Source organism: Rhinopithecus roxellana, chromosome 11 (genome assembly GCF_007565055.1).
Source record: "Rhinopithecus roxellana isolate Shanxi Qingling chromosome 11, ASM756505v1, whole genome shotgun sequence".
NCBI classification, from domain to species: domain Eukaryota; kingdom Metazoa; phylum Chordata; class Mammalia; order Primates; family Cercopithecidae; genus Rhinopithecus; species Rhinopithecus roxellana.
In genome coordinates, this window is record NC_044559.1 from 11,699,278 (window position 1) to 11,843,123 (window position 143,846).

At 47.8% G+C, this 143,846-nt stretch overlaps 2 protein-coding genes across 7 annotated transcripts; both read right to left on the minus strand.

Annotated features, from left to right (window-relative positions):
* Nucleotides 1-2,081: 2,081 nt before the first annotated feature.
* TSPAN14 (tetraspanin 14) lies at nucleotides 2,082-69,077 on the minus strand. 4 transcript variants are annotated; one of them, XM_030940294.1, is made up of 9 exons: nucleotides 68,968-69,077; nucleotides 34,943-35,040; nucleotides 19,445-19,495; nucleotides 16,881-17,027; nucleotides 15,092-15,262; nucleotides 11,954-12,079; nucleotides 10,637-10,681; nucleotides 8,385-8,504; nucleotides 2,082-6,744 (listed from the first exon to the last, which is right to left on the minus strand). In XM_030940294.1, the coding sequence occupies exons 2-9, from the start codon at nucleotides 35,021-35,023 to the stop codon at nucleotides 6,673-6,675; spliced, it is 813 nt and encodes a 270-aa protein (XP_030796154.1). In that variant the 5' UTR covers nucleotides 35,024-35,040; nucleotides 68,968-69,077; the 3' UTR covers nucleotides 2,082-6,672. The 4 variants fall into 4 exon arrangements, with proteins under 4 accessions (XP_030796154.1, XP_010385611.1, XP_030796153.1 ...); XM_010387309.2 differs by lacking the exon at nucleotides 68,968-69,077 and adding an exon at nucleotides 65,239-65,277; XM_030940293.1 differs by lacking the exon at nucleotides 68,968-69,077 and adding an exon at nucleotides 50,272-50,291.
* Nucleotides 69,078-92,050: 22,973 nt separating this feature from the next.
* Nucleotides 92,051-115,785, minus strand: PRXL2A (peroxiredoxin like 2A). Of its 3 annotated transcripts, none has more exons than XM_010387305.2 (6): nucleotides 115,620-115,785; nucleotides 104,285-104,464; nucleotides 102,418-102,509; nucleotides 98,910-99,050; nucleotides 97,420-97,584; nucleotides 92,051-93,061 (listed from the first exon to the last, which is right to left on the minus strand). In XM_010387305.2, exons 2-6 carry the CDS (start codon nucleotides 104,460-104,462, stop codon nucleotides 92,948-92,950), a joined length of 690 nt encoding a protein of 229 aa, XP_010385607.1. In that variant the 5' UTR covers nucleotides 104,463-104,464; nucleotides 115,620-115,785; the 3' UTR covers nucleotides 92,051-92,947. The 3 variants fall into 3 exon arrangements, with proteins under 3 accessions (XP_010385607.1, XP_010385606.1, XP_030796876.1); XM_010387304.2 differs by having other exon boundaries at nucleotides 104,285-104,447; nucleotides 115,620-115,780; XM_030941016.1 differs by lacking the exon at nucleotides 115,620-115,785 and adding an exon at nucleotides 110,122-110,344.
* Between the last annotated feature and the right edge of the window lie 28,061 nt (nucleotides 115,786-143,846).

The window sequence follows — 143,846 nt, forward strand, 5'->3', positions numbered from 1 at the left end:
CTACTACCTCTCAGAGATGGAAAGGCTTGCCGTGATCCACGCAGCACAAAGCCCACCCCCAGCCATATCATCCCAGACAGGAAGGGTGTAGCCTGGGCTTGCATACCTCCAAGGACAGGGTGCTCAGTCCCTCCTACAGGCCACTTCACGTCTTCCCATATTGGATCACAGCTCTGACTTTAAAAGACAGAACAAGTACAAATCTAAAACTAGAAGAAAACACTATGGTCCTTCCTGCTGACAGCTGAGTACTTGGGCCTAAATCAGCATCTACACACGCGGCCTGCAACCCTGGGTTCCGTGCAAAGGCAGTGTGACTGACATGGCTGCAGGGGGAGCGAGGAGAGAGGACAACACAGGCTCGCAGTAACACTTCCACTGCCTCAACAAAACCCTGGATTTCCTGACCTTCCAGCAGTCCGTGTGTATTTTCAAATACCTGGTTTTTCTCAGGGCACCAGGGCAAGCCAAGCAAGGCCCACACACGCTAGTCTCACACATGTCCCCCAGCACCACCCCCAGGTTGCCAGCCCTGCCGAGCTATCCTCACGAAGACGGACACCCTCCCTTGTAGGAGGTGTGGAGGAGCACCCAGTCCCACTCTGAGGCCTCAGGTAGTCCCAGCACATCCCAGGGCCTCTGTTCTCTTTATGAGTGGGACCAGATAGGGTCCACCAACCGTCCAAACATGATGTCCTGCTGTCTTCAGAGCGCATTATCCCCAGCGTTGATGTTCACAATAATGCCCTTTCTCCCTGTGGACCATCCCTCTCAGGCCCCAGGCCTCTGTGGCCTACTTGCCCCGTGGCTGGTGATGGCCACTCTGCTGCTTCTGGGGGCTCCTGGGCAACTTCGGCTGTGCTGGTTTCTGGTAGGATCTGCGCTCCAGGCAAGAAGCAACCCCCTAGCTTGCCTCCCCACCTCTATGGCAAAGAAAGCGAACAGACCTTGAACTCTAAACGCCTGCTGAGGCTTGCCGCAGACCTCGAAGCCTTGTTCCTAAAGGCACAGGGAAGTGGACTGTTTCATTTCAGCATGGTTCAGTCTAAGCTGTCTGACATGCGACCCAGGCAGCTTTTTCATAGGGACTGGCAGCCACAGATAAAATCCCCCAATCATTAAAATTATGTGAGCAATAATTCAGGGGATGCATACTAAATAATGTGGATCTTTGTTAGATGCTTTACCCATCTCAACTCATTTAATCCTTGAAACCACCTCACAGGGTAGGAGGTTTTGCCACCCTACGCCCACACACACCAGCAATGGTCAGGCAGCAACGGGCACATCCCAGCCCTGAGCACCTACTCATTAAAATGCGATCCCACCTCCCAGAACTCCTCTAAAAACATGTTTTTTTCTTATACACCATAAGAAGTAATTCCAATAACAAAACACTGTACTTTTTTCTTCTAAGTCCTTGTAAGTGCAAAACCCTGCAAACAACTATAATGGCCATCTACAGAAGCGCAATGGCAATAGTTGACAGCATCCCCAGCCTTCGTCCCCCTCCTGGCGGATGCTGCATTTCACAGCCACATGGTTTCAGTGGGATGATGAAGCATGAGGAAGCGGGGGTCCCTTCCCTTGCTGGCTTCACCACCACACCACCTCCATCACGGGGAGGCTCGGGGTTATCTGTAGTAGACTCCTTCCCTCCACCATAGATGAAGGGGACGCTGTGGAAGGCAGAGCAGAGAGAAAAGGAAACAAGATCCTGCTGACGTCACTGAGCCACTTGGATCAACCCAACCCTGAAACTCACCCCACCTTTGGACTTTCCAGTTTCGGGAGCCAAAACCTCCCCTCATTGTTTAGGCCAGTTTGAATTGGGTTTTCTATTACCTGCGACTGTAAATGGACTCCTCTGGTACAAAGGCAAGGCCCATCTGCTCTTGGCACACTCCTACAACTGATGGCGTGACCGTGAAAACGCACTGTGGATCAGTATATTAAGTAACATTTATAAAATACTATGTAAAATGATTCCATGGGTGTGATGACCCAAGTATATGGATGGATATTTTCAGGAAGGATTCCTAATACTAGTTACCTCTGGGGAACAGAAGACATACTTTCACTTTACATTCTCCTATGTTTAGATTTTTATTTAAGTGTACTTTTTAAAAAGACTAGTTTAAAAGTTGTTTGAGGTGTCAAAATTATAGTCCAAGGTGATAATTTATTCTGGTAGTTTTGTTTTTTTTTTTTAATTTTTTGAGATGAAATCTCCTCTGTCACCCAGGCTGGAATGCAGTGGCTCGATCTTGGCTCCCTGCAACCTCCGCCTCCCAGGTTCAGGCGATTCTCCTGCCTCAGCCTCCCAAGCAGCTGGGACTACAGGTGCACACCACCACACCCAACTAATTTTTGTATTTTTAGCAGAAACTGGATGTCACCATGTTGTTCAGGCTGGTCTCGAACTCCTGGCCTCAAGTGATCTGCGTGCCTCAGCCTCCCAAAGTGCTGGGATTACAGGCATCAGTCACTGCACCCGGCCAGTTCTGGTAGTTATTAAACCATGCATTGGAAGCCCCTGCTGGAATATAAGATGCAGAGCACAGAAAGAAAGCCGAGTGAAGAAAGAATTGTTTTGGACCCTTGTAAGGAATCCTTGTCCTCCTTCTCCAAAGCTGGGCTCCCTGAAGTTGGCAATTTCATCAAAACAGTATCTACTTAAAAGTACCCTTAACTTTTTCTTCCAAAGTAACACAGTAGCCCCAAGTTCTACAATGTCCACTTCGTGTTGTCCTGAGGCACCCTGGAGACGTCAAAAGCATTTGAGAATGGACACGCCTTTTTTTTTTAAGACGGAGTCTCACTCTGTCACCCAGGCTGGAGTGCAGTGGCACGATCTCGGCTCACTGCAAGCTCTACCTCCCGGGTTCACACCATTCTCCTGTCTCAGTCTCCCAAGTAGCTGGGACTATAGGTCTATAGGTGCCCGCCACTAAGCCCAGCTAATTTTTTGTCTTTTTAGTAGAAACGGGGTTTCACTGTGTTAGCCAGGATGGTGATCGTGCCTTTAATGCAGCCTTGAACAGGAATGGCCAAGCCTCGCCAACTTGATAAGGACCTTTAGAGGTGTATGGATCCCCAGATTTCTGGAGGGCATCCAGATGAATGAGAACAGGGTTGCAGGTGGTCACCTGCAGCATTCTCCTGGGCATGATGACAGACACAGGGAAGTGTCTCTACCAAGATCCGTCATGGGGGACAGGTTCCCATAGTCCCAGACATACAACCTAAAAACTGTGGACAAACACGCATATAACCCTAGAGCTGGAAAGGCCCGCCCATGAAGGTCATTCAGCACTCCACCCCACACCCCCCAACCAGCACAGCTGAAAGCTCTGGATCAGTGGGTGACAGGCTGATGCATCTGACATTTGGGCAGAGACCTTCCCATGACAGCAGGATGCCTCAGGTGCCGGGGCCACTACTGCCTCCCTCCATTCTCTGCAGTCTATGTTCCTCTGAAACTGCTGGCTGAGAAGCCATCAGGTGGGTTCCCTGATGAGACTGAGACCCTCTCTGCTCTGCTGGGAGCCTTCCAACACTGCAGCCACCTACACTCACATGCGTGCCCGTCACCTCCCCAGTGGCCTCTGCATGGAATCTCCCAGAGAAATTCCATGTTCCAGGAAGGTTCTGCATCCATTTTCATTGTTATTCATGAGGAAACCCAGTGCCAGGCTTCTTGTGGACCATGCAGATGGTTTTTCAGCCCAGCCCACAGCCCTGCCCTGTGGGAAGTGGGATTCCCTGGAGGCCGGTGAGGACAGCTGCAGCAGAGTCCTAAGCAGACGGATGGGAGAGGCCAGAGAACTCGCGAGCCCGGGCCTCTGAAGCAGAGAAGCAGAGGACGTTCAGGAGGTGCAGTGTCTGGTGCTAGAGGCCGAAGGCCAGGGTTGACAACTGGGATAAGCAGCTTTCAGCTACGTGGGGCATGGTGGGTGGTGGAAAGGAAGGGGTACAGACAGCCCAGATAAGAAGCTGCCTGGGAGAGAAAGGAGGGAGCCATAGGGCCTAGGCAAGTTTTTAGGATGACGAAAGGAAGGCCAGCAACAGGAAGAAGGGACAGGAAAAATAACGTGACAAGATCCTGAGGGGGTGGGCCAGGGTTGGGGAGGGGGTACAGGAAGGACCCCAAAGCTTTCAAGTGAGCATGTGCATGGTGGGGTGAGGAGAGGGTGCCAATGCCACAGCTGGCCTCCAACCAGGGAAGACGGGGATTCAGGACAGGCCAGTGCTGAGTGGGGAGTGCACAGGAGGCCTACCCTGTGCCTCTGTGCAGAGAGCCGATGCTGGGTGGAGACTGCCAGTGCCCGGCTCTCATCCTTGCTTTCTTTCCATTCCTCATCCAACTATTCAGAGTCCCATGATACAGCTGAGAACGGCCAGAAGGGTCTATAGTTGAAAGACAAACCCAACTCTGCAAGTCACACCGAGACTTCATCCTGAACCAGGTCTACAGGAATAGATGGGTCAGGCCTGCAGGAGCCTTCCAGGAGCTCTGGCAGGGAGGGTCTGCGGCCACCCACTCCCCCAGGGAAGGCTGGATCAGAGGCATCTAGTGAGGCAGCCACCACCACCAACCCCCTTCAGAGAGGCCGGCACACCCAGGACACAGCTCGTGCAGCGGCAGTGCCCAGGCTTCAATCCCGTGTCCCCACTTCGACTCAGTGTCCCCAAGCTCTTTTCCCTGGATCAATAAATAGTATCGCCCAGGGGTGGACAGAAATAACCTAAAACAATGTTTCCTCTAGACTGAAAGTGCTGCCATACAGAATCTTAAAAAAAAAAAAAAAAAAAAATGCACTCAATGAAATGTAAGTCAGATTGTGCTGATGATGGGCTGCCTCTACCATCCACCCTTCTGTAAGGTCTACATACCCCAGCCCTTGGTTCCTCTGGCAGCCACGTTTACCACTGAGATGCTTAGCAACATCTTGATAGTGACCCCAAACAAAAATGACCAAAACAACAGCATTAATATAAAGATATATTCCATAAAAGAGTTTGGCAGTCAAAGAGAAGCCTCATACTTCCGAAAAACACAAGCATTCTTCTTCTCCTAGTCTACAGAGAATTGTAAAAAAACAAACAAACAAAAAAACCAGGAAAAAAAAGATAATATCATCATCAACAAACAGCCACCAGTATACACCACACTAGAATGTACACTCCAGCAAGTAACTGAAGGTTGCACTCGATCCCTGAACGACGAGAAGTGGTCCGAGCTATGGCAAAGCGTTAGAAAGTAGCCCAGCTAGACAAATGCCCCAGCTATCCCCAGGGGAATTATTCAGTACTTAAGAAGACTTCATTTCCAAGAGCAGGCCCCAGAAAAGCCCTGACAGGAAGGGTGGACCAGTGACCACCGATATCCGGTCACCAGAAACAAAACGCCCAGACCTTCTGAGCAGCTGCAGCCCGGGGTTGTGGCTCGGCATGGGGCGTGGTTGCAGAACAGCTATCTCCAGAGAGAAGCAAATGGCAGGTCAGCCAGCCCTGGGTACGCGGCCACAAGAGGAGCCCTGGCCAACTGTTTCAGGCAACCGTCTTGAGCTGGGGCTCCCTGGGCTTGCAGTGGGGAGGGTCAGGATTCAAGTTCTGGGTGACAATTTCAGTAGCACCAAGACCAGAAGACAGTGAGGCCACGCTGAGGAGTGGGGGAGTGCTTGTATGTGGGATACATGGAGGGAGGCTGCAGTATGTGGAGGGGAAGGAGAGGCTGTTGTGGGCTGGTTCTTAAGACACTCGAGGGGACTCAAAAGGGTTGGCTCCAGCCGTGGACACTATGTAAGGCTGCTCAGAGGAGAATGCTGGAGGAGAGGAAGAGGAAGTGAAATGGTATGAGAACATTCTTACCCCTATAAATAAACTATTTACACACTTTAAGAAAAGGAGAGCCGGCTCTCAGTGAAGAACCATGCCCACCACCCCACCGGCGCCATCAGGGCTTAATGCTGTCAAGACCAGAGGCAGTTCTGGCACCGGGAGAACAGCTGGTGGACACAGGGGGGCAGTGGACAAGGCACTCCCGTGGCACCAGTCCACGCACTGGCTCAGGCTTACTTCACTTGAACATGGCTGAGGATCCTGCAAACCACCCCCGATGTGTGCATGCCCCCGCAGACTGCGCTGGCACTCAGAGGCCCAGCGGGGCCACATCTGCCTACCCAGTTACGGGCAGGACCCCGTGCTGCTTGGCTTGATGGAGAGAGATGCCTTGTCCATGCCTGTGGGTCCCTCTACCCACGGCCCACCCACAGATGTGGCTGACCGAAAGCAGATGTCTGGATGCCAGTGGACAGGGGACCAAGGTGTCCTGCAGACGTGCTTGAGCTGCAGGGGGACTGAGTCAATCCCTCCTGGCAGCCACAGGAGCCCTCTCTGTCTTTCAGTCACCACTCCCACATAAAGACACATTCTCTGTCTCTGGATAGACTCCAGAGGGATACAGTCACAAGTCTGGGCAGGTAACAAGGGGGCCCCTTGGTCGTCAGCACCAGCAAGCAGAAACAGAGAGGTCACGTCACGCTGAGGCTGAAGATGGGGAGCTGGCTCTGGGGGTGTCGGCTCCTCTCCCTCTGGACTTAGGGCTGACGGCAGAGAAAGGCTCTAGCTTCCCGGTGTGGCTCAGCTCGGCTCCCTCAACTCTGCTCCTTAGAAGTGATGGCCGGCCTTCACTGCCTCGATGTCCGAGATCAGGGTCCTTGCCAGGAAGATGCCAAATATCTGAAACCAACACCAGCAGAGTCAGTGACCATTGCTGGGGCCCAAAGGCAGAGGGCAGGGAGCGGAAGGTGAGGTTGGGAGCTCCCACTGCACGCCTCTCCTCACGCCCCTGCTGCAACTGAGGACGGAAGGTGAGGTTGGGAGCTTCCACTGCACGCCTCTCCTCACCCTCTCCCGCTGCAACTGAGGATGCAGAGGGAGCACCGTGGAGCCAGTGGCACAGCACAGCTACTCCTCCCACAAAAAGGGGTTCTGGGGTCTAGTCTGTTACATCCCCAGAACCTAGAAGAGGCAAACCACAGGCAGCACAAGCAAAAGAGACACTCTGCCCTGCCTCCAATGTGATTAAGTGCGTCACAAGCCATGGGGCAGGACACGCCTGTCCCTGGGTTAAACTAAAAATAACAGGGTCACCCTGACTGTTTCTGATTCCCAAAATAATAAATCTTGAGTGTTTCCCGTAAATGTCGATTCCACAAAAAGACCAAGGCCACCCCCAATTTCGGCTGTGCTAATGTCTGAAGGTTCATCCCAATCTTGGTGAGTGGGAAATCGTGAGAGAAGACTGATGTTCTTCTAACGTGAACAGACGAACCTGAACTTCGTGACCTCTGAAAATGGCTTTTTTTCCCCTTTAAATTCTTGTGTGGTTCTAATTTGACTAGTCAGTCCTTCTGAAGTATGATTCTTCCCTTGCCCATTTTGCAAATAACTTTTTTCTTTCCTTTTCCAGTTGCTTCCTCCTATTTCTTAGTCTTCCTTGAAGGAGGAAGGCATGTGTGGGTGGCTGGTGGCCCTGGGTCCACCTCAGTCACCCTCTTCAAGGCAAGAACAGAGTCAAACACTTTATAACTGGTGTTATTTTCCACACAAGAACTGCATCAGTGGACCCAGAAGCTGCAGCTTCTTGGAAGCCCTGAACAGCACTGGAAAGACTCCTGGTTTCTCTGATCACTGAATTCTTGACTTTCTCTGCCACTTCTTCTCCTGGCAGTCACCGACCAGCCCAGTCACTCCAAGCCTCACTGCCTGCTCAGCCACCAACATCCTCCCACATGTGAAACCTGGTTCAAATGAACAAGCACAGCCTGGGAGGGGAAAGGATGCCACAAATGGCAGCTGGCCTCAGAGGATGTCTCATGGACAGGGAAGATACCTGACAATCCCAGCCTAGGGACCAGAGACAGGAGGAGAGGTCCCGGGGCGAGTGCACATCCTGACCCTCAGGCCACCCTCAGGCCCCAGGTGACCAAGAGTTTAGCCTCCCCATCTGCAGCACTTGATGGCTCACCCCGAGCACACTCCTGACCCACCTCCAGACAGGCAGTGACCCTTCTGCAGCCCACCGGGCCCTCTGGAGAGGGCTGCCATTAGGACCTGTGCAGGGCCACAAGCCCCTCCCAGCCTGCCCCCGCCCAGAGGGCGCCCCTATAGGTAGCATTTATGGAAGCCACCATTCTCCTCCCCAATACGTTTACACACATACACTCTCTCAGCGTTGGACATCCAGTTGAATCCCTTTTTTTATTCTGCAAATCCCTTAATACCATACCCAAGCTGGACCCATGCACTCTATGTTAAGGGCCCAACCTCACATGAAAAAAGGCCACCTGCCAATCCTACAGGCTCCCGGGACACACCTGCAGCAGCGAGATGGCGATGAAGATGCCAGCCACAATGTAAATGTTCCGCGGGAGCCAGCTTTCCAGCGCCTGGATGCAGCCTTTCGTGAAGATGGACTCGTCCCACTTGCTCTTCAGCTGCAGGAAAACACCACAGGGGCCTGAGCCTTTGGCACGCACAATGTCCCCACCCTGATCCCCTAGCGAACTCCAGCAAGGAGCGGTGCAAAGCAGGGTGGGAACGAGGGATCCAGGAGGCAGGCAAGGACTCTCCAGGAGATGCTCGTCGGCTCCTCCCAGCCTCTGCCCCTCGCTGGGCACCGTGCCATCGCACCACCTGTCTGACCAAAGGCTCCCTGGCTGTTTCCCTTCAGGTCTCCAGAGATTTCAAGACCAACTTTCTCAAGATTCCCTTCCCCAGTGTCCACATCTGGAGAAAGAGAAGGGACTTGAAGGCTTGGAGAAGGATGTGCCTTTAAAGGGAGAGAAACCTGGAAAAGGGGGTCTAGAGTCTCCTAAAAAGAGAAGAAGGGTGCTTCTCAGAGCGGGCATCCCACTGGTAAGCTCGGCTCCAGGAGACAGAGCCAGCAGGCAACAGTCACCAGCCAACCGGCTCCCTCCAGTGCTGACCCCGGTGGGGTATCAGTAACCATCTCAGCACACACCCCAGCCCTGCCCACCCCACACAGGGCAATCGGCCCCAGCTCCCTCACACCTATCAGCCTCCTCCATGGCAACACAATGGAGCATTAGTCCCTAACTTTAGAGGTGTTAGGGGCTAAACTGTGTCCTCAAAATCTATACACTGAAGTCCTAACCCCCAGGACCTCAGAACGTGATTGTATTTGGAGACGGGCTCTTTACAGAGGTAATTATGCTACAATGAGGCCATCAGGGTGCCCCCTAATCCAATATGAAGAGCATCATGCTAAGAAGAGGAGATCAGGACACAGACATGCACAGAGGGGAGCCCACATGAGGACACAGGGAGAGGACAGCCACCTGCAGCCAGGAGAGAAGCCTGGAACAGACCCTTCCATCACAGCTCTCTAAAGGCACCCATCTTGCCAGCACCTTGATTTTGGACGTCTAGCCTCCAAACTGTAAGAAAATAAATGTCTGCTGTAGCTTAAATTTCTGTTTGTGGTATGTTGTGACAGCAGCCTTTGCAAATTAATGTAAGTGGCAAAACAACTCATAATTAGGGAAGCTGATGTTGATACAGGTTCTTATCTTAGTCCATTCAGGTAACTATAATAAAATACTATAGATTATGTGGCTTATAAACCACAGAAATTTATTTCTCACAGTCCTGGGGGCTGGAAAGTTCAAGATCAGGGCACTGGCAAATTTGGTGTTGGATGAGGGCCCACTTTCTGGTTCACGGATGGCACCCTTTCACTGTGTCTTCACACAGTGGAGTGACAAATAAGCTCTCTGGGCCTCTTTCATAAGGGCACTCATCCCACTCATAAGGACTCTGCCCTCATGACCCAATCCCCTCCTTAAGACCCCACCTCTTAATACCATCACATTGGGGCTTAAGTTCCAATATGTGAATTTTGGGGAAACACAAACATTCCGTTTACAGAAGTTTCTCCCTGTAAAATGCAGATCCCTAAAGAAGGACAGTTGCCCAGGCTGTAGGGACACATCCCTCGTATGCACGGTTAACAGGAGGAGTCTCTGCAGATTCCTCGAGACTCCTCCCTTTTAGAACAGCAGTCATTCATATCACCAAAAACCACTAGAACAAGGACTGGAGTGGGGTAGGGTCTTGCTTCTCTTTGCATCCAAGAGCACACTCCCTAAAGCCTAAAGGAAGTCCTGGAGGACAGAGCCTCACCCCTGCCCCATGCCTGCCTCCCTCTTTGTCACCACTGCCTCCACACAGAGGCCAGACCAAGGCACATACACTCCTGCAGCTGTCCTCTTAACGAGAGACATCTTCTGGGATGCCAAGGAATCTCCTAAAAATGCAGTCTTTGTCCCTCAAAACTTCCATCCCACCTCTTTAAATGCAGCAACTCCTAGTTGTTGGGACTGCGGCTCACAAGGCTTGGAATCACCATTACTGCTCCCAGGGGTCCTGCCGCCAGCTCAGGAAGCGGTATGTGTGACCCTGTGCCCATGCTCAGCTTAGGTGGCATCAGGAGCTTCACTGCCCCGAGTTTCCCCACTTCAATTTGCACTTGTGCTAAATCAGGATGTTGAACCATAGGGAATGAAACCTAAAGAACTCTTCAAGTTGTATACACTAGAGCTCTCACCTGAATCCTGACATCATATCCACACTGTGTGTTCACAACTTTTTGCTGCAAGAAAAGTAGAAAAATTAGCTGCTTTTGGTGTCTCAAGAACCTAATGGTAAGAGGCTCCAGAAAAGACATGACCAAACACTAGCAAACATTTGTGCAAATTCCATTACAGCTCATATCCTTCAATCACGCCACCAACTAATCCTTCAGGCCAGGACAGAGTGGCAGACTTTCTCTGTGAAGGGCTAGACAGTGAATATTTCAGACACATACTCAATTCTGCTTTTGTTGCATGAGAGCCGGCACTGACAATCTGTAAACAAACAGGAATGGCTGTATTTCAAGAAAACTTCATGGACACTGAAATTCGAATTTCATATAATTTTCATGTGCCCCAAAATATTATTCTTCTTTTGATTTATTTCCAAGCATTTAGAAACATCTGAAAGCATTCTTAGCTCATAGGTCATGGAAAAATAACAGGCCAGATTTGGCCTGGGGGCCACAGTTTGCTAGGAGGTAACACCTATACTTGGAGGTAAGAATTATACATGCTAAAACCAACACTTACGAGACTTGGTACATTTCACAGTCGCAGTGGAGGCCTCAGAAGAGCTGTGCAGTTTCAGCAAATCTGAGCCTCTCCTGGGCTGCAGAACTTGCCCATATTAATAGTGGTGATGCTCTGCCTTCTCAAAAAGCCAGGACCAGGCTTTACATAACTGCACCGAGAGCTGGCAACATGCCTAGTTCTACTCAGGCTCAGCTCAGGCAAAATTCACAGCTCCTTCACGGTCACCCCAACAACACAGCTTCTGGAACCCAAGGACGTTGGCCTTGGATTGGGAATGCAAATAGGTATAGAAAGGACATGACAGGTGCAGTGGCCCACACCTGTAATCCCAGCACTTTGGGAGGCTAAGATGGGCAGATCGCCTTGAGCCCAGGAGTTGAAGACCAGTCTGGGCAACATGGTGAAACCCCATCTCTACAAAAAATACAAAAATTACCCAGGAGTGGTGCTCAAGCCTGTGGTCCTATCTACTTGGGAAATTGAGGCCAGAGAATTGCTTGAGCCCGGGGAAATAATACTGTTTTCTCCTGCCTCACCCAGAACACCAAGGCCAGGGTGGGTCATGCAAGCAGTGTTCCTAGAATGTACACACATCGGATTTCGGAGCTGGGCAGCCTTGAGGAGGGCGTGGAGAAAGCACACCCGCTCCTCAGACGTCCATGAGAGAAAAGTACCCCAGAGCACTGGAGGAGTCAGGAAAGCTGCTGGGCTTCAGGAAGGGCGGGCTCCCTGTGTCCCAGCACAAGCCAACTCACCGCAGGATCTGGCACGCAGCAGGAGAAGGGGACCCCGCACTTCTCTCGGCTGTAGCTGGCACCGCTGCAATTGAAGTAGACGTTGAGATCCCAGTCTTCAGGGCCATATGCGCCACAGCACTGGTTCTGCAACCACAAAAGCCAGACCTGTTAGGGGCTCCAAGACAGGGCCATGGCTGCCCAGCATAGGGCAACATTCATGGTGATGCCAGGCTAAGTCTGCCGGCATCTACCATGCAGAGAAACCAGGGCCCGCCCCGCTACCCTCCATGTGCAGAGATGCTAAGCTGGCAACACAGGCAGCCCTTTGAGAAGAAAATAGCTGGGCTGTAGCCCAGGCCCGTAACCTCAGCGACTCAGGAGGTTGAGATGGGAGGATGGTTTGAGCCCAGGAGCTGGAAATAAATCTGGGCAACACAGCAAGACTGCACCCCCGCCAGGAAGGAAGGAAGGAGGGAGGGAGGGAGGGAAAGAAAAGAGACAAAGAGAGGAAAGGAGAGAGAAAAAAGGGGAGAGAAAGAGAAAGAAATGAAAGAAAGAAAAGAAAAAAGAAAGGAGGGAGGGAGGATAAAAAAGGAAAGAGAAAGAGAGAGAACCTGCTCTTTTGATGTGTTAAAGAAAATAATAAAAACAAATAAAAGGGAAATGGCAGTGAAGGTATCTCCTGGCCACAGTGCCTCCTCTGTCTAACCCACATCGCTGGCTCAGTGGAGCCCTCTGGCCCCACTGCCGGGCACAACATACCCAGCCCAGGCCCTCCTTAGCAGGGAGCTTGCCCTTCTTCCCAGCCTCCTCAAAGAAGACTCCTCCTCCCAGTCTCCTCAGAGGATGGGAGAGTGGCCTCTCTCCTTTAAGGACCCCTCGGCACCTTGGTGTGGTCCTTTACTTGCCACAAGAGAACACTTCCTAGTGTGCAGTGTTCTCCTCCCTGAAAAACTTGCAAGCAAATTCCCCTTTTCACCCCTTTACAAAAAACAGCTGCTGGCCGGGCGCGGTGGCTCAAGCCTGTAATCCCAGCACTTTGGGAGGCCGAGACGGGCAGATCACGAGGTCAGGAGATCGAGACCATCCTGGCTAACACGATGAAACCCCGTCTGTACTAAAAAATGCAAAAAACTAGCCGGGCGAGGTGGCGGGCGCCTGTAGTCCCAGCTACTCGGGAGGCTGAGGCAGGAGAATGGCGGGAACCCAGGAGGCAGAGCTTGCAGTGAGCTGAGATCCGACCACCGCACTCCAGCCTGGGCGACAGAGCGAGACTCCACCTCAAAAAAAAAAAAAAAAAAAAAAGCTGCTAAGTGTCTGCTCCTCAGGAAAAAGGTCCAATGAGGGTGAAAGGTAACACAATCAAAGCTCTGCCCCACACCTGGGGCCTCTGCCCTCCCCTTCCTATCATCTAGTGTGGCTACAAAGAAAATCCTTATTTGACTAAAAAATTTGTCAAAACCAAACACTGAAAGCATCATTGTGAAGTTGACAGTGTCTCTTCCCCTAAAAAACTTTTTCGCATTTGCCCTTACAGCTGACATGGTTATGGCAATAATCACAACAAATGATAACAGCGATTTCTGGTTGTTTTGTTTTGCTTAGTTCTCAGGTAAAATCATCTCCCCCACACCTCCACTGTTCCACTTGCTTTAGTGATTACCCGAAATTTCACCCCAAGGAAGCTGTGTAATTTACTGAATCCCTCTCCTGGGAAGTTTTTTTTTTATTATTATTATTTATTTTATTTATTTATTTTTTTGAGACAGAGTCTCGCTCTGTCGCCCAGGCTAGAGTGCAGTGGTGTGATTTCAGCTCACTACCAGCTCCGCCTCCCGCGTTCACGCCATTCTCCTGCCTCAGCCTCCCAAGTAGCTGGGACTACAGGTGCCCTGCCACCTCGCCCGGCTAGTTTTTTGTATTTTTTAGTAGAGATGGGGTTTCACCGTGTTAGCCAGGATGGTCTCGATCTCCTAACCTCGTGATCCACCCGCCTCAGCCTCCCAAAGTGCTGGGATTACAGGCATGAGCCACCACGCCCGGGCAGAAGTTTTACTTTTAAAAGAAAAAGAAGTCAATGGAGAAAACTATGTTTTTAAGGCAATGCAGGGACGAACCACAACCTAGCATGCTGACACCAGCAAGCCAAGAGTACGTGAAAATGAAAAAAGGATGGTGGCACTAAACAGAAAAGAAAGGAGAGGTATCAAAACACGGCTGGGATTTGGTGACTTTCACAGACTAATACACATTAGTAATAACAATACAGACAGGGTCTTTGGTACCATAAATGGGTTTTGCTGGATCCCATAATACATGAAATAAAGGTGAACAAGTTTTGGTTAATAATGAGAGTGAATCACAGATTTTTAATGGTTTCTGATTTATTTTCTTCTCAAAAGCAAAGTGTTCCATATGAAAAGTTCTTAAGGAAGGTGGGCTTTCCGTCAGCACACAGATCAAACAAGAGCCTTGCATTGCACAGGCTGACATGGCCAAGGAGTGGGTTCCTCCCCAGGTGGCTGGGACAGCTGTGTTCCAAGCCTCCAGGTGCAGCCACACATGAGAGGGATAAGATGGATGGAGACCAGATGGAGTAAAGGCCACAGCCTGGGACTGCTTAGACAAACCCCTGGGCACATATTCCAGGGAGGTGACATTCTGCTAGATCTGACAAAGCTTCCTCCAGGCAGCCCTGGCTTCTTAAAAAGGAAGGGGAAAAGGTCCTGGGGAGGAAGGGGATAGGAACAGCCTCAGACGGTGAGTCATGAGCTGTGGGGAAGAAGCTATGCCTTACAGTATGCAGCGCCTGAGGAGGATTGCAGCTGGTGTGGCTATTGGGCAGGATTGGAAAGATCTGGGGCCGAAAGAGGAGGGCCAGGCACATGGGGGTGGGTGGTCTCGGGTGCAGCTGGATTTGCCTGTCCAATCCCAACAGGAAAGCGCTGGCCCACTGGGCAACCACAAGTCGGCAAAGTGGAACAGACCAGAGGCAGGGGGGCCTGTTCCACGGCCTCCCTGCTGTCTGCCAAGCTGCAGGCAGAAAACCCACAGAGGAGAGAAGGCCTGGTGCCCCTGCTAGCCTCAGCTCCGGGCAGCACAGCAGGCCATAGGGGGGCGCATGCTCTATCGGGGGCCCGATAGGGAGGTGCTTACAGCTTTCTGAAGGGAGTCGATGAGGTTCTGCAGGTCGATATCGTCCCGGTAGGACTTGATGTTGCTCTCGAAGAACTCCCGGAATCGGTCCCTCACCCAGTCCTGGAACAGGAAGGCCAGCACCGCCACAGCCAGCTCCAGGAAGAAGATGAGCACGATGGTGCCACAGAACTGCAGGGGAAGGGGACGGGAGCAGGAGTCACCACCCCACCAGCCTGCACCCCCACACACATAAACCCACCTGACCCGGAACCACCATCCTTGGCAGAATGTGGACTGTGCACCTGAGAGTCCCACACCGGGCCCCGAGAATCCCACACTTGGTTAGCTGGGTGACTCAGGGCAACTTCGCTTCATCTGTAAAAAGGGGTTATTTATCCCTACCCATGTCACTGCATTGCTGTTAACAGTCACATGAGTAAAAAAGTGTGAGAAAACTCCAAGCCAATGTGTCAATCATTTGCTATGAAGCAGCCCTCCTCCCTGGACAAGGAGGAAACCCTATCACACGAACGAATGGCTGCCCTACCCCAGCAGTTCCACCTGGACCCTCCAGGGCAGCATCCTGGGGTATCAGCTCCTTTAGGAAAGACACTGTGCCCAAGACACTATCTGACGACTCTCCCTACACACACAAACCCATTGAGTGCCTACATATCTGTCACCTCACTTTATGGATGAGAAAACTATGGCTATGTCACTAGGTACATAGCTTGCCTGAGGTCACATAGTTCATGCAGGACATGTGAGTTCCCTGCAGGGCTCTTTACAATTCTGGAAGTGCCAATGTTATCTGTACCAACTCTGCATGAAAGTATATGATCATCAGCTGCAATAAAGACCCCTCCAGAAGCTCTCGGCTGCCCCGGGCCACAAGGAGTGGTGGTATTCTGCAAGGGGCCAGTGCAGCCACAAGTCCATATCCCATCAGGGCAGACTCCCAGCCTGCAGTCTGTGCTCTCACAGACATTATCACTGGCCATACAAGACACTAAGCAGCTTGCCACAACCAGCAAATTTGGAGTAATCTTTCAAAGTAAGAAAAAGGAAACACACACGCACATGAGGCCTGCCAAAACGTAATCTCTGTTCACATAAAAGCAAGATGCTTAACACAGTTGTTGTTTGTTGTTGTTTTCCAGAGAAAAAATTAGGGCGGAAAAAAAAAAAAAGCCCATAGCTTTGCTTTTAAAATTATGTCCAGGAAAGAGAAAGCTTTATTTAATCAAGTCAACAAATAATACAGTGCAAAATATGATAATGTGTTTTCCCCACCAGGTATTATTTAACTGAATATATCTAAAAATGAATTGGTATCTAAATATAAAACTAAACTCTTAGTAATCTGCAGTTCTGCCAGGAAATTTGGGATTCTGACTTGTATATCCAATAGACTCACACATCCTTGGAGAAGGGAAATGATTTAAGGTTACTTGCAACATCTTTTGATCTTAGCCAGGAAGGGCAAAGGACAGTAGCAGACAAACAATTATTTTAAAACTTCTGAAAGAAGATAAAAGGCAAAGAGGAGCAGGGAGTAGAGCTGGCCTACAGGCAGCTGGCTCCTCCCACCAAGGGCTAAAAACCAGAGGGTACCTAATTCTCCTGTCGAGAGGAACCAGCTTCTCTAGACAGTAGGGTGCAAAGGGCTGCCTCCTGCCCCCAGGCAGGGGCCTGGGGGAAGCTCCTAAGAGCTGCCACCTGCTCTGACCAGGTAACATATAATCCTGCCCAGCAGAGCCTGCACCCCATTCCATCCTATCCCACTCTTGTCTCTGTGGCCACTCACAAAGTTGAGCAGGCAGATATTCTCCCGCAGAGCCCCCACACAGCCGGCGAACCCCAGGGTGAACATCACCACGCCCACCATCAGGACCAGCACCACGGGGTCGATTCCATGCATCCGGGTCACTTTGGTGAGGTCGGACAGCACACCCTGAAAGAGACAGAGAAAGCAGGGCAGCATCGGCCCGGAAGGGGAGTCAAGGATGCCGCCCTGGGGGGTGCAGGTGGTACTGAAAACAGGGACTTGTCTCCCCAGGCTCAGTCCTCTTGTTAACAGCCAGGCCAGAGTCCGCCCCCATCCATGCCCTTAGGGGCCCCTCTGACCACCTCAGGTCCCAGAAAGTGTTCCTGGCCTCCACCTATGCTGTGAGTTCCTCCTAGGCGGCCACCAGGCTTCTTTTGCAGCCTGTGGGGTGCCTATTCCAGGCCTGGAGGGAAATGGGGCTCTGTGGCCTGTGGTCAAACTGGTCACCCTGGTGGCTAACCTTGTTAGTCCCCTAATTTGGCACCTAATTAATGAGGAACACTACTCTTCTGAGATGAAAACAGCCTCAATATGAACACTCTTGTAGAAAACACGCCCAAGGGCAGGCCAAAGCAGTGCTGTCCATAGAAGTTTCCACACCAATGGAGGTGTTTTAGACTATACCCCCACTCTCCTGGCCACAGGTGTTACGGAGCACTTGAAATGTGGCTAATGAGACAGAAGGACTGAATTTTAATTTATATTCAATTTCAATTTAAATATAAACACAGTCACATAATGGGTAGAGCAGTTCGGTAGGGTTTGTAAAATGCCAAGGGGGAAAGCTGAGCCCTGGAGATTGAGTCATGTAGCATGTTTGCAATTCTGTTTCTTAGATGATGGTTGAACTAAGGGACTGGAGAGACCACAGCCCCCCTTCCAGTCACTGATCTCTGTTACAGTTTAACTGCCTCTTTCATTGTTCTTTACTAACTCAGATCAGATATCATCTAAGACCCAGGGACAATTACATCTTCAGTGTGGAATGTTAAACATACCTTTCCTGAAAGAAAAAGACCGCCTCAACTAATCAGAACATTGTGACTAAGCATCAAGACATACATAGGTGTCTGGGCATGGCGGCTCACGTCTGTAATCTCAGCACTCTGGGAGGCCAACGAGGGCAGATCACTTGAGGCCAGGAGTTCAAGACCTGCCTGGCCAACATGGCAAAACCCGATCTCTACTAAAAGATACAAAAATTAGCCAGGCATGGTGGCACATGCCTGTAATCTCAGCTATTCGGGAGGGTGAGGCACAAGAATCTCTTGAACCCGGGAGGCGGAGGTTGCGGTGAGCCAAGATTCGGTCACTGTGCTGAATCGGTCTGGGCAACAGAGCCTCTGTCTGGCTTTGTCTACATAAATGATCCCAAGCTCCTACACTTCAAACAGGAAGGCTGACTTCCATTCTTTGGAATTTGTGCTTCCTGGGTAGCCCTGTCCTCAACATGTGTGCTTGAATAAAGTCTCTCTAAACTAGGTTCTGGCCTTTTTAATTATTTTAAATCGACAGATTTGCTCCACACTCAGGGCCACACCCGGTTAGGCGGCTGCAGTCCCAGGGGCAGCCACACGGTGGTGCTGTGAGGCACAGATTGAACCTCCTTCTGGGTCACAGGGGCACAAGGACGTCGCACCCCAGCTCTTGCCCTTTCGGGGTTCACAGGCCACTTGGAAGTTGCCCAAACCGGAAGGTGGGCCTTATCCTGTTCGTAAGACCATGGCAGGAAAGCCTGCAGACCTACGTTCTTCTGCCTCCTCCTGCTGGAAGCAAAGCGATGTTCCACTGAAGGAAAAAGGCCTGGGCCCAAGATGCTAGAGGAAACTTTAGTCCTGGCTATTTCCGGCCAGGCCTGCTCCACCTTACTGCTTCCCTCCCTTTCCCCCTTCCCTCCCTGGCCCTTTTCAGCCCTCACCGCCTCCATAGCACCCCTGCCACGGGGCAATAAGCAGCAGCACAGCCCCACCCTGCCCATATCGTCTCATCCCCTTCCTGGAGCTGCAACTGCCCCATGTCCTTCCAGACAGTAGATGCCAGGTCTCCACTCCTCCCCTCTCCTCCTGAGGTTGGGCAAGGAGGCCCAGAGGTGCTTAAAGGCCCACCCCTGTCCCACAGGGCACCCTGGGGGCACGTCACCCAGCCCCGCTCCCTGCTCTTTCTCATCCTGGAGGACAAGGGCTTCAACAATAAGCATGCCTGTGTTCAGGGACCTGCTCACTTGCTCCCAGAGGCACAGACAGGGTCAGGAAGTTGGGTTGCCCCAAGCCTGCTCTGGCCACAGCTGCAGACAAGAGCTGAGCTCTCCACATCCACAGGGCTCAAAACCCAACCAGCCCAGCCCAGCCCATGCCTCCAGCGGCCAACACTATCATGTGGGCAGAGTAGCAAGAGTTTGTGCATGTAAAGATTAACAACTACACATCTTGACACTACACAAGAAATGCTTGTTGTCAGGGAACAGATTGGAGGAGGGAAAATGAAGTCCAACGAATCTGGTTTTGGCTGCCTGAAGCTCAGTGTCCTGTGATAGTTACACCTACCTTTTCGCTCCATGCCCACAGCCCGACTCCAAGGAAGACAACTCCAGCCAACTAAGTGGGGCAGAGGAAAGAGAGAGAGGGAAGGAAGTTAGGATGGAAACCAACACTGCGAACATGCTTCACAGAGCAAAGTCCACACTGCCAGGCAGGGCATGCTCCTAGCTCACATCCCACATAGCCCCTCAGGCCCTGCAGATGACAGATAACCTGAACCTACCTTCCTGAATGTCTGGACAAACTCCTTCAACCTCAGATGACCCTATGCCCCAGGGAGGGAAGAGGAAAAGATCTCACAGCAGACTCCACCCTGGAGAGACTATGGGTCACAGATATCAGGCTGTGCCGTTTCTTCCTCTTTTTGCAACCCTGAACTCATTTCAGTGCACTATCTGGCATATACGAAGACATCACCCCTTGGGAGGGCTAGCCCAGGTCCCCTCAGAGGTTCCCAATGCACGATGAGGCTGCATAGGACCAAGCACCACTACACGGTAAGGATGGGGGGAAACAGAGCCCAGGATCTCTGCCACAAGACTCCAGGCACAGATAAGCAGCTATCCAGGTGCCCAGGCCAGGGCTGATCCTCCTCCCCACTGTATCTACACCAAGCAGGGGGTGCACCTGTGCTCAGGAAAGGCTGGGTTTTTAGCTAGAGAAAATAGGCCTGCTCTAAGCAATAAGCTCACCCCAGAGGAGAAGCACCCCCAAGCCCAACTTCCCACCTGCAGGACCCTATATGTGCACCACAACAAAAAGGGGCCCTCCCAATGACACAGGTTCCTAAACCAGGGAGGGCTTTTCCACATAGAACAAAACACAACATGGGCCCTGCTAATAAAGCTGCCTCCTATTTTTCTGTGACTACTTTACACCACACTGCCATTTATCACCATCTCACGATAAATAACAGGACCACGCTTCTCTATGACTACCAGTGATCTCAAGCCTTGAGCCACTTCTGCCTATTTTACTCAATAACTAGCTCCAGGGGCTAGAATGGAAAGAAAGGGCTCAAGGAAAACCCCAGGAAGTCTTACCCAACCCTGAAAGTAATCTGTGATCCAACCTCTTCTGGATCACATATCACTTTCAGAAAATGCACAAATGCCCAGCATTTTGTATGAAATTTTAGAGGGTTCACAGCTTCCCACTGCTGGCTCCCACAGTGGTGTGTGAACGCTAAGTGAAGAAGCCCCACCAAGAACTAATCCCTCCATTTTACAAAAGCAGAGGCATTGAGGCCCAGGGAGGGCCAAAACCAAAGTGCCAGGCAGTGGGGAGAAGGGCTGAATCACAAGTCTCAGTTCATTCATTCACTCCTCACTCATTCATTCAACAAATATTCACGGAGTACATCCCGAGTGGCAGATACTATCTCAAGTACTAGATACAGCACCAAGCCAAGGGGGCAGAGCTCCCTGGGCTCATCCCTAGCCCTCGGTCCTCCCCATGAACTGACTAGCTGGGAAGGGTTTTCCTGATGGAATGCATGACCGCTTCGTTTCCCTCCCCAGGTGTCTTACACTGGCATGCCGAGCGAGCCTGCAGGCGACTGGTCACCACCTGCCGAATCCTGCAAGCTCCATCCCCACCCATCTTATTCAAGGCCCCCAGTCACCTGCCTCCCTCTTGCCAAAGCTGGAGGCCAAGACTTTTCCTTGTGGTATCTGACCTCAGTGGTCACAGCTGGTCATTCTCTCCTCCTCCAAGCACTCCACTGACACACTCTGCTTCGGGGACCCCAAGCATATGCCGACTGCCTTCCTCCCTGCTACTCCTCCTTCTCCTTCAGACCCCTCTAGACACTGGTGGGCGTCACTCACAGTCCTAGCTCCTTCACCCTGCCCTGAGCCCTCTCGATGATCTCATAATTCACAAGGCTTAAATACCATCTAAACACTGCTGACCGACATACCCAGATGTCCAGTCCTGGCCATGCCCCCGGTCAAATACCCTAATGTCTAGTTTACTTGTCCTCCAAAGACAGCTAATGATATTTCACTCTTATTCTGCCCCACTACGCAGCCTTGGTCCCCCGACCCCAACCCAACTCATGCAACTCTTCTCTGTCTCATTCAGTGGCACCACCTTCCCAACCAGCAAGTGTAAGAGAGAAAACCCAGACCCTAGGCTTGGTGCCTTCTTCCTCTTTTGCTCCACACTCAACCCAGAGGACCCTCTGCTGGTTCTGCCTCCAAATACACGGTGCATTCAACCAGCTTTTCTCCAGAGTCTCTGCTCCCACCTGCCCCGGCTCAACCCATTCGGGTCTGGATCCCACAGGGGGCTCCTCACTGGTCCAAGCAACGAGACTGGTCCTTCAAAAATACAGAGCTGGGAACTCCCCTCCTCGAAACTCTGCAGTGACTTCCCACGCAGACCTAGAAGAAAATGCACGCTCTCTCCCATGGCCCCCAAGGGCCTCTGCAGCCAGGCTTTGCGTATACCTCCCAAGGCATCTCCTTCCCACCTCCAACCCACTCCCCGGGCCACCCTGACATTCCTTCTGTTTCTTGAAGTCATCAAAATCACCCCTGCCTCAGAGCCTGGACACTCTTCCCTCAGCCTGGAATGCTCTTCCTCCATATCCATTCCTGACTCCTCCCTCACTGCGTTCAAGGCCTCCTTTTACCACCCTTCGTGGAACTGCTCCCCATCTCCCACGTGTGACCTCCTCTGTTGATTTTCTTTGTGGCACTGATCCCAGACCACAGGGCCTGTCTCTCTATTGTGTCTCCCCAGCTAAGCCCTTCTAAGGCCAGAGATATTATCTGTTTTGTTCAGAGTTGCAGCCCAACAACGAGGAGGGCTTGGCCCACAGTAGGCACAGAGCAGGCATCAGTGACTCCCCAGGACCCAAGACCAGGACAGTGCTTGCCTGGGTCCTTCTAGTTACCCCTAGGCGCACTTCTGGGTGTGATTCGATCCAAAAGCATTTTGAGCAAATGTGGGCCAAGAAAAACTCAGCCTGGCCCAGTTCCATGGGCCAAGCTCTATATAGGGGCATTCGCCTACGGTCAGAGTAGAACAAGCCCAGAGGCCGATGCCCCATCCAGCATTCCCAACAGACATTCCAGCCCCTGCCTAACCACTTTCCAAGACAGTCCACTCATCCCCTGGTGCCACATGGGACAGGCGAGAAAAGTCTGCCTCAAAGACACTCAACAAAACCACTCCTGGAGCTCCCCTCTCTCCTCCCCACTGCACTTCACAGCTCACCCCTTCTCTCACCTTGACTACTAAGTCTGACTTCTAAGTGTATCGTTTCCCACATTAATACCAGCCTCAGGCTGAGAACAGTGGCTCATAGCAATTTGGGAGGCTGAGGCAGGAGGATTGCTTGAGCTCAGGAGTTCAAGACCAGCCTGGGCAACACGGCAAGACCCCCATCTCTTAAAACAAACAAACAAAAAGTGTTTTAAAAACTAGTTGGGTGTGGTGTCACATGCCTGTATTCCCAGTTACCAGGGAGACCAAGATGGGAGGACTGCTTGAACTTGGGAGGTCAAGGCTGCAGTAAGCTGAGATTGCACCACTGCACCCCAGCCTGGGTGGTGACAGAGTAAGACCAGGTCTCCCAAAAAAAAAAGAAAAAAAAAGGGCCTCAGTTCCATCTATATTAATAGGTTTCTGTGAATTCATGCTGAAGTGCTACATTAATTGCTCTCCCAGGTGACTAAATAGATACAATAGGAAAAGGTGACTGGTTTCACAAAAGGAATTTTGTTCTGCACAAGTTCTCAAAAAAGACCCATGACCTCAAGAGCTGTTCATATCCCCACCCTCAGGGGCACAGTGCCCATGCAAAGGTAGGCCCACTCCTGCTCACCTCTGCTCCAATTGCCCCTTCCCCAAACACAGGGCCACTTACCGCTCTGCATATGGCCCACAGACCATACCCTCCTTCACTTGCTGATCTTCTCAAGGCCCCCAGGGAAAGCCCTGGCTGACTCTGTTTGCTGGGGAAGCCAGCTCCCTACCACTGCGTGCAGTTCTCTTTCTCTCAGCTCTAAGAATAAGGGCTTGGCCGGGCATGGTGGCTCACACCCGTAATCCCAGCACTTTGGGAGGCTGAGGTGGGCGGATCACCTAAGGTCAGGAGTTTGAGACCGGCCTCACCAACATGGAGAAACCCTATCTCTACTAAAAATACAAAATTAGTTGAGCGTAGTGATGCATGCCTGTAATCCCAGCTACTCGGGAGGCTGAGGCATGAGAATCACTTGAACCCAGGAGGTGGAGGTTGCGGTGAGCCAAGATGGCGCCATTGCACTCCAGCCTGGGCAACAAGAGCAAAACTCCATCTCAAAAAAAAAACAAAAAAAAAGAATAAGGCCTCGTGTTGTTTTCCATTCTGTCTTAAAGGAAGAACTAAAGTTAACTCACACCGGAAAGACAGGAACTTGGGGATCACATGTCAGATCATGGGTTCAACAAACAGTGACCCAGGGCAGGAACTCTGAGTACCAACAAATCTGGTTTCAGAGACCAGGAGATTGAGGGAGGACCAGACAGGGGAAGTGACCTGCCTGAGAGCTCACATAACAGTCCCATGAATGAACCGGGTCACTGGCCCGCTTCACCCCATGGTACCCTTCCCTGGAACTCTGCAGCAGATGGTCTGTGGGGCCAGGCTGGGTGAGCCCTGACTGCTATGAGCCCTGGCTGCCAATCTTCTGGGAGTGAGGGTTCAGCTGAGTACCCTCCAGCCTCAAGTGACCTTCTTTGTCTCCCTCCTATGACCTAATTGAATTACCTACTGAAGAACGGAGCCCAGCTCTGGCCCAGCTTGAGGGGAGGCCAGCCTTCTGTTTGCTGGACCAGCGAGCTCCTAGACTGCTATGGTCACTGTGAATAGCTGCCCTTTCCTGGGAGCTGTGCACTGCATTAAACACTTAATGGACCTAAGGCTATCCCTCCACATCCCATAACACTGGCTCAATTACCCTCATTTTTCAGATGGGAAAGCTCAAATGTAGAGCAATTTGGTCCTTTGCCCAAGGTCACATGGCTAGCTGGTGGCAGACTTAAGAACCAAACCTGGATGCCTCTGACCCTAGCAACACATTATCTTACCACCCACAGAGCAGCTGCCTTCCACACAGGGGCACTCACACAAGGGCCCGGGGATGTAGGAATTCCATAGGGGGGCTTTGGGGTTGTGCAGCTCTAAAGCCAAATGATCCACACTGTCAGGTGGTAAGACCACTTGTGTCCCAACCAGGGCAGGTGGACAAGGCAGCAGGGCCTCTTTGTGGGTCACTGCAAAGATTAAATATTGACCTTTCACCTTAGGAAAATGCCCCTGCGAAAGGCAGGAGGTCCTCCTGGGGCACTCTGGGCTGGTCCAGCCAGAGTCCAGACACAAGAAATCCACTTACCACATGAGCAAGCACATGGTACTTTACCCAAGCACAATCAGGTCACAAAGGAAGTGACACCCAGCCAGGCCCTGCTGAACTGGAGGAGAAAGATGCAGCTCCAAGCAGGTCAAAGGCAGCCTCTCACCCATGATTTAATGGCCTTGGCTCCTTGCAAGATTTAAGCATGTATAAAAGTACTTGGCAACTCCTGCAGGCCCCAGAGGCCTTTCTTCAGCAAGATCAAGGCGAACCACCAGCAGCAGGCGATGCTCTCAGGCTCTGCCCTGCTGGCCTCTGGGTCTTGCACAATCCATGCGCTGACTCAGGCTGACATTCACAGAGCCTCTTCCCCTGAACAAAGCCGGCCCTAGGTCCAGTCTCTGTTTACAGCTGCCTAGTGACAGGGCCTCATGCGAGTCCGATACCTTTTCTGAGCCTATGCTCTCTACAAAACAGGAATGATCTTTCCTAGGTCACAGGAAGGTTGTAAAGAGTAAAAGAAGATCCTACGTGATATGCTTACTCCAGGCACAGAGCCAGTCTCAAGGTGGCCATGCCCTCCTGCAGGGCAGGCAGAGCAGAGACGTGGGGGACGTTCGAGGATATGCCACAAGCATCTGCTGTCCTGAAGATACTGCGTCTCCTTCTTGTGATGCTGGTGTTCTGTACCCCACTCCCCAATTACTTCCAGCACCAGCCTCCGTCCTAAGACAAAGTCCTCCTTTCCAAGCGCACCTGTATAACTGGGCTTCTGGAGACAAAAGTGAAGCACAGCTTAGGGAAACAGGGCCTTCTGCAGGCTTTTCGAGTGAGGTAGGAAAAGATGATGGAAAGAAAACACCAGGGAGTGGAGGAAGCCAGGACTGAGTCTCAGCTTTGTTCCTAACTTACAGAGTCAGGGCCTCGAGGAAGCCATCCCTCTCCTGGGTCTCAGTCTGCCAATCAGCAAAATAAGCAGCAGCAGGAGACCGATGACCTCCAAGGACCCATGCACATGCACCTCCCACTGGCTAAGCTTTGCCATTATAAATTACACCAGATGGAAACCCCAGGGTCCTGGCACTCTCCAGAATAGGAAATCCCAAATCCAGGCCTGAGGCATTCAGGAAACAACAGCGATACTTGTGGCCACTTGAAATGCTGATGATTCAATTGAACTTGAAGCCAAAAAGGACCAGAGGGTGCAGACCCCAGACCCAACCTGGCCCTGAGAGCCCAGTGGGCCAAGGGAGGAGTTGCAGTTAACCGTCCTGTGTTGAAAGTCTGAACCAAGCCACTTGTCAGTGGGAGTTCAGAAGGTCTGGGAGCCAGAAGGGATGCTAGGACTTGGCTTCCTTACGACACAGGGAAACAAAGCCCAGAGCAGGAGGTACCTTGCACGGGGTCACACAGCTATCACACCCCAGCTTTTCCTCCTGCCAGAAGGGTGGTTCTGAGAAAAGGCAACAACATGTGACCTCCCAGCAGAGCCAGAGAACCCATGCGAGGGCCCCATTGTGGGGAAGGACTGCGCAGAGGGCTCCAGGGGCAGCTTCCACAGCTGTCTCTGTGTTGCCAGATAACAGAGAGTTGACCCCCACTGAGCCCCGCCCAGGAACCTGTGTCAAGGCCCTTGAAAGGAAGGAAGGCGGAGGGAACACAGTCATTCAAGGGAGGTGACAGGCAGTACCCCCAGGAGAGAAGAAACCCCCACCCTAACTTTGGTACAGTTCACAGTGATTAACAGTAGGTAGAAAACCAAGATACTAAAACAGTGGTCAGCATTTTTGTAAAGGGCCAAATAGTAAATATTTTCAGCTTTGTGTGCTGGATGATCCCCATAGCAATTACTCAACTCTGCTGTTATAATGGGAAAGCAGCCATAGATAATACGTAAATGAATGGGTGTGGCTGTGTTCCAATAAAATTGTACGTGTAAAAACAGGCGGAAGGCCAGGTTTGGCCTGCAAGCCATAGTCTGCAAAGCTCAGCTCTAAACTATCACACTAAAGCCATCTGGACCTGGAGAGGAAAGACGAGATTTCCTCCTGCTCAGCCACACAAAGCCTGGGATACCCTATACTCAGGTCTCCAACACTGGTATGTTTTTATATCACTGTAACAGGTCTTAATAGCCTAAAACTGTAAATAACACAAATGATATATCCCCACAACAGAATATTACACAACAAGAATAAATGATCTACAACTATGTACAACTGCATAAATGAATCTCACATATGGTATTAAATGAAAGATGTCAGACACAAAAAACTTCATACTGTTAGGGAAGAATACTTAGTGGAAAAACTATAACTAACATCCAATCAAAAGTTACTAGATAGGCAAGAAAAGGAAACAAGTGGGCCACAAGAGAAAAAATTCAGTAAATAGAAGACACAAGTATAACAGAGAAGATGAAATTGTAACAACTTCAAAACAAGTATTGCAAATATGTTCAGGGATTTAAAGGAAAATATAAATATGATAAGGAAAGAAACTGGAGACATAAAAAAGACCTAAATGTAACTACTAAAAATAGAAACTATAATACTAGAAATGAAGACTTCACTAGATGGGTTTAACAGCCAGTGAGACACTACAGAAGAAAAGATCAATAAAGCTGAAGACAAAGCCACAGAAACTAAAGGAGAGGGGTAAAATGTTCAACAAAATAAAAAACTAAACCGAGCCTCTGTGACCTAAACAATGTCCTAGGGAAATGGGACAGCGAAGGGGAGAAAAAGGGTGTACATTTGAAAACATAATGGCTAAAATATTCCAAATCTGATGAAAACTATAAACCCACAAATCTCAAAGGCCAATGAACCCCAAACAGAATAAACACAAAGACAACTATACCAGCACCTATAAAATTGCTACAATCCAGAATAAAAGGAGAAACTCCAGAAGTCAGCCTGGAGGTGGGAGGAGACACAAAGTATTTTTACCAAATCAAGTGAAAACATATCAAAATGTGTGGGATGCAGAAAATGTACAGCTTCAAGTATTTATATTAGGAAAAAAAGATCTAAAAATCAGTGATCTACTCTTCCAGTTTAAGCAGCTAAGGAAAAGCAAAATGATCCCAAAGTAGAAAGGAAGAAATAATCAAAATAAGAACAGCAATTAAGGTGAATGTGAATGTACGTAATGCTAACGAACTATACACTTAAAATAGTTTCAATGACAAATTTTCTGTTATGTATGCTGTACAATTAAAAAATAAAAAATAATTTCAAAAGATTTTTAAAAAGTAATTAAAAAGAGAAAACCAATAGAGACACTACCACCTAACTAAAAAAAGTCAGATACCGAAGAGTTTAATTTATAGTAACAGGAGGCAGAACAACCATCACCCAGGAAAGGGGTGCGGTGGGGTGGACATGACTGTAGGGGCACAAGCAAAGTTTCTGGGGTGATGGGAATGTTTTATATCTTCATTGTGATGATGGTGATTATGTGGCATGTACAGATGAGATTGAACTGTACAGTTAAAATGAATAAATGTTATTCTATCTAAATCAGACATCAATAGAAGTGATCATTATAAAAAGGATTTCCATTAAAGAAAAAAAGTACAAACAAGAAAAATCACTCCTGTAGACTATGCCACGCTGATTATTTACCAGCCAAGGAGGCAGAGTTATACAAGTACACCAAGGTACTTAAGACTTGAAAGTATGTGTAAGCATTTAACAGTCCTGTGTGCCAGACAATAATCTCAGAGCACCTTGAACATCCCTTCCTCAGTAATCCCAACTGGTGGTCCCAGCCTCACACTTGCCTAAGTTGGGAAAATTGGGGGCTGAGGCCATCCATGCAGGCATCAGCACCACTAGCCATTCTTTAAGTTCTAGTGGAGTTTCTGATTAAGCAATCCCCGTCCTCTGCCTTGGCAAGCCTAAATGCAGAAACACACACACACACACACACACACACACACACACACACACACACACACCCCGTGCCAAAAGGCGGTCAATTTCCTATGAATTGGGGCAGTCGTTCTGGGGATGTGATTCTGACTGTATGTCAGGCAGGTTAAAACAATGTACACACTTTGTGACCCATTTAATCTCACTCCTGGGGATCTATCTCAGCGAATAATTTCCCTCCCTTCCCTAAAGGGAAGAATGTGTATTACATAAACTAATCATTGCATCCTTATCTGGGATAGCAAAAAAATTGGAAACAACCTAAATGTCCAATATGGGAATTTCTAAAAATACGGTTGGAAAGATAATGTTGCAACCTGGAATGTTTTATATTAGTAGATGGTGCTGTGAAAATGCATATCTCAAGATTGCAAGGATACTACTCTACTCACAGGATATGAAACTGTGTGCCTGCAGACAGGACACTGGGGCATGGAAGAAGAAATGCAGTAAAGCTGGGATGCCTTGTTTAGCATTTATGAATTTCCATGCAATTACAAAAGTTGATTAAATACTACTTGAAGAGAAAAAAGGACATCTTCCCAGCAGTGAAAACAAAAATACACTATATACATTATGAAAACACTAGACTTTTCCCTTTTGACTGCATCACTGAAATGGAAATGAAGAAATCATCTGCCTGAAGATCTAGGGAACAGGTCTTGGTGTGTGATATCAAAGGCACAGAGTTCAGCTCAAATAAGGGCAATTCTCCATCAGTCAGAAGAGCCCAGAACAGCAGACTATCCTGTGAATTGGCAAGTCCTCTATAAAGAGGAGCATAATAAAGGTCGGATGAAGAGAATAAGACCCTGCCTGCAAAGATGCCCTACACAAGGGTAAGGAAAGAGAGCTGATCTTTCCACCTTGGGCTTGTCTTCTCTTTCTTGTGCAGGGTGGCCACATGCCCAGATTTGCACAGGACAGGCCTGGCGTACACCTGTTGTTCCAGGAACATTCTCAACAAACTCTCTCTTACTCTCAAAAGTTGAACCATAGATTACATGTTCACCCTACTCACAGGAGGCATCTGTGACTCTGAAGGAAGAGGCCTCAAGCCATGCTGGTCACAGAGCACAGGCGTCCATGGATCTCACCTCACTCAGAAACAGGCTGCACAGAGGCGAATTCACACATTTTTAAAAGGGTAAGCTCAAATAGACCCAAGTCACTGAGAAAGCCAATGGCAGAATGTCATTTAAAAAAATTTTTTTTAAACTACAGATAAGCAAAGGACCTTCCTGTGTAACAAAGGCCTACACTCTGCTTAGAAGGGGTTTCAGTTCTTCACTTTTAATCCATCTCTGAAGCAGATCCAGGCAAGGACTTCATCCAACCTCAGCATGCAGATTAAAGCAATGCTTGTGTTGGAAACCAGCCCTGGAGTTGCAGACATCATCCGAATCATCCCTCTAGAGGATTCACTCGGCAAACTTAGAAAACCCCAAATGCTTTGTGGAACCAGTGGGGGGTACAAATGAGCAAAGACAAAGGGCCAGATGCCACTCCTCCAGTGTATGCCTCTCCCAGCTTCCCTTCCTCTGCACGTCAAAGTGAGATCTTCTGTACCCATTAACCAACAACTCCCCAATCTTCCCTTCCCAGGCTCCTAGCAAACAACATTCTACTTCCTGTCTCTATGATTCTGACTACTGTGGGCACCTCATATAAGTGGAATCATACAGTATTTGTCTTTTTACGTCTAGCTTATCTCACTCAGCACAATGTCCTCAAGGTTTACCCATGCTGTAGCATGTGACAGAACGGCCTTCCTTTTTAAGCTCTTTCACATCTGTATAATATCCCATTTTGTTTATTCACTCAATCATCGATGGATACTTTGGTTGTTTCGACCTTCTGGCAACTGTAAATAATGCTGCTATGAATGTGCACATGGGTGTACAAATATCTCTTCGAGATCCTGCTTTCAGCTCTATTTGTTATACCCAGAAGTGGAATTGTTGGATCATACGGTAACTCTATTTTTAACTTTTGTGGAACTACCATACTGTTTACCATAGCAATTGCACCATTTTACATTTTCACTAACAATGCACAAAGCTTTCAATTTCTCCACATCCTCAACATCTGTCATTTTTCATTTTTTAAAATAATAGCCATCCCAATGGGTGTGAAGTGGTATCTCATTGTGGTTTTGATTTGCATTTCCTAAGTCAAAGTGAGATTTTGCACTAAAAACAGGTCTAGCACAACCAAAGAATGATTTTTTTAATAAGTAAAAAACACTAGCGCTCTCAAAAAGCTATGTTGCATGGAAGCATATTTTCCCTAACATCCTTGTGATAAGAACCTCATGAAGCCCGTTCCATTCTCATCCTGTAAACCAAGAGGTTCAGAACAGACACGCAAACTTCAGTGGCAACCACATTTCTTATCCCAAGCAGGTTTTAACAATCCCTGGGAAATCTTGGCCCCGAAGTCAGAGAGCTTAAAAAAAAAAATCTGGCCGGGCGCGGTGGCTCAAGCCTGTAATCCCAGCACTTTGGGAGGCCGAGACGGGCGGATCACGAGGTCAGGAGATCGAGACCATCCTGGCTAACGCAGTGAAACCCCGTCTCTACTAAAAATACAAAAAAAACTAGCCGGGCGAGGGGGGGCGCCTGTAGTCCCAGCTACTCGGGAGGCTGAGGCGCTATAATAGCGACCAAAGGGTATTTATCTATAAAGAATGCTATTGTGAAAAAAAAATTTTTTTTTTTTTGAGACAGAGTCTCACTCTGTTGCCCAGGCTGGAGTGCAGTGGCGTGATCTTGGCTCACTGCAAGCTCTGCCTCCTGGGTTCACGCGATTCTCCTGTCTCAGCCTCCTGAGTAGCTGGGACTACAGGCGCTCGCCACCACGCCCCGCTAATTTTTTGTATTTTTAGTAGAGACGGGATTTCACCGTAGCCAGGATGGTCTCGATCTCCTGACCTCATGGTCCGCCCGCCTCAGCCTCCCAAAGCGCTGGGATTACAGGCGTGAGCCATCGCGCCCAGCCTATGAAAATAATTCTAAGTGAGGGCAAACTACTAAATAAAACATCATATTTGTTCCAACACCTAGAATGGGTCACAGAAGCAACAAGCTGCCTTCTGCACGTTGAAACTTGCCTGCTGAGCCCAGTGTCCACCATCAGCATGTGCAATCCTTCCGCACCACTGCTCACTGTTAATTCATTAAACAAAATACAAATAAAAACACTGTGCAAAATCATCTACCTGGGCTTTGCTTCAAAATAATCCAAAGGGTTGGGCAGGGAGATACAAACCAAATAAGCTAGATGGTGGGAACATAGAGCTCATTTTATTATCCTACTTTTATATTTTCTCCATTTTAAAAAAAGAAAATTTATCTGAAGAGGTAAAGGCTTGGGCATTCCACTTTATACATTTTCAGCAACCTGAGGCAGACACTAGGCAGCTGAGAGTGCTACGTCACAAGGAAAACACTGAAGCTTAGCCAGGTCACTCAGCTCAGGGAGACCCTGGGTGCCCAGAGCCAGCCCGGCACACTCCTGCTACACCATGAGCTTCCCAGAGGGCCGTGCTGCCCCAGTGTCAGGCCTCACCCCACATTGCCAGCTCCAGTGCAAATGAAGACTGCACATCACTACCAGGAACCCAGTGGGGAGGGTCCAGCAGCTTCCCCCTAAGCAAGGCACTTGGCCTCCCATTCTTATTTCCCAACCAAGCTCTCTCATGCTTGGTCTTCCTGGCTGTTCCTGTTTGTTCCTTCCTGTTCTGCCCCAACACACACTAACTGAAAAATGATTAACTTTCAACACACACATTGCCAAATCTGCAAAAGGCGGAAAACACTGCAGCACCCTTCAACCACCAAGCAGATTTACTACCATGCTGGATTCATGCGCTCCACTACTGGAATATAGTGCAGCAAATGTGTTACCAGGCAAGTTAGTAGAGCTCTCTGGTGTCAAAAACTCTCTCCTGAAACCCTCTGAAGAAACGAAGATACTAGGGCCCTCAGCTACAGCAGTAGTGGGAGAGTGTTGCTCTAGCTGCAGAAATTAAGATGAGAGTCGGAGGTTGAGGCACAAAGCCAAGCAGCACACCCACAGAGGGGAACAACTGGGCATCCAAGTGTCCAAGTGTCAGACTGCCTGCCTAGCCCAGTGACCCTCCACCATATACTTGGCTGGGGGTGCAGGATGGTGGAGGGGGAACATCAGTTAAGGGCAGGGGCTCTCCAGACAGGGAACAATGCTGCTCTGAGAAGCCACACATCATAAGGATGGAGCATGGACTCCCGCATTAAGAGGGACCCAGAAGCACCACATCAAATATCCAGCAATGCCCTATTTCAGGAACAGTGATGCAGTTGCTGGTGCAAAGTTATCAGAGCACAGGAAAAGATGTGGGCTAAAAGACCAAGCCATTGAATCTCACCTTATTTCTCTAGGACAGAAAATCCCCAAACACACTAAATCACCAGGAGATGAGGCTGTAAAATCAAGCTTGCAAAGCTGAGAAGACTTAGTAAGTCTGCCTTGTTTTCAAGAGTTCCAGTCCCAATAGAAGATGCCAAATCTGCAGTAGAAGCAAAATATGACATCATGGCCACTCATTCTGTCCTCCTTTCTCCACCTACACCCACACAGATATTCATAAACTATGTTTAATGGTTTTAAAAGCCTCTGTGCATGATCATGTCCCCAGGCCCTCCTGCACAGAATCAATGTCTGCCTCTCCCTGGACCAATCTCACTGGCAATAAACACATGCTGTAACTCCCTTAACCCCCTGACCATCTCCAGCCAGTGTCCAACTTTTCTTCTCCTCTTTAAGGCAAGCATCCTTGGAAGAACTGTCAAGAGTCATTCCCTTCACTTCTTTACTTCCCATTGGCTCCTCAGCCAACTCCAGCTGGGTTTCTATCCACCCACCCCGATCCGCTACCCAGAGCACACAGTGGTCTCATCAAGTTCATCAACAACCTTCACTTTGTCTAAGCCATTACCAATGTTCTGTCCTCATCCTTCTTCGCCTCCCTGCACCATGGTTGACTGTGCCTTTCTACTTTAAAGGCTTCTACAACACACAATCTCCTGGTCTTCCCTTTACCTCGGACCACTCGCTCTCAGCTAACTTGGGAGTGAGTTAGCTTCCTCGACCCAACCTCTAGCATCGTAGGGCTCAATATTCAGACCTCTCCTCTTCTCAGTCAACACACTCATTTTCCACGCTCTCATCTGGTCCAGCCCTTCCTCTGATGGTGGCTGGCCAAGACTTCCATCTCCAGGACAGTCAACAACAAAGGAAATGGTATCTCCCTGAGGCTGGCTATGAGATAATTTAAATGTACCCCCCTTCTATCCCAAATCCCATCTCAGAACCTGGTCATTCTGCAGAGTGACTCTCCAGTCACTCCAAAATCAGATCACACCACCCAACTTACAAGCCTTCCAATAATTATTTAAAGCAGTAAAAAATAATTCCAACTATTTATTGAGACCCGTGTGATCCTTTGTGACCCGGCTCCTGCATGCCTCTGTCCCTACCTGTGTCCCTTCTCCCACTTACTCAGCTCCAGCCACATGGCCTTCTGTTTGTCCTTTGCACACACAAAGCTCATTCCTGCCTCAGGCCCTTTGCAGCTGCCATTCTGTCTGTCTGGGGCATTCTTCCCCAGATCCCTGCTTGGCCACCTCTTCATTAGTACTCAGTTTTCAGCCCACAAGTCACCTCCACAGAATGCCTTTCCCTGACCACCCTAGCTAAGGAGCATCTCCCTCACTGTCCTGTTGTTCAGGAGGCTAACATGGCTCTTGGTTACACATAAGCACTATAAGAATAGCACTTTATTGCCCTTGTCTGCTATCACCTCCCAGAACCTAAAACAGGGTCTGGCTCATAGTCAGATGCACACAAAGTACGTTGCTGCTGATGTCTCATTGGGGCACTCCCAGGATCGGAACGGGGGCAGGTGAGGGAGACAGACAGGCATCTGGGTCAGAGTCTCAAGGCTTCCTGAACCCCCAAGGCTGGGTTGGCCTTACTCTGGCTTTCAATCACCTCGGCCTTCGGCCTTCCCCCATCCCCACAGTTGCAACTGGTTCTGTGAGGGTAGGGGTCATTGACCCTGCCCACCACCTTATCCCAGAGCTTTACGTAGTGTCTCGCATATTAAGAGTGTGGAAAACCATAATTTACTGAATAAAGGACTAAACAAGGGAATGTGGTCACTCTCATCCACTTACCCAGAAGATGATGTTGTAGCTGAAAAGGAGGTACTTGTACCAGCAGCTGACCTTGGCGTTAGAGTATCTATAATAGTGCATCTTCTGAGAAGCAGAATCTGCGGAGAGATGTGTGACTAGTGAGATGACAGGCTCAGCGTTTAAAACCTCTCCCCAAAACCTGCTCATAGGCAGATTCCAGAAAGCTCCCGATCATTTCCCCTCACGACCCTTTACCGGTCCAAGCAGAGGCCTACTACCAAGGCCAGGTATAGGTAATGCAAAACTCAGGTTGAATCAGCTCTCCAAAACACAAACGAAAGGATAAGGGACATTTTTGAAAGAAGGAAGAAAGATGCTTTTTAAGTGTCTTTTAAGTACCAAGAATTCTGCTTGGAGCCTTCCCAAATATTGATCTCATCACCTCTTGACTGGGAATTGATTTTTTTTCACTTCCTGGTTTAGGAAACCATTCAGAAAGATCACATGACTTGCCCAAGGACAAGAGAGCAGTGATAGCCCAGGATTGGAACCAAGGACAGGGGACTTCACAGTCCACGTTCTTTCCACCCACCAGAGCCAACAGAAGAAACAGGGGCTTGACCACAAAGAGCCACATTTGGGAGATGAACGTGCAGGCAGGTCTGGACATGATCCAACTGTGCCCAGTGAAGAAAAGCCAAGATGAGGGCTCCATATTCATTCATGCAGCATCTTCTGAGAACCTCTGAAGCTCAGCCCTCAGAGGTGAGGAAGGCCACTGGAGCCAGCAGCCATCCCCCTGCTCCCTCCCTCCCCTGTCACCCGTACCCTGCCCCCCCACCTCAACCCAGACCATAGCCATAGTTTTGTCCTCCAGGGCTGTCATGAAACTTGGACTACAAAGCCTACGTGGGAAGACCCTGTGAACTAGAGTGAAGGGTGGGGCCACTGATTTTTATCTGTGTCTAACCCCCAAAGCAACCTCAGAGATCCTACCGCAGTAGGGTGCTATTTCTGAGGGACTTTTCTGAGGGCCTGGGCTACTTTTACTGCTTTCCTTTTTGAACCCCAGTGGCAATCCAGGTGGACCCCTAAGTCCTCCACGGTCCCCTGCCCCCAGTGCAATGGCTGAACAGTGGGAAAGGAGGGAGTGCCTCAAGTGGACAGGTAGGAACAGGATCAGAGGCCCACAGGGCAGTGGTCCCATGCCAGCCCCCTGCTCACCCCCCAGCTTCCCAGGTGAGGAGAGTAACACAGCACAAGGCGAAAGCAGACAAGGCCACCCTAGAGGTGAGGAGGCGACCGACCCACATCCGCCAGTGAGAAACCAGCTTCCACGTGGTGGCTACTTGCAAAACCCCTTCCTGTGAGGCTGCCACGGCCGGCTGGCTGCTGCTCTGCAATGTTCTCAGAAAGAAGTGCCAAGAAGGGACATGAAACCACACTCCTCTGGAAATGGAACCCGTGACCGCTCCACCTCTCCCATGGTGTGGAATCGACAGGCACAGCCTAGACACCACCACTCATCCACCGGCCCCTCCTTCTGTATGACCTCAGGAACCAGCAGGGGAGAACAACAGGCAGACCACTACCCAGCTGCCCCATCCCCACCTCCCGCCCTACCACCGCCCCACCAGCAGAAGAGCACGTCCATAAAACTTGCCTCCAAGAATGAGTGTGTGAACACAACCACCTGCTGCCCAAGGACTCTACAGGACACAAGGCCACACACGAGGCCTAAACAACTGTCTGGGCCACACAGTGGCTGCAGGGAGAAAAGGAGCTCTCAGGTAGAGACACAGGCGCCTTCCTTCAGCAACATGACCTCAGCCCATCCAAGTCCCTGCTCTCTCGGGACCTCAGTATCCTCAACTAAAGTGGGGCTCTTAGTGACCTACCCCTAATGTCACTGGCATGAGGGGCCTGGCTGGCAGCATCGGAATCACTTATTCTAAATACAGATCCCAGCCCCCAACACAAGGTTCTGGTAAGGAAGTCTGCGTTGGAGCCCTGAATCTGCATTTCTGACAAGTCCCCCACCCCCGCCCCCACCACGATACTGACATGCCAGCAGACCCATGCCCAGCAGATCAGGTATCAGCTTAGGCACCGAGGGCTGCAGCAGTCCCCTTGGGGATCTTACAAAGGTAGATGGGCCTGTGAGCTATGATGCAGCACACGGATTCACAGAGAGGGGCTCCTTGTAGGCAACTAACTTAATGGTAGCTATAGCTAACATTCACCAGTTTGTTTCAGATTACAGGGCCCCACAGCACTGGGTTGGTTTGCTAATGTTTTGTGTAGGTGGAGATAGCAGTCTCACTATGCTATGTTGCCCAGGCTAGTCTAAAACTCCTGGCCTCAAGCAATCCTCCCTCCAGGGCCTCCCAAATTGCTGAGATTACCTACACGAGCCACCACACCCAGTCAATGGTTTGGCTTTTTTAATCGTTCTTTTTTTCCCCTTCAGGGGAGGGTTGGGCTACCCAACTATAAATCCATGACTGGGTTAATGCATATAGAATGAAAAAAAACTTTTAACCTAAAACTCAAGTACATTTTTCACAGAGAACTGTCAATTCAGCTGGAAACACCCTATGAGGCAGAAAAATGTTCTAAGCAGTAGAAACTCTGTTCCTTTTTATGGACAAGACAATCCTGCCCCCCCTCTTTCTCGTGGTTCCCAGAGGAGCCTGGAAAGTAGAAGGCTGTGCCCTCCAGGGAGCTGGGCCTCAGGAACTGAGGAGGGCTGGTCAGGCATGGAATCGAATGCCTTGGGATCCTAGAGAGTGCTCCTTTGACCTCATTTAACCCAACCCTGTAAAGAACTCTCCGGAAGCAGTAAGAAAAGCCAAACTTCCCCCTTCCTTCTTGATGAAAGCTCCACAAAGAACCAGTTCATTAGCAAACGTGTCTGTGTTGGTGGCTCACCTCTGCTCCCCTGCCCGGGGCCTTCGCAAAATGACTGTTTTGCGAATCTCAACCTGATGGTCCCTGGTCTCCTGTAGCTCGCAACCATTAAGTGCATAGAATATGGAAAGGCTACAGGGAACATTTCAGGGGGATGCCGCTGGCAGGGAGGCCAGTACTTTGGAGCAAGGATTCTCCATGGGGTGCCTGGCTTCCCTGACCATCTGCTGCTTCACCTTCTACCCAAAACTCATGACCAACCAGGAAACAATTCTGCTTTCAGATGCTGGGGTCCACACCTACACCTGTCAGAGACTCTCATAGCCACACCCTAAACTCCAAGCCCTCACTCCCTCCCAGGTAACATCAACACTCGGAACTACACTAGCCAGGGCCACACTGCGGAATAACTAGGAAGAAACCCCCTCTCATCCAGGAAGAGGTGTGCCACACTCAGACAACGTATCCTGATACACGTGCCACTTACAACCCAGAGCACACGCACCACCAGCATTATATCACTTTTGGCCATTTTTGTACAACCCAGGATAACCCCATGAGGTCTAGAGGTGGGGCTGTCCCAGTGACACTTTTTCCCCCATCCTCAGCCCACAGAAGAGGAAACTATGGCAAGAACTGTTGCAAGGAAACATTTCAGTTTTCCTTCACCCCCCTCCCCCACCCCTGCCACCCACCTAACCTCGGGAGAGGGAGGGAAGGCACCTCTCACTCTGTCCCTCTCTGCTCTGTTGGTTAGCAGGTTGAAAAGCAGGTCCTGACCCTCCATGGGGCTGGCAGATCCTGGTCTCCACACAGTTTAAGCTGAGGGAGGTAAATGGGAGACTCATTTGGACTCCAGCCTAAGCCACATCCTCCTACACAGTATATGGTGGCCTTCTATCTGTGGAAGGGTAATGATGGAGCTGCACAACAGGTGTGGCTCGGAGGCTTCAGAACCCCAAGGGAGGAAAAAAGGACTGAGCATTCCTGAGCCACCAAAGGAGCTACTAGTGCATTTACGCAAAAATGCAGGAAGGCTGATAAGGCAGTAGTGCTGAAACTAGAACCCAGATCTGACCCGAAATGATTCCCGAAATGACCATGGTCCCTAGCATCTCACCTCATTTGCTAAACCACATCATACTGAAGGAAGGCAGAAGTTAGCCCTCTATGAGCAGACGCATCCACAATGAACACTAACACCATTTATCTTACACACACACACACACACACACAGACACACATGCACGACTAAGAATCTTCCTAAAAGTAGAGATGGGTAAACTTTTCACAAATGTGAAGTACCATTCCAGCAGAGGAAGAATCTCCAAAAGCTATTTTGTGTGCACAGAAAAAAAAAATTAAGATCTCAAACTGTCTCAACTCTAAGAACGTGATAGAAAATAAAGCATCAGTGTGGCAGGAAGGAGGCACATGTTTATCAAAATACCAACTTTTCAAAATGCGGCAGAGGGAGAATTGTTTAACAGTGGTGAGATAACTGGTTAGCAACTTGAGGGGAGTTAAATAACAAGCAAATAACAATTTACAGATTTAAAGGGCATACGCACATGCACGCAAACACCACACCCAGACAACAGGGTTTTCAATTCTATTTTACCCTCCTTCAACTTTTGAGGCAACAGGAAAAAACAATTTAAAGCACAGCACTACCAAGCCTGAACAGATAACAAGTCTAAAAAATCCCCATGATTAAAAGTAACAATAAAAACGGAAACACAAATGGTATCTGCAGCTGAAAAAATTACGACAGAGTAAATATCCGCAACCTATAGAGAGACTCATACTTCAAAAAGACTCCCGTTGTATACAAATGAACAAAGGATATGAACATCATACACAAAGGAAAGAATAACATAACAAAGGGAAGAATAATATAACCAATGGAAAAATAAGCCTGCGCAACATGGCCAAACACCATCTCTACAAAAAGTACAAAAATTAGCTGGGTGTGGTGTCTGAAGTCCCAGCTACTTGGGAGGCTGAGGTAGGAGGATCGCTTGAGCCCAGGAGGTCAAGGCTGTGATGAACAGTGATCACACCACTGCACTCCAGTCTGGATGACGGAGCAAGACCCAGTCTTTTAAAAAAAAAAAAAAAGGAAAAATATTCAATGTCACGAGAAATAAAACTTAAAGACAATCCAGACATACTGTTTCACGCTTTTTTTTTTTTTTTTGAAACGAGTCCTGCTCTGTTGCCCAAGCTGAAGTGCAATGGCGCAATCACAGCTCACTGCAACCTCCACCTCCCTGGTTCAAGTGGTTCTCCAGCCTCAGCCTCTGGAGTAGCTGGGACCACAGGCGCATGCCAACCAGGCCCAGCTAATTTTTTTATTTTTCGTAGGGGTTTCGTCATATTGCCCGGGCTGTTCCTGAACTCCTGAGCCCAAAGCGATCCACCCACCTCGGCCTTCCAAAGTGCTGAGATTACAGGCATGAGTCACCATGCCTGGCCTATTTTATACTTTTTTTTTTTTTGAGATGGAGTTTCGCTCTTGTTTCCCAGGCTGGAGTGCAATGGCGGGATCTCGGCTCACTGCAACCTCCGCCTCCCGGGTTCAAGTGATTCTCCTGCCTCAGCCCACTGAGTAGCTGAGATTATAGGTGACCGCCACCGTGTCCAACTAACTTTTGTATTTTTAGTAGACAGGGGTTTCGCCATGTTGGCCAGGCTGATCTCGAACTCCTGACCTTGGGTGATCCGCCCATCTCAGCCTCCCAAAGTGCTGGGATTATAGGCGTGAGCCACCACACCCGGCCTACTTTACACTTTTTAATTTAACAAAATTGCCACTACTATTGTGGCAAAACATTTATTCCTTGCTAGTAGCAGACGAAACGGTGTTACTACCATTTGGTAGCAACATGGTAACATTTACCACCAAAAAAAAAAAAAGTCATACCCTTTTTTTTTTTTTTTTTGAGACGGAGTCTCGCTGTGTCGCCCAGGCTGGAGTGCAGTGGCCGGATCTCAGCTCACTGCAAGCTCTGCCTCCCGGGTTTACGCCATTCTCCTGCCTCAGCTTCCCGAGTAGCTGGGACTACAGGCGCCCGCCGCCACGCCTGGCTAGTTTTTTTGTATTTTTCAGTAGAGACGGGGTTTCACTGTGTTAGCCAGGATGGTCTCGATCTCCTGACCTCGTGATCCGCCCGTCTCGGCCTCCCAAAGTGCTGGGATTACAGGCTTGAGCCACCGCGCCCGGCGGTCACACCCTTAATCAGTAAACTCATGACTAAAAATTTGCCTCCAGAAAAAGAATATGCATTAAGTGAAACATGAACCTAATGGTTTGCAATTATGGGACAATTTGTAAGCATGTGCTTAAAGGCCAAAGTGGAACGTTAAGAGCATGAAAATGGCTGCATGGAGTGGTGGTGGACTTACAAGTGATTTTCCAAAAAGGTTTCCAGCGTCACACTTACCATTACTACTTTTGTATTATAAATGAAAATGGGGTCACTGTTGATTGGGGGGTGCCCCTGCTAGGGAGGAGAATGCTGGCTACAATATGATAAGGCTGGCAGTCATTATAAACAGGGCTCGGCTTCAGTGTTGTACTCACCTGTAACATTCCTACCTCCTGCCCTTCTTTAAATTAAAAAAGTAGCACATTCTCAACTGTAAAATATCTCAACAATTCAGAATTATGAAAAGTGAACCGGCTGGCTGGGAGCAGTGGCTCACGCCTATTAATCCCAGCATTTTGGGACGCTGAGGCAGATGGATCACCTGGGGTCAGGAGTTCAAGACCAGCCTGACCAACATGGTGAAACCCCATCTCTACTAAAAATACAAAATTAGCCAGGCGTGGTGGCTCACGCCTGTAATACCAGCTACTCAGGAAGCTGAGCAGGAGAATCACTTGAACCAGAGAGGCGGGGATTGCAGTAAGCCAAGATCGCGCCATTGCACTCCAGCCTGGGCAACAAGAGCGAAAACTCCATCTCAAAAAAAAAAGGAAAAGAAAAGTGAACTGACAATGAGAAACCACTAAACAAGAGTTTTCAAATCTTATCATGACCCACACAAAGAAATACATTTAACAAAAGTCAATCCAGTGCACACACACACTCACATGCACAACTAAAATGAGTTCTGTGGAGGCCGGGCGCAGTGGCTCATGCCTATAATCCCAGCACTCTGGGAGGCTGAGGCAGGCGGATCACTTGAGGTCAGGAGTTTGAGACCAGCCTGGCCAACATAACTAAACCCTGTTTCTACTAAGAATACAGAAAATTAGCTGGGTGTGGGGATGGGCGCCTGTAATCCCAGCTACTCGGGAGGCTGAGGCAGGAGAATTGCTTGAACTTAGGAAGCGGAGGTTGCAGTGAGCCAAGATTGCGCCAGTGCACTCTAGCCTAAGCCACAGAGCGAGACTCCATCTCAAAAAAATTAAAATGAGTTTTGTGAAATATGTCCTCCATCACATGCCGTGCATTGTAGATTTTTTTCTTTTCATTTTTCAAAATCATAACTGCACATAATCTAAGAATCAACTACTGTAAAAACCGTGTTGAGAAAATAGCAGATCCCAGCCCTTAGGTCAGGTTTTCCCTTTCTAGGTGACACTTGCAACTTCTAGCTGACTCTTGATGTTTACACCCAAATATCTCTTAGAAATGTCTGCATATAGGCTGGGCGCGGTGGCTCATGCCTGTAATCCCAGCATTGGGAGGCTGAGGCGGGCGGATCACCTAAGGTCGGGAGTTCAAGATCATCCTGACCAACATGGAGAAACCCTGTCTCTACTAAAAATACAAAATTAGCCGGCTGGGCACAGTGGCTCATGCCTGTAATCCCAGCACTTTGGGAGGCCGAGGCGGGCAGATCACGAGGTCAGGAGATTGAGGCCATCCTGGCTAACATGGTGAAACCTCATCTCTACTAAAAATACAGAAAATTAGCCAGGCATGGTGGCGGGTGCCTGTAGTCCCAGTTACTCGGGAGACTGGGGCAGGAGAATGACGTGAACCCAAGACAGGAGAATGACGTGAACCCAAGAGGCGGAGTTTGCAGTGAGTCACTATTGTGCCACTGCACTCCAGTTTGGGCGACACAGAGAGACTCCGTGTCAAAAAAAAAAATTAGCCAGGCGTGGTGGCCCATACCTGTAATCCCAGCTAATTGGGAGGCTGAGGCAGGAGAATCGCTTGAACCCGGGAGACAGAGGTTGCAGTGAGCCGAGATCGCACCATTTTGTATTATTCACCAACTTTTCAGTTTTAGCATTCCACCTTCTACCTTGGAAGAGGAGGACTTAACCCTTTACTCCCCACAAATCCCTCTCCCTGCAAGCTACCCTTCACGCTTGTCCTTTCCAATCTCCACTGATTTAACTGCAGTGCTGGCTGGAGTAATTTTCATAGCTGATCTTATTATGACCATGTGAGCTATCAGAGTGAGCAAGATAACACATGATTTCATTTCTTTTCCCGTACAACTTCTTGTTTTGCTTAATTTTCTATGAATTTATCAATATTTAACCGAAAATTTGATATCAGTTGTCTAAATCTACTCTCAGTGAGTTTTTTCACATCTGATGTTTTATTCGTATTTCTTCTTCAAAAAGAAATTCTCCTGGGGCCTTCGGAGGTCCTTCCATCTGGACCAATGCACAGAATTCCCTTTACATCTTTTGGGATACATCCTAAAGGAGATCCGGTCTTTGCTCACCTTCATGGAGAAATCCTTCAATGCGAAAGGCAAGTTTTTCACATCCAGTATGTCTGAAACATTTTTATTCTACCTTCATTTTTTTTTTTTTTTTTTTTTTTTTGAGACAGAGTCTTACTCCTTCACCCTGGCTAGAGTGCCCTGGTGCAACCTCAGCTCACTGAAACCTCTGCCTTCTGGGTTCCAGAGATTCTCCTGCCTCAGCCTCTGGAGTAGCTAGGATACAGGCATGCACCACCACGCCCAGTTAATGTTTACATTCTTAATGGAGACAGGGTTTTGCCACGGTGGCCAGGCTGGTCTCGCACTCTCCTGGTCTCAAGTGATCCGCCTGCCTCGGCCTCCCAAAGTGCTGGGATAACAGGATACCTTCACTCTTGAATGAGTTTGGCTGTGTGCAGAGTTCCAGGCTGGGGATCAATTTCATTAAGCATGATGAAGGCATCACTCTCCCACCTCCTATATTCAGATGTATCGAGAAGCCCCAAACCACTCAGATTTCTAATCTCCTTACATGATCTGTTTCTTTCTCTGTGTAACTTGTGTATCACCCCTTTCTCCCAAGCATATTGACATTTGAAGGTACTAGTTTGGGTCTGCCTTCATCTACTTGGCTCAACATTCCATAGGCCCCTCCATAGAGAAGCTAATAACCTATTTCAGGCAATATTTTCCTCAATGATTTTGCCACTTGCATTCTTCTGTTTTCCCTTTCGGTTAGCTCCCATCAATTGATGTGGGAAGCCTGGCTGATGCTTTAATTTTCTTAACTTTTCGGCCTTACTTATTATTCATCTCCTCATCTGTTTGTTCTATTTTCTGAAAGACTCCCTGAACTTTATTTTCTAATAATACTACTGATATTTTTGCTCTGCCCTTATTTTTTTTTTTAATTTTCAGATAACTTTGTTTTCTAACTGTTCCTTTTTATTGTATCCTGTTCTTATTTCATGGATATAAAAATTTTTTTCAAAATGTTCTTTCCTCTAAATAGACTTCCTTTCAAATTGCTTTTTCTCATTTGTTTTGCTTTCCTCCATTAGGCACTTTCTTTAGCCATCTAGTAATACCTGGCAGTCCTCATGACTAAGAATGAATGACTCAGGAACTAACTGGAAGCTCTGAGTCCCTGGGCAGCTAAGTTTCTGTCTCGGATGATCTGGTTGGGTCATTTGCTGGGAAATCCTTGCTGTGAGCATCATTTGTATTGTTTTCCCATCTTGGGCTGGTTAGATTCCACAGTGAAGACCCTTTTCATCTGTAAGGGCCTGGCTGTCAATGTTCTAGAAGCTAAAAGGGGTTAGAAGGCTAGAGAATGGATGTGGTCTCTATATTAACTCCCAAGAATACCTGGAGGCTCCTAGGCCCTTGGTTTTTCCTTCTGCAGAAATGTGCAACAGGCAGCTAAAGTCGGAGAGGCCAACACCCAGCATCATGGTGGAAGGAAAGGGATCGAAGGATATAACTGCATCAGCTGCTTTCAAACTATTCTTGTACTCAGCAACCTCTGATGCCCATGTTCCCCTCCCCCCACCAAAAAGTCTCATGCCTTCCACTCCTACATTATAAACCGAATCATTCATGTACTCTTTGCTTGCAAAATTTTTCTTGCTGTTGTTTTATTTCTCATTCTCCCTGTCCTCATGCATTGATTTCTTTTTTACAACTCCCTTTATCTTATGTGGGGTTTTAGGAGAAAGCAAAATCAGATGTGTCTACTCAGACCACTATTTTGTACTCAGAAGACCTCTAGGAAGATTTCAAAGTATTTTTAATTGCCACCTTTTTATTTAGCAAAGTGAAAAAATCAGGAAGTATAGTCTATTATTACACAAAAGAAAGGGCAAAAGAGACTTGGCACATGTAATTAAGGTTACTAATCAACTGATCTTAACATAGGGGCATCATCTGAGCAATCCAATGTAATTACATGAGCCCTTAAAAGCACAGCTTCCTCCCAGCTGAGGGCAGAAGAGGAAAGCAGAGAAGCAGCAACAGGATGTGATGCACTGTTGCTGGATCTGAGTAGAGGGGCCACATGCAAGGACCAGTGAGGGGCTCTAAAGGCTAAGAGTAGCCCTGGCTGATAGTCAGCAAGGACTCAGTCCTACTGTAGCAAGAAACTGCACTCTGCTGAAAACCTGAATGAGCCTGGAAGTGGATTCTTCCTGGAGCCTCCAGAGAGGAGCACAGCCCTGCCAACAATTTGATTTGGGCTTTGTGAGACCCTAAGGAGGGAATAAGTTGAGCTATGCTGGGCTTGGACCTCTGACCTATAGAAATTGTGAGATTTAATACAGGCAGCCTTCTGCAACCACAGTTCTGTATCCATGGATTCAGCCAACTGGGAATGAAAAATATTTGGGGGAAAAAAAAAAGACACAAGTAAAAAATACAGTAAAACCGCCTGCAATCCCAGCACTTTGGGAAGCTGAAGCAGGTGGATCACGGGCTCAGGAGATCGAGACCATCCTGGCTAACATGGTGAAACCCCGTCTCTACTAAAAGCACAAAAAATTAGCCAGGTGTGGTGGCAGGTGCCTGTAGCCCCAGCTACTCGGGAGGCTGAGGCAGGAGAATGGCGTGAATCTGGGAGGCAGAGCTTGCAGTGAGCCGGTATCACGCCACTGCACTATAGCCTGGGCAACAGAGTAAGACTCCGTCTCAAAAAAAAAAAAAAAAAAAAAAAATACAGTAAACAACTATTTTCACAGCATTTACTTTTGTTTTTGAGACAGGGTCTTGCTCTGTCGCCTAGGCTCGAGTGCAATGGTACAAACTTGGCTCACTGCAGCCTAGACCTCCCAGGCTCAAGCAATCCTGCCTCAGCCTCTCAAGCAGCTGGGACTATAGGAGTGTGTTACCATGCCCAGCTGATTTTTAAATTTTTTGAAGAGACAGGGTCTCACTATGTTGCCCAGGCTGGACTCGAACCCCCGGGCTCAAGCAATCCACCTGTCTCAGCCTCCCAACATGCTTGTATTATAAGCGTGAGCCCCTGCACGCAGCCAGCTTTCACACTGTATTAGATATTTTTAAGTAATCTGGAGATGGTTTACAGTTTAGGAAAGAATGTGTGAAGGTTATATGCAAATACTACACCATTTCATATTAAGAACTTGAGCATCTATGGATTTTGGCATCGTGGAGGAGGTGTGTCCTGGAACCAAACACCCTTGGACAATGGAGGGATGACTGTATAAAAAGGATGGGGAGGTCGGGCACCATGGCTCACGCCTGTAATCCCAGCACTTTGGGAGGCCGAGGCAGGTGAATCACAAGGTCAGGAGTCCAAGACCGGCCTGGCCAAGATGGTGAAACCCTGCCTCTATGAAAATACAAAAATTAGCCGGGTGTGCTGGCAGGCGCCTGTAATCTCAGCTACTTGGGAGGCTGAGGCAGAGAACTGCTTGAACCTAGGAGGCAGAAGTTGCAGTGAGCTGAAATCGCGCCACTGCACTCCATCCTGGGTGACAGAGCGAGACACTATCTCAACAACAACAAAAAAGGATGGGGAAAGGGGGCAGAAAAAGAACATCACCTCGGAACAGAGTGGACCTTTAACTTAAAACTTTTTTTCTCTTTTTAGAGACAGGGTCTTTAATTCCCAGCTTCGCATGGTCCTCCCACGTCAGCCTCCCAAGTAGCTGGGACCACAGGTGTATACCACCACACCAAGTTAATTTTTAATTTTTTTGTAGAAATAGGGTTTCACTATGTTGCCCAGGCTAGTCTCAAACCCCTGGCTCAAGAGATCCTCCCTCTGCAGTCTCCCTAAGTGCTGGGATTATAAGCATGAGCCATCACGCTCAGCCCAAAACTTTTAGATTTACAGAAAAGTTCATTATCTCTCCTATTGCCAGATTAGCTCTATCAAACATCACTGCAACACAACTCCCTCAAGAACCAGCTGTTTGTGAGCCTTGGATCCAGATTAAACTCCAGCCAGTGCTTGGCAGCCCCATACCCAAAGGAGTCAGGCCCCTGGCTCCTCCCACAGGGACCTTCAGACGGGGAGGATGGCCGCCTGCATCCCTCCAAAAGGGTCTCCTTCTACCTCCAGTTCTTTAGCATCCCCTGATTCTGCCTTGCCCTCTTTGGATGATGCCCATTTCAGGAGCTTGCTGGAAATGTGAAATCTCAATTCCCTTCAATCTGCATTTCACTAAGATCCTGAATAAGATGAAAATTTGAGAAGCTCTGAGACAATAGGCTCATTTTTTATATACAAATAAAAGGTCATGAGGGAGGAAGAGGGGAGAGAAGCCCCAAAGGAAGGAAGCCGGATGACACGACAGTGGAGAAAAGTGAACTGAGTGTTGGGAAAGCCAGGCCCAAACCATGTGGCCTGACCCTGCACAGAGGCACTGCGAGTTCCCCAGGCTTCCCTGGAGTGACGTCCCTGGAGTGTCTGCCCCTCCTATGGGATAATCACATGCCTCACAACCCTCCAACACTACTCTGCTGACGGTTCCAGAGATCTGCATCTTTCCACACAAGCACCAGGCACAAATACCAGACAGAGCATGGACCAAGGGGCCCCACCTGGAATCCCTAAGCCTTCACCCACCCAGACACTCAGGAGCTTTCCTAAATTCCTCCCGCTCCAATACCTCCCCTTCCCTCCCCTTCACTCCTCTCCCTTCCCCTCCTGAGGGCACAGGTCGTTCCTCATGACCTCACAGGGAAGGTCTGAAGGTCTCTTACCCAGCTCTCTACCTCTAACCCCACCCCTCCTCTGGCCCCTCTTTTTCCTAAGGACCCAACTGACAATGACAACACCCACCACCCATATCCTGAGCTACACCCCATGCCCCCAAATTATCCTTGCTATCCCCTTCCCTCTCATTCTCTGAAGCCAATCCTTCAACACCACTTGGCCTTTCAGGCTCCCAGAACTGGCCTCTGACCTGATCACAGGCCCATCCCAGGGAAGGGCAGCCACATCCCCCAAGGAAGGTGGAGTTCCTGCTGCACCTCCAGTAGCACCTGGGGCCTGGACATTCCTACCATCTGAGAAGGGGGTCTCTAGAGCCCACTAGGTGCTGGGGAACATTCACAGGCCAAAGGAACAGACAGGCCAAAGGAACAGGCAGGCCCAGGGAGAGAAGCCTAGGAGGAGGCAGGCGAATATGAAAGGGAATGGGCCCCAGTAGGAAAGAGAATCACTAAGGCAGGCCAGGGCAGGCTGCTCAGCTGCCCACAAGGAATCTCACCCTCTGAGGGTGGAAGGAGGGGCTCGGCTCTCTCTGACTCACCCCTTAGAGCCAGAACTGTCCATGTACATCCCTGATCCATTCCCTCATTAACCCAAACACCACACCCAGGGGCCACCAGAAACACTGCAAAATCAGACACCATGGCATGTGAACCTATGGATTATATCAAAAGAGAAAAAAAAGTAATTAAAAAAAAACAAACACCATGGTGGCAGCAACCACTCACTGGGGTGAAGAAGTTTGACTCTTTACTGTGGGAAGTCACTACACAGCTGCACAATGTCGGTGGGGGGGGCTGGATCCCCTACTTTATCACAGGGTGACAAACACTACCCTGGCACAGTGTGGTGAAGGTGGGCCCCCGGCTTCCAAGGTCATCAAGCCCCTGACCACCAGCTCTGGACGGCCTCCACGCGGAGGCGCAGGAGAGGCTGGGCCCCAGCCCTGAGCTCCACTGGGCTCTCCAATGGGCCTGAGGGTCTCAGTGCCTGGCATCCTGTAAAATCCCTGATATTAGCGACTGAAGCACTGTGAATTTCCACCACCAAAACCCCACAACCCAAAATCTGCTGAGTTTCAGGACACCGAGGGGCCTCCTCATTAACCTGGTGAGAGGAGGCCTCTGTCTACCTCAGTGCTGTCACCAGGAAAGCAGCAGAGTGGGTGGATGTGGGTCAGGGGAGGCCTCAGCAGGAAAAGCACTGGGCCTGGAATGGAGGTCACCTAGTCCAGTGACTTCCAAGCTTACTATTTTTATTATTTTTTAAACTACAGGAGGCTTTGTTCAAAGAAACTCTGACCCAGAAACCCAACATAGAGGCAGGCAGAGCAGGACACTTTTATCTTCAGGTGGCTGGGGAAAGGGAGACTTCACAAGGTGCACATTAAAAACCACGGGCCTGGTGCAGCTGATGCCACACTCCACAGGACAGCAGAATGGCTCAAGCAGCTGCCTCCAGAATCCTATGGCGACTAGTTCAACAGAACTGTAATAGGCCTGGAAATGCATGTTTTGAAGAGCTGTCATTCACAGCAGCTTGAAAAAGCCCCCACTGGCCAAATCTGGAACAATCTGAGTGTCAAAATAAACAATAATAACAATGGATTTTAACTCATTGAATAAAACAAGAATTCATGAGCCCATTCTAATACACACACAGAGATAAACAAACAGGAGAGAAGGAAAAGTTCTGTGTAGCACAATGATACATAGCTACAGCAGTTCCGTATAGTTAAATGATAAATGTAGGAGGAATCATGGAATTAAATCATCGCATTCAACACCCATGACAGAAACAACCGACTATGCCAAGAATCTGCAACAGGTCCTAAAACCAGTGATGAGTTTGATGTGAAATAGCATACTGTATTTGCATAGTCTCAAAGTATCTCCCCACAGGACACTCACAAAAGAACAAAACAGTAAGCTAGAGGAGAGAAACCCAGCAGACATCACCATAAGCAAGTGATCATTGTTAGTATCACCGGTAATGACTCAGACCCACATCATGTGCCTCCCAAGGGGATGTACCCAGGACTCACCATTTCTCCAGTATTTCTGACAAAACTGCAAATCTTGCATCTAACCATGAGGAAACAACAAACAAACTTAAATTAAGGGAGATTCTACAAAATAACTGGCATCAAGTAACTCAAACACAGAGTTTGTGGTCCTTCTTAAAAAAAAAAAAAAAAAAGCAAAAAACACATTCAGGCCTTGGGCCCCACTGGAGATTTTCACTTTTACGTTTTTGAGACAGAGTTTCACTCTGTGACCCAGGCTGGAGTGCAGAAGGTCACTGCAGCCTTGACCTTCTGGGTTCAAGTGATCTTCCCGCCTCATTGCACACCTGCAGTCCCAGCTACATAGGGAGATGGGGTCTCCCTATGTTGCCCAGGCTGGTCTCAAACTCCTGCTTAAGCCATCCTACTGCCTCGGGCTCTCAAAGTGCTGGGACCACAGGCATGAGCAACCACGCCCAGCACCCATTAGAGATTTTCAGAATGATTCATCAGGCAGCTCATTCAACTGCACCAGCAGCCTCAGGGCAACACCTGCCCACCCAGGTGAGGCAGGGCCTGGTCACCCACACCTGCCAACCACCCTACCCCCACTTCTCAAATGGCTGGGCAAAAGGAGGCCTGGCACCTTGGCTTCCAAGTTGATGTCGCCACCTACTTCCCTCTGCCATTGAAGGTGAAGCTGCCCACTCACGGGAGGATGGCAGGCCAAGGCAAGCTTGGTGCACGTGCCCCATACCCTGATCATCATGACAGGCCTGTTTCTGAAAATCTAAGTCTACAAGAAATGTCTACACACAGCATCCTTTTACATGCCCCTGGTAAGAGCACATCAGAGCCTCTTTCTCACCCAGTTGCAAACAAATGTGGAGAGTCTGGGCCCAATCTACACTAATATTCCCAACGTGAACAAGAACCCATGCCAAGGTGCTGTGCCTCCAGACTTCAGGAGGACTGGGCTGGGCCCTGTGGCCTCCCTAGATCAGCAAGGTTGAAGCAACCCACCTAGCAATCCATCAGTGCACAGGCTCGCTTGCCAAGCCCATGGGGTGAAAAGGCTTTTGCTGTGGGAGACAAGCACCTGAAGACTTGTTTCTACATGTTCAGGGCACTGCTGCATGCAAGACACCCAGAATGAGGCCGTGGAGACCAACTCCAACTCAGAGTGGGAACTGTGCCTGACTCAGGGGACTCAGAATATGACTGCCTTCACTAAATGCAGTCAAATAGGTGCTGGAGGGCAGAGAGGAGGAGGAGGTGGTGGTGGTGGTGGTGGTGGTGACAAGCTGGTCAGGAAATGCTCCCTAGAGCAGCTGTTTTAAATGTGTACTAGATGAGGGCAGCACATTTAGAAGCTCCCCAGTTTGGGATCGAGAGCTGTGCCTGAAAATAGGGAGGAACACACTACAACCCAACCTGGCAGCAGGCAACTCTCTCACCCTGAGACTGACCCTCCAATGAAGATGATTAACAGAGCCTTCAGTGTATCCCCAGCTCCAGGCTGGGACCTGCATGATGATACCAAGACAAAACCAGCATGGTCATCCTTGCAGGGCTGACACCGTCAGGGAGGGAACCAGTCCTGAACACCACATTTTCCAAATGATGAGTGGCCCGTTCCTGGGGAGAAATAAACTTTGCTCCAATAACTGGGTCTTTAAAGGCTGGCTGTTATAGGAGCTGTTCCAGTAGGCTGCAGGGATTTGACCTACATGCCTAATGCAGATTTGAAGTATTCTCTTTGTACAGGTCACAAAGACACTACATAAGAGAGTTTATAATTATATTTACTCCTCATGCTCTATGTTTCCAAGCCTGAAAGGCATAAAGATTATGGCTGTAAGATGCTTAAAAATCTTTGTATACAAAATTGCACAGTCAGCTAGAATATACTGTCAGTCTTCCATATATCCACAGGTTCCACATCCACAGATTCAAGTAACCAGGATCAAAAATATTCAGGAAAGGCTGGGCACAGCGGTTCATACCTGTAATCCCAACACTTTGGGAGGCCGAGGTGAGTGGATCACCTGAGGTCAGAAGTTCAACACCAACCTAATGTTCAACATCACCTAAGTGAAACCCCGTCTCTAATAAAAACAGAAAAATTAGCTGGGCCTGGTGGCGCACGCCTATAGTCTCAGCTACTCAGGAAGCTGAGACAAGAGAATTGCTTGAATCTGGAAGGCGGAGGTTGCAGTGAGCTGAGAATGCGCCATTGCTCACCAGCCTGGGCAACAGAGCAAGACTCTGTCTCAAAAAAGAAAAAAAGAAAAAGTACAAATGCTTTAAATTATATAATACTTACATTGCATTTACACTATATGAGTTATTATAAGTAATCTAGAGATGATTTAAAGTATATGGGAGGAAGTACATAGGTTATATGCAAATACTACTAAGTGCGGGGGCTAAAACCAATCTCCCTTGGAGACAGGACACCAAGGGACAACCGTACTGTGTTTTAAGACAAAAACCCCACCTCAAAGGATGGCAAACTGGTAAATTTCTGAGTCTAGGATGGGACACTTTCCAGCCCACCCCAGGCCTGTCTCCCCCAGCCCAGGGGAAAAAGATTTACAGAGCTAAAACAAAACAAACAAACAAAAATCCTTTCCAAAGAAGCCATGAAAAGTGAAGCCCAGTGGGGAAAAATAAAACTAAGTGTGCCTTGTGAATGTCAAAAGAGAGGAGGAAGCAGGGGCAGAATTTTTTAAACTGCAAATCAATGGTGAGAAACTACTGGAAAAGGCTGAGAGGAAATCAAGAGTCAGGAGAAAGCAGATCATCCCCTAAAACAGAGCTAGAAAGGCAGGGGGCCCCTTGGGTAGCTAAGCAGGAGAGTCAGGGTCTCATTCCCAGGGACGCAAGCTCCTCCCCACAAAGCCCCAACCTTCGCCAGAATGCAGGGGTTGTGCAGGCAGTACAGTGAAATCAGGAGAGCCACCTCAAACTGTTTTCTGCTGCAAAACTACTATAAAATACAAATTTACAGTCCCTCTTCTGGACTATTTATTTATCTTCAACATACACCAAAACATCTTTATAGAAAATGCTTTGTGTTTCTTCCAAAAGCAAACATTTATGACCTGATTCTGATCCTGTTCTCCAGCTGGAACAGGGCGGGGCAAGTGGCACCAGATGGCCAGGGTGGCTCAGGGCTGCCCTTTCACCCAGGAGGGCTCCAGTTATCCCCCACCCCCACCCCCACCCCCATGCCCCAAAGATAACCTCGACAGCAGGGCTGTGGGCCAAGGGGGCTTTCTCGATCTAGCTCCATTCCCAAGACATCGCCAGCACCGAGGAATAACTGCTGTACACTGCACACCCAGAGGGGAAGGACTGCAGAGCCAAGGCTGGTGAACCTATTTAAAGTCGGCAACTTTCAGGAAAGCAAGCGGGTAAAGACTGCAAAACCACGAAACAGACTAACAAAGCAAAGTCCCAAGCATGACAGTGCAGCTGGCTGAAGCTATGCTTCTCAAACATGAAAGTGCATTCAGGCCAGGCACGGTGGCTTGGGCCTGTAATCCCAGCACTTTGGCGGACTGCTTGAATCCAGGAGGTCAAGGTTGTAGTGAGCCTTAATTGTACCACTGAGTGCAGAGTCAGACCCTATCTCACAAAAAATAAAAAATAAAAATTTAAAAAGCATTCGAATCACTTGGGTCACCTTGTTAACAATGCAAATTCTGATTCAGCTGATCTGGATGGAGGCCCTCAAGGTTCTACAGCTCAGTAAGCTCCCAGGTGATGCCCACCCTGCCTATCAGCAGGTCTGTGGATGGCACTTTGAATAGTAAGGATGTAACACTGACACACAGAAGGAAAACAACCATTCAAGCAAGTCATGGGAAGAAAGCCACCCATCTTTATTGTGCTTGATTTGCGAGGATGCAATCAGCTTCCCTGGAGGAATGCTTTAATTTTGGGATTTGTTCGGGATTTTGGTGCATCCCACTGGATTCTCACAGATTATTTTTATTCCCATTTCTCAGCTGTAAAAGCTACTCTAACCAAATGATAGAGACCTGCCTCTTCCAAGACTACCGCCCTCCTATGTCGTGCCCAGCAGAAACACAGCCTACAGCAGTAGTGACACAGGCTGTACCCTGAAGACAATGGGAGGAAGTCAGACGGGCAGCAGGCACAGGGGGGCCTGGCACGCAGTGCTCATTAGGGCTGGCGGGCCCAGAGGATGGAGTCTGGGCCAGGAAAGGCAGATAAAGGGCCAGAAACACAGCCTGAAAGGTTACCAGGAAAAGAACATTTTGTCTCCTAGAACCTGTTAACAAAATAGAGGCAAAATTTAAACCGAGTCTCCACCCCCAAAGAGGCATGGGGATATTGTTTTCGTTTTTACTTTTAACAAGTTTGTTTTTACATTTAAGAGCTTGGCCTCACTTTGGCAAGAGGTAAAATTAAAAGCTTTACTTCCCTCTCCCTGGATTCCACTTCACAAGAGAGGGGCTACACTAATAAACAAAAGTAATGTGCCATTTCCAAGAAAAGCCAAGGCAAGGTCCAAGGTAAGACTACTCATCAGTGAGCTCCAGGGGCCACACTCAGCACCTGAGAACTGGGAGTGTGTGTCTGGGCTCCGGGTGGATCGGTTTCCATTTGAAAACTACGGGCACCTTTTGAGGTGATCATCACCACCGATCAAGAACCTGAGGAAGAAACGCCCAGGAAAAGAGGGGTCCTTTGTTCATTCCATCTGATGACATTTTCTTCCAAAGGATCCTGAGTTGGCAAGAGAGATTCCAGGTTGTGACCAACCATTTTGGAGTTAGATTCACAGAACTCCAAGGGTTACAGCTAAAATGTTCCCGGAGTTCCTCTAAGCAACACTTCCATTTTCCAGTCAGAATCTGCACCCCAGGAAGTGACCCGCCAAGGTCACCCAGTAAGCCAAAATTCAAACCCCAGCTTCTACATTCATGTGTTTTTCCCAGAAAGAATATACTGAGCTGCCTCAATCGTGACTTTCCCAGTCTTGTTTGGGTCCAACAACCTGTAAACTAAAAATAAAATTCTAAGCCCCATAACCAACTAAACAGACCCTCTTGGCCACGAGGACCCCAGAGAAACCTGAAAAACGGCTCTTGGCCACAACGAGAAGGGGAGGTTGGAAAGGCCTCATTACATACCTCCTCCATTTCGGGATTTAGACACAACAACTGACCATCATTAATATTAAAATAGAGATCATTAAGACTAAGAAACAAGACTCTTTGTGACAATAAGATATCGAAATATAAAGAGGATCAAAGGCCATGCCAGACAAGGGTTAAGTCACTCACCCCACTGCTGTAACCCAGTGTATTGGTTAATGGACTTCCTTATTTACCAGTCCTTTCTGCTGACTCTAAGTTTTTGGACAAAGCTTTACTCCTTTAACTAATTGCAAACTAAAGAATCTCGGCCGGGCGCGGTGGCTCAAGCCTGTAATCCCAGCACTTTGGGAGGCCGAGGCGGGCGGATCACAAGGTCAGGAGATCGAGGCCATCCTGGCTAACACGGTGAAACCCCGTCTCTACTAAAAATACAAAAAACTAGCCGAGCGAGGTGGCGGGCACCTGTAGTCCCAGCTGCTCGGGAGGCTGAGGCAGGAGAATGGCGTGAACCCGGGAGGCGGAGATTGCAGTGAGCTGAAGATTTGGCCACTGCACTCCAGCCTGGGCGACAGAGCAAGACTCCGTCTACAAAAAAAAAAAAAAAAGAATCTCTGAACGCACCTATGACCTGTAAGCCCGTTTCACGATATCCCACCTTTCTGGGCTTAACCAATGCATATCTTCCATATACTGACTTATGCCTTTGCCTGTAACTTTTGCCTCCTTAAAATGTATAAAACAAAACTGTAATCCGACAGCCTCAGGCTCCCTTTCCCTGGACCTCTTGAGACTACTGTGCTTTTCCCGGGCCACAGACACTCACTGGATTGGAATAAACCTCTTCAAAATATTTTAGAGACTTTGGTTTTTCTGTTAACATACCCCACCCCCGCTAAGTGGCATCTGTGTTTCAACGCCTTTCACGGTGAGCACCAGCACTTTTTGCTTTGAGTCCTGTAGGTGTTACAACATTTGCTAAAATAAGGGCTGGGTGCTGTGACTCACACCTATAATCCTAGTGCTTCGGGAGTCTGCGGTGGACAGCTTGAACCCAGATGATGAGTTCGAGAACAGCCAAGGCAACATAGCAAGAGCCTGTCTCTATGAAAAATTTTTAAAAATTAGTCGCGCATGGTGGTACGTGCCTGTGGTCTCAGCTACTGGGAAAGTTGAGGCAGGAAAATCACTTGAGCCTGGGAGGCCAGGGCTACACTAAACCATACGCATGCCACTGCACTCCAGCCTGGGCAACAGAGCAAGATTCCATGTCAAAAAATAAAATAAAATGAGGACACTCCAAGGTGCAACCCTATCTGGGGCTGAGGCTTGCTTCCTGATTTGTAAGACTTGGCTGATAAGAGAATCAAATAAGACAGCCAGGATGGGTTTTGAAAGGGTGAGATAAAACGCTAAACACATGAAAACTAGTGGGAGTTATGAGTTCTATACAAAACAACTCTATTTCAAAGGCAGGTGCCTTACAGATTCTGGCTGTGGTTTAGAAAGGAGACAGTATGGGTTGGGGCGGGCACACCTCAGATAGAGAAGTCAGACAGTGGGTGACAGTGGCCTTCACCCCGCCTGCAACCCCACACAGAGCTAAAATTGTACCCTCAGAGAGAATGCTCATTTTGCCCACCAAAAAGTGGTCAGGGAGAGAAAGGAGAGATTCAGATATGAAGGAGCAGGGGACAGTTCCCCTCAGTTAGAGAAAAGTCCTCACAACCATAGAGACCAAAATAAAAAATATTCTCAACCAACCCTGCCTCTATTTTCAACAAGGACCAGGAGATTAAGAACGAGCATCCTTTGTGTCTCGGAGTGGCTTTTTCTGCCGAAGACCTGGAGGCTAACTCCCTCTCTCTTTAGTGTGCACCCTCGGTGGCCCAAAACAGGTGAGACCTCACTCTGTTCCCACTGTAGGTGTCACTATCTTTGTGATCCAGTAAGAGGGGAGACTCTGTGCTTCTCTCAGCATGGCTGGGAGATAGGGGTATAGCCAGAGGAATCAGGGGTGCAGTCAGGGGGCTCCCATGCCTTTAGCTCAGTGGGCAGATTCATGTCACAAGGGTTTCCACTTCGCCGGCGCTGTGTGCTGGCTGGCTGCTGCCCGCTGCCAGCCTGAGATTCAAGAGCCCGGAGATGGCAGAACAAAGGAAAATGGCTGTGGCTCCTGCAGCGGGGGTGGCTGCAGGCTGAGCTGCCAGCACACAGGCTTTTCAGCAGCTGAGTGCTCGCGTGAGGAACAGGGGACACTGGGCTGAGCACTGAGGCACAAAGAAAGTGGGGGGCCTGGGAGACTAACAGCAACCCAGGCACGTGCCTGGCCCCCACCCAAGGGCACAGCTGGGCCAGGAAGACTGGGCAGAACTCACTCCCCAAAGCAGTGGGCAGGTGGCCGACAAGCCTGGCACCGGCCACTCCTGCTCCTTGCGCAGCTGCTCAGAACTCTTACCTAGAGGTGTTCCAGGCAAGCACAGGGACCTGAGAAGGGCGAAGGGGGATCTTGACAGAGGCAGAAACTAGAATCTGAGAACACATCATGGGCCTTGGAGTGGCTCAAGGCTCTCTGCAAATGGACCTCTATTAAGCATAATGGGCTCCTGCTACCAGCAACAATAGCTGCACTGACCACTCCCTCTCCCCCTTGCCTCCTTTTCTAGTCCCCTCCCACCCCACCCCCCAAAAAAAACCTACAATGGGAAGCAGCAGGAACCAGGGCAGAGCCCCTGAATAGCTCCACTGTGAGGCCCCAGGTCCCGCCTCCTCAACCCCACAGGTCAGCCCGCACTGCCACCAGGCCACAATAGAAACCTCTGTGCTACCAAGGACCCAGGCCCAGACAACGAGCTGCACGTGGGAAGCTCTGGCGTTCTCACAGGGACTACATGTAACTGCAATGGTGAGAAGTTCTCTGACTAGAAGGGTGGGAGAGCCATGGCAGGGACACAGATCTCAAACCCACCAGGTCAGGGTCTATTTAGGAGGACTATCTGCCAGCCAGCCCTAAAATCTCCCTGCTTCCCACCCTGCCCTGGCATGGGGCAGTGAGAGCCACACAGGGAAACAACCAGAGAGCTCCCAATACAGAGTGGGCGCCTCCAACATGCCCTCACGACTGTTCCTCCTTCCCCACTCATCCCAGGAAGAACCATACCCCGTTTCTGTTCTGAAAGGAAGCGCCTGCTCAAAACACAAAACCCATCTATTATTTTCACCAGGTGCCCTTTACACAGGCTTTTAAAATCACAGGGTGGCAATCAGGCCCAACGCGGCCTGAACAGGGAGGTCTGCAGAGCAACGAAAGGCCAAGGGAGACCAGAGCAGGGGGCCGATCCTCACACCAACCCCTGACACTGAGGGAAAATCTGTTCCTCTAAAAGCTGACGCCAGCTCCAGCTTGTTGCAACCAAGGCTCCCCCTTCACACCCTACACAGGTCCTGCAAAGTCCTGAGGCCGCTGGAACCCACTATGAGAAGCCTCCTCCCCCACTACACCCCAGCTCGCTCTGGCTGACTCCTCACACTTTTGGGGGTACAGGCAGCATGACCCACAGGGCCAGCCAAGGGCTGTAAATATGGAGCTCATGGAGACAGGCTGGCCTGAACTGAACCAAAGACGGACCTGGGTGGGAACCAACACGCTGGCACCCCTCATGCCTTTCCAGTAGTTTCTCCAGTTCTTGTCTCTGTAGAAGGCCAAGATCCCTCCAAAATAAAACTTCGTAAACTTTCATTCCCCCTTTCGGAAGCAAAGCCGCATGTTTCTTTTCCTTTTACACACCTAATGCAGTAACTCCGCATCTAGTCATTTCCACTACAGACCTAGAGCATGCATGAGACACTCCTGCAGCTTAGCCTATAGAAACAAAATACTGAAAGAAACCTCAAAATCCATCAATAGGGGGCTGGTAAAGTGAGTCATCATTCACTGTACAGCAGAATCATGCACTGCTGTTAAAAAGAATGGACTAAACTATGTGTGCTAAAATGGAACAATCCTGGGATAAATTTTTAGAGTAAAAATCAGGAAGTGCAAAACAGCGTAATTAGTTTACCACTGGGGTAATAAACAAGAGAGGAATACAGACACGCTTGACTAGGCACTGAACATCTGGTGACAGGAGCCTCAGAGGAGTAGAACTGAAGGGGTCAGGGATAGAAATAGGAGTTTTCACTGTGTATCTTTGTTATGTGTTTTTCATCATGTATACATTTTTGTAAATAAAAATGTTAAATCTAAATTAATATTTAAAACACCTGAAGTTTGTGGCTAGACACACAATTTTACCTGTAGCTGTCTGCAGGCAGCTTCTGGTGTTTCCCTAAAACAAGGCAGAGTTAACAGGGAGGGGAAAGGAATCAAGGGGAAGGAGGGGGTCAGGCAGTAGCACCCTCAGGAATAAAGACTCACCAACTCACTTAAGACTCCACCCCAAGTCCCGAAATAGAAAGTTTTCCTAAGAAGAGCAAGAGCAGATTCTGACAAAGGCACAAAAGAAACCGGACCATCTGCTGCCAAGCCCACTTCGTGATAAAACTGTAAGACCCTAAGGTCCAGGCAATGTACGCGATGCAGGAGAGGGGGCTGAAACCCAGGCATCCCAGGCCTCCACAGAGACCCTTCTCTGAGCCCTCCCCACTCATCAGTGGAGCTCGAGGTCCTAGTGCTATGAACAACATCCCAGTTTCAGCAACTAAAGAAAGCTATTTCAACAGATTTCTAGGCCTGGCCCAATTCCAAGGATAGGCTAAAAACAGTTTCTCCAAAATCCCAGCTCAAAACCCCATTCCCTAACCACTAAACTCCATGTACCTTCCAGGAAACGGAAGCTGCAAAATGGAGCTGTGAGATGCACTTGTAGATTTATTCCTCACTAAAGGGATACATATATGTTGTTTAAAAGCTTCCTTTAACTGACGTGTCAATAAATACTCTGCACTCAGAAGCACTGATATACTTCCTCCAAGTGATTTTTCCCCCTAAGGAACAATACAAAAACCATTCCAGCCTTTCCTGCTGCTGAGGGGAATGACACAATGACCATTAGAACCTGGACCGGCCAGACCATTTGAGTGAGAGATGTGGATGGCAGGGAGTGGTTCACAAACAGAACTCTATCTATATAGAATAACTCCCCCACCTCACCCCACCCCATCACATCACATCCCATCACATCCCATCCCACCCCACTGCCACCCCCTAGAGGCCACCAGAGCAGACAGAAATACACACCTCCTAATGACCTCAAGCTCAAAGACTGCCCAGACCACAGGGAAAGAAGGCCAGAGAAGGGGAATGGGTATATTTGGTTCCCCTTACAGAATAAGATGCTTTCTCAAGACTGCTAAATATGTTCAACAAGTAGCGCCTGAATTAAGAAGCACAAATGAAGTGCCCAGGAGTTTGACACCAGCCTAGGCAACATAGCAAGATTCCAATCTCTACAAAAAAATTTTTTAATTAGCTGGGTGTGGTACTGCAAGCCTGTGGTCCCTGTTACTCAGGAGGCTGAGGCGGGAGGATCACTTGAGCCAGGAAGGTGGAAGCTGCAGTTGTGATAGGGCACTGCACTGCAGCCTGGGCAACAGAGTGAGACCCTGTCTCAAGAAAAAAAAAAAGGCACAAATGAGATCTCACAACAGTGAGAATCACACTGGCACTTGAAGCCCTCATATCTCATTCTGCTCCTCTCTGTGGCTCAGTGTAAGCCCTCAGCAGGTCTTGCCTGTAATCGTACAATCCTCTGTGAAACCAAGACCAGCCCCTCTCTGTCTTTCTGCAGGAGTGAGCAGAGCCCACCCCAGGCACTAATCCTCAACACACCAAATCCTGGCACCTGCCTTTGCCACCTCATCAATCATGCCATGGAGGGGAGTGTCAGGGCTACCCTACGCCAGAGGAGCCCTCAACTAAACCTGCCCACCCCACCCCATCCTGGGCACATGCCACTTGCTCCTCTTTGCTTACACACTTAGCATCCCAGAGCCCTTGGGAATGAATCCCCCACCACTACCACCAACTCTGATTTTGGCATGCCCCCCTCAAAAACCTATCCGCGTTTATCACTTGTATTTTACAGGAAGCTACTAGAGTAACAAAACACAATGAATGTGGCAGGCAGGACGGCTGCAGAGAGCAGGGTTCAGTCACCATCACTGTTCCGCTGCAAGGGTGGAAGCTGGCCACAGAGCCTCTGGGAAGGAGGGAAGGCCCCATCCACAGCTGACAGGTTTTCCTTATTACAGCAAGAGCCTGGTTCCTGAAAAGCTGACTGTTGAGACAAGATCAGCCTCAAGAAAAGGAGGCAGGCCAAACAGGGTCACCTGTGCAGGGGAGGCTGGAGGGAGCCGGCCCTCAAGAGAGGCAGAGTCTGATCAAGCAGAGAGGAGGGCCAGAGAGAAAAAGAGGAGCCTCACGCATGAAGGAGGAACAAGGTAGGCTGGATGCAGGGACCTGAAGGCCTAAGACAGAAGGAACCTGGTGAAGCTCCCAGGAGCTCTGGCTAGAAGGCCCCAGGAGTGTGCAGTCCAGGCAAGAGGAAGAGATCCCCCACAGCACCTCCCTCTGCCCAGCTCAAACAAATGGGACAGTCAATCCGCAGGCTGATGGAGGCTGTGGAGAGAACCACAAAGTTGTCAGACTGGTTTGTCCAGGACAGGGAGAACAGGAAACACAAATTGCAGCAAGAGCTCAGTTTTAGGGGCAAAAAAAAAAAAAAAAAAAAAAGAGTAGTCCAGAATAAAATGGCTGTGGTCTGACAGCCAACAGATTTGGCAATAGAAGGCTAGCGGGGGATAGCTGTTACAAGCAGCAAAATTGGTGGGTTGTAGGGATATGAGGACCCAGGTCCATGCGATTTCCTGGGTGCAGAGGGGAAATCCAGCAGGCCAAGAGTAAGGGAGCAAAGGGACAAGGGGCCAGCAGATGCTGAAAAGGACCAAGGTTTCTGGAAAAAATGAGAGTGACACAAGAAGGAACACCTACAAGGAGAGAAATCTGTCCCCTATTCTTGCACTGGCCCAAGCTCAGGACCACTCACACCTGTCTCCTGAGGGACAGGCCAGTGCAAGAAGAATGGACAGGACACTGCCAGCCACGGGATACTGACAGAGATTCTGTCCCTGACCAAACTTCATTTCTCTGAGCCCTCTGCTCACCTGGTCCTGACCTAGGGCTCCTAGCTCCATTCTCTCAGAGCCTAGTTTTAGCAAAAATCCTGTTAACCAGAATCCCCCACCCTCAATATCTAATCACCCTGGATATCTGATCGTATTTCTCATCTTCTGCTATCTCCCAGGTAAAACCTGATCACCCTGGTCTGCCTGCAACAAGAATTCACGTAGCTAAGTTTAGTAAAAATTTCCCTACCCTCTTAGAAATGTTTAGGAGGCCCCACACTCTGCTCCTTGGCTGTAAGTTCCCACTTTTCTTTGTTGTATTTGAAGTTGGCCCACTCTCTCTCCCCTACTGCAAAATCCCATTGCCATAATCCTTACACCTACTGCAAGTCGTAAATACAGACTACCTTACCAGTTTAACAAGCGTCAGAATAAGTTTTTCTTTAACCAGCTCCCTAAGTCTTCCTGGACCCGTTGCTCCCACCCCTCACTCAGGGTGTGTAAACTACTTGGTCTGGGGCTGTGGCTGACCTCCCCTACCAAGCCCCAGAAAAAGACCCTGTCTGCCTGGCCCAGGGACACAGAAGAGGACCCTGAGCACAGCTGGCGGACACCTAGATTGGGGACAGACACATTCCTACTGCTGAGAGTCCCACAGCATCCCCAGGATCACCACTCAGACCTCGGGGTACAAACAAAAGAGATTCGGGAGAGACACATTTCCTTCTACTGCTCTGGGGCCTCTCTCCTGGATGTTACGGCTACGAACTCCTCTCAAGGCCGTGGGGTGTATAGGAGCACAGGCCCCAACAGCTGGGATGCATAGTCAGGCAGGAAAAACCCAGAGAAGATTCACTAGCCCCTTGTTCCGGCCCCTCCCCAAACCTTATCCATGCAGGACAGCCCAACTCCAGCTCTCCCAAATGCCAGGAAACCACAAAGGCTCTGAGGTAGCACCAGGAGCTCACCTCTTACCAGAATCCCAGAAGCCACTTTAGAGACAACTGCCCCAGCTCTCAGGCTCCCAGCTCAGGCCAGCACAGCCTAAGGAGGGAGGAGCCAGTTCCTCCAGCTATCTAGCTGAAAGGCACAGGCTCTAGGCCTTCTCCCTGACTGCTCAGTTGGGAGGCAGAACAGACCGCAAGGGGTGTTCAATCCCAGCCTGCCCAGGCCCACTTAAGCTCTGGTCTCCAGGCCTGGCCTGCTGCCTCCTAAAAGAAAACCACAGCCCCACCCAACCCTACCCAACCCCACCAAGCCCAAGAGTGGAGGAAGTGGGGTTTCCAGAATCAGCTGCTGGTGAGCACTTGCTGAGTGCCACCAGAGATGGCAGCTGTCTCACACCAGTGTCAGGCCTAACTCAGGGGCTTTGGATCTTGTTTCTCAGTGTACTCATGCTTCACTGCAACCCGGTGAGACAGGAAAGGCAGCCTTGATTCTTCTCACTTTACAGATGAGAAAATTAGACAACTTTTTTTTTTCCAGGAAGAAAAAAAAAAAAAAGACTTGTGTAGGTCACTCAACTAGAAAGTAGATGCAACTTGAAAGCTTGCCTCACCACTGTTCACTCTGCAAGCTGGACAGGGTTATTCAACTTCACATCTCCACGTTTAATCGGCAGAGGCACTGGACACTGCCTCCCTGCCAGGGCCTGCGCTTTCACTTGCCCTGTCTAAACCAAAAGCATACGCAGTTAAGGGAGAAAATGGATGTGAAGATGCTATGAATAACCTCCCTGATTCACAGTTAAAAGAGGACACTGCTATAATGGAAGATAAGCAAACAAACCCAGGCATTCACCTAGACCAAGGGCTATCAAAACTTCATTCTACGCAGCAACCTGGGTACTCTGATGGCCTGCCAAGAGTGGGACCACTGCTGGAGACCACCACCACCTCTCACTCCACTAGTAGAAAAACGGAGGCCCTGGAAAAGGTGGAAATATGCCTAACTAAGGAGAGTGAGTTAATCATGAGGCGGAAGAACCTGAGGCCTTACCACCTCCAACAGTGTCTGCTAGCCCCGAGGGAAATCACCAGAGACCAAGCAGGTGACCAGGCACAAAATTAAGGGCCACAGTGTGAATGACTCCTTAAAATCCTGCTAAGGTGGCCTGAGGGGGAAAACGCAACTAACAGAGGGTTGCTACTCCCTTCTACAGACCAGGGATCTAGCCCCACACTCAATCCCATCCCCAGTGGGAGTCCACCTTCAGTCACCTCACCACCACTGCTTTCCATACCCCTACGGCTGCAAGCTCAATCCCTGAGTCCCACAAACATGCGGAGGACCAGGGCCTGAGGGAGACACTCTTCTGCATGTGGCAATGTTGGTCTTCCCATTCCCTGGCCTGGGTAGCACTACCTGCTTCTGCTTCTAGGAAAGGTGGCTGCCCCTACAGGCCACATCCAGGTAGGGGATGGAACATGCAAAATGTCCAAGGACTGACAAGGCAGGACAGGGACAGGCAGCAGGAGCCTAATCCCCTTCCCATAGGCATCTTAAAGGCCACCAGGACTCAGTGGCAGGAAACAGGTATCATCATGCTCTCTGTCCCTCTGTCCAAGCCATCAGGAGTGTTCCCACTCATCACTATGGGTCCCCCCAGTGAGGACAACATAAAGAAGATAAATGAATATGCAGTGTGAACAAGAAATAAACTTCTGTTGCTTTAAGCCTTTGAGACTTGGGGATTGCTGTTACCACAGCAAACCGTGATCTATCCGGAAAGACATAGGCAGTGACTCACCGATCTTCTGCATGTGGCAGTGTTGGTCTTCCCATTCCCTGGCCTGAGGGAGACAGAAGCTACATCACCAATCAGCAGGGGTTCCGGGGTACCTGCTATGTGCCCAGGCTGTGCTGGACAGATGAGATGTGTTCAGAGGCAAGGACACAAGGGCACCTTCACTGAAAACACTCATTAGTTCCACTGTGGGCCAGGCTTGTTCAGTATATGAATCTATTTTAATCACCTCTGAGAAGAACATATTGTCTAAATTAGAAATGAGAAAACCTGGCCAGGCATGGTGGCTCACGCCTGTAATCCCAGCACTTTGGGAGGCCGAGGGAGGCAGATTACTTGAGGTCAGGAGTTCGAGATCAGCCTGGCCAACATGGTGAAACCCCATCTCTACTAAAAATACAAAAATTAGCTGGGTGTGGTGGCACACACCTGTAGTCCCAGCTACGTGGGAGGCTGAGGCAGGAGAATCGTTTGAACCCAGAAGGCGGAGGTTGCAGTGAGCCGAGATCACACAACTGCACTCCAGCCTGGCCGATAGAGTGAGACTCCATATCAAAAAAAAAAGAAATAAATGAGAAAAGCCAGCTCATATTGAGACCTCAAGCAAGTTACTCTGTGACCTCTCGGGACCACAGTTTCCTCATCTGTAAAATGGAGCTGTTGACATCATGGTTGTTTTGTTTTTTTCTTTCTTTTTTTTTTTTTTTTGAGATGGAGTTTCGCTCTTATTGCCCAGACTGGAGTGCAATGGCGCAATCTTGGCTCACTGCAACCTCCACCTCCCAGATTCAAGCAATTCTGCTGCCTCAGCCTCCCAAGTAGCTGGGATTACAGGCATGTGCCACAACGCCCAGCTAATTTTGTATTTTTCGTAGAGACAGGGTTTCACCATGTTGGTCAGGCTGGTCTCGAACTCCTCATCTCAGGTGATCCACCCACCGAGGCCTCCCAAAGTGCTGGGATTACAGGCACGAGTCATTGCACCCGGCCATCACAGTTGTTTTCAAGGATTAAATGAGTTATTACAAGTCAAGCTTCTAGGGTGTAAGTCTCAATAAACTCACTATTAATATCACTATGAAACCTTCCACATAACTGCTATAATCTTGTCCTTCACTAGATTTTAAACCAGCAAAGTTTTCTCAGGCCTGGCACAATGCCACTTTACAGGCACTGCCAAAAGGAATTCTACCTCAGTTGAAGTTAAATGGGTCAAATTCCTGAGCACATGGTGGCCTAGAGTGTGGCCTCAGGAAATAGTTCCAGAACCCAGGGAACTTCACTGCCACCACAACCTTCAGGGCAGGGCCATCTCCTCTCCCACTTCATCCTGTCACTTCCCACATGGGAAGGACCCTCACCAGTCCTCAGAGACTAGCACAGCTGCCCAGCTGGTGAAGGGGGACACTTCCCTGGGCAGCCAACCATTCTGCAGCTCCATGCCCTTTCTTCCTGGGGCAGCCACAAACCTTCAGAAGCACCCATGGACTCAAACCCCCATCTCCCTGAATGATCCTGCTGTGCTGAGATTAAGCTTAGATCAATAAACACTACTGAGCACCTATGCCACGTCCAGCCTGGGTTCTAAGACCACACCAAGTTTACAGCTGGTGAGGGACTTTCCAGACTTGGAATAGTGCCTGCAACAATGCCTCGAACCCCACAGAAATCTCAACCATGCTTTGTTAAGTAAACTGAGGATGACATTAGGTGGTCCAAGCAGTGGAGTTCAGAGATGCGGGGATGGACATACCCAGAAAGTCTCCAACTGAAGTTGGGGTGCAACACAATGAGAAGGAAAGGGAAAACACATCTGGTGGCCCTGGGTTTCCAGGGCCTGTCACTATAACGTTAGGGATCGGGGTGGGATGGGATCAGACTGCATGTGGTGGCTCACACCTGTAATCCCTGTGCTTTGGGAGGCTGAGATGGGGGGATCTCTTGAGCCCAGCAATTTGAGGCTACGATCACACCGGCAGCTAAGGGGATAGAAAGGCATACAGGGAGGCCGGGCGCGGTGGCTCAAGCCTGTAATCCCAGCACTTTGGGAGGCCGAGACGGGCGGATCACGAGGTCAGGAGATCGAGACCATCCTGGCTAACACGATGAAACCCCGTCTCTACTAAAAAATACAAAAAACTAGCCGGGCGAGGTGGCGGGCGCCTGTAGTCCCAACTACTCGGGAGGCTGAGGCAGGAGAATGGCGTAAACCCGGGAGGAGGAGCTTGCAGTGAGCTGAGATCCGGCCACTGCACTCCAGCCTGGGCGACAGAGCGAGACTCCGTCTCAAAAAATTAAAAAAATAAAAATAAAAATAAATAAAAAATAAAAAAAATAAAGGCATACAGGGCCATGATGGTGCAGTCTGGGCTTCATTTTGGGGGTGCCAGGGCTCAGGAAGATCCCTGGAAGGAAGGCCGACCCCATCAACCACTTGGCTGGCTTAAATGTGGCAAGGACATAGGGCTGCTCCGATAGCCTGTCCCCAGGTTTCCCTTCACAAATTGAGAAGGGTAGCCAGAGCACTCAGCAGGCACTAACTGCTTCTAGACTTCAAGATCAAGGGGCGAGGGGAAGGCTACTTTTGAGGATTTGGCAGGCCACTCTCTCAGTAGCCCAAGAACAACTCCCTCTCGGAAGGGAGGAAGATCCCCTGGAGAGCAGACCACTGCCAGGAGCATACCTGCAGAGGTTCCAATACTATGCTCTGCACTGCCGCTCAAGACCGCCTGACCTCCTGGATAGCCGCGCCAGGACACCCAAGGAGTGTGTGTGACACCGCCGCACTCACCACCGCTCCGCGCCCAGCACCAGGACAGTACCCGGGCCCACAATTTCCCCTGACTCCCCCAGCACAGACCGCTTCTCGCCGGAGATCAACCTTAAGTCCCCAACACAAGTGTTCCAGCGGTCCGAGGGCCAAAGTCTCTCCACACACCCTCACACAGGCACTTCCTACCCACCAGCACCCCACCCCTGGGGGTGGAGGAGAAGCAGCAGCGGCCGGAGACCAGCACACTCCGCAGCCACAAACCTCACTCTACCAGAACTCCGGCTAGGTCAAGGGGTCAGGCTTTGCTCCCAAACACAACTCCACACGACTAACGCGGAGAAGCTGGGTCACCGCCTACTCAAACTCCGGCCGCCCCAAACCCAAGCCGGGCAGAGTGGGACCCACGGCGGCGTGGGAGACTGACTACGACCACGGCGGGGCAGGGAAAAAGGGTGGCCCGCCCCGGCCTACGCCCACCCCCACCCCGGACCCGAGCTCCGGGGGGCCGAGGGTGGGTGGCTGAGCCGAAAGGGGCGCCCATCCCAGAGCTCGCTGCTGGGGACGAGAAGCAGAGCTCCGAGCGGCAGCGGCCGTCCAGACTTCCCGTCGCCCTCACCCCGCCCGGCCCGGGCGCGCACTCGCCGGGGTGCGCGGATGGGGCGAGGGGTACCGAACCGGGAGTGCCGGCCCCGGGACCGCCGCGGCTCCCGTCCGCCGGGCGCCGGAGTTCGGCTCAGCCGGGTCCCGGCCGAGGCCTCCAACCTCTAGCGAGCGATCCTGGCAGACAAAGCCAGCACCGCCCGTGGGGCCGCTCCCGGGCAGGCGGGGAGGGAGGCTGAGGGGCCAAGCAGGGACCTGGGGAGCAGCCTTCGCCTCCGGAGGACGCTCGGGGAAGTCGGCCTCAGACAAAGAAGGGGGCAGGCCCCGACGCCCCAGCCGAGTCTCCGCGCTCTACTCACCCGCGCGCGGCGGCGGCAGCGGCGGCGCGGCCCGGCTCGGCCGAGGAAGTTAGAGCAAGTTCGGCGGCGCGGGGCGGGAGGGCGCGACTCAGGCCGTCCGAGCGGCGGGGGCGGGGCGCAGAGGGGCGGGGCCGGAGGCGCGGCGCCTGCCGGCTGCCGAGGAAGGGGCGCCGCTTCCCTGCGCCGCCCGGTGCGGCCCCGCGCGCCTGGGCCCGCCTTTGCCCCGCCCCGCCCCCGCCGGCTCGCCCCTCCCCCACCACGCCCCGCCTCCCGGCCCGCGCGGCACCGGGGACCGCGAGGCCGGGTCGCCGGCCCGCCCCTTTGTCCCGCTCTGGGCGGTGCCGGAGGCTTGGGGCGGCCAGGTTCCGCGCCCTCCCTGTGGATGTGCGGCGCAGGCCGGGCCTGGCCCGGGGCCGGGCACTTGTGGCCGCCGGGGGCTCTCTGAGCCGTTGCGCTGCGCAGACGCCGCTCTGGCCTTGTCAGAGCCGAACCTGGGAGAAGCACGAGCTGTGGGAGGCGGCGTCTCGAGGGATACACGGGATGACCGTGGAGAGCGGGCGAAGGATTAGGAAAATGGCTGTGGTGGAGATAAGAGGCGTTCCTGCCTGGCTTTGGAGCCTGGGGGCGGGGGTAGTCTTCAAAAGATGGAAGGGGAAATGGTTTTATTTCTTTGTAAACCGAGAAGTAAGGACACGCTCCTTCTGGCCTTGGTGCTAAAAATACCAAGCTTTCTTTGGATCGTGGCTGAGATTTGTTCCTCACCTTTACGCTAAAGAGATGGCTGGGACGATTCTTGTAGGGTAGAGGGATTTCCAGGGACAGCTAGGGGTGGCTCCCCAGCCTCAGCCTCCCTACCTGTAGAATGAAGCATGCCACACTCTATTTCTTAAACTTATTCGGTGGCTGAGGGCCGAGTGGTCTGCTCTGTTGGGTAACACCAAACAGGGATCTATTAAAACTGGGCTAAGACTGGTTGCCACATGCCAGTACAAGCATTTCCAATAGAAGGAGGAAATCTTGAAATGGAGACTGTTCAGTTCATTCCCAGGTTTGTTTGGGTTTTTTGTTTTTTGAGCAAAGGTATCGTTTTATCACCCAGGTTGGAGTGCAGTGGCATGGCCGTGGCTCACTGCAGCCTCGACCTCCCGCCTCAGCTTCCCAAGTAGCTGGGAGCACAGGTGCAGGCCACCACGTCTAGCTAATACTTTTATTTTTTTGTAGAGATGAGATCTTGCTATGTTGCCAGTGATGGTCTCAAATTCCTGGGCTCAAGCAATCCTTCCACCTCTGCCTCCCAGAGTGCTGGAATTACAGTCATGAGCCACTGTGCCTGGCTAATTTTGTTTGTTTAATTAAGGGGGATGCAACCTGTCTGTGACACCCCAGGCAGCTCAGGAACCTCCCTGGGAACCTGTCCATTCATTCAGCAGATAGCGCTTGATTGAGTGCCTGATATATGCCAGGCCCTGTGTGCATGGTGGGATACTTCAGTGAACAAGACAGCTGAGGCCTTTTGCCGGATAAAGTTAATTTTTAGTGGAGAAGACAATACATAATCACAAGTTGAAGTAAAAGGCTGGGACAAAAACAAGGGGCTAGAATAGAGAATAAAAGCTACCTAAGATGAAGCAGTCAGGAAAAGTGAGGAGGTGATGCTGAATTTGAAGTCAAGAGTGAGGAGTTAGCCTTGGGAAAAGTTGGGCAGAGACATTCCTCGCTGAGAGCAGTAGGTGCCTTTTCAGGGTAAGCTCTGCATGAGTCAAGGAGCTGAAAGAAAATCAGTGTAGCTGAAGTTTCAAGCCTAGGGGAAGAGGCCCAGGATGGAGTGGGAAGGTGGGCGGGGGCCAGAGCATGCAGGGCCTGTGGGCTGTGTCAAAGAATGGAGACTTTGTTGAGCCTTGGAAGGGTTTTATGCAGAAGACTAACATGTTCTGATTTAAGGCTGTGTGTGGGTGTCAGGCAAAAATAAAAGCAGGGAGTCAATTAGGCTTGCCACAATCCAGGCCAAAGATGATGGTGGTTTGAACCAAAGTGGTGGTCATGCTAAGATGAGTAGTTGAGAGTTGCTATTTTGGACTTAACAGGACACATTGATAGGAAGGACATGGGGGCAGGAAATGGAGAAACCAAAGATAACTCAAGTTTCTGGCTGGAGTAAGTGGGTGAACTTACTTACTTATTTATTTATTACAATAAATGAAGAAAAGTGCTTCATTTATTGGATCAAAAAGCAGCAACCACATCTCAGGGAGTTACATCAGGAATTCTGTTCAAGCCACATGGAGCTTAAGATGCCTGTTAGAGATCCAATGGAGTTATCTCATCACTAGGAGCTCAGAAGAGAGGCCAGGGCTGGAAAGGGGCTTTGGGATGCATCAGCATAAAGATGCTCAAGGTCATGGGATCTGAGAAGGACACACAGGGCGAGGCGGTAGATGCAGAAGAGAAGAGAGTTCAGGAGGGACCCAGGGGAACCAAAGCAGGCAAGAAGACTGAAAAAGAGGCTGGGGGGGCAGAAGGAGAATCAGGAGAGCGCTGTATCCTAGAGACTGAGAAAATGTTTCCAGAAAGCAGTTGTCAGCTGTCTTAGATACAGCTTAGAGATCAGATAAGATGAGGACTGACGCCTGTTGGCTCTGGCAACATGAAGGCAGTTGGTGAACATGATAAGGGCAGTGTTCCTGGAGTAGTGGAAGCCAGGCTGTGGTAGAACTACCATGTTTGCACAACTTGTGTAACAGGGAATGGAGAACTGGGAGGGATCTAGAAAGGATATGGAAGCATAGGATGCTTTGGTAGAGATTGCTAGATGCCCCTAGTAGTAATTCTCTCTTCCCTTCATGATAGAATTTCCAATTCTGTCTGGCCACATGGCTTCCCAGAATAAAGGCAAGTTTCTCAGCCTCACTTGCAGCTACACTTCATTCCACCTAATAGGAAGTAAGTGTGGGAGTCCATGTGCAAATTCAAAACTGGCTTTAAAGGGAAGTCATGTGCTTTACTCTTTCCTGCCTGGTAGGATATATTGATAGCTGGAGCTCAGGCATCCATATTGGATCTTAAGTGGAAGCCAAAGTGTTGAGGATGTTAGTAGAAGTGAGAATAAATGTGGATCCTAATGTGTAGGGAGCCAGCACACATTTGGACTACCTACCTCTTGACTTTATGGGAGAAGGACATTTCTGTCTTGTTTAATCCTCTATTTTATGGCACATGTAGCCATATCTATTTCTAACATTTGTTAGCATAAAGAGGGGTTCGTTAAAATATGGGAGTCACTGAAGCAGGCTTGCACAGTGATAGGAATGATCTAAGAAGAAGGCAGGGGCCGTGATAGGAAGAGCAGATGAAAGGAGATAGGATATGGGCACTAATGAGGGTCACCTCCTACAGAGGGACACCTCCACCATTTTTAAGGAGAGTAGTGTGGAGGCCAAGAGGAGGTTTCTAGTAAAGGCTGGGATTGGGAAGATGATTACTCACACCTGGTGATTTCTGCTTAATCCTGGATGTGCAGGAGGTCATGAGCTAGAACAAGGAGGAAGGAGATGGGGAAGCCAGCTTTGCAAGCCATGGACTGAGTGGATTTGGAGATCTTGCTGGCCCGAGTAGCGTCTGGGAGATGTGTCCTTTCTGGAACAGTTGGCCACACTGCTGCAGGCTATGAAAAGTGTGATGGGAGTACCCACAAAGCCAGCATGGCCATCCCCACCATGCCCCAGTCACATCTGACACTCACCTGCCATTCCCAGCTGCAGCAGAGACCCAGAAAGCTTTATCTCACCCATTCTGTTTTTTTTTTTTCTTTTGAGATGGAGTCTCACTCTGTCACCCAGGCTGGAGTGCAATGGCGTGGGCTCACTGCAACCTCTGCCTCCTGGATTCATGGGACTACGGGCACGTGCCACCACACCCAGCTAATTTTTGTATTTTTACTAGAGTTGGGGTTTCACTGTGTTGGCCAGGCTGGTCTTGAACTCCTGACCTCGTGATCTGCCCACGTTGGCCTCCCAAAGTGTTGGGATTACAGCCTATCTGACCCATTCTTACAGCAACATGGAGTGACTTGAGAGAGCCTCAGAGAGTCAAACTGCAAAACAGGTCTATTGCATTCTCCTGTATTAAAAAATAAAAAGAATTCAATATAGACAGCCCCAACTCATAAAAGGGTTGTATTGTAACCAGTGGTTTACTTTCCTGGCTAGCACCTAGAACCATAATTGCCAAGCATATAACTGAATTGTAGTGCAGACTGCAAGCCTAACGTACAGATTGTGGGAACAAAAAACAGTACAGGAAGGAGGAAAAGAAAGAAGCTGCGAGTTTTGCTTCTTTTTTCCGGACCTGAAGCTGGCACAGATAAAATTTTAAGTGGAAGAGCTTGCTCTTTGTCTTCCCCTGACTTCTTCCATAGCCCTCTTGTGTCGGTCCCCAGTGCTGCACTCTGCAGCTTCTGTGTGTGTTTACAGGTCAGTGGGCAGGTCAGGGTGAGATTGAACAGAAGAGGGAGTTGGTGTCCAAGCTCTCCTAGTTCTCAACATCTTGATCTTGAGCAAACCACTCTACATCCCTGAGCCCTGCTGTTCTTAGTCTGTAAAGTCAAGGTAATACTAAAACCCACCTCACAAGCTTGTAATAAAAACCCAAAGAGATGAAGTTTGTAAAATTTCGAAAAATACCGGGTAAGCTGTAAAGAACTCTGTTACCGGGGAAAGATGTCTTATTAGGACAAGACTACCAAGGATTAGTTGGGACATTTTGGTTGGAAATAAGAACCCCACTCAGACTAGCTTAGGTCATCAAAGGGGAGATACTGGAAGGAGCCTCAGATCGCTCATAGAATTGAAAGAACTTGAAACCAGAGTGACACTGAAAACTGGGGGCTGATCCTGACAGCATCCCAGACCAGGGGCCCCCACCCTCCGTTTCTCATAGTTGTCAGAGTTTGCCATGTCAAGTATGTGACTGAGTAAGTCTACACTCTAAGTCGGTATGAACAAATCTCAGGAAAGGATCAGCCGGGCATGGTGGCTCACGCTATAATCCCAGCACTTTGGGAGGCCAAAGCGGGTGGATCACTTGAGGTCAGGAGTTTGAGACCAGCGTGGCCAACATGGTGAAACCCCATCTCTACTAAAAGTAGGAAAATTAGCTGGGTGTGGTGGTGCATGCCTGTAGTCCCAGCTACTCAGGCGGCAGAGGTAAGAGAATAGCACTTGAACAGGGAGATGGAGGTTGCAGTGAGCTGAGATTGTGCCATTGCACTCCAGCCTGGGCGACAGAGGAAGACTCCGTCTCAAAAAAAAAAAAAAAGAAAAAGAAAAGGATCCTAACAGGGTCAGCTCTGGTCTCATATTCACTCCTGGACCCATTCTTAGAGCAACATGGAGTGGCTTGAGAGAGCCAAACAAACTCTTACACAACTAGTATGGTGAGGGAGATGAGAGACCATAATTGGACTAGGTCTGGGTCAGATGCCCATGACTGCGATCAGTAGGGCAAGGCCCTATGCAGAAGAAGGGGGAGTGGTGTGTGCAGGGCCAACATCATCATTTTTAGCAGTCTTATATACTAAGTATTCCTTAGGCCCTAGGCAGAATAGTGACATTGTTACATCTGTGCTTTAGAAAGATCCCTAAGGCTGCAGTGGGAAGGGAAGGTGGGAGGGAGCAAGATTGGAATAAAAAATGGTTAGGAAGGAAATGATGAGGAAATAGAAAGAGGTGGACAGAATCAAGATATATTTAGGAGCTAGAACTGAGAAGTGACTAATTGCATGGGAGAATAAGGAATAAAGAGACGTCATATTCTGGCTGCATGGGCAGTGGCGCTATTCACTGAGAAGGAACACAAGAGACCCTGTGTGGATGTATAATATGTTTGGTGAGAGGTGATGACTTAGACCTTCTTCCATTTGAAGTGTTCCTGGGTAGAGTGGAGAGGTGCAATTTGCTGTATGGAGTTAAGAGAGACAGCTAAGCAGAAGTTATCAATTTGGGAGTTGTATCCATTTGAAATTGTGTTTAGCTTTTCTAACAATAACCCAAGGCCAGGTGCAGTGGCTCACATCTGTAATCCCAACACTTTGAAAGGCTGAGGCAGGAGGATCACTTGAGCCCAGGAGTTTGAGACCAATCTGTGCAACATAGTAAGACCCCATCTCTTTAGGAAAAAAGAAAGAAAGAAAACAGAGAGAGAGGGGAAAAAGAGAAAGAGGGAAAGGAGGGAAAAGAGGGAGGGAGGGAGGGAGGGAGGGGAGAGAAAGAAAACAGCAACACAACTACATTGCCTTAACTACATTCGGCTTTCTTGCTGTAGTTGTAGGAAAAAACTGACACAACAAGAAGTCTAAAGGTAAGCAGAACAAGGCTGGTCAGCAGCCCTACAATGTCATCAGGTCCCAGCTCCTCTATGTTGGTGTGTCTGGCTCTCTTCAAACAGAGCAGAGTTGGCTTGTGGTCATACAATGGCTGCCCCAGCTCCAGCTTCCCACCCACATTCCAGACAGAAGAAAGAGCAAAAAGAATGAAGGAGCAACACCTAAAACTTACCCAGAAATCCCCAGACTACTGCTTATGCCTCACTCGCTGAGTGCAGTCACATGACAAACCCTAACTCCAAAGGAGGCTGGGAAATGTCTAAAAAATTAACTCCTGTTTTAAAGAAAGAAGGGAGAATCAATACTGAGGAAGCAGCATGTGATAATTGAAACCATCACAGTAGAGGAGATTACTTTGGGATGGGGAGATGAGAAAAGGACCAAGGACAGAATCTTTGGAAAATCAGAGCGCAGAGGGACCAAAGAGACTGAGGGAGACTGTCCAGTGAGGTAGGAGGAAAACCAAGAGGGTGAAATGGAGGGAAGCCCAGGGGCAACAAGTGTTTCAAGAAGAGGGGAGTGGTCCCAGTTTCCAGGGCTGCAGAGGGCCAGTGAAACAAGGCTGAAGAGCAACCATGGGGTTGATAGCTTCAGAGAACTGTTTCAGTGGAGAATTGGATCAAAGACAGTTAATAGTGGGCTGAACAGCAAATGGAAAATTAGAGGTTGTTAGCTGGAAAATGATGAGGATAAGCAGTTGCAGGATGGTGTTTGTTTAAGAAAGGAGAGACTTGGGCCAGGCACAATGGCTCATGCTTGTAATACCAGCACTTTGGGAGGCCCAGGTGGGAGAATCGCTTCAGCCCAGGAGTTCCAGGTGAGCCTGGGCAACACAGTGAAACCCTGTTTCTATTAAAAGAAAATAACAAGAAAAAGGAGAGACTCAAAGATGTTTAAATGATGAAGGGAGAAGACAAGAGAAGAGGGGAGATAGGAGAGTCTGAAGGAAGAGAGAAAATGCTTGCTAGAGAAGGTGGGAAGGATTGGTGTTCAGAACAAGAGGAGAGAACCAAACTGGAGGACAGCAGGACCTTCACAGAGACAGGAGGCAGGAAGACAAGCTGGGTGAGGATTCAGATGTTTGTGGGTTTGGTGGGGCTTCCTGAGGGAAGAGGTCCGCTTTCTCTGGAAGTAGACAGAATGGGCACCTGCTGAAGGTAAGTGGGTATTGGGTGGGATCCAAGGATTTCAGAGAAACCTAGGAGAGAACGAGAAACACCTCTGAGCATGGGCAAGCAGGAATGTTTAGGGAAGGGTTGCAAGCCCAGCTGCAAATGGAGACCCAGAATGAGAGTGACACACATCTCAGATTACATGACCTTTTTCATCAGTACTCAGCAGCTGGGGTAAGTGCAAGTGCAGAGAGCACAGACAGCAGCAGGATTGATCAAAATTTGAGGTTTGCCAGGAGAGCATGATAGAAAAACAATGGTGCAAAGGATTCAAGAAGGTTGGAGATAAAGCAGTTGAGGTGTTGTATCCTTAGTCTTGGCTACTAGGGGAGAGAAGTGACAGCTGGAGGGGCTAGTAGATAGGGGGAAAGAAGATGAGGCTGGGGTTGGAGAGCCCTCAGCATGTGAAGAAGGGAGATATGGTGCACAAGACTGTGGTCAGACAAAGGTGTGTATTCATGGGACCAGGTGATCGAGATGGAAGAAATGGAGAAGCCAATGGCCCTGAAGGTGAGGAGGTCAGGACCAAGAGGATAGTGGGAAGATGGGTCACTCCATCAGTATATGGCAGGACTTGAAGTGTAGGCAATGGCAATGAGCTAGGCGCCAACAATTTGGTAGAACTTTTACTTCAAGCTCAGTTTTGCACTGGTGTTGCCTTTCTTGACGAAAGAGGTCAAGGAGCCTTGGGGAAAGAGAACAGAAAGGAAATTTATTTCTTGGCCTGTCATTCAATACTTGGCCTTTTTGTTCCAGAACAATCTATCTTAAGGAATCTGCAAACTTCTAGGAGGCTCCTACTCTTATTTGCGTCTATAGCCTCAGCCATGGGATGTCTGCCTGCCAGTGGTGTCCCCTACAAACAGTTAGGACTAAGATTTGTGATAGGAGCCCATGTGTGAGGACGAGACACAGTGGAACACCCTTTAATGATGGCATCTAAGACTGTCTAAGCAGATGGTGATGACAAGGAGTCCCATCGTCTCTCTGCCCTCAGTTGCCCATTTCATAAACTGAAGGTGGCAGAGAAAGAAAGGTTGTTTAATGGTGATATCCCATGGGCCTTTCAGCCCTGTGTGTCAACCACACTGTAATGACTCCACATGGGAGAAGAAAGTTTTGCCAAAGAAGAAAACCCCAGATGTGACCAAATAAGATATCAAGGGAGGGAGCAGATCCTAGATGTTAAGAGCAAGTATAATACCAGGAATTGGACTGCCTGAGCTAAGTCCCAACTCTGCCCCTGAAAGCTAGGTCCACTCAGGGCAGAGAGCTGCTCATGTCTGCCCAGGGAACTATGGGATCTATGCAGATGTCAAAGCCACTTGACAGCACAGAGTGTTACTTCTGGAATAATCTCATGCAAATTGACCTTCACAAAGCTCTGACTTAGTAACATAAATGTGGAAAGGGGACTCAGAGGGAATCACCTAGCTGATAAGTGGTAGAAGCAGGACTGTCAGCTTTATGATCACACCTGAGTCCCCAGTCTGTCTCAGTCTCACACCCAGAGATTTGAGGGTCTGCTAAGGTCCTGGGACCTCTAGACACAGACACTGGTAGGAGAGCCACTGAAAGTTCCCCCTACCACTATAAAGTAGAGGAGAGAGGCATACCTAGACTCATCTGACACAGAGTAGAGCACAGATGGATGCTGCAAACATCACAGGTACCTTTCCCTGTCCCTGTCACAGCTCTGGGGACTTTTAGTTGGTTCCATGGGAGAATCTGGTAGTCCCTGGGGAGGGCTGCCCAGCAGCTGATGCTGTGTGCACACACTGCCACCTAGAGGCAGTCTGAGGAAACTCCAAGTTTATTAAACCACGTGTGTGTGTGTGCGCGCAGGCGGGTGTGTGTGTGTGTGTGTGTGTGTGTCTGTGTGCTGGGGCAGGAAGGGAGGGCTTTTCAGTCCTTGTCTGGCACTCCTGATTCTCTTTCCTGGAGCCCTTGGCTCTCCTCCACAACCACATGTCCTGCCCCCAGCTCCTCCTCAGTATCTGCAGATCCTGCTCCCCATTCCCAGCAAATGCTACTTTTCCCAGATGCTGGGAACATCTAACACCTCTTTCTTCCCCCTCTCATCCCCACAGGCTCTCTGCCCTCTGTGCCACTCCTGTGTCTTTAGAATCCTCTGTGCACTGGCCCCACCCATCTTTATGGCCAGATCCCTCTCCTGAGCTCCAGTTCCCCCTCCCTCACACTAGAAAGAAAATCTGATCCCATCAGTCCTCCTCCTGCAAACCTTAAGAGGTTCATTTCATGAGCACCAGCTCCTTCCCATGTTCTACAGGGATTAACCAGGTCTGGCCTCTGAGTGGGCTGCTCCAACCATATTCTGATCACAAGCCTGCCTCACACACAGTGACCTAGCCTGTCACCTCTGGTTTGTGACCACCTAGACCACACTTCAGGACCCACTGTGTTAGATCAGATCATTCATTTGGAATTGCCCCTGGCAGAAGGAAGCTGCCCTGCCCAGGGCTCTGCCCCACCCCCATCCCTGGTGCAGGGTGCAGCCTGTGCCCACTAAATGAGTGATGGGTGGGAGTTACAAAGCCCCCTTGTCTCATTTCGGGGCAACTGCTGGGTGATCCCAACTCAGAGCTCCTGTGGGATCAGTTGAGGCCTCACAGCTCAATGTCGCCCTCCACTCAGTCCTGCTCCCCTCACTTCTTGCATACACATTTCTGAACCAGCTTCCATTTCCTGTGCACTTGGCATATGCCATTGCTTTGGCTCAGAACAGCTTTTGAGTTCTTCTTTTCCTTTGCCTGTCTGAGCACAGGAAGTAGAAGCCACCCAGCACAACCTCGCAGCCGGGCCCTTAGGAGAATTGGCCAGCAGAGGTCAGGATCTAGTACTGCCTCCACGTCACCCACTCTTCATTCTTGCTGAGACATTGGTATCTCATTTATCTCCATTGTGCCAGCAACTTCTGGCCAGCTTCCCCTCAGGGCTCCTCCCTGCCTTCTGCTGGTCAGCTGTCACCATCTGCGCCCCTTCTGGGGAAAAACTCTGTACAGGTTTTACAGGTCCCTGGCTAGTTCACAGAGGCCTGAGTTAGGATCCAGGGTCCACCCCTGGTCCAGTCGATGTGCCCAGGATCGGAGTTTGTGGTGCAGACCATGGAAAGTCTGGGTGCCTCCAATGGAAGGTGTGGCATGGCCAACTCTGAGGTCCCCAGGATGGGACAGCAACATCTGGCCACATAATGTCTTGCCACCTGTTGCTAAGGCTGCTGACTGCAAATAATAAGCAAATTTAGAGCCACATATTAGCATTTGTAACTGGTTTTAGTATGCATATACAGATCCAGTTTTGTAATGATTATGTTATTATTTGTCAATTTTTAAAGGCGTTTGAAACATTTATGAGACTGAGTCATTACAGTTGGGAAGAGTGTAACTGATTACATTTAATGTTTAAATGTTCAAGAAAAATCTACTTTCTAAAAATTATCGTCAACGGAAGAATGACGAGGTTCATAAATTTGGCTCTCTTGAGTCATGAAGGCTGGGAGAAAGATGAGAGTCCGATAAGGGAAGCCCAGAGCTCTGCATTGCAGAGACTTTAGACTTCCTGCTTCAAGCAGCACCTGCTTTCCCAGGAGCTGGCTGTGCTTTGGCCCCAGGATCCACACCCCAGCCCCTCCTGGCCAGAGGCATCTGCCCTCCTCCTGCCTCTGTGTATAAGCAGTTCTGGGTGATAACCTAGCAGCAGAACTGGCCTTCTCTCCCCCTGAGGAAGCCTACCACAGTCATGAAGGGCACAAGGGAGGGCCAGTACCAGCTGGATCCACTGGCTCAGGAAGATTGGCACCCCCCAGGACACTTAGCCGGATTTGTGTCCCTTTCCAGGCTCCTGCACATGCAGGTCCATGATACTTCCTGTGCTCCTTGAATCAAATGGATTTCTTACAGTTCTATATGGCCTGAGTTTCACAACACAAATAACCCTGAGGTGCTAAGGGTGAGGGCACAAAAACTTCTTGTCAGTGAACTAGCTAGGGAGGTTTACCAAGCACACGGTATGGTGCATTTTTATTACTCTGTTAAAAGTGTGTGATTGGCTGGGTGCGGTGGCTCAAGCCTGTAATCCCAGCACTTTGGGAGGCCAAGACGGGCGGATCACGAGGTCAGGAGATTGAGACCATCCTGGCTAACACGGTGAAACCCCGTCTCTACTAAAAAATACAAAAAACTAGCCGGGCGAGGTGGCAGGCGCCTGTAGTCCCAGCTACTCGGGAGGCTGAGGCAGGAGAATGGCATAAACCCGGGAGGCGGAGCTTGCAGTGAGCTGAGATCCGGCCACTGCACTCCAGCCTGGACGACAGAGTGAGACTCCGTCTTAAAAAAAAAAAAAAAAAAAAAAAAGTGTGTGATTAGTTAATATATTCATATGGAACAGATTATAAAAGTTCAAAAGGGTATTAAAAGGGACATTCTCCTTTATGTCCCCAATCACCAATATCCTGTTCCTAGAGCAAATACTATTACAAGTTTTCATGTATTTTCTCATAAATATATTATGGCAGACACTGCTGGTTTTTGTTTTTTTTTTTTTTTCCCCAAATCCATTCTTTCTTCGTCGTCATCATCTTTTGTTTTGTTTTGTTTTGTTTTGTTTTTTGAGGAGTCTTTCTTTGTCGCCCAGGCTGGAGCACAATGGCACAATCTTAGTTCACTGCAGCTTCTACCACCTGGGTTAAAGTGATTATCCTGCCTCAGCTTCCCAAGTAGCTGGGATTACAGGTGTGTGCCACCACACTTGGCTAATTTTTGTATTTTTAGTAGAGACAGGGTTTTGCCATGTTGGCCAGCTAGTCTTGAATTCTTGACCTCAGGTGATCTGCCCCTTGGCCTCCCAAAGTGCTGGGATTACAGGTGTCAGCCCCCTCGCCCAGCCTGAAGGGTATTCTTTCATAGTGGGGATAGGAACGGGGACAGGAATGAGCCCAGGCTGCTCTGGCCAGTTCCTCCTGACCTCAGGCTATTGCATTCCCAGCACATTCTATAATTATTCTTGAGAACTACAGTGAGAAAGCTGGGAGAACTGGGTCAGTCCAAGGCCATCTGGAGAACTGCCCTGTAGTCCATCCAAAACCCAGATATCCCCCTTAGCAAAGCTGGTCAATTTCATATCCCACCAACCTCCCTGGATTTGGAGTCTGAGGTTTGTCTCATTAGTTCGATGTCAACACCTTAACTGACACAATCTCAGTGCAACATCATTGAGCCATAGCCAGAATCCATTTCACGAGGCCCAGGAGGACCCCCACCACTGCAGAATAACCAGGGCTGCCTACAGCATGACCTAGCCTTGGACCCAGTTAAGACCCAGCGATCTAGTTAAGAAGTTGCTAAGGAAGTCAAAGAAAGATCCTTCAGGTGGCCCCACTGTCTGCAGCCAGTGGGCCTGCTCCTAAATTTCTTCTGCTTGTGTGGGTCTGCTCCTAAATTTCTTCTACTTGTGTTTCTTTTCTTTCTTTTTTTTTTTTTTTTTTTTTTTGAGATGGAGTTTCACTCTTGTCGCCCAGGCTGGAATGCAATGGCGCGATCTTGGCTCACTGCTCACTGTAACCTCCACCTCCCGGGGTTCAAGCAATTCTCCTGCCTCAGCCTCCTGAATAGCTGGGATTACAGGCACCTGCCACCATGCCTGGCTAATTTTTGTATTTCTAGTAGAGATGGGGTTTCACCATGTTGGCCAGGTTGGTCTCAACCTCCTGACCTAAGGGTGATCCACCCACCTCGGCCTCCCAAAGTGCTAGGATTACAGGTGTGAGCCAATGCTGAAGGGGGCCAGCCCCTCCACACCTGCGAGTGTTTCTCGTCAGGTGAGACGAGAGACTGAGAAAAGAAATAAGACACAGGCCGGGCGCGGTGGCTCAAGCCTGTAATCCCAGCGCTTTGGGAGGCCGAGACGGGTGGATCACAAGGTCAGGAGATCGAGACCATCCTGGCTAACACGGTGAAACCCCGGCTCTACTAAAAAATACAAAAACTAGCCGGGCGAGGTGGTGGGCGCCTGTAGTCCCAGCTACTTGGGAGGCTGAGGCAGGAGAATGGCGTAAACCCAGGAGGCGGAGCTTGCAGTGAGCTGAGATCCAGCCACTGCACTCCAGCCTGGGTGACTGAGCGAGACTCCGTCTCAAAAAACAACAACAACAACGAAAAAAAGACACAGAGACAAAGTATAGAGAAAGAACAGTGGGCCCAGGGGACCGGCGCTCAGCATCCGGAGGACCCGCACCCAGCACTGGTCTTTGAGTTCCCTCAGTATTTATTGATCACTATCTCTACCATCTCGGAGAGGGGGATGTGGCAGGACTCTGGGGTAATGGTGGGGAGAGCGTCAGCACGCTCTTTCTTTTCCCCACACACCGCACCCGGCCTACTTGTGTTTCTATGAAACCTGATGTGCTTATCCAGGTAGGGCAGAAGGTGTTAACAATTGCACACACTCCTCCCAAAGAAAGTCTAGAGCAATATTGGTATGTAAAACAATCTTCCCAAGGGAAATGAGGGATGTCTGCAGGGCTGCCAAGACAATGGCAGTGAAGGAGGCAGTATCTGCCACGGTCAGGGACAGATTTCTTATCATTCTTTTATGAGCACTGACTCCTAGGTAGGTGCCAAAGAGCTCATAAAGAACATAAACCCAGAGTCAGTTGCACCTCCTGGCAGGCTCCCTAGTCAGCCTGGTGTACAGTTTTAGGCTGCTGGCCCAATGGTGCATCTCATTCCCAAGGGTGATATCCAGTGGCACCCCCAGCCCATCCAATGTGCAGGATTTCACCATCCATTAGCATTCTGCTCTCTGCTTTTATGGGTGTTTGTTTGTTTGAGATGGAGCCTCACTCTGTCACCCAGGCTGGAGTGCAATGGTGCGGTCTTGGCTCACTGCAACTTCTACCTCCCAGGTTCAAGCAATTCTCCCACCTCAACCTCCCAGGTAGCTGGGATTACAGGTGCCTACCACCAAGCCTGGCTAATTTTTGCATTTTTAGTACAAAAATACAAAAGAGATGGGGTTTCACCATGTTGGTCAGGCTGGTCTCGAACTCCTGACCTCAAGTGATCCCCCCGCCTCAGCCTCCCAAAGTGCTGGGATTACAGGCGTGGGCCACCACACCTGGCCTACAGGTTTAATTTTTGAAAAAAAAAGAAAAGAAAAATTCCACAAATAAGTGAAGCCAGCCAGGCACAGAAAGACACATACTACACGATCTCAACATATGGCCTCCAGGTTCATCCATGTTGTCACAAATAACAGAATTTCCTTATTTTATTATTTTTTAAAGATGGGGTGTGGCTATGTTGCCCAAGCTGGTCTCAAACTCTTGGGCTCCAGCAATCCTCCCATCTCAGCCTCCTGGGTAGCTGGAACTACATGTGCTGAGAAGTACTCCATTGTATACATATACATTTTCTTTATCCATTCATCCACTGATGTATACTTATCTTGATTCCACATCTTGGCTATTGTGAATAATGCGCTGCAAAGAACGTGAGCATCCAGGTATCTCTTCAACATACTGGTTTCAGTTCCTTTGGATAAATACCCAGTAGTGGGATTGCTGGATCATGTAAGAACTCTACATTAAAGAACTCTATACTGCTTTCCATAATGGCTGTACTAATTTACATTCCTGCCAACAGTGCGTAAGGGTTCCCTTTTCTCCACATCCTTTCCAATATTTGTTTCTTTTGTGTTTGTTTTTGTCTTGAGATAGAGTCTCGCTCTGTTGGCCAGGCTAGAGTGCAGTGGCACGATCCCGGCTCACTGCAACCTCCACCTCCTGGATTCAAGCGATTCTCCTACCTCAGCCTCCTGAGTAGCTGGGACTATAGGTGCGCACCACCACGCCCGGCTAATTTTTGTATTTTTAGTAGAGACAAGGTTTCATCATGTTGGCCAGGCTGGTCTCGGACTCTTGGCCTCAAGTGATCCGCCTGCCTCGGCCTCCCAGAGTGATGGTATTACAGGCATGAGCCACCACGCCCAGCCCCAAGATCAAGATTTTTGACTGACTCAGACTGTGCTGGGAGAGCATTTAGTGTAGCAAGTGGGACCAGCACATCCTGTTATATGAAGAGTGCAATTAGAGGCATCTTCTGCTGGAACAAAGTTCTGCAAGGAGCTGCCCTGTGGACAGACTCAGAGAGGCATTTTCGGGGACTCAGGTATCTCCCATTGGCCACCCCTTAGCAACTCTCACTCTAATTATGGCTGGACCTGGGCCTTAACGAGTGCTTCTGCAATGAGAAACTCCTGTCATCAACTCTTTGGTTACTCTCAAGTAACAAAGGCAGGAAAAATGTTTGTCTTTACCAGGTTTCAAAATGAGTTGCTTTTTTAGCATCATCCAGAGATTTTCTTTTTTTTAAAGGATCATTTTGAACTCATTGATTTAAACATCTGATGTGTTTTAATTCATTGCCATTATTCTTACTGATGCTCAAAGAGTCCCATCTTTGACAAGTGAGAGTTGTCTCCTGAGTCTGTCCTTTATACAAGCCCTTAGTAGTGATTGAGAGCTTGCCTGGTATCTGGTACAACAAGATGTTACAGGCTCATCTTGTACATTTTCTGCCCCAACCCTGCAATCAACCATTTCCCCAAGGAGTTCCCTTTAGCAGAAACTGATACTGGAAGACCATGTTCTGGGCTCAGCTGCCTCTTGAGAGACTTTATTCATGTTTCCTGGCTGAACATCATGGAAATTAGGGCACGGGTGTCTCTTAACTAACTTCAGAACAGACAGACCAAGACTCGGCATGAAAGGGGAAAATTCCTCTGCTTCTTAAAGATTTCACAATTGTTTGTCAATGTAAGGCAGTGGTCTTCCACCTTGCCTACATACTACAATCCCCTAGGAAGCTCTACAAAATACTGATGCCTGGATCCATCCCCAGAGATTCTGGTTTAACCGGACTAGGATCTGGACTGAGCAATGGCGTGGTTTTTTTGGTTTGTGTTTTGTTGTTTTAGTGTGAACCTCGCAGATGGGGCTCAACCCTGACTGTAATTATTCTGTATTTGTCTTTGCACTTTTAACATCTATATATGGAGCTTACACAATACTCTTTGCTAGCCTTACACATTTATGTAAATTGTATCCTACTGTATGTACATTCTGAAGCTTTTTTCCTTAGCATTGTTTCAGTGCATCCAAGTTGATACTTATACTTCTAGTTCGTTCATTGTAACTTTTTTTTTTTTTTTTTTTTTTTTTTGAGATGGAGTCTAGCTCTGTCGCCCAGGCTAGAGTGCAGTGGCGCCATCTGGGCTCACTGCAAGCTCCGCCTCCTGGGTTCATGCCATTTTCCTGCCTCAGCCTCCCGAGTAGCTGGGACTACAGGTGCCCACCACCATGCCTGGCTAATTTTTTGTATTTTTAGTAGAGACAGGGTTTCACTGTTAGCCAGGATGGTCTCAATCTCCTGACCTCATGATCCACCACCTCGGCCTCCCAAAGTGCTGGGATTACAGGTGTGAGCCACTGCGCCCGGTCCATTGTAACTATTATAGCACAGTAAAACCTTCCACTACCCCATCATTTTCTGCTGTAAAATGATCAAAAATTCATGAGCAGTTAGTTGTCCAGGAGAAAAATCGGGACGGTAACCTTGACTCCTCTTTTTCTTACATCCTATATCCAAATAGTTCAAGAATCTTCTTAGCTCCTCTTTCTGTCACATCCTACATCCAATAGTTCAAGAATCCTCTTAGCTCTGCCTTCAAATATACCCATCATGACACTTCTCACTATCTTCTGTGCTCCCACCTGGTTGCCACCACCGTTATCTCTTGCCTGGATCATTGCAACAGCCTCCCAAATGGGCTCCCTGCTGCCACCTTTGATCCTCTAAAATCTATTATCTTGAAGCAGCCAGAATAATACAAATCAGAACATGTCACTCTTCTAAAAACCCTCTAAATGAATTCCCATCACTCCCAGTAAAATTTAGAATTGTCTCCTATCCTCTATTGCTAATTAGTGTGTGGGCTGACCTTAACCATCATTATATAATACAGAAAGGTGACCAGGTACAGCTGGAAGAAGCATGTCCTTGAAAGGACCTCCCCACACCTCCCTAATCCAGGGATCTAATCCACTATCATCCTCAACTGTAACTGTCTTCAAAACAAAATGACAAATAAGTCCTCCTTTAAATGTAGAAAGGATGTGAAGGGTTAAATGAGAACAAGTCAACTTTCTTTCCCCTCCCCTCCCAAACATAAACTGACAAATACACATGAAAGGGATCAAATGAAAAAACTAAAAGGCAGAAATGAAGTCCACAGGCAAACAGCACGGGTGGCGCCCTGGCAGCCCGGGCGGCACCCTGAGCCTAGTTAAAGATCGACCCTGGACCTAACCGATTAGGTTATCTATAGACTCCAGACATTGTAAGGACAAACATTGTGAAAGTCTCTGTCCTGCTCTGTTCTGTTCTAATTACCGGTGTCTGCCACATATCTTAGTCCTGGGCCCAGTACAAACACATCCCTCTATTTTGTCCCAACTTCCTGAGCCCAGTACAAACACCCCCCCCCCATCTCAGAAACACCACCTAGAGAGCCCCTGATAAGGTCACAACCGTTTGTAGTTTTACTAAATGCGCGGGAACAAATAGAAAACTGTTAATTGTATAACTTAAAATATTAACCAATTACCAGTTGTGATGCTGCAACCAAAAGAATTCCTTTGTACCTCTGTAACCTTACATATCCTGTATGCATCGGGCTATAAAAAGCGGGCACATGCATCATTCGGGGCCCTCTTGTATGTTATAGAACGGAGGGACCAAGTTCGAACTTACATTAAAGATACTTGCCGCTTGGCTTTGACTCTGGACTCTGGTGGTCTTCTTCGGGGAATAAACGGTCTGGGCATCACACACACCTTCTTGCTTGCCCCATGGGGCACTGGCAATCCAGAATGGAGGGAGGGCAGCCAGCACTGGGGAGAAACTTCAGTCTGCCCTGACTGCATCCACCCTCTATTCTCACAACCCCTACAGCCTCTTCCCCATTGCTCACCTTCCCTGCCCTCCACTCCCCTACACTGCAATGGTATGCCTTGCTCTGGGAAAGAGAGAACAGGCATTGCTTTTGAGAAATCTGCATATTGGGGGAGAGGACATAGAACCAGGTAAACAAAACAGACTAGACCCCTCCCTGTACTCCCCTAGTCATGCTTTACTATCCAAATCTCTGCCTTGAAAGTTCCTCCAGCTGGTGATTCCCTATGCACCCACGTCTACACCATCTGTGACCTTTGCCACTGCCAGGGCCAATGAAAAACTCGCCCTTCACCCTCTGAAGACTTGCTGAAAAAATCACTGACAAGAGGCAAATTAACAGGAGAAAAAGCAAACAAATTTATTTGATCATAATTGTATGTGAGCCTTCAGAATGAAGACCCCAAGATACAGGGGAATTGTTCATTTCTATGTTTAGGTTCAACAGATTATGGACTGTGTAGAAAAACGATTGGACAAGAAGGGTAGGATCTAATAGTAATAGACTGAGAGGGGAAACCCAGCAAGGCCTGTCTAGATTCTTCTTGGCCTCTCTGTGCAGCATTCCTTCCTTCTGGACGTAGGATGGGACCCTCTCTGGAATGGGTATGACAGTCAAACAAGGTAGGTCAGATCATTTCTTTCTGACCAGTTTTTACACAGAAAGGGGAGTGGGGAGTGAGAGGACCGTTTTTAGGTTTTATGACTGGCTTTGGGTAAAACCAGTTCTGGTTTCTGCTGACCTGCCTTGGGGAACAGGGATTCTAGTTTCTATGAGTAGCCTTAGGGGAGAATGAGAGGCCAGAAACAAGAGGGCAGGAGAAGGTCAGAGAGAAACTTTTGCTTCTGGGGCTGCTTCTGAGCCCTTCGTTTTAAAGTATCAGAGATGATCAGGGGCAGCCTGGCTCTGGGTAAGGTCTCCTGACGTGTGAGTGCTGGTCTTCCACACTGGTTGCTGAGCTCTTTTAAAGGGTGGTTTTCAACCTTGGCTGCATACTGGAATGACCCCAGGAGCTTTAAGAAATATTGCTGGCCTGGCGCTATGGCTCATATCTGTAATCCCTGAGCTTTGGAAGGCTGAGGCAGCATGACTGCTTGAGCCCAGGAGTTCGAGACCAGCCTGTGCAAGATAGTATAAGAACATGCCTCTACCAAAAAATTAAAAATTAGTTGGGTGTGGTAGTCCACGCCTGTAGTCCCAGCTACTAGGGAGGCTGAGGTGGGAGGATATCACTTGAGCCCAGAAGTTAAGGCTGCAGTGGGCCATGATTGCATCACTGCACTCCAGCCAAGGTGACAAGCAAGATTCTATCTTAAAAAAAAAAATAAAATAATAAAATAATAATAATTAAAAAAAAGGTGCTTGGAGCCTACCCCAGAGATTCTAATGATTTTTACACTGCAACCCCACCCACCCCCAACTGTGCCAGGTGCTTCTACTGTGTATCCAAGATTGAGAACCACCAGCTTTACAGCAAAGACATTTTCCTACAATCTTTGAATGGTCTTGCATTTCTTTGCATATGGATTCTCAGTTAATGAAATAAATAAAAAGGAAATCTGCAAATGCTTGTCAAAGGCTGCTGAAGCTTACAGTCCAAAGCCCACAGAGATTAATGACTTTATATTGTATGGTCCTTTAGAATCATGCTCCTCAAAGTGTGACCCATGGACCAGCAGAATATCAAGATCACCTGGAACCTGTTAGAAATGCAGAGGCTGGCAAGGTGTGCTGGCTTACACCTGTAATCTCAACACTTTGGGAGGCCAGGAGTTTGAGACCAGCCTAGGCAACATATGGAGACCCCCATCCCTACAAAAATAAAATCTGTTGGGTGTGGTGGCGTCCACCTGTAAGCCCAGTAACTTGGGAGGCTAAGCCAGAACAGCTTGCACCCAGGAGTTTGCAGGTGCAGTAAGCCATGATTGGGCCACTAACTACACTACAGCCCTAGTGACAGAGCAAGATCCTGTACCTAAAGAAAAAAAAAAGCAGAAACTCAGGCCCACCCAGACTGCCTACTGGAATCTTGAGAGCTGCAAATCATTGATTTTCAGCACAAACCATTTTGCCCACCCCGGCCACTGAGAGACTTGAACAATCACTAGCATAGTTTCTAGCAGCTCAAGGCCGTGTCTCAGGGATAACCCAGGCCCCTTGGGGTCCCTGCCTGGGGAAGCCCAAGGCTGCCAAAAGAATTTACCATTTGTTTCAGCCATTGCCTGATCATAGGTTTCTAATCTCCCTCTTGTTTTTTTGAGATGGAGTCAGGCTCTGTCACCCAGGCTGAAGTGCAGTGGCGCGATCTCGGCTCACTGCACCCTCCGCCTCCCAGGTTCAAGAGATTGTCCTGCCTCAGCCTCCTGAGTAGCTGGGATTACAGGCGCGCGCTACCACACCCAGCTAACTTTTGTATTTTCAGCAGAGATGGGGTTTCACCATGTTGGCCAGGCTGCTCCTGAATCCCTAACCTCAGACGATCCACCCACCTTGGCCACCCAAAGTGTTGGGATTATAGGCATGAACCATGGCACCCAGCCCCCTCCCTTCTTAGAGGACTTACCTGATAAAATTTACAATTGTAAATCCTTTCTGTCCCTTTGAGGGATATATGTATCTTCTGCTGCACAGGAATGTGTTTCTCACTTTTTCTGGGAACCATCCCTTTGTCATATAATTATCAGGAATTATAAGGCCGACTCCTGGTCTCAGGAGGAGGCTAGAATCCTAACTTCAATAGATAAACTTGAGAGTTAGTAGACAAAGATAGCCTAATCACATTGACCAATCTCCTTAACAGCTTTTTGTAATTTTCCACTTCCCTAGTTCTATTTGAACCTCCTCCCTCCCCTCTTTAAAATTCCATCACCTCTGCACAGATTGGAGCTAAGCCCAGTTCTACACCGAGGACTCTCTCCTGCAGTAGTTATTGAGTAAAATCTGTCATTATTGCCTTTAGCTAGTGTCCAGCTTTTTCTTTAAGTCTCCATTTTAATAAGGTCCTTACATGATGTGTATGTACATTACAGTCTGAGAAGCAGCGTCATAATACTTACCATTCCCTCAGTGACTTATAAACAGCCCTGAACGGGAAGGAATTACACCCATTTTGCCAATGAGATAGATCTTTGCTTAGTATCACACTGGTAAACTAGAAATTGAATATGCCTCATGACTCAATCCAGTGCTCGTTCCAAAATGACATGCTAACCAGAAAGAGAAGACCACACTGCATGTGAAGACCCAGGGGAAAAAAGCTAGTGAGAGCTCAAAAAACCCAAAAATGTTTCTCTTGATGCATCTCCATTGGTGCAATGTCCTCTCAGGCTTTTTTTTTTTTTTTTTTTTTTTTTTGATATGGAGTTTCACTCCTGTTGCCCAAGCTAGAGTGCAGTGGCATGATCTCGGCTCACTGCAACCTCTGCCTCCTAGGTTCAAGTGATTCTCCTGCCTCAGCCTCCCAAGTAGCTGGGATTACAGGCAGGTACCACACTGTCTGTCTAGTATTTTGTATTTTTAGTAGAGATGGGGTTTCACCACGTTGGCCAGGCTGGTCTCGAACTCCTGACCTCAAGTGATCCGCCTACCTCGACCTCCCAAAGTGTTGGGATTGCAGGCGTGAGTCACCACACCTGACCTCAGGTTCTTCTTTAGTTGCAAGAGAACTGTTTCAGCATCAAGTGTCTTAGGTATTAAAGTTGTAAGTTTAGGTATTGAGTTACCTATCAGTAGCTGGAGTACCAGGATGACAGGTACTGACGCTGTGCAAGTACCAAAGGCTGTGGCCTCAAATGCTGCAAAAGCCCAGACCTTTTTGGGCCTGTGCATACTCCGTGCAGCCATTGATACATGAAGTCAGATGCAGGCATGGTCTTAGTGGGTCTTAGTCCTGAAACCACTCACCCCTAACTCACTCTGCATACTCAATCCCGATGCTCTCCTACTTTCCCAGCTTTACGTCCAACGTCAGTATCCATTCTTGCTTTCCTGGGTAAACACTGATAGCCCTCTCCTCCTGGCTGGGCCACTCCCCTGGGTAAACACTAATTCCTATTTCCACCCCCACCTTTCTACTCCTGGGCCAGTTTCATGCCTTGAATAGACTCCCTGCGGCCAAGCTCCATGGTGGCTCTTGATGATGTCACTCAAACTTACATGAGAAAATTCAAACAAAAAAGATTAAGAAATTAAGTTATATTTCATCATCTCTATGTCCTTTCTTCTGATTTGCCAAATTAGGCTAAAAGACCAACAGAAAAACAGCTGCCAATTTTAAACACTTCCAAAGTCATTCCTCTAGGAAAGACAGCAAAATTACTAACATGAATGATGGGATGAATTTTTCCTGGTCATTTTCAAACCACTTAGATAGCTAGAACCAGAGGAATCCCCCCAGGCACTTTACCCCTTAGCCATGGAGAATGCTGACTTTTTTTTACTTTCAGCCAATTATATGGTAAATATAATTATTAGTTTTATCAGAAAATATTGTACATACAGGTGATTTCTGATGCATAATTTTATTAAAGGCAGAGATGGTCACTTCTTCTAGAGAAACAGATCTCTGAGGTTAGAATGGAAGATAATGAAACGAGAGATTTCACTTTATAATTTACCTTTGTTAAACTATCCCGGAGCATGTCAATTCTATTATGAAAGTATTACTTCGACATTGTATAACCAGTTATTAATAGAAAACATACATGCCAAAAAACCTTAAATTCTGTAATCTTCAAGTCAATCATCAACTTTTCTTGGATTTTTGAAGACCCAAAAAGAAAAATAATTTCAAACAACAGCACTCAAACACCATATGCATTTGTAATGAGGCACAGCAACCAATTTTTTTTTTTTTTTTTTTGAGATGGAGTCTCAGTCACCCAGGCTGGAGTGCAGTGGCGTGATCTTGGTTCACTGCAACCTCTACCTCCCAAGTTCAAGTGATTCTCCTGCCTCAGCCTCCCGAGTAGCTGGGACTACAGGTGCCAGCCACCACACCCAGCTGATTTTTGTATTTTTAGTAGCGATGGGGTTTCACCATGTTGCCCAGGCTGGTCTTGAACTCCCAAACTCAAGTGACCTGCTCACCTTGGCCTCCCAAAGTGCTGGGATTACAGGTGTGAGCCACTGCACCCAGCCCGGCAGTCAATTTTAAGCCTCGTATTTTCCAGGTTTTAGCTTAATAATCCTCATTAGTTTTTCAGATTTTTGTCAGTCTTGTTTTGGTGCTATTTTGCCTTACTGGGCCTAAACAGAATATTAAAATAGATTAATAATCCATACTGAGAGTAGAGTATAAATGGGTTTCTCACTCCTTAGGGACACAAGTGGAAACAACACATCCCATGAACACAGGTGAATGCCCCTGGTTATCCCTGAGCTGGGCAGTTTCACACAATCATTTTTTCTCTGAGGCCAAAGTCTGTGGTTTGATCATCTTAGCAGCTTCCAGAACAGAAAGTAGGTTTACTTTGTCTCCAAATTCTTTTTCTCGGTGCTCGAGAAGAATGCCCTAAAAGGAAACAAGAGGTAATGTCAGTCCTCATCCTAAATCGCTCGTTCATGAGACAGGCATTGAGGACCAGCTGTCTGTCAAGCCTTTTGCTTAAACAGCAAAGGACACAGATCCAAATATGGCCTGGCTCCTGCCCTCAAGGAGTTCAGTCTTTGAGGGAAGATAGACCGGGGAAGGCCACATCTATCTGGCCTGTACCAGCAGCTCTCAAGAAGCAGGAAGTCAGAAGCGATAAAGCACGACAAGGACAAGCAGGGAAGGCCTCACAGATGATAAAGCATGGAGGGTAACCAGGATGTTTACAGGTAGAGAAGCAGGTAAAAGAACATACTAGGTGAAGAGAAAAAAAATGAAGCTAACACAGAAAGGCCCAAAGGTGTGGAAGTGGAGCTCAGAGGTTAGACTTCGGAAGGCACTGAACGACCATCTAAAAGAGAGACCCTCTTTTTCCTTTAGTCTCCTAAGAAACTGGAAGTCATTTTCTTCTCATACAGTGATACCCCATACGCAGGATACCCCAAAGTTATCTAAAGTCAGAGGTGGTGAAAAAAAAAAAAAAGACAAAATAACATGTTTGAGATCAGCATCAAGGAATCCTTGTTAGAGTTCTTTGATTCATTACATCTGGAAGCTCATCTTAAAAAGAAAATCTGTAAATACACTGTGTCATTATTTACAGAGACTTTAAAAAAAAAAGTCCCAGCACACTGTGGTGATTATGGGGAAGAAGATCAGAAAATTATATTTACTTGCTCAATAAACCATAATACAGACATTAAAAACACTAACAGGCTGGGTGCAGTGGCTCACACCTGTAATCTCAGCACTTTGGGAGGCTGAGGTGGGCGGATCACTTGAGGTCAGGAGTTCGAGACCAGCCTGGCCAACATGGTGAAACTCAGTCTCTACTAAAAATACAAAAATTAGCCGGGTATGGTGGCTCAAGTCTTTAGTCCCAGCTATTCAGGAGGCTGAGGCAGGATAATCCCTTGAACCTGGGAAGCTGGAGTGCAGTGAGCCAAGATCATGCCATTGCACTCCAGCCTGGGTGACAGAGCGAGACTCCATCTAAAAAAAAAAAACAAAAAAAAACACCAACAAAAAACTAAGAATATAATAATGACATAGGAAAATGTTCACAATATACTGTTAAATGAAAAAAGAACATCTAGTTTAGTAAGGTATAATTTTCTAAAGCAAAGCAAAACAAAAGGAAAGTTCACTCAGCTTTGTTCCAATGGATTATCCATGGTGGTTGAGCTCATAGGATGGTTTTCCACACCTTCTAATATTCTGCTGTTTTTAAATTTTCTGTAGCGCAAATACTCTTTTTATTTATTTAGAGATAGGGTCTTGCTCTGTTTCCGAGGCTGTAGTTCAGTGGTGCGACCATAGCTTATTGCAGCCTTGAACTCCTGTGCTCAAGAAATCCTCCTGCTTCAGCTACCCAAATAGCCAAGACTACAGGTGCATGCCACCACGCCGGCTAAACTTTTTTATTCTTTATAGAGATGGGGTTTTGCTATGTTGCCCAGCTACTTCTTCTTTAAGAATGCTTTCAAGATTGTTATTAAAAAGAAAATTCAGGCCAGGTGCGGCGGCTCACGCCTGTAATCCCAGCACTTTGGGAGGCCGAGGCGGGTAGATCACATGAGGTCAGGAGCTTGAGACCAGTCTGGCCAACATGGTGAAACCCTGTCTCTACTAAAAATACAAAAATTAGCTGGGTAAGGTGGCAGGTGCCTGTAATCCCAGCTACTTGTGAGGCTGAGGCAGGAGAATCGCTTGAACCTGGGGGTGGAGGTTGCAGTGAGCCGAGATCGTGCCATTGCACTCCAGCCTGGGCAACGAGAGAAACTCTGTCTCAAAAAATAAAAAATAAAAAATAAAAAAAAGGAAATCCCCACCACCCCAATTTTAGACTACAATAACTCTGCACCCAACAAGAACTGAGGTAAGTCCTGAAGTTCAGCTAGCCAGTTAACCTTCCACCTGGGAGAATGAAGGCCAGGGGCTCCAGGGAATACCAACAAAGTCAAACACACCTAGCAACATCAGAAACGTGCCAGTAGGGCCCATGAGCACCAGATGAGTCATCACCAGGCAAGAAAAGGCTGGCAGGCATGCCAAGCCCTGCCCTAGAGGCCATGAGAAGGCAGAGGCAGGTAGGGGAAGGAACCCCACAGTGTCCAAGTGGGAAGAGGATGGGCAATCCACTAGGGAAGTGGCCTGCCCAAGCATAAGGATATCAGGAAGTGGTCGCTAGGAAACACCTCCAAGGAGAGGCTAGGGGACAGGCAGGACAGGAGAGGCTAGGGGCTGGGCAGGACAGGGCAGGGTCTCCGGAGTTTGACAGATTTGAGTTCTTAAGTTTCATTTCCATTGTACCACTTAGCTATGTCTTTGGCTGAGTTATTTTAAATCTCTAGGCCCACTGCTGTATATGTAGATGGGAATAAAAATGCCTAACATCCTAGATTGGTTGTGAGGAAGACATGAGATCATGTACTTAAGCACGTAGAACAAGACAGGCACTTATTGGTAACCATTATTACTAAGACATTTTGACAGATTTACCAGAAAATTAGCAAATAGGTTTATGATAAATCAGACACCATTTTATGTTTAATTCTAATACAGTCAAGCGAATCAGTTACCAAGCTGTAAAAGGAAGATGTAAGAAATCAAGCTTAGGCCGGGCGTGGTAGCTCACGCCTGTAATCTCAGCACTTTGGGAGGCCGAGGCAGGTGGATCACGAGGTCAGAAGATGGAGACCATCCTGGCTAACATGGTGAAACCCTGTCTCTACTGAAAATACAAACAAATTAGCCAGGCGTGGTGGTGGGTGCCTATAGTCCCAGCTACTCGGAAGGCTGAGGCAGGAGAATGGCATGAACCCAGGAGGTGGAGCTTGCAGTGAGCCGAGATCGCACCACTGCACTCCAGCCTGGGCAACACAGTGAGATTCCGTCTCAAAAAAAAAAAAAAAAAAGAAAGAAAGCTTAAACTTGAAGGATTTCTGTTCCCTTTTATTCCTCCCAAATTGGGAAGAGTATGTAATTATCAACATTAAGAGTGAGATCCAACAATGCAGATAAACCCCATCTTTCTACAGAAAGAAAACACTTTCTACACGTTAATGTCATATTCAAAATTGACAGAGACAGGCCTAGAAGTCAGGCCACCAGTTTCCACGTCCTTCTCCCATACCCTTCCCTCATCCACTTGCTTTTTTGAGAGGGAGTCTTGCTCCGTCACCTAAGCTGGAGTTCAGTGGTACAATCTCAGCTTACTGTAGCCTCCACCTCCTGGGTTCAAGCGATTCTGCTGCCTTAGCCTCCCAAGTAGCTGGGACTATGGGCGCATGCACCACTACACCCGGCTAATTTTTTAAGTTTTTCTTTAGTAGAGATGGGATTTTGCCATGTTGGCCAGTCTGGTCTGGTCTGGAACTCCTGGCCTCAAGTGATCCGCCTGCCTTGGCCTCCTCCCAAAGTGCTGGGGTTACAGGTGTGAGCCACCACGCCCAGCCCCCTCATCCACTTTGCCCCATTCCTGCTACACATCCTCTTGGCCTCTGCTGACACTGCCCTCCAGGGCGGGGGAGCCACCATGGCTCAAGGCTGCCTGGACTCTGACACAAACAACTGCCCACTTGACTCTTGGGCCTACAGAGACCCCATTCCTCCTTTCCACACCTTCCCCTAGGGCTCCATGCTGCTTGTGGAGCCTCAGAGCCAGGACCTGTAATAACAGCCTGTTTGCAAAGGAGTCAGATACCTTTCCTAGGCCAGCCCTGACACCAAGATCCCCACAGGAAAAAGCATCATCTCCCCGCCACCTCCTTGCCACTTCCCCTAATTAGGCCTGGTTCTATTCCTTATTTTCTCCTCTTATTTCTTTTCTATCATCCATCCATGGTGGCCTGGAACACTGCAAGGGAATAAATGTAAAAACAGAATAAAACTATGCTTTTGTTCAAGCACAGAAAACAAAACTTAAAGTCAGCAAACCCGGGTTCAGGCCCCAGCAGTGCCACTGATGAGCTGTGCTCCTTGTGCAGCTGCTCATCCCTTCTCAGTTCTAAGTTCCTTGTCTGAAAAACGATCAAACTGTCTCATGGTGTCACTTTGATGAGTGAGTAGATTCAAGTATGAGGTACTAGCAGAGAAAGATGTGTGATAAACAACAACTGCCTTCCCTTCCCTTCCCTTCTTCATGTTCCCTGGCTTGCTAGAAGGAAGGCTAGGAGACCCAAAATGGGGAAAGTCAAACCCTACTCCTGCCTCTGGTTGGGGTCTCATGCTCACAGACACAGACACCTACAGACCACAAGTAAACACCAAGAACTCACCTGCTTTCCTGATCCCACCACGAAAACTCCCCCAAGGATGAAGCCTTCTCCTTCCAGGTTTCCAGAGAAGCCTCCGTTCCAGGCTCGGAAGAAGTTGTACCACACTCCCAGACGGATAAATCCCATAAACATCATCTTCCGCCTTTGTGGACCATAAAACTTTTTCTACGGAGTGAGAAAGATCCCATATGAGTACTCTACATGCCTGCCTTCCTCAAGCAGGAAAGGCCACCGACGGAGCACTGGTTCTCAGGCAAAGACTCAAAAGGCTGCTGGTTCCAGTCTTCTCTCCCACCCCACACACACACACTGCCCACATCCAGGTCCACTCTTTTTTCTTTTTTTTTTTTTTTTTGAGATGGAGTCTTGCTCTGTCACCCAGGCTAGAGTACAATGGCGCAATCTCAGCTGACTGCAATCTCCACCACCTAGGTTCAAACGATTCTCTTGCCTCAGCCTCCCAAGTAGCTAGGATTACAAGTGCCTGCCACCACGCCCAGCTAATTTTTGAATTTTTAGTAGAGACAGGGTTTCACACGTTGGCCAGGCTGGTCTTGAACTCCTGACCACAAGTGATCTGCCCACTTCGGCCTCCCAAAGTGCTGAGATTACAGGCATGAGCCACAATGCCCAGCCAATCCAGGTCCATTCTCAACTGCCAAGGAAACAGAACTCTGCTGGGTCCAGTTTCTGACCTCAAGGTAGGCCTGACCTAGGGTGACACCCATAGCTTTCAATTCTGACTCTACCTTCTCACTGGCCTTCCACCTGACAGGATGGTAACAGTGCTACCATCTGCAGAGGTGGGAGCAGAAGAGAAAGAAAGAAATGAATTAAGGGACAGGGTGTGGGGCTTTGCACTAGGCCCCCAACAGTGGAGGACCTGTTGGAGTTTCAGCTATTTCCTACTCTCCCAGTTCACACGGCAGGAAAGGCTTAAGTAATACAGATGCTCCTCAACTTACAATGGGATTATGTCCCTGTAAACCCAACATAAGTTGAAATATCTTATATTGAAATGCATTTAATACACCTAACCTCATAGCTTAGCCTACACTACCTTAAACATGCTCAGAACACTTTCATTAATCTACAGTTGAATAAAATCATGTAACACAAGCCTGTTTTATAATGAAGTGTTGAATAACTTATGTAGTTTATTGAATATTGAATGTGAAAAACAGAATGGCTGTATGGGTTCTTGAAGAAATGTAGAAACTAAAAGCTTATCACTTCTGCACCATCACAAAGCTGAAATATCATAAGTCAAACCATCAGATGGTCAGGAATTGTCTGTAACTGAGAGGACAGCTTTAAAATGTCTGATCATGCTCTGCTCACGGGGCTGAAAAAAGGCCTTGCACGTTCAGGACAGCTGAAGGGAAGGCCAGCCTCCAGCTCCAGGTCAGACACGCCTGGGCCACCCGACTATCACACAGCTGAGCACAATCCCCAGCACTCTGTGTCTAAAAGCCTGCCAGCACACACACCTTTTCATCCAGGAAGATTTCTCCTTTGAAATAAGGCTGGAAATCCTTCACTTCGGTCCTGATGTGCTCCTTTACCACTGCATAGAGGGGGACGCCCAGCTGGTCCAACATGCTTTTCAGGGAGGACAGATCCGCAGCTTCCTGTGGAAGACACAACGGTTCAGGGACATCTGTCCCAGCTGGCTGTGGGCCTCCACATAGGGTGTCAGATTTCCTCCGCAGCCCAGGCTCCTTGTCTTCTCCAGTGGGAAGCAGAGGCAAGGCTCCTGTTATGGCTGTCCTAACCACAGCCTGGGCGCAGCCATACCCAAACACAACCTCTCCTCCTGCTCACAATGCTTCTCTCCTGCCTCATATCCCAGCCCCTTCCCTGCACTAGACCAAACGAACACAAGGGCCCAGTCAGACACACGCTCCTCTGGCCATAACCTTCCTTCTCTCTTCAGCTCAAACCTACCCTCTGGAAAGGTATCCCTGTTCTAAAAAGATCTCCCTGGCTAGTCCACCCTGAAGTAAAGCCCTGCTTCTCTGTGCATATCCTATCTTCCCTGTTTGGTGACATTTTCTGTACTAAGTCTGCATGTTACCACTAAGTTGAATGTTGTCTCTTAAATTCCCAAATGTTTCTAATGTTAGAAACTATGTCTTCCATTTCTTGGAACCCTCAGTGCCTAGAACATGGCTGGGTATAAAACAGGTGCTAAATACCAGGTGGAAAGATTTGAAGGGGGACAATGGGGAGAATGCAGCTGAGCTGAGAGATGTAGACACCCTTGACTCTCAGGAACTGTGAGCTAGATGAATGAGGTAAGCTGCATGAGTCATGGTAAAGCTTCAACATTAAGAACTCAATTTTTTTTCACATTTGGTGTCAGAATTAAAAGAACGAGCAGCAAATCCTTTTAAATGCAGTCTACTCATCTCCAATACAAATACACTGTTGTATGGTTGCAACTACATTTAATTTTTCATTTGTTTTCTAGAGTAAGAAAAAAGACAACTAATGAGGCAGAACTGATTATATTTATCAAGAGTTTTAGTGACTGGCAAATCTTGCCCTAGAGCAGAGGACTACAATGTTTGATATAATCAAAAACCACCTTTTTGTGATATGAAAGGTCTTTTTTGAGATGGAGTCTTGCTCTGTCGCCCATGCTATTCGCCCATGCTGGAATGCAGTGGCACAATCTCAGCTCAATGCAACCTCCACATCCTGGATTCAAGTGATTCTCACGCCTCAGCCTCCTAAGTAACTGGGATTATGGGGCGCACCACCATACCTGGCTAATTTTCTGTATTTTTTAGCAGAAATGGGGTTTTGTCATGTTGGCCAGGCTGGTCTTGAACTCCTGACCTCAAGTGATCCACCTGCCTTGGCCTCCCAAAGTGCTGGGAGTACAAGTGTGAGCCACCGCACCTGGCCTTTTTTTTTTTTTTTTTTTTTTTTTTTTTTTTTAGTCTTGCCCTATTGCCTAGCTACAGGGGCACAATCATAGCTCACTGTAGCCCTGAACTCCTGGGCTCAAGCAATCCTCCTGCCTCGGCCTCCTGAGAAGCTGGGACTACAAGTGCACACCACCATGCCTGGCTAATTTTTTTTTTTTTTTTTTTAAGAGAAACAGGGTCTCGCTATATTGCCTAGGGTGGTCTCAAATTCCTTGGCTCAAGTTGATCTTCCCACTTCATCCTTCCAAAGTGCTGGGATTATAGGCGTGAGCCACTGCACCTGGCTGAGATGAAAGGTCTTACTCACTTTTCCTGGCTCTTTACTCCCGGTGTGGCACTATACAAAGGCATGACGTGGAAACTGAGTCACATACCTGCTATTTAGGCCATTCAAAATAACTCAGACTGCCATCCACCCATCTTTTTGGAAACATAAGTTTCCACTAAATGTTCTATGTCGGCACAGATCAGTACAGAGGAAAACATTATAATTAGGGAGAGCTGTTGCTCTTGGAACCTTCTGGATTTTAATGGCCCCAAAAAATCAAGTCAAAACAGGCTTCCATGCTGTTGCTAACTTGTCAGCCATTGCTGACTTAAAAATAGAGGAAGGGGCCATAAGCCAATATACATAGGTGACCTCTAGCAGCTGGAAAAGGCAAAAGAGATGGATTCTCCCCTATAGCCTTCAGAAGGAATGCAATCAGTTTCCGCTTTGAAATTCTGACCTCTAGAACTACAAGATAAATCTGTGCTGGTTAAAGCCATTGAGTTTGAGGTAATTTGTTACAGCAATAGGAAATTAATACATCTCCCCAATTAGGGTGGCTTTGTTACAACCTCTGTAACTGTTTCCTCCTCTGTAATGAGAATAATAAAATGAGAGTAAAACAACAAGCTATATTTCCAAGGGCTATGGTGAGGACCCACTGAGATAGCAGGCACACAGTGCCCTGGGGGTAGGGTACTGCAGGCATCACATGTATCCAGCAATGCAAGTAGATTCTTCACCAGCCCAATCACACAAGCATGGAGAGATCGGCAAGGCTGAAAGGTGGTGCCTCAGGGAACCAGAAGAATGATGATGACAATTTGGACAGGGCCACAGCCACTGCTTGAGATGCAAAGTTGTATCAAGAGCAGGAACACCGTCATTCCCAGTTTTCTCCCAGGCAGGGCAGTAATTTCAGAATCTGGGTCTTCTGCCACTGACAGGCTGTGTGATCACAAACAGGCCACTAACCACTCTGGTCCTCAGTTTGCCCACCTACAAAGGGACAAGGCTAGATCCAAGTATTTGCAGTGTTCCTTCTGACACTAGCATTTTGTGTTTCAACAATCACAGTTCCTTCCTTCCATTGATAAGCTCCATTACACATAAATAGATGATGTTTTCCCTTCAAGGGGCCAACCTGGAGACCACCCAGTCAGTGAGCTCCAACTTTCAACAAACTCTCATGCCATATGCACTACTGGCATGACTAAAATCCCACTGAGCTACAGATTCAATGCCGAGAGCGCACAGCAAGGAGGCAGAGCTAACATGTGAGTATGCGGCTCTCAGTTGTCCACGATGGACTCTAGGAGCTCCCCAAGGAGACAGAGACAGGCAGATCTGCTCTAATAGGTGGCCTTGAAGTGTTTCCTCTGACACTGCAGCTTCATCACAGGGAGGGACTGATCACACCTGAATAGGAGGAATCCAGGCACCTCATATGTCTGTGCTGAGCATCAGAAGCACGGAATTGGACCTGGTCACTGCCCCTGATTAAACTGGAAGATGGTCCAGGACTCAGAAGGTATAGCACAGGGTGAAAGGCTTGGGAATACTAAGGGAAAGTCAGATGTGTTGCTAACCCCAGTAGGAGAGGGTGAGTTGTTTAAAAAAAAAAAAAAAAAAACAGAAATAGAGCACAAATCATAAGAAATACCTAGAGCAAATAACAGAACAGACCATGTGGGTAAAAGGCTAAAGGTGGCTTACGGGCCCTTGGTTCTGGCCAGAAAACAATGGCCCCTACTTGCCAGGATCGTTCTCTGAATAGATCTCATCTGCACTCACCTCTCGACACAGGAAACAGCCTGGCCTCCGCACGGCCATAATCACAGCTCCATTTTTTTCCCATAGCTCCTTTGCTTTCAAAGTCCTTGGTTCTAAGGGAGAAAAAAAGGAAATTCGGTATCTCCTCCTGGCCCAGCCCCGATCACTAAGCAGCTCATGAACCACACTAAGTCCAGCTGAGGTCAGAGACCCGGGCCTAGCAGAGGACCTGGACAGGCATTTCACATGTGGGGAAAAACACACAGGAAACACAGACCGAATACTCACCTTCCTGAGGAAAGTTAACCAAGCTTAAGAATCCTATTATACACCCAGTAGGTCCCTCCCACCATGAAAATCTTTTTTCCAACCTGAACATTCAGAAGTGGGACGTTTCTGGAAAACCGGCCATTTTGTCTATTGCCGATGTCATCAGATATTGTATAATAATCCTTTAGAACAGAAACATGGTCCAAACTGAAAGAGTCTCAAATTTTTAACCTAAATATGGTAACTGCAATATTATTAACAGAGGAGGATAGAAGATGCCTAGGAATAAAATGCTTTGGGGTATTAGAGTACTGTAGTTCAAGCCCAGCTCTAAGGTCCAACTAAGTCTGAATCTAGTTGTGTAACCCTAGGCAAGTTATTTTTGCTCTTTGAACCTCAGCTTCCTCATTTGTAAAATGCAAATATCTAGTAGTTCCACTTTGGGCTACAGGGCATATTGAAAGATGAATATAAAAGTGCTCACCACAATGTCTGGTAATACAGAGTTGGTGAGGGCTCAATAAATATGAGCCCTTATTATTTTAGTATTTCCCAGAGGGATCCATACTCCTGTGGATGTTATGTGGGGGAAAAAAAAAGTGGGGTCAGGTGGGTGAGAGGGTGAGGAGAAGAGTCTGTAATCAAATAAGTAAGATTGGGAAACCCTGGATTGAACAAAGCTTAACAGGTCTCTCTCTCTTAGTACCTTACTAAGGTGACCTACTATAAACCTGTACAATCTCCTGCCTTCCTTTGGCAAGCTTCCTTACTTACTAAACAGATGACGATGACTTCCACCTGGGGGGCTAACACGGTAACCATGCCATCAATGAGACCTTCACCACTCCAACTCTCTTGCCACACCACTGGCATGACTGAAATCCCACCATGCTGCAGCTCTAACACTGAGAGCACACAGCAAGGAGGCAGAGCTAACACATTTGAGTGTGTGGCTCTAAGCTGTCCACAATGGACTCTTAGTGGTCCCCCCAGAAGAGGGAGACAGGCAGGTTTGCTCTAACGGGCGACCTTGAAGTGATTCCTCAGACACCGCAGCTTCTTCACAGGGAGGGGCTGGCCATGCCTGAATCAGCAGCAATCCAGACATCTCATTCTAAAAAGCATATGTCTGTGCTGAGCATCAGGAGCATGGACTTGGATGGATAAAAGGTGTCTCTCATACTTGTTCACTCAGGAACTCCTTTTAGTTTGACGATCCCACAAGCCTGGAATTCCTCAGAATACACTCTGGAAGCACTGGTTTAGTAAAAGATTGTAATTATTACTAAATATTATGGAGCAATTTCTCATTATAGTTACAGAGACAACAACAGAGAATGAAAAATGCTTTTGATAAGAAAAGCTAAAATATAAAACAGCACTCAAGCCAAGCACAACTCTGTAATATGTACACATGGAAAGGAATACGCCAAAACATAAATTACTGTGTTAGGGTAATACAATTACTGCTAGTTTAAAAATTGTTATTAAATTTTTCCTAATGTTGTTACATTATCTTTTCAATTAAAAAAAGGAGAGAGTTTAGAAAGAAAACAGTAAGTAAGCCTGTGTCTCAGCTCCTTGGAAAAGTACTGAGACCTGAAGGGTCACCACTTACCCTTCTCCAGTGTTTTCAGGTCTATATCCTCCAGGTACTCCAGTGCTGCTTTCTGGGGCTTGGACAGAAACACGTCTGTGTTGGCAAGCAGCAACGCCAAGGCAGCAGCCCCCAGGGCTCCTGCACCAATGGACCACATCCCCATGGTGAAGAAACTTGGGTCCTGGAGGAAAGACATTTCTGGAGATTGAGAAGAAGGAAGAAGGCGTTACTGCTCCCACAGGGTAGCTGGAATTTCATCTTCCAGGCAAGGCTCTGGCAGGACAGCCAACCAGGAGGTCAGGACAGAGGAGGGGAGCAGCAGTGTCAGAGGCGAGACTGGACAAGGGCTGCTAAGCACCTGCTGCCATCAGAACTTGGGGATGCAGCACACACATGGAGGTTCCTGCACCATGGAGCTCACCAGGGCATCAGCAGTGATGACAGAGAAAGGACAGCCGTCTCAAATGCTTCTCTTGCTGCTCTCTCTTCTCATGCCCAACGCTGCAGCCCCCAGCTCCTGTGGAGCTGTGCCGAACTATGTCCCCTGTAGGCAGACTACTTCCTCATTCCCCTCCTCATCAATGCCTAATTCTCCCTCACAATCCAGGTGGCTCAGGATCACGTGCCTGGGTAGGGGCAGCTTTCTCTTCTGTGATCAGAGGATACTTAGAACACCAACCACACTGTTTTGTTCCCCTATCTTCTTTCCTCTTTAGTTTGAGGACCCTCCAAAAACAGGGACCATACCCTACCCATCAAGCCCCCACTACCCTACCCATCAAGCCCCCAGCCCGTGCCCAGCAGGGCCTCATTCATTATAGGTAGGTAGTAATTTATCCCAATTGAGAAGAGCTTTATTTCTCCCTCATTATAAAAACAAAATAGGCTTACAGTAAATGAAGAAAATACATGAAACCATAGTTGATAAGAAAGCAAATACTCTCTGAAGCTACCACCCACTGATGGCCACTGTTAAACACTGGTGTTTAGTAATCTGACTTTTTTCTCCTGTGAACAGAACTACACAGATGTCTGCCAAACAAATGCAGGTGTTATATCAGAAAGAGGAGGTCCTGGCAGGGCACGGTGGCTCATGCCTGTAAACCCAGAACTTTGGGAGGCCGAGGCGGGTGGATCACGAGGTCAGGAGATCAAGACCATCCTGGCCAACATAGTGAAAACCCTGTCTCTACTAAAAATACAAAAATTAGCTGAGCATGGTGGCGCACGCCTGTAATCCCAGCTATTCGGGAGGCTGAGGCAGGAGAATCGCCTGAAACCGGGAGGCAGAGGTTGCAGTGAGCTGAGATCGTGCCACTGCACTTCAGTCTGGTGACAGAGCAAGAGTCAGCCTCAAAAAAAAAAAGAAAAAGAAAAAGAAAAGGAAAGAGGAGGTCCTATGGCATCTGCAGAGGAGGCTGGGCAAAAGATAGCTCCATTAAGGTAAGGGTCCCTGCAACTGAAATGGAGCTCCAGGCGGGTTCTGTCAGAATTCAGCCTTGTTCCTGACTTCTGCCTGGGTGCCTGAGGCTGTCTCCAGCTAGGAAGACTTGTGCCTGTGGGTGGGAGCTCCTGGAAGAAGCCCACAAGGTACCCCCACCTCCAGCCTTCCTTCTCCCAACAACCACTTACAATATCTATCTTTCCACTTGGTCCTCACGCCATCCTAAGCTCTGGCATACCCTGGTGCCTTCCTCCCTAAGTACCAGCCTGCTTCTGTGTGCTTAGATCACCGGGGATAGGCCTGGGAGTGGGTAATTGTGTGGCCCACCTGACCCCAGCCCATCGAACCTCCAACTCAAGTCTCCCCTGCAGGACTTGGCCAGGAGAGGATATCTCCAAAGGATCAGGAAAGGCCCTGGAAATCCGAATGTCACTGCCAAGGGTGGGGGCTGTGAGGGGTGCACTGCATGAGGTGGGGGTGGGAGTGAGTTGGTGGTGACTTTGGGAAGGAAAGGGTAGGCCAGACTAGCACTGAAGCCACGTGGAAATTCAGATTTAAGAAATAAAAGAGGCAGCCATAAAAAAGAATGAAATCATGTCCTTTGCAGCAACATGGATGGAGATGGAGACCATCAGCCTAAGTGAACTAACCCAGAAACAGAAAATCAAATATCACATGTTCTCATTTACAAGTGGGAGCTAATCAATAGTACACATGGACATAAAGATGGAAATAACAGACACTGGGGACTGCTGAAGAGGGGAGGGTGGGGGGCAGGGTGGGGTGAAAATTACCTATCAGGTATAAGGGTCACTATTTGGAAAACGGGTACACTAGAAGCCCAGTCTCCATCACTACACAATATACCCATGTAACAAATATGCATATGTACCCCATGAATCTGAAATTTTTTTTTTTAAAGGAATGAGAGAGAACCTTGGTTGAGAACAGTGGCTCATGCCTGTAATCCCAGCATTTTGGGAGGCTGAGGCAAGAGGGTTGCTTGAGCCCAGGAGTTTGAAACAAGCTTGGACAACATGGGAGGACCTTGTCTATAAAAAATCAGCCAGGCATGGTGGCACATGCCTGTGGTCTCCGCTACTTGGGAGGCTGAGGTGGGAGGATCACTTTAGCCCAGAACTCCAGCCTAGGTGACAGAGCAAGACCTTGTCTTTAAAAAAGGAAAAAAAAAGAAGAAAAGAAGTTCCAGGTAAGGTGGGTAACCAAACAAAAACAACATCTAAGAAAGAGGAATTTGGCATCTATATACTTGGGAAGAGGAAAAAGAAGGGGAAAATCAGTGCCTGTGTGTGTTGGGGAAGGGGGTGCTGTTATGGTGTGTCTGACATGAAGGACCTGTGCTGAGAAAGAAGAGTTTCTTACTACCCACTATTCAAAATGTAACCCATAAATGGCACCACCTACAAACACAGAATCTCAACCCCCACCTTCGAACTAAGGAATCTCACACTGCCTTTTAGTCAGACTGGCAGACAATTAATTCATAAGCACATTAAAGTTTGAGAAGCATTGTGTTAGAGCAAAGAATTCAGGACTTCGTGCTTGGTTGGCCATCAGCCGCTAGAATAAAGTCAAGTCACGAGGGCGGTCTGGCCCTGGAGAGCTGGGCCCTCCGCCAAGACCCTGAGAACAGAACATTACAGACATGCACACATCTCTACCCCTCTGCCTGGAATATCCTATTTCATTCTGTGCTTCACGACTCAAAGGCCTCTTTAAGAAGGCTTCCCTGATGTTCTGCCAGCTCCCTACTTTCAGCCTCCCACTTCTACCCCCAAGAGGTGTTGATTCACCCCCTCCTCAGTTCTGTGTCCAAACGTCACCCACATTTCTCCTGATGTGCTTGACACACCAGTTTGGACCTGTCAGATTTCTCTCCTTTGGGGACATTCTGCAGTTTATCTCTGAATCTCTCATGCCTAGCACAGCGCACATCTGGTACAAAGCAGGCTCACCACAAGTGCATGCTGAAAGGTATTCAACAGAATTGAATGACAAAGACAATGGCTTACGGACAACCAAAGTTCTTGGGACAAACAGGAAAGAATCTGACACAGGCCTGTTTCCAATTCTTTAATTTGGCAAGTTACGCATTATTGGATTATAGTTCACAGAACAATTAGGAGGAAAACCACAGCTCTTATCTCTTGCTGTAAATAAGAAATTTCCCAGAGCCTGGAACAACTTCTGTACCTTTATGCATTTCCAAAACGTTTCTGGATTTCTGACTTGTGTGTATGACTCAGGGGCACACGGAATGGTCTCTGATCACAGATTTGATGGGCATTTCTATGTCAGAATACAAAGACCAGCTTACATCCACCCCACAAATGGACTCCCTCTGACTCCTAGGACACATCAGTGCATTTAGATAGTCCAGGGCCCCTCACAGTCAGCTCCACGTTTTTCCAACACACCCCTGCCGCACTCAGAGGCAAACAGCCTCCACCTTCCCACTGCCCAGTGATGGGCGTTTGGCATGTTTGCTCCTAGGCACAAGGGAATTCAATTCAACTAGACCCAACATTTATTTCCAAACATTTATTCAGCACTGATCTGTTCAATAAATGATGATTTGGGAGGACATAAAATGATACACAATCCTCAAGAAAATATGGACCTGGCACACAAATAACAAAAAAATCAAGTGCGAAGGTGAGGCAGCTTGGGCAAGGTATGGGCATGAGGCTATGGTGGTGCAGGAATGACAGCCAGTCTGGGTAGCCACAGATGCACCCAGAAGGAAGTGGCTTTGGAGCTGGTGTAGGACACAGGAGGCAGCATGGACAGGCTACGTTGGGATGGGGCCAGCTAAGCTGGGAGACAGCAGGCTGACTGGGGCAGGTGTCAGTACTAAAGGAACCCTGAGAACTCAAACTTCTATGTTCCAAAGCCCCCATCTCCATACCTCAAGTTCAAGGGCTGGGTACAAGATCCAGTCCGCAAAATCCCCAGAAGTGCTGCCTTCCAACCTCCCACTGTGATCCTGGAAGTGTGAGCAGAGAATCAGTCCTCTGGGGCGGTGGACCCCATCCTCAGGCACTGCAGCACCATGCTGAGAGTGTTATCAGGAGCAGTGGTGAGCGTCAGGCCTCTCCATGGACCGAACGCACCCAGCGGGCCTCTAGCAGCCCAGTTTTGTGCCAGAGAGCAGCACAGAAAATTCACTTTCAGGAATAACTGGCGAGCACACAGGCCTAGCCTCTTACCCAAGTCCCCTGGGCTACAAAGCAACTCCCATCCTGGCATGTCTTGAAGCATGTACTACTGTGACTTGCTGCACAGTGAGCAGACCCTGAATTCTGAAATCACAATTATCACTAGGCACAAAAAAGGACAATCAAAGGAACTTCAATTTCTAAACAGAAACGATGCATTTTCACATGGTCCTGTAAGATTGCAGAGGTATGCAGGCCAGCAATCCTTCCTACCTCTGCAGTCAGTGGTCTTAGAAGCCAGTCAGTAATGGCCTAATTTCATTCACTCAATAGTCTTGTGATGGAAAGATTATCCTGTTTAGCAGCTAACGCTGAGGTTCAGAGTTCAGTAACTTCCCCTGTGTCACAGAGCCAGCAGGCAGCGGTACCATAACCTGGACCCGAGTCAACAGGAATAGGACTCCAAAGCTTGAAAGACTACCTTTCCTCCTCACACATTCAGAAGTGGGTTTACATCTGCTATAACTGTTGATTAACAAAGAAAAAAGAAAGAAGTGGGTCCTGGAGATCCAGGAGTATGATTCCCTTTGTCTTAAAGAGAACTTTTTAAAATCACCTTATTTTTTCAGTCATCATGTACAGTCAAACCATGTTTACTCTAATGGAAATTTACCATATACCAGATGTTCCTTCTCTTTCCTCCTCCTTTCTGTCCCCCATCTATTAAGGAAAGGGTCAGTTTCTCTGGAACAGAATAGCAGGGTTGTTTACAGAAGAGCCAGCCCCCACCTGACACAGCTGTAGCATTCATTTCCCCACTGCTGGGCTTATCTCATCCACCCTCTCCCACAGAAGATGAAGCAGGATAAAGCCACAAACAAACAACAGCTGTGGTAGCTCAGAGTGGCAGCTCTGGTCTGAACACGGGGGCAAGAGGAGGAGACCCAGTGGGGCTCCCTAAGCTAAGCTGAGTCAATTCCTCCCCAGGTCCCATTTTTTATTTTCAACTCCGTGAGGAGGTTCCTAATGATCCCCAGTGACATCCTATGAGTCTAACAAAAACAGGTCACTTTGGAGTCAGAACATTCTAGGTTCCTCACCACCACCCCTACCCCCAATTTCAGTTTCCAGCTTTGAGACCCTGTCTTTTCCCTATACAAGGCAACTCCCCTCCTCACATGGTCTCCTACCCCCAACCTCGGACACTTCAAACTTGGGAACAAGGTACTCACCATCCACAGCGTCCACACCTCTGCTTCTCCTGACAAAGAAGCATACCCAGGGGTGAGCAGGCGGGCCTGGGCAGGCAGCAAGGGGAAGGCTGGAGGCGGGACTAGGTCCCTAGGCTCAGTCACTCCACAGGCAGAACCAGGCCACCCAGAAACCCTGGGGCTCCTTCAGCTGCCAACAGCCAGTCTCCAGAAAACATCTAAGTGGAAAGCTGCCATGGCCCCCTAGCCCTTCAAAAAGTTGAGCAAAGCTTTGAGTCATTTGCAGTCATGCAGATTATAACATTTCCCAAGTGCCACCAGACTCCTTCTCTGCTATCCAGTGCAGACTAAAGAAGCAAAGCCTGCACACAGCCCACATGTCACACTAGTGCAAATAAAAGATGTCCCTTTCTCTGTGGCTCCTTATGCAGCCTGTTCCCTTGTCCCATTTCTCACCCCCAGCCTGGAAAGTCAGCTGGCACCTCTGAGGTCCCTCACCTGCTGTCTATTCTTTACCTCCCTTTGCTTTCCCTTCCTTTTCTGCCACATCAGTGGCTTCCCTCAACCCACACTCCCTTCCTGGGTGACTTCTCCTTCCAGCACTTCACCCACCACTTTGTTATTGACTTCCAAGTTCCCATTGCTATTCTGACCCAAAGTTTCCACTTGGGGATTTTGTAGGTATCTCTGTTGTACCACATCCAAAACTAAAGTCTACTTCTCTGCTGGAGTTCCATGGCTCAGTAGATTCAGGGTGGGGTGGGGCGGGGGCGGGGATTCACATTTTACTGTTCATTTGCCTTCACTGCCCACATCAACTCAGGAGGTTCTGTCCGTCTTGTAAAATGTATCTGCTACCCATCCTCTTCTTGACCTCACTGCTGCTGTCCAAACCCAGGACCCTGTAACTCTGTCCCTAGCCTATTTCAAGAACCACAGAACTGAACCTGGCTGGTTCTAGTCTGGTCCTCTATAGTTTATTTTCCATGCCGTAGTCACGGCGATCCCAGCACACCCCAACCTGATTACATCCTTGCCTTGCGTTCAGGCTCTCACTAACTCCTCAGCATGCCAGCCGATGGTGCCCTCCACAGCTTGGCTTCAGCTCACCATTCAGGCCTCACCTCTGCCCCTGCAGCACCCTTTTCAGACCACTCCCTGTGCAAGTGTTGTTCATGTTGTTTCCTTTGCCTGGCATGCCCCCCCCACCCATGCCAACCACGTAAATGCCTACTTATTCATAAGGCCCAGCGCACATAACACTTCCTCTCCAAACCCTTTCCTGAAAGCCCCGACAACTGACTGCTCACTCACCTCTTCTATAGCATGCATGTGTGTGCGCACACACCCATAACCCTGCACAATGCACAAATGGATTTTGTAAATTTTATTTATTTACATGTCTGTCTCCACAATATGGTGGCACAATGTGTTGTCGTCTTCATTTCTACATCCCCAGCACTCAACACAGATCCCGGTAATTACCAGGCATTAAATGTTAATGAAATGATCTGAATTCTACTCTTAGAATTCCACAGTGTGGCAGACTTGGAACTTATAGCTACTCAATTCCAATTTCAGCTCAGTATGAAAGGTAATTTTGGACAGGGCTAGCTTGACATTAAAGAAAACACTCTAGCTTGGGACTTAGGTAACCTTAGGCTGGGTCCTTATTCTCCTGCTCACTAGCAGGGCAATCTGACTTAAGCTATGAAGACAACTCGGGGCCTGGATCTCATCACCTGTATAGACAGAGGAAGGAACTCAAAATTATATGAGGCTGTCTTAGCTCTGACATCCAAAGACTCTAAAGTACCATGGGACTGCAACTACAGGGATCTGATGTCCAGAAAGCCATGGGAAGCCCTGCCACCACTGTTCTCCTGCTGGTGTGCACATTCACATTGCCTCCTTCCCGGGGCCTAACTCCTGACTGTTCCAGGAGCTGCCTCTGGGCAGGAACTGATAGTCTTAATGAAACAAAGTATCAGCACTGGGTGAGTTAATTCATGTCTGAAACAAGTAGAGACAGCATCATATTCTAAACATCAAGGGTACACCTGCCCAGCCCAGCCCCACCCAGGGAATCCTCCCTCTTCAGAATGAGCGGGCCTGAGGCAGAGACAGGGGAGAAGCAAGAAAGGGTGCTGAGGGAGACAAAAAACTAAGAGTGCACATGGGCCTCCTTGCCTCAGGCCCTCAGTGAACAAGGCTTGAAAGGATGCTTCATCTTCCTTCTCTGATCTCCTCTGTTCCCCTCTCCTTCCCTCAAAGCTCTCATTCAGCTCCATTTTACTGAGCAAATGGAGAAACTAAAGCTCAGAGAAGGAGCTGGCTAGTCCAAGGTCACATGGGAAGAACAGGTTGTCAGTGGCTGCGCTGGGACTCAGGTCTGGGTCTCCCAACTTCCAGTCCATAACTGTTTATCCTGTATCGGACACGATGAGTCCTGGGCAGCCAACCACAGGCCAGTGGCCTCTAAGGCTAGAACAGCATAGGAGTCCGGGCTCAGGAAGTGGGGCCCTGCAGGTCTTGAAGCCTGTTCACTGGCCTCAGGCAAGCTAAGAGCAAGACTGCCCCTAAACAGGGCCTGGGAAATCTGCTGCCTGGAGAGAACATCAGCCTCTCCCAAGCCCAATCCTTGGTAAGCATCTTAAAATCCAAAGCCAAATGTCTTAAGGGTCTCGTTGCCTAGTCTCCGCTGAGAAGTTATTCTGCACCTCTTCTCCCCACAGGAACAAGACTCTGTCCATCCCTGTCTAGCAGACTGATGATGCAGGCACACAGAGCCTTACGAGCAACAGATGCCCTTCCACCCATCCTTGTCTTCAAACACCACAAAACTAGTCACTTGCAATGAGCTCTCACCTACTTGTCTCAGTCTCCAACTCTCAGCCCTGCTCCTTGGGGTGTGTATCTGCCTGGTTCTGGCCCAGCCCTACTCTCAAATGCCAGATTCAGAAACCTCTGAATAGATGCTGAAAGCAGCACCAGCCCCCACATTCCTCACTCTTGGGCGTATCTCAGGGTTTTCCAGTAGCTGATTATGTCCTCTTGTTTCCTCAAGCTGTAGCGGCCCCCCAAAGAGCAAGCCATTCTAATCTCACTTGCACAACCTCCTGTCTGGGCTCCATCAAGTTACATGGGTGTGGATAGGAAGGCAAGGCAATACCACAGAAGACACTGGGTTAAAAGCCAAAAATCCTGGGTTTTCTCTCTTTGAGAGTTATTTTATCCCTCTGAACCTCAGTGTCTTCTTAAAAACAAGGGCACCTTAAAGAGTTGTCAAAAAGATTGTATAAGAAGGGCAATTTGCAATGCAGCAATGCACTAGAGTACTGCAAAGCAGCATTATCTTTCTCTCCTTCGCAGGGCTCAGATTCACTCATGCCCCTATAAAGACAGGATATCTGAAGCAGGACAGACACAAAATACTGAACTTGGTCTGATGGGAACACTGACTTGTCTCAGCCCCTTCCCGCTCCATGCTATTCCTGTAGTAGCCAAAACTGCCTCCTGCACTAGCAGCGCCAGAGAAGGCAAAGGGCACTGCCCAGCTGTAATTTCCCTGTGCCAGAGGCCACTAAGCTCAGAGGTGAGGCTGGCTCCCTGCACAGCACCTCGGGATGGTTCTTGCCACACAAGCAGCAGCAGAAAACCTGGAGCTTCTGCTCAACATTTCACAAAGAGGCAAGAATCCAACTGGCAGAATAGCTGCCTTCTTTTTTTTTTTTTTTGAGACGGAATCTCGCTCTCCCAGTCTGGAGTGCAGTGGCTCCATCTCAGCTCACTGCAAGCTCCGCCTCCAGGGTTCACGCCAATCTCCTGCCTCAGCCTCCCGAGTACCTGGGACTACAGACGCCTGCCACCATGCCTAATTTTTTGTATTTTTTAGTAGAGACGGGGTTTCACTGTGTTAGCCAGGATGGTCTCAATCTCCTGACCTTGTGATCTGCCCGCCTCGGCCTCCCAAAGTGCTGTGATTACAGGCTTGAGCCACCGCGCCCAGCAGCCTTACTTATTAGATAGGGACAGAGCCCGGGGCTTGAGCCCTAGAGTTCCAGTCCTATCCAAACTTTCTGAGCACCATTTAAATGACACAAGATTAGACAATCATCAGAAATGTCTTTTGTACCCCTTCAGGAGTAATGCAGAAGGTCTCAACTAAACGACATGCTCTTATAAAAGAGGGGAATATAGGAAAGGTCCACACCAAGAACAACTAATACCTAACTTTAATAATTCTTGCAAGCTGTATAAACCTGGACAAGGAACTGTTCTGCATCAGTAAAATGGGAATGCTTAATTACCTTCTACAGAGTTGCAAGAATCAAATGATTAAATGTATAGGAGGTGCCTTGTGAAGTACCTCACAAAAAATGCAATAAATACGATGTATAATTCTTCTTTATTTCTAGAGCAATGATTACCCTCAAAACGTTATTTGTACCCAAAATGAAGTTTTCTGATGAATGAGTATGGTAAGGAGTCGGGGTTTGCAGCCGAAATCCCAATCCTCATTCTCCAAAGCTGGGCCCAAGCAAGAGCATTCAAGACTATTCAAGCTGACTCCTTCACACTGCTTTTCAAACCAAATCCTGATTATTTTCTTTTTAAAAAACCACCTGCCAGGTTCAAAGGAAAATACATTAAAATAAAACAAAAAAAAAGCTGAGTTCTGGGTTGCTGGGCTGTGGAGACAGCATGGTATGGTAAGAAAAAGAGGCGCAGGAGCAGCTGTGAACCCCGGTCCGACAGTGGACTCCCGGGTGCGCCTCCTTCCCACAGCCCTGGTCCTGCTGGGCCTTAATTTCCCTTCCTTTGCCTCTAACCATCTCCACCTGCGCCTTCACCTCCCGCCCCAGCAACAACCCTGGGGGCAGATTGTACATCTATCTTTTCATTCCTAGACCTCAGCAGGGTTGTTAAGTTTACAACTGGGCTCTACCTAATTTAAAGTCAGGTGTTTGTGACTCTTGGGAAAGAGGGGGAACAGGTGTCTCTCAAACGCTGAACGACGCTAGAAACCGTGCCCTCTTAAAAGACACGACCCTAAGTGGGCACAGAGACGAGGACGAGGACTGCCGGGTCCACATCTGGGGCTGGTCCAGCCGGGCCACCCCCAGGCTCACGCTCCAGGGCAGAGCCCTCTCCTCTGTTCCTTGTCCCAACAATTCACCAAGATCGGCGCCACCGGCGTCACTCAAGGCTCGGGGGCGGGGACAGAGGGGCCCCTAGCCCGCCGCAGCAGCGCCGGGTCCCGGGTCTCCGACGCCCGTGCGCAGGGTTTTTCCACCGGCCGCCGCGCAGGGTGGCGGAAAGGACGTCGTCCTCGGAGGGAGCGCCAGCGCTGCGGTGGTTCCTAGGAAAGTTGACGCGAGCCGGAGGGGCGCGCCTCACCAGCCCAGCACCCACCCTACCGCGCGCCGCCAGCCCTGCCTCAGTTTCCCCGCTTACGCCGCGACAGGCCCCGCCTACAGACATCACATGCCTCGCGGAGCCCCGCGCGCAGCACCCACCTCAAGTGCCTCTCTTCTTTTGGCCTTCTCCCGCCCCGACGCCCGGGCGCTGAGGGGCCAAACCGCCCGGCCCCGAGGGTCCCAGGGGCGGGCCCCGCGCCTGCGCAGCTTCGAGCCTGCGCTCCCTCGCACGCCGCCGCGCCACCGCGCCACCGCCATGTGACCCGCCCCGCCCCCCCGTGGGAGGAGCTCCGGGCCCGCCCCCGCCTCGCCGACCTCCTGGCCGCGGTCTCCCAGCCCGGGTGGCGCTCGGGCGTGTGCTTAACCGGTCCTTTTACGCACAGCGCTCGGTCGGTCCACTCCTCGTGTCCGCGAACCGAGGCCCCGATGCGTTCTTCAGGGTGCTGCCTGGGGCAAAAGAAGGCGCTGGACACCCCTAATGGAGTCTGGAAGCACCTGTCCTGCAGCCGAGGCCGGCCAACTTCCTTCCAATCTTCAGCCTGGTTTAGAATAGCTCTTTTGATAGTTTTGTTTTGTTTTGTGTTTTTAACCTCCATGGGGAGGGAGAATCTTAAGGACCGACACATTCCGATGAGCCCCTTCCAGTTCTATGTACAGATTCAGAATTGCCAGCCTCTATCCTCCACCCACATTCCCTTTCATCCGCAGTGCTGACTATGGGGCAGAGAACGGTGAGCCGCAGCCTGCGGACTCCGGGGGACGCTGAGGCGGGTTGGTCACACCGCCCATCCACTTACTCCTCGTGTTGGAAGTGCTCACACTTTCATAAAAGTATCCGGCGCGCTGGCTCACGCCTGTAATCTCAGGGCTTTGGGAGGATCGCTTGAGCCCAGGAGTTCAAGACCAGCCTGGGCACCATAGTAAGACTCCATTTCTACGTAAAAAACAAAAACCAGCCAGGTATAATGGCGCGTGCCTGTATTTCCAGCTACTCCGCAGCTGAGGTGGGAGGATTGCTTGAACCCAGGAGGCGGAGGTTGCAGTGAGCCCAGATCGCGCCACTGCACTCCAGCCTGTCTCAAAAAAAAAAAAGAGAGAGAGAGACCCTGTCTTAAAAACACAAAACAAAAAGTAGGAGGTTGGGAGAATATACTTTCAGAGACAGTAGAGCTGATTCACAAGACATATCAGTGGTTGGCCGGGCTCGGTGGCCCATGCCTGTAATCCCAACACTTTGGGAAGCCAAGGCGGGCAGATCACTTGAGGGCAGGAGTTCGAGACCAGCCTGACCAACATGGCGAAACCTCGTCTCTACTAAAAATACAAAAATGTGGTGGCACGCACCTGTAGTCCCAACTACTCAAGAGGCTGAGGCAGGAGAATCACTTGAACCCGGGAGGTGGAGGTTGCAGTGAGCCAAGATGGTGCCACTACACTCCAGCGTGGGTGAGAGAGTGAGATTCCGTCCCCCCCCCCAAAAAAAAAAAAAAAAATCGGTGACACAATGCAAAGACCAATCACAGGGCAGCATAGGGTGAAGTGACAAAGCAGGCCAATGCCCGCCCATCAAAGGTGGCCATTTGCCTGCCACACCTTCCCCCCTTCATCTGGGAACTGCCCACAGGTGTACAAAGTCCAAAGGCTTCCGTGATTCACCTCCCTGACTTCCCACTCAGACTCCATGTTCCATGTAAACTTACAGCAACACTTGGGGAGCTTGATCTATTCAAGGGGGTCTCTCTTCAACCAGACTGTGAGTTCCTCCACTTCACCTCTGGGACCCCAGAGCCTGGCCCAGGGACAGTGCGAAAATACACTTAGAAAATGTTAGAGGTGGATCTAAGTTGTGGGGTAAGGGAGATCAGCCTGAGTGCCCGTGCAGTTTTCCTGCAGGAGTTAGGCATATGATTTGAAGGCCAGAAAACATTTCATATACTTTGGTGCAATGTGGGTGTAGTTTAGAAAAAAAAAAAAGTGTATATATACACACACACACACACACATTTTTGTATATATATACACATATTTTATTAGCTATCAGACGTAGCCTGGTGTATATATACATATTTTATTATATATATATTATATATACATATTTTATATATATATATGTATATATACACCTCCAGAGGACCTTTCTTTCGTCTCCCTTATTTCTCCTTACCTTGTGAAGAGGAGCCGGAGAAGGGTCACTCTTTCCATCCCGAAACAGGAAGTTCAAAGGTGAGGAGGGTTTGAAGGGAAGGCCACTTAGAACAAAACAGGAAGTCATCTCCTTGGGAAATGAGTTCTCGGAGACTGACCATTAATGACAGAGCCATTCAGGGGTTAGGGATAGCAGAATTCTGAGGAGGAAAGTCCCTGAGGCTTTAAGTGTGATGTAATTACCAATCACATGCAAAAGTCGTGAGTATATTTACACTTCGGTAACATTCTGAAGCTCTGGACTTCAAAAACCAGGCTACATCTGATAGCTAATTAATATGTTCCTCACATTCCCACGTTTCTTTTTGTACAAGAAAGCACAGGCTGAACTCATTAAAAAACAGTCATTAGACCAGAAAAATAAGTTATGGGCAAGCAGACACAGGAAAACTTAGTTACAAAGCTCAAGGACTAAAACCAAAAACCAAAACAAAACAAAAAACCTGAAGAATAAACCAAAAAAAACCCACCAACCTGCCCAGTTTGTAAGAGCAAAATAATGTAAATTTGTGAAGATTGTAAAGTAGCCTTAGATTTTGAATTTCGGGTGGTAGAAATTAAGGTTGACTAGAAGCTTTGTGATAACTTTAGATAATGTTACCATCTTGACAGGGGCTGGGAAACTTTTCTGTCCCTCACCAGTCCCATAGGGCAGGCAGAAAACACTGCTGGCAGGAGGCAGATCTGGGTAAAGACTTCTAACTCTTTCATCATAGCACTTCTAAATTCAGCTGGCTTCAGCTTCATCTGCTATTCAGCAGTGACTGAAGAGTCAGCAGCATAACATCATCTTTTTAAGCTGGTTTCTGGGCTTGCTGGGAACAGTTCAGGAAGCAGCCAGCATCAAGATGAAAATAAAGCAAAAATTGGTGCTTGACTTCAGTATGTCAAGCCCAGGTTACCATTCTGTGGATGTGTAAAAAGCGAAATTAAGAACAAGACTTGTATGTGAATCACAAAAATAGATATGTATAGATCAGCTTCAAATATTTTCTCTACATGCCAATATCCCTGAATTCATTTCAGTGTCAAATCATGGAGTAACATTTTAGAAGATTTTACTTTTTAAAAAAATAGAGATGGAGTCTCACGATGTTGCCCAGGCTCGTCTCAAACTTCTGGACTCAGGCGACCCTCCACTCTTAGCCTCCCAATGTGTTGGGATTACAGGCGTGAGCCACTGCACCTGGCCCTAGAAGATTTTATTTAAAGTCATTTAAAGTCAACTCACGGAGTACAAGCAATGACCATAACTCAACTGAAGGGTCAACAATCTAGGCAGCTATGACTACATTGACATGTGTGCAGACAATGACAACTGTCACATCTGTTACTACAACAGCACTCATAGGACACCACTAAGTGTAATGCGTGACCCAATTTCAGACATGTTAAAATGTGAACAAATGTGCACCTTAGATATTACAAGCTTTGCTATTCTATAATCAAGCAGGGTTTAGTCCAGGAATGTGAGTGTCAACATTAGTAGATCTATTAGTCCATATGAATAGAAAACAGAAACAAAACTGCTTATCATATTAATAGATGCTGACAAGAAATCCAGGAAAAACTGTAGACTTTCCTAATAATAGCCCTAAGTAAAATAGGAATAAAAGCAAATCACTTAAATGTAATAAAAACTCTTTATTGGCCGGGCGCGGTGGCTCAAGCCTGTAATCCCAGCACTTTGGGAGGCTGAGACGGGTGGATCACGAGGTCAGGAGATCGAGACCATCCTGGCTAACATGGTGAAACCCCGTCTCTACTAAAAATACAAAAAAGCCGGCGAGGTGGCAGGCGCCTGTAGTCCCAGCTACTCGGGAGGCTGAGGCAGGAGAATGGCGTAAACCCGGGAGGCGGAGCTTGCAGTGAGCTGAGATCCGGCCACTGCACTCCAGTCCGGGAGACAGAGCGAGACTCCGTCTCAAAAAAAAAAAAAAAAACTCTTTATCGAACACTGAAAGCAAATTTCTTACATGGCAAAATGTTGATTTCAATTAAATAAGGAACTAGCCCTTTATCTCCATAGTATTGGAGTATTAAAAATGCAATAAAAATGAAATAATGTAAACATTGGTAAAGAAGACTATCACTTTTTGCTAATCATATTATTTATCTTTATTTTTATGTTTTGAGACAGTGTCTTACTCTGTTGCCCAGGGTGGAGTGCAGTGGCACAATCATAGCTCATAGCTTACTGCAGCCTTGAACTCCTGGGCTCAAGCAACCCTCCCACCTCATCCTCCTGAGTAGTTGGGACTGTAGGGATATGCCACTGTGCCCCGCTAATTTTTATTTTATTATCTTATAGAGACAGGGTCTCACTATGTTGCTCAGTCTGGTCTCAAACTGTTAGGCTTAAACCATCTTCCTGCCTCAGCCTGCCAAAGTGTTGAGATTACAGGCATAAGTCACTTAACCTGGCTTTATTTTTTTTGGTAGAGACGGGGTCTTGCTATGTTGACCAGGCTATTCTTGAACTCCTGGGCTCAAGCGATCCGCCCACCTTAGCCTCCCAATGTGTTGGGGATTACAGGCATAAGCCACCTTCTGGCTAACTAACCTCAGATATTCTATTAAAAGTGACTGGAATTAATACAATATTATTTTCTAATAATAGAAAACTCTAATATATAATGTATTATACGCCAGGGACTGTTCTAAATCTTCATATATGTTACTTTATTTAATCCTTGTAACAACCTTTACAAGGGTTATTGTTAGCCATTTTATGGATGAGGAAACTGAGCACAGAGAATAATTTGCACAGGTCACACAGCTAGAACATAGTGGAGATGGGATTAAGTCTCTTTCAGTTTGGCTCTATCACATTAAATACCATGCTGTATTGTCTCTCGTGAGATTATTTAGAAAGATAGCAGGATGCAAGGGATACATGCAAATACCAATAAGCACCTATAAATGGACAGTGGAAAAACGTTCAATTCACAATTGTGACAAATACTCTAAAATATTTGGGCCTTTGGTGAACCAGAATTGCAGGACTTACGTGAAGGAAACTAGAAATGTTATTAAAGTTCTTAAAATAAGATGAAAACAAATTGAAAAAAAACCATATTCTTGATTAAAAAACCTTGATTATCATAAAGATATCAGGTATCTAAATATATATATAATACACGTATAATATATATAATATATGTATAATATATATATTATATATATATATATATATATATTTTTTTTTTGAGACGAAGTCTCATTGTGTCGCCCAGGCTGGAGTGCAGTGGTGCAATCTCGGCTCGCTGCAACCTCCGTCTCCTGGGTTCAAGTGATTCTCCTGCCTCAGCTTCCTGCATAGGTGGGATTACAGGCAATATATAAATTTAATTACATTCAAACTAGAACTCTCAAAGTATTCATTTTGAAAAAAAAAAAAAACCCTGGTGCAGTATTTTTTTTTTTTTTTTTTTTTTTTTTTTTTTTTTTTTGAGACGGAGTCTCGCTCTGTCGCCCAGGCTGGAGTGCAGTGGCCGGATCTCAGCTCACTGCAAGCTCCGCCTCCCGGGTTCACGCCATTCTCCTGCCTCAGCCTCCCGAGTAGCTGGGACTACAGGCGCCCGCCAGGTCGCCCAGCTAGTTTTTTGTATTTTTAGTAGAGACGGGGTTTCACCATGTTAGCCAGGATGGTCTTGATCTCCTGACCTCGTGATCCGCCCGTCTCGGCCTCCCAAAGTGCTGGGATTACAGGCTTGAGCCACCGCGCCCGGCCCCTGGTGCAGTATTTTTAATGTTAAGGTGTGGCAGCCCCAGTTGCCTGCCCAACAGTTATTCCCCACTTATTTCTTTCAAACAGACCTGCCATTGGGTTTAGGTATGGGACCAACTTTCTCTGAGACTAGGCCTCAGTTGGTCCCTACCTCAGACTAATGAATTGGTCTCAACCAGTAACTGTAATTAATTTCCATCCTCTTTTGCCAGTGATTGGTCCCAGGATGAGCATATGACCCAGTTCTGACCAATGAGACACAAGTAGTCTATTGAGGCTTTTTTATTCTCAGAAAAAAACAGAGTCTCATAAGCATAGAGTTCCTGCTTCCTGCCTTTGGATGTGGCTGCTGTGCTCAGTTCTGTGCAGTCGTGTCATGACCATGAGGCACAAAGCAGAACATACAATCAACAAGCTGAGGTTGGTGAAGCAGAAGGAGGCAGAGCGAGTTTTATGGCTGACACTGTTGCAGGATTGGTCTGATGCCGTCCAGTCTCCCTCTAAGCATCTTGTTAGGTGAATAGTAAAAGTTTGTGTTGCTTAAATCAGTGTTAGTCAGTTTTCCTTATAACATCTCAAAATACCATAAAGTCATTGCAATTCAAATCACTATAGTATTGGTACAGTCAGATAGTAACTGTGTGAGTGGAGTAACCATGAGTGGAGACCAAGCAGTATTAACTTGACCCCTAGAGAGGCCAGAGACTGAGGTGGGCCACATGGCAGCCACCAGGGTTACGTGATTGAGCCCCTTGAACTCCTGGGCTCAAGCAATCCTCCCACCACCAGAGTAAAGACTCTGGACACCAAGGCTGGAGTGGGCTTCTCTGGGTGCCAGTGCGGTGTGTATTGCCACACACTGATGCTAGGAAAGCAACATTGTCCAGGACTCTCCAGAGAGAACACTGGAAGTTCCATGTGTGGAACTTTGCTAGAATCTGCCCTGTATGCTTCTTCCGGATGATTTCAGTCTGTATCCTTTTCCTGTAATAAGCTATAACCATGAACATAACAGCTGTCAGTGAGTTCTGAGTTCCTCTGGTGCATTATGAAACCCACGGATCTCAAGGACCCCCAAACTCACATTTGGTGTCGGAAGAGAGGGTAGCATGGACTGTGCTGCTTCTAACTCATTGATGTCTTTGATCAGTTTGGGGGCATCTGGTTTATGCTAGCATAGTAAAACTAGTTAAGAACTTTTCTATAGATTCAGTTTATTAGATTGTATTTTTCTGAAACATGGTCCATTTCCATTAAGTTTAAAATATATTTATTTAAAGTTGTTCCCTAATGATTTTCTAAAAGCTACTTCCCCTGCCATTTGCCATAACACATGTGGACCTGGAGGACATTATGTTAAGTGATGGAAACCAGACTCAGGAAAGTATTGCATTACTCCCTTTCATGTGGAATCTAAGAAAAAAGGAGCCAAATATACAGAGTTAGAGAATAAAACAGTAATCACCAGGGGTGGTGGGGGGAACCAGGATAGGAAATGGGGAGATGTAGGCTGTAGGATACAAAGTAGTGGATATGTGGGATAAGCAAGACTCGAGGTCTGATGTACAGCATGAGGATTATAGGAAATAAAATTGTACTGTATTTAGGATTCCTGATAAATTAGTGAATTTTAGTTCATCTTTTTTTTTTTTTTTTTTTTTTTTTTTTTTTTGAGACAGAGTCTCGCTTTATCACCCAGGCTGGAGTGCAGCATGACCTCAGCTCACTGCAACCTCCACCTCCCGGGTTCAAGCGATTCTCGTGCCTCAGCTTCCTGAGTAGCTGGGATTACAGGTGCATGCTACTATGCCTGGCTAATTTTTGTATTTTTAGTAGAGATGAGGATTCGCCATGTTGCCCAGGCTGGTCTGGAACTCCTGGCCTCAAGTGATCCGCCTGCCTCGGCCTCCCACAAGTGCTGGGATTACAGGCGTGAGCCACTGTACCAGGCCTCATTTGAGCTATTCTTGCCTCAAAAGCAAACAGATAAAAATAGGTACCCGTGAGATGATGAATATGTTAATTTGCTTGACTCTAGTAACCATTTCACTATATGTATCCCATAACATTGTGTTGTGTATCTTAAATATACAAGCTAAATTTTATTTTAAAAATTAAAAAAATCTACCTGTGGTTATCTCCCATTTCTTATCCTGAGATCAATTTCCTTCTCACTTTTTTTACTTGAATTTAAAACTTTTTGTCAGCTTTAGTAAAGTATAATTTTTAAGTTTCGGTATAGTTCAGGTAAAATTTGCCAATAAGTGTATGATTTGAAGACTGGTGACAGATGTACACAGTCATGTACCATCACCACCATCATCATCAGATAGAATGTTTATTTTACGCTCAATAGTTCTCTCATACCCCTTTGTGGTCAATCCCTTCCCTCAGGCTCCTGGCTCCAGGAAACTGCTGATCTGTTTCCTAGTCTTGCTTTTTGTAGAATTTCATACAAATGGCATCATGCAGTATGTAGTTTTCCTTTTGTTTTTATTTTTTTGTGTTGTGTTTTTTGAGATAGAGTTTCACTCTTGTTGCCCAGGCTGGTGTGCAATGGAACGATCTCGCCTCACTGCAACCTCCACCTCCTGGGTTCAAGCGATTCTCCTGTCTCTCAGCCTCTCGAGTAGCTGGGATTACAGGGGTCCGCCACCATGCCTGGCTAATTTTTGTATTTTTACTAGAGATGGGGTTTCACCACGTTGGCCAGGCTGGTCTCGAACTCCTGACCTCAGGTGATCCACCCGCCTTGGTCTCCCAAAGTGCTGGGATTACAGGCGTGAGCCACTGTGCCTGGCCCAGTATGTAATATTTTGTATTTGCCTTTTTTCTTTTTTCTTTTTTTTTTTTTTTTTGAGACAGAGTCCCACTCTGTTGCCCAGACTGGAGTGCAGTGGTGTGATCTCGGCTCACTGCAACCTCTGCCTCCCAGGTTCAAGTGATTCTCCTGCCTCAGTTTCCTGAGTAACTGGGATTACAGGCGCACACCACCATGCCCAGCTAATTTTTTTGTGTGTGTGTATTTTTAGTAGAGATGGGGTTTTGCCATGTTGGCCAGGCTGGCCTCGAACTCCTGACCTCAAGTGATCCACCCATCTCAGCCTCTCAAAGTGGTAGGATAACACACGTGAGCCACCGCACCTCGTGTACTTGGCTTTTCTTACTTAGAATAATGCTTTTGAGATTCCTTCATGTTGTCATATGCATTAGAACTCCATTCCTTTTTAATTGCTCATAGATATTCCATTGTATAGATGTGCTTAAATTTGTTTATCCATTCACCTGTCAATGGATATATTTGATATAATCAGGTTGTTTCCAGGTTGTGGCAGTTATGAATAAAGCAGCTGGGAACATCTGAGTATTACCTTTGTTTGGACGTACACTATCATTGCCCTTGGATCAATATTTAGGAGTGGTCATGTGGTAAGTGTATGTTTAACTTTGTAAAATATCGTCGAACTCTTCCGAAGTTACTGTATTATTTTCATTCCCACCAGCAACATATGCAAGTTGCTACTTGCAGATGGTTTTTGGGGGTGGGAGGAAAAAACAGAAAAAAGTAGTTCCAGGCCAGGCATGGTGGCTCACACCTGTAATCCTAGCACTTTGGGAGGTCGAGGCAGGTGGATCACCTGAGGTCAGGGGTTCGAGACCAGCCTGGCCAACATGATGAAACTCAGTCTCTACTAGCCGGGCGTGGTGGTGTGCGCCTGTAAATCCCAGCTACTTGGGAGGCTGAGGCAGGAGAATCGCTTGAACCTAGGAGGTGGAGGTTGCAGTGAACCGAGATTGTGCCACTGCACTCCAGTTTGGGTGACAGAGCAAGACTTCATCTCAAAAAACAAACAACGTAAAAAAAAGAGTTCCAGTACATCCTTGCTGATACTAAGTGTTCTCAATTGTCCCTGGTGTTTCTTCCACCGACAGCATCCTAGCTACTAGACCCTTGAAGCCATTCTCAATGCTTTAGTGTATATTGTCCAGTTCCTATAAAAATGCTGCAGCGATCCAAGGACAGTTAGGGCTCAGACTCTACATCATGTTGGGTACCTCTGATCCCACCTCTTCTCTTAGTCTTAGAAATCTCAACATCTCCGTGAACCCAGCTTCTCCAGCCTCTCCTGGTTTCGAAACATTGCATAGTTTCTCCTTCCCCGTGGGGATGCTCCACTGTGACCCCCCATAGTTATACGGGAATAGGAAACTTTTACTCCTCACTCCCTATTCCCAAGAGCTTCACTCTCGGCTCCTCAGATTCCCTGTTCAGGGAATCTGAATAGGAAGAAACAGCTGACATCAAATGTGCCTCTATCCCAGTTCTGGCCTTTCTTCTGACTGTTTCTGTGTCTGACTATGTGCTTGACATTGTACGTGCATAGAACAAGCTCTAGAAGGAAACTGCAAGTCCAGTAACAGTGGGTACATTCTGGAGAGGGGAAGATTCGCTTTTCAGTTTATAGACTTGTGTGTTGGCATTTTTTAAGCAAAATAATTTTTTAAATAGCTACAATTTTATTTTATTTTATTTTATTTTTTGCGACGGAATCTCTATCGTCCAGGCTGGAGTGCGGTGGTGCCATCTCAGCTTACTGCAAGCTCCGCCTTCTGGGTTCATGCCATTCTCCCATCTCAGCCTCCCGTGTAGCTGGGACTACAGGTGCCCACCACCACACCCGGCTAATTTTTTGTATTTTTTAGTAGAGATGGGGTTTCACCGTGTTAGCCAGGATTGTCTCAAGCTCCTGACCTTGTGATCTGCCAGGCCTCGGCCTCCCAAAGTGCTGGGATTACAGGTGTGAGCCACCACACCCAGCCAAAAATAGCTACCATATTAATAAATAAAAGTTCTCATAGCCCACATCTTGTGTGCCCCTGCTCTGCATAGTCCTACCTAGATAGGCCTATCTCTCATTTAATTTTTAATTACTATTAAAAACCATCTGCACTTTCAATGAGGCTGGAAAGACACTTGGAACTCCCAAACAGAAGCCTGTCTGGTGAGACAGCCTGCTCCATTCACTAGAGGGTCTCCCAAGAGACTCTCAGTTTCAGTCTAAAAATGTTTAGAGGAAAACAGCATTGTAGAGGGAGTCTAGGTTTGTCTAACACAGTTCAAATTTTTGTCTCTTTTCCTGGTGTCTCATTCAGGATAGCATGTGTCCCAGATACAAGAGTTGGTTGGGACAATAAAAAGCATTGTTTCCCAAACCATCAATAACTTGTTTTGGATAACACCCTGCTGCCACCATTCAGTTCTTCTGAGAGAAGACAAAAGGCTCTGACCTGCCTCCAGGCACCTTACCTGCTGTTCTCTTGCTGATGTCATAAATGATCAACAGCATCCCCTCATAGGCACATTGTCAGGACACCTAGAGAGCTGTGTGAAGCCAGAAGATACTGTTTCTGCATCCCAGGCATGTTGGTGAGCCTCAGGTGGCTGGGGTGGCCAGGACTCCTGCAGGAAGGAGCTGAGAAGTGGACATTCTCCATACTCACCTCAGCCTCAGCAGAGGGGATATCAGCTCCAAGCTTTTGCCTGGTAGGGTCTCCTCTTTTGTGATTTAGAGTCCCCGTACCCCTGATAGTTGCCGTGAAAGTGGCCCTGGTGTAGCCTGCAAAGCAACGCCTATTCTCCACCCTTGGACCTGTGGCTTCTCTCTGGGCAGACACTGTGCATACTCAGGGTGGCTGGGAATGGAGATGGATCCACCCAGGGCTCCTAGTGGGGATTCTTGTGGGGTATTGGGGGTACTGTGGCCCTTTTCTAGAGCACTCACATTTCACTAAGAGGCCTTCACAAGTCTCAATCTCACATACCCTCTGGTATTCAGCCACATTGTCCTTCTTACACGTTTCCAAACACCTGGATGCCTTTGCACACATGCTGTTCCTCCAGCCTAGACTGCCCTTGCTTGTGCTTTTGCGCGGTGGCTCATTCCTGTAATCCCTGCACTTTGGGAGGCCTAGGCCGGCAGATCGCCTGAGGTCAGGAGATCAAGACCAGCCTGACCAACATGGTGAAACTCTGTCTCTACTGAAAGTACAAAAATTAGCCAGCCGTGGTGGCAGGCGCCTGTAGTCCCAGCTACTCGGGAGACTGAGGCAGGAAAATCAGTTGAACCCTGGAGGCAGAGGTTGCAGTGAGCCAAGATGGCGCCACTGCACTCCAGCCTGGGGAACGGAGTGAGACTCGTTTCAAAAACAAAACATGGCACCACTGCACTCCAGCCTGGGGAACAGAGGGAGACTCATCTCAAAAACAAAACAAAACAAACAAAACCAAAAAACTCCTCATCCATCAGTGCCATGTCAAATATTATCTTTGTAAAGCCTTTCTTCACTTTCTGCCTGAGTTAGTTCACTTTTGGGCTCCCACAGTTTGGTCCTGTGTCTATTAGCACACTCCCTACCTCTCTCTGCCTCCTGCCTACACAAGGATCTCAAGCGTAGAGACTGTGCCCTTCATATCTACACTCTGAGGCAAAGGTTTGGTGATTGGTATTGAGAAGAATGGCTTGGATGTCCTCATACTGCTCTGGGGTGGACATTCAGATTGTGGAAATGAACCCAGAGAGGAAAGTTTTGATGAATCAGCCCAAGTTTTCACTTCATTTTTCTTTAACAAGGATTCTGTGGTTAACTGCACCCCAATTAGCAGGCACACCTATCTTAAAATATTAATCATTTAACTATCACCCATGGCCCACTGAGTCACTATGCTGGGAGGGGCAGGTGGCAATGATTCCAAACATGTCTGCAAGTCTGATCCTCAGCCAGACCTTTCAACAATGCTACTCAGGAGAGAAAACCAAACTTTTCTTTCAAAGGAGAATTATGGATTTCCCCCAGGGGGACAGTATGCAAGACTGAGTTTGAAGGATGTTTTCTGCACACCTGGCATGTAATCTCTGATATTTTCCAACAAGTCAATGCATGGCTTATCCAGCAAATTACTTCCCTTAATAGACACCCATTATCTCTACTGAAAAGATTTCCTAGATAATGCTGTGACTGAAGTTTATAATTATACTGCAGAATGCCAGACCTCTCTGTGGAGGGCCCAAGTTTAGCACTGTTCTAGCTCCTTCTGGTGGTATAGCTTTAGGACTTTATTGAGTGCCAAAAATCTTAGCTTTGAGTGTCTAAACTTCCTAAAATGAATGTCTCCTTGCAGCATCTGAAGTGTTAATTTTAATTTGTTCATTCTTCAAGAAGAGTGATGTTGTTGTTTTTATTTATTTATTTATTTATTTATTTATTTATTTATTTTGAGATGGAGTCTTGTTCTGTCCCAGGCTGGAGTGCAATGGCATGATCTCAGCTCACTGCAGCCTCCACCTACCGGGTTCAAGCTATTCTTCTGCCTCAGCCTCCTGAGTAGCTGGGATTTCAGGTACCCACCACCACGCCGGCTAATTTTTGTATTTTTAGTAGAGATTAGGTTTCACCATGTTTGCCAGGCTGGTCTCGAACTCCTGACCTCGTGATCCACCCACCTCGGCCTCCCAAAGTGCTAGAATTACAGGCGTGAGCTACTGCGCCCGGCCACTGTTTTTATTTTTATTTTATTTTTTAAATTATTTATTTATTTATTTATTTATTTATTTATTTATTTATTTATTTTTGAGATAGAATCTTACTCTGTCACCCAGGCTGGGGTGCAGTAGCACCATCTCAGCTCGCTGCAACCTCCACCTCCCAGGTTCAAGTGATTCTCCTGGTTCAGCCTCCCCAGTAGCTGGTACTACAGGCCCTTGCTACCACACCCAGCTAGTTTTTGTATTTTTTGTAGAGATGGGGTTTTACCATGTTGGCCAAGCTGGTCTCAAATTCCTGACCTCGGGTGATCCACCCGCCTCAGCCTCCAAAAGTGCTGGGACTACAGGAGTGAGCCACCGCGCCTGGCCCTGTTGTTTTTAATAAGTAGTAATAAAAGGCCAGGCGCAGTGGCTCATACCTGTAATTTCAGCACTTTGGGAGGCTGAGGCGGGTAGATCATGAGGTCAGGAGATAGAGACCATCCTGGCTAACACAGTGAAACCTCGTCTTTAGTGAAAATACAAAAAAAAAAAAAAAAAAAAAAAAAAAAATTAGCCGTTCGTAGTGGTGGGCGCCTGTAGTCCCAGCCACCTAGGAGGCAAAGCCAGGAGAATGGTGTGAACCCGGGAGGTGGAGCTTGCAGTGAGCTGAGATCGTGCCACTGCGCTCCAGCCTGGGCAACACAGTGAGACTCTGTCTCAAATATATATATATAAGTAATAATAAAATATGCAACCAAATTCATTACATTTTAAACCTGAAGGGCCAAGTCAGATCTCGAAGAGATATTTGCATACCCATGTTCATAGCAGCATTATTCATAGTAGCCAAGAGGTGGAAGCAACTCAAGTGTCTATCAACAGATGATGGATAAACAAAATGTTACACACGCACACCCACACACACACACACACACACACACACACACACAATGGAACATTATTCAGCCTTAAAAAGGCAAGAAATTCTGACACACACTACAACATAGATGAATCATAAGAACATTATGCTAAATGAAATAAGCCCATCACAGAAAGACAAATACTATATGATTCCACCTTGAGTGGAATCTTATGAGGCAGCTAGAGTAGTCAAAATCAGGCCAGGTATTGGTGGCTCACACTTATAATCCCAGTCCTTTGGGAGGCCAAGGCAAGAGAATTGCTAGAGGCCAGGAAGTTGAGACCAGCCTGGGCAACATAGTGAGACCCTATCTCTAAAAAAAAAAATTTTTTTTTTATTTAGCTGGGTGTTGTGGTGCATGCATGTAGTCCTAACTACTCAGAAGGCTAAGGTGGGAGGATGGCTTCAGCCTAGGAGTTTGAGGCTGCAGCGAACCATGATTGCGCCACTGCACTCTAGCCTGAGCAACACAGCGAGACCTTATTTCAAAAAAAGAGAAAATCATAGAGACACAAAATAGATGGTAGTTACCAGGGCTGGGAGGAGGCGAGAAATGGGAAATTGTTGTTTAATGAGTACAGAGTGTCGGTTTTGCAACATGAAAAACTTGGAGATCTGTTGCACAACAATGAGAACATACCTAACATTACTGAACTGTAACCATTTAAATATGATTAGGAACAATTTTATGTGTCTTTGTTTGTTTGTTTGAGATAAGGTCTCACTCTGTTGCCCAGGCTGAATGAAGGGCAGTGACATGATCATAGCTCACTGCCACCTTGACCTCCCAGGCTCAAGCTATCCTCTCACCTCTGCCTCTCTGAGTAGCTGGGACTTCAGGCTTGTGCCATCATGCCTGGCTACTTTTTAAATTTTTTGCAGAGACGGGATCTCACTATGATTCTCGGGCTGGTCTCAAACTTCTAGGCTCAAGCAATCCTTCTGCCTTGGCCTCCCAAAATGTGAGGATTACAGACATGAGCCACTGTGCCCAGCCATCATGTTTTTTTTTTTTAACCACAATAAAAAATTTAAACAAACAAACAAAACACTGAGGGGTCTTCAGGATCACCTGGTCCATCCTTTTATAGACAGCACAAAGACTTGTCCAAGGTCACCATTCACTTCCTCAAGGTGACCTGATTTACAGCCAGATGCTCATCGTACTCCAGCAGCTGTGGTGAGCTACCTCTCCTCTTCTGCCGGGGAAAGGAGGTGCCCAAAGCCCTATGGCGCTCTCAAACAAAGCCAGGTCAGTGGGGAGAGGCTCTGCGAGGCTCTAGATTCTCATCATTCTCTCTGTCTTCTTTTCCATACCCTCATCTGCCTGCTGGGTTGCTGATTTTTACTGGACACAGATTTTTAAATTTTATTTTATTTTGAGACAGAGTCTTGCTTTGCTGCCCAGGCTAGAGTGCAGTGGTGTGATCTGGGATTACTGCAACCTCCGCCTCCCAGGCTCAAGCGATTCTCCTGCTTCAGTCTCTGGAGTAGCTGGGGCTACAGACATGCACCACCATACCCAGCTAATCTTTTTTTTATATATTTTTGGTAGAGATGGGGTTTCACCTTGTTGGCCAGACTGGTCTCAAACTCCTCTCAAACTCCTGGGCTCAGGTGATCCACCCGCCTCGGCCTCCCAAAGTGTTGGGATTACAGACATGAGCCACCATGCTCAGCCTGGACACAAATATATATATATATATCCATGAGAACAAGTCAAGTGCCACCTTGGGTCTGTTTTTGAACTTTTCTCCTGGATCAGAGACAGGCACCTTGGGTCTTGAAGATGACAGAAGCCCGAAGCGTTGGCAAAGAATGGTAAAATGAGCACACCTAGCACCTGGGGAGACCTTTCTAAGCCTGGGGTCTGCAGTCACATTCCCAATGGACACAACCTTATCTCAGATTAGAGTTTTTCTGGCCTCCAGGTTGGGTTGTTTGTTGGCCTGGGTCTGCATGCAACTTTCTGCTCAGGCTTAAGGAGACTCTACTATAAGCTTGGAGGCCTCTAAAACACTCCTGATGCAGAGCTTTAGTGTCACTGAACGCAAAACTCTTTGCTAGGTATTCAAGGTGCCCTGCCCTGACCCTAATCTCCTTTTCCTATCATTTCTCATTGGAAACAAACATTACTTAGTGGTTAAAGCTTGGTCAGGGTTGAATTCTGCTTTAGGCTTTATCTCTGTAACCTTAGGTAATCATTGATCTCACTGAGCCTCAGCTTTCTTTTAAGAAAAATGGGGAGATAACAGTATCTAGTGTGTGAGGGTTTGATGAGATAATACCTTCCATTTGGGGAAAAGAAAGAGAGATCAGCCTGTTACTGTGTCTATATAGAAAGAAGTAGACATAAGAGACTCCATTTGGTTCTGTATTTGAGATGCTGTTAATCTGTGACCCTACTCCCAACCTTGTCCTTGCAAGAGACATGTGCTGTGGTAACTTAAGGTTTAAAGGATTTTGGGCTGTGCAGGATGTGCTTTGTTAAACAAGTGCCTAAAGGCTGCTTGCTGGTTAAAGGTCATCACCATTCTCTTAATCTCAAGTAAGAGAAAAGCATTTGTCTCCTGCCCATCCCTGGGCAATGGAACATCTCCGTGTAAAACCCGATTGTATGCTTTGTTTACTGAGCAAGGAGAAAATCGCCTTTAGGAATAAGGTGGGACTTGCTGGAGCAATGCTGCTAAAAGGTTTATGGAGATGTTTGCATATGCATCTCAAGGCACAGCATTTTCCTTAAAGGAAAATGACTTATTCATGTCACAGAGATCTTTATCTATATGTCTTACTGCTGATTTTCTCCCTAAAATGATCCTATTGTCCTGCCACTCCCTTATCTTTTTGATGGTAAAGATAATTATCAATAAATACTAAGGGAACTCAGAGACCGGTGCCGGCGTGGGTCCTCTGTAAGCTGAACGCAGGTCCCCTGGGCCCCGCTTTTCTTTCTCTATACTTTGTCTCTGTGTCTTATTTCTTTTCTCAAGTCTCTCGTTCCACCTAATGAGAAACACCCACAAGTGTGGAGGGGCAGGCCACCCCTTCACTTCCAGATCTTAGTCTAGAACCTGATACACTGTACGCACTGTCTTTTAAAGCACTTGGAAACTTGAGCCATTGTCATAGGCAGAGATGCCCTCTGCTCCAGCAGAATAGGTTCACTTACCAGATCTAGAGGTGGTCTGTTGTTCCAGCCTCCATCTCTGCCTTGCTTTGCTCTTCCCCTTTCCTGGAGAATCTTCCCCAAATCCTACTGAGACCCAGCTCAATGCCAACCTCTTTCTAAACGCTTCACTGACCTACTCTGCTAGAAAGTATCTGTGGTGGAGATTGATTTGTACATGTCTGGGTAATAACGTAATTGTGAGAAAACTGCTAAGGATGGGTTTTGCTGAACGTGCCCTCGTGGGTGGTCATGGAATGCAGGAGGCCACAGGGCCTGACATAGTTGCTTTGGCTTCCTCTGGGTATCCTGGAAAGTTCTCTGAGAAGTTTCCACAGATTCTGTCTTCACAGGAAGTCTGAGACCTCAGGGAGGTACCTTCGTGACCCATTATTGGCCACTGCAAGTCTTGAAGACGGACAAACCCTTACAAAAGGCATAAGGATATTGCATGGACCTTCCTACTGGGCTGTAGGCTGTGCTTCAATTTACTAGTAAATGAAATTCTGGGTGGTAGGGTCCTCTTCCCTTTGCACCATCCTGAGTCCATGGCCTTGACCTCTGCCCCTCCATCTCCTGCCTGTGTAAGACCCAAAAGTCCAGCCTAATTCTCCTTTCCTACATCCACAGCAAATGCTCCTGCCTTTGAAAGAGATCAAATGAAAAAAAGACTAAAAAGGCAGAAATGAAGTCCACAGGCAAACAGCCCAGGCGGCGCCCTCAGCCTAGTTAAAGATCGACTCCGGACCTAACCGATTAGGTTAATTCGGTTATCTATATACTCCGGACATTGTAAGGACAAACGTGAAAGTCTCTGTCCTGCTCTAATTACCGGTGTCTGCCACATATCTTAGTCCTGGGCCCAGTACAAACACAATCCTCTATTTTGTCCCAACTTCCTGAGCCCAACACAAACACATCCCCCCCCTCACACATCTCAGAAACACCACCTAGAGAGCCCCTGATAAGATCACAACCGTTTGTAGTTTTACTAAATGCACGGGAACAAATGGAAAACTGTTAATTGTATTAACCAATTACCAGTTGTAATGCTGCAACCAAAAGAATTCCTTTGTACCTCTGTAACCTTACATATCCTGTATGCATCGGGCTATAAAAAGCGGCCACATGCATCATTCAGGGCCCTCTTGTATGTTGTAGAACGGAGGGACCAAGTTCGAACTTGCATTAAAGATCCTTGCTGCTTGGCTTTGACTCTGGACTCTGGTGGTCTTCTTCGGGGAATAAACGGTCTGGGCATAACACCTTGAATTATTTTAGGGCTGTGGTTCCTCTCCTGGAGCATGATGCCAATCAGCCTTGTGTAATTATTTAGTATATGATTTGCTCTTTTATTGGATTAGAGGCATCTTTAGGGCAGGGATTATATTGGATTAATTTCTCTTTCCTGTGAGGAACCAAGCATAAGACCCAGATCATGCTTAGTACTCAGTGGCTAGGTACTAAACGGTTATAACTATTAACTTAATTGTTGTAATAGTTAAGACTGTAACTACCAATGACCACATGCTCATGATCTGCCTCGTACCATTCTAAGTGCTTTGCATACATTATCCGCCATCCTTACATCAGTTCTGTGAGGAAAGCATTGCTATCCTCTTAAGGAGGAGGACTGGAGGCTTAGAGAGATTAACTGACTTGGTCAAGGTTGTAGAGCAAGAAAAAGGTAGAGTTGGAGTTGTAATTCAGTCTCCATCTGAATGGAGAGATATGCAGGTGGCCATGTGAAACCCATATGGAGCATCACTGCATTTGTACAATTTCCACCTCAAATCTGAACCCGGTCATGCAAGCCTGAAGACAGGTGGCTTCCCCCAGAGAGCCTAGCCCAGCATCATAATGTGGGCTGCCATCAGTTAGACCCAGTCTGGGACTGCCAAATTAATGAGCCCCTAGACTATCCAAGACGATCTGCACAGCGGCTTCTGTTCTTTCCCTGGCTTCATCTTTATAGCTGTCCTCAGTAAGATAAGCACTGAGGAAGAATTAAATAAGGCCATTAGCACATCAACAATGAGAATAGTCAGCATCACCTATGCTGAGGCTTTGCCTGGGGCCAGAGGCCAGGCTTTGTCCAGAAAATTGGTACCTTTAGGGTGCCAGCAGGGTGGAGAACTTGTCCTTGTCTGCACCCTATTTCATCCTGACTTGCTCTAAACCCTTCATCAGAACCTGAACCAGAGCTGAGGTCCACATGGATAATCTCTCCCTTGAGGCAGGGTTAACTCTCTTCAGCCTGCAGACAGCTAAGGAGAATGACATTCAATGGAAAAATTCAATGTTTTCAGGCTACTCAAAACTTCCTGTTAAAAAAGAAAAAAACTATGCAAAAAAAAAAAAAAAAAAAAAAAAAAAAAAAAAACCCATCCTGTTTTTTTGTCTATGATTTCTCATTTTAAGGATGAAAAAAATAAGAACCAGGGAGAGTAAGCGACTTCCCCAAAGTCACCAGCAATCTCCTGCTAGAGCCAGGCTACTGCTGAGGTCTCCTGGCTCCCTGCCCAGAGCTCTAGCCACCGTAACACAGTTGCTTAGCTTTATTTTTTTTTTTTTGAGACGGAGTCTCGCTCTGTCACTCAGACTGGAGTGCAGTGGCCAGATCTCAGCTCACTGCAAGCTCCGCCTCCCAGGTTCACGCCATTCTCCTGCCTCAGCCTCCCGAGTAGCTGGGACTACAGGCGCCGCCACCTCGCCCGGCTAGTTTTTTGTATTTTTTAGTAGAGACGGGGTTTCACCATGTTAGCCAGGATGGTCTCGATCTCCTGACCTCGTGATCCACCCGTCTCAGCCTCCCAAAGTGCTGGGATTACAGGCTTGAGCCACCGCGCCCGGCCCACAGTTGCTTAGCTTTAAACTCAATTTGCTTATTTGAGGCAAAACTAAAAGAAGACACAATTTCTTTTTATTGTTGTTGTTTTTGAGACACAGTCTTGCTCTGTTGCCCAGGCTGGAGTGCAGTGGCATGATCTTGGCTTACTGCAATCTCTGTCTCCTGGGTTTAAGCAATTCTGTCTCATCCCCTTGAGTAACTGGAGTTACAGGCATGCTCTGCCACACTCAGCTAATATTTGTATTTTTTTAAATAGAGATGAGGTTTTGCCATGTTGGTCAGACTGGTCTTGAGCTCCTGACCTCAGGTGATCCGGCCACCTTGGCCTCCCAAAGTGCTGGGATTACAGGTGTGAGCCACTGCGCCTGCCTGGCCAGAAGGCACAATTTCAAGTCTCTGAATATATTTGAGCATTTCCATAGACAGATGGCTCCTCCAGCCTCTCCCTTTGCATTACGAGTTTGAGGCTGCTTGGTGGAGTGAAGAAAGGATTGACTTTGAAGCCAGCTGGGCCCTTTCAAAGGCTTGGGCTTTGACTCTTGGCAAAATCACTTTATCTCTCTAGCCCTAGGACTATTGTCTGTAAAATGGGACCATTACCTGCCGGGCAGGGCTGTTGCATTCCTGCTTATTTTTGGAGCTCAATTCTAATGTCACTTTCAGTGTTCCCTGACCTTCTATCTAAAGTGGTCTCTCGAGAGGACTTCTGATTTCAATTCTGACATGTAAAGAGGTTAGAAGAACTCTCATCCTTACAAGAAAAGTAGGGGAAACTGGAAAATCAATGACTTTTTCTGGATCTATCAGCAAACTGAGTTTGGAAAGCAAATCTTCATCTGGGTTCTGGAGAGAAAGGCTCTTCCAAGAAATCCAGCTGAGATCTCCTTACCTGGAGCAGAAGCCACATCAGTGACGCCTCAAAACGGATGGTCCCAACTTACAATGACTCGACTTACAATTTTTTGATTTTATAATGGTGTGAAAATGACACACATTCAGTAGAAACCATACTTTGGATTTTAATCTTTTCCAGGGCTAGTGATATGTGGCACAATGCTCTTGCGGTGCGGGGCTAATGTAAGTGTTCTGAACATACTTAAAGTAGTGTAGGCTAAATTGTGATGTTTGATAGATTAGGTGTTTTCAACTTATGATATTTTCAACTGATGATGAGTTTATTGGGACATAATGGCATCATGAGTCCAGGAGCATCTGTAGTAATTCTGATGAATTACTGCAGGTAGTGTATGGATTAGCATGAGAAGGACAAACGTCTACAGCTGCAGTCTTAGTGGTGGCCCCCATACTTTCATGGACTTTATTTTCAAGAAACACACAGGGTACCCCTGATGAAGACTTGAGGAAGTTTCCCTTATGGTTTAGTGGTTCTTGAAGTGGAGAAGAAGAGTAATCCCTGTGAAATATGCCTAGAATATTTTACATAACAGAGATCTAATCTTCAGAGGAAAAGACTCTGGCAGAGGTTGATCTCAGTTGGGAAAAGAACATTCATTCCATTCTAGTTTCCTCTAACCTTTCTGTCTCACTTAAGGGGGAAAAACATAGTCAACAGGAATCAAGCCTTCAGGAAAATAAGCTAGAAGTATTGCAGCCAGGGAAGGGAGTATGCAGAAACATTTGAGAAAGTCATGCCAGCATTATCTTACTACCCAAACTAAATAAAGACTAAATAGAGACTTTACAAGAAAGGAAAACTATAGTCAATATAGCCAACAATAGCCCAATATCTTTTATGAACATAGACACAAACATCCTCAACAAAAAAGTAGCAAATAGAATGTATGCTTTCCCTCTAGTATCTGGATCGAGGTAAGGATGTCCTTCTCATCACTCTTATTCGACATTATACTGAAAGTCCTAGCTACTGCAATAAGAAAGAAAAAGAAAATAAAATAAATACATATTTAAATTGAAGAGACAAAACTGTCTTTATTTGCAGATGACATGATTATCTATGAAAAAAATCTCAAAGAATCTCCTAAGAACAAAAACAAAAAAACTCCTGGAACTAGTAAGTGAGTACAGCAAGGTGAATATACAAAAGATTGCTTTTATATATACCAGCCATGTACAAATGGAATTTGAAATTAAAAAATTCCATTTATAATTGCACCAAAAATATGTAAGTATAAAAATCTAATAAAATATATATAGGATCTACATGTGGAAAAGTACAAAATACTGATTAACTAAGTCAAAGACGGTTTAAATAAATGGAGACCTATTTCCATCTCATGGATTAAAACAGTAACAAGCCAGGCACTGTGGCTTATGCCTGTAATCCCAGCTACTCAGGAGTCTGAAGTGGGAGGATTGCTTGAGGCCAGGAGTTTGAGACCAGCCCAGGTAACAGAGTGAGACCCCGTATCTAAGAAATTGAAAAATTAGCTGGGTGTGGTGGCTCATGCCTGGAGTCCCAACTATTCAGGAGGCTGAGGCAGGAGAATCCATTGAGCCCAGGAGTTTGAGGCTGCAGTGAGCTATGATCATACCACTGCACTCCAACTAGGGCAATAGAACAAGACCCTGTCTCTGAAAAAAGAAAGAAGGACTGGTGCAATGGCTCATGTTTATAATCCCAACCCTTTGGGAGGCCAAAGTGGGAAGATCGCTTGAAGCCAGGAATTGGAGACCAGGCTGTGAAACAATGTGAGACTCCAACTCTAAAAAATTCAAAAATTAGCCAGTTGTAGTTCCAACTACTCAGGAGGCTGAGGTGAGGTGGGAGGATCACTTGAAGCCAAGAGTTTGAGGCTTCAGTGAACTATGATTATACCACTGCACTCCAGCCTGGGCCTTGTATCTAAAAAAAAAAAAAAAAAGAAAAGGAACAAAGAACGACTCAATATTATTAAAATATTAATTATTCCCAACTTGAACTATAGATTCAATGAAATCCCAATCAGAATCCCAGCAAGCTATTTTGTAGATATCAACAAATAGATTCTAAAGTTTATATGAAAGGCAAAAGACTTTGAATAACCAACACAACACTGAAGAAGAAAAAAGTTGAAGTAGTAATACCACCAATTTCTTTCTTTCTTTTTTTTTTTTTTTTGAGACGGAGTCTTGCTCTGTTACCCAGGCTGGAGTGCAGTGGCACGATCTCTGCTCACTGCTAGCTCTGCCTCCTGGGTTCACGCCATTCTCCTGCCTCACCCTCCCATAATACCACCAATTTCAAGACTTACTATGAAATAATAGTAATCAAGACAGTGTGGTATTGGTTAAATAGATATATAGGTCACAAAAATATGGTCAACTGATCTTTGACAAATGCACAAAGGCCATTCACTGGAGCAAGGATGATCTTTTCAACAAACAGTGGTAAACAATTGGATGCACAGATGTAAAAAATGAACCTAAATACACACCTTACACCCTTCACAAAAATTAACTCAAAATGAATCATAGACCTAAATGTGAAACAATGTGGCTTCTCCCTGTGGCCCTTTATTTTCTTCATAGTACTTACCACACTCTGGACTTATTTTCATATAGTACTTCAAATTTATTTGCTCTGTTGCTTATTATCTCTCTTTCCAGCTACTCTGTAAGCTCCAGAGGGATGGCTGTGTCTGGTAAGTGCTCAATAAATAACCATTATTATTTTCAAGTTGCCTCTTGGTTTACTTAGACTTTCTTAGCATAATTATTGAGAAATATGGAGGCCAAAGCAGAGGTGATTTACACAAGATTAAGTACTAAGTAAACCCCTATAAAAAGAAACACAAAAAGGAAACATTTCTGCAGGTTATGGAAGATCTGATTGTCTAGGCTGACTCTTTGGATAAGCAGAAACATGGACCTGACCTCAGGATCCCGGCTAAAAGTTCTGCTGCAATTAATAACCATCCATTTCAAATGGTAGTTACCAGGGGCTGGGATGGGAGTGGAGGTTGGGAAGATGTTGGTCAATAGATATAAAATTTCAGTTAGATTGGAGGAACTGTTATGCCCAGACCGTTTATTCCCCAAAGAAGACCACCAGAGTCCAGAGTCAAAGCCAAGCGGCAAGGATCTTTACTGCAAGTTCGAACTTGGTCCCTCCGTTTCACAACATACAAGAGGGCCCCGAACGATGCATGTGCCCGCTTTTTATAGCCCGATGTATACAGGATATGTAAGGTTACAGAGGAACAAAGGAATTCTTTTGGTCACAGCATCACAATTGGTTAATATTCTAAGTTATACATTTAACAGTTTTCTATTTGTTCCCGCGCATTTAGTAAAACTACAAACGGTTGTGACCTTATCGGGGGCTCTCTAGGTGGTGTTTCTGAGATATATGGGGGGATGTGTTTGTGTTGGGCTCAGGAAGTTGGGACAAATAGAGGAATGTGTTTGTACTGGGCCCAGGACTGAGATATATGACAGACACCGGTAATTAGAACAGAACAGAGCAGGACAGAGACTTTCACAACGCTTGTCCTTACAACGTCTGGAATCTATAGATAACCTAATCAGTTAGGTCCGGGGTCCATCTTTAACTAGGCTCAGGGCGCCGCCCGGGCTGTTTGCCTGTGGACTTCATTTCTGCCTTTTAGTCTTTTCATTTGATCTCTTTCAGAACAAGTTCAGAGATTTGTTGTACAAAATGGTGACTATAGTTAAAAACAATGTATTGTACACTTGAAAATGGTTAACATTTTTAGTGTGCATGCCATAAAAAATGATAAGTATGTTAGGTAATGCACAAGTTAAACATGTACTATATGTGTGTGTGTGTGTATAGTTTTTATTTGTCAATTTAAACAACAGGCAAAAGGCCAGGTGTTGTGGCTCACACGTGTAATCCCAGCACTTTGGGAGGCCAAGGTGGGTGGATCACCTGAGGTCAGGAGTTCAACACCAGCCTGACTAACATGGTGAAACCCCTTCTTTACTGAAAATACAAAAATTAGCCAGGCATGGTGGCAGGTGCCTGTAATCTCAGCTACTCAGGAGGCTGAGGCAAGAGAATCGCTTGAATCCAGGAGGCGGAGGTTCCAGTGAGCCAAGATCATGCCATTGCACTCCAGCCTGGGCAACAGAGTGAGAATCTGCCTCAAAACAAACAAACAAACAAAAACCAAAAAAACAAAAAACCTGCCTATTTCAGATGAAAATTTGTGAAGTGCTGGTGCCACCACATGGCTGTGGGAGGAAAACCAGCTGAGACTTTCGTTAATGCAGAGAAGAAAACAGTAGAGGTGACAGGAAATTGCCCCTTAGCAGCGACAACAACAACTTTAAAATTACACAGTTCTAGCACAGCAACAACAATCACGACAGCAGCAGCAGCCAATGCTGATGCCATCGGGGTCCCTGTGTTCCAGGCATGCTAATTCTATGTGCTCTATGGGAATTATCTCATTTAAGTGTCACAGCGAGTAGTGGAAGTTGGGGGTAGATGTTCATGGGTGGGATAACCAGACACTGCCTTCTTGAGTTTGAGATGCACGAAGGTCTATGCCTGGAAGGAAAGTCAGAAGCATTTAGCTAATGACTGTTATATTAGTGATCATAATATAGCCATGAGCAATGGTAATGGCAATTACAATAATGATCCCAAGGGCAATTTTATGACAAGAGAACAGTTTCAGTAGAATAATAGTTTATTTAGAATTATATTCAGAGAGATAATCAGATAAACTGAAGATTGTGGTAGTGTCTCTCATTTCCCTCCAGGAGACTGACTTTCCCACCAAATTGTAGATAGAGAAGCTGCAAATGTAAGCCTCACAAATACCAGCAGGTTTAAGAGACCAAGGAGAGAAAAAAAACAAGCCAAAACAAAACAAAAAAAACAAAACTGTTACATTTAATACATTTACTGTCCCCAGTATATGAATGCAACTGCAAGACTAGCAGTCACCTAACAATCTCAACAACTGGAGAGGTCAATTTTCCTCTTAGAGAGAGGACAAGCAGAGAAAATAACCAGAGAGTTCCCTCCATTACTCTTCCATCCTGGAGACTGGCAAGGAAGAATCCTGTTGAAACACAAAAACTATTAGGTGGGAATCCAGCACGCCACGTAACAATCACGATGAAAGCCAGAGTGACAAATGTACATTTCCCACTTTTGAAAATGAAGAAGTTGAGCTGCCCAGATTCATATTGATAAGTTTTGCTTAAAAAAATTTTCCCAAATGAGAAAACATTTTTATTTCTTTTTATTTTATTTGGGGTTCATGATCTTTATAAAAAACTCTATGATACAGAGAAGCATGACAAAATACAATTTCAATAGTAATCCTATCACTCAAATGACCATCTTTCCAGATAGTTCTCTGTGGATAGACACAAGAGTACACACAAACACATACTTACCCTGATATTATAAATTTGTATCTTTCTACATTATTGCTTTTAATGGATACATAATGGCCATAGCGGAACATTTCCATGATGAATCCCAGTAATGTCTTTTGTTCTATCTACCTATCTGATTTATCTAAGAAATTAAGTGCAGACATACTTCATTTTATTGTGTTTTGCTTTGCTCTGTTTTGCAGATATCGCTTTTTTTTTTTTTTTTTTTTTTTTTTTTTTTGAGACGGTGTCTCGCTCTGTCGCCCGGGCTGGAGTGCAGTGGCCGGCTCTCAGCTCACTGCAAGCTCCGCCTCCCGGGTTCACGCCATTCTCCTGGCTCAGCCTCCTGAGTAGCTGGGACTACAGGGGCCCGCCACCTCACCCGGCTAGATTTTTGTATTTTTTAGTAGAGACGGGGTTTCACCGTGTTAGTCAGGATGGTCTCGATCTCCTGACCTCGTGATCCGCCCGTCTCGGCCTCCCAAAGTGCTGGGATTACAGGCTTGAGCCACTGCTCCCGGCCTTGCAGATATCGCATTTTGTTTAAATAGTAAAGGTCTGGCCGGGCACAGTGGCTTACGCCCATAATCCTAGCAATTTTTATATCTGTTATAGGGATCTACAATCAGTGATCTTTGATGTTACTTTGTAATTATCTACAATTACACCCATATAAGATGGTGAACTCAGCCAATAAATACTATGTTTGTGATGGTGAACTCAATCAACAAATACTGTGTGTGTTCTGACTGCTCCACCAACACACCATTCCTTCATCTCTTTCCCTCTCTTCATGCCTTCCTATTCCCCAAGACACAACAATATTGAAATGAGGCCAATTAATAACTGTACAACGGCCTCTAAATGTTCAAGTGAAAAGAAGAGTCGCATGACTCTCACTTTAAGTCAGGAGCTAGTTATGGGCTGGGCATGGTGGCTCACACTTGTAATCCCAGCACTTTGGGAGGCCAAGGCGGGCAGATCACTTGAGGCCAGGAGTTTGAGACTAGCCTGACCAACATGGTGAAATCCTGTCGCTACTAAACATATAAAAATTAGCTGGACGTGGTGGTGCCTGTAGTCCCAGCTACTCAGGAGACTGAGGCACAGGAATTGCTTGCTTGAACCTGGGAAGGGGAGGTTGCAGTGAGCTGAGATCGCCCCCCATGCACTCTAGCCTGGGCCACAGAGCAAGACCTTGTCTCAAAAAAAAAAAAAAAAAAAAAAAAGAGAGAAAAGTAGTAAGAGTTAGGCTTAGTGAGAAAGGCATATAGAAAGCCAAGACAGGCTGAAAGGTAAGCCTCTTGTGTCAAACAGCCAAGTTGTGAATGTAAAGGAAAGGTTCTTGAAGGAAAGTAAAGGTGCTGCTCCATAAACACACAAATGATAAGAAAGTGAAATAGCTTTATTGCTGATATGGAGAAAGCTTTAGTGGTCTGGATGGAAGATCAAACTAACCACAACATTCCCTTATGCCAAAGGCTAATCCAGAGCAAGGCTCTACCTCTCTTCAATTCTGTAAAGGCTGAGAGAGATGAATAAGCTGAAGAAGAAAAGTTTGAAGCTAGGAAAGGCTGGTTTATGGAAAGAGGCCATTTCCATAACATA

Bases quoted from the DNA above. Each gene is read 5' to 3' on its own strand.
- TSPAN14 (XM_010387309.2), bottom strand. The intron at 15,263-16,880 runs GTGAGTGGCCAC...CTTCCCCTGCAG, and splicing joins ATATCTGCCTGCTCAACTTT to TTCTGTGGCACCATCGTGCT. The intron at 6,745-8,384 runs GTGTGTCCCGGG...TGTTGGTTTCAG, and splicing joins TCGCCATCTCGCTGCTGCAG to ATATTTGGCATCTTCCTGGC.
- PRXL2A (XM_010387304.2), bottom strand. From the start codon at position 115,778: ATGGCGGTGGCGCGGTGGCGCGGCGGCGTGCGAGGGAGCGCAGGCTCG. The intron at 102,510-104,284 runs GTAAGTGGTGAC...TTTCTCCCTTAG, and splicing joins CCTGAAAACACTGGAGAAGG to AACCAAGGACTTTGAAAGCA. The intron at 97,585-98,909 runs GTGTGTGTGCTG...CTCACTCCGTAG, and splicing joins AAATCTTCCTGGATGAAAAG to AAAAAGTTTTATGGTCCACA.